Source organism: Dioscorea cayenensis, chromosome 4 (genome assembly GCF_009730915.1).
Source record: "Dioscorea cayenensis subsp. rotundata cultivar TDr96_F1 chromosome 4, TDr96_F1_v2_PseudoChromosome.rev07_lg8_w22 25.fasta, whole genome shotgun sequence".
Lineage (NCBI taxonomy): Eukaryota > Viridiplantae > Streptophyta > Magnoliopsida > Dioscoreales > Dioscoreaceae > Dioscorea > Dioscorea cayenensis.
The window spans coordinates 8,473,703-8,617,881 of record NC_052474.1 but is presented as its reverse complement, the minus strand read 5'-3'; the positions used below and the strand labels follow the sequence as shown (position 1 = coordinate 8,617,881).

The window sequence follows — 144,179 nt, the reverse complement described above, 5'->3', positions numbered from 1 at the left end:
TTATAAATTATTGGCTCAAGTTTAAATAATTGAGTATTTTGACATTTGTTCCGTTTGCTTAGTTTGGACTTTGTTAATTATTGTTTTGTGAACACGAAGTATTTTATCATAAAAATTATAGTCTACAGTTAACTATGCACTAACCCTGATTACTGAGGGTTAAACACTAACAGTGTCGACATGTAACTCTGTTAAAAAACTATAGTTTCGCATCATTCCATCAGTGTAGAATAACGGTCTCTGATAATCTGACTTGGGTCACCGAGGGTAAATAAATGAATTTTGAATCTCTGACTCAGGTCACCGAGTTTAAATAAATGATCTTTGATATTTTGTTTTGGCAATAATGTATTGGGAGATGTATATTCGGATTATCTAACAAAGAATGTTTTTTACAATATTATTTTGTTTTTGAATTGTATTTTGACAAATATTTGTACCAAGTTATTTTGTACTAAATTTCTGAATTTTTGAAAATTTCTATGATTCCGATATTTTTAGTGGTTACTTACTGGGCTTATGAGCTCATAAATATGTTTTTATCAATTTTTTTTTCTTTAAATTAGGTGTAGAGTATGTTGGCGGATAGCTTAGTGGGGGCCGTTAAGCGAAGCACCACATAGTTTTTTATTAGTTAATAATGTTCTACCCTACTAGTAGACCTAAACACTAGTAAAGAATAAGTGAGATTTTGTTATCATTGTTAGTTGAATTTTCTTATATCCCGACATTGTAGTACTTTTGCTTTGAATTGTATTTCTATTAGATATTATCTGTTATATTGAGACATGTTCTGAGATCTTGCATGCTCACTTACTCTTGGTCTTGTGTGTAAGCTGTCATTTGTCGGCGTACGAGACTCAAAGAGTGACATGGATTAAATGATATAATGCAAACAAAAGTTCCTAGACTTTTGTAAATAAATATATATATATATATATATATTAATTAATATTACTAAAAATATATTTTTTAAGATTTAAATTTTTTTTATTTTCTAATGAATATTGGCAAGTTAGAATTCCATTGGGCTCTTTACCACCAACAATGAAACCAAGAAGCAAAATCTAATTATATTTTATTTTGCACAATATAATGTTTCTCTTGCTCGATAACATATTATAATGTAATATACTATATCAGGTAAAATATTGCCAAACATAAATGCGTATAAAGACTCTAACCTTTCATGTGGCTAATTATTTCAGGCTCATCATCAAAACGATCATTAAACAAAGACTCACGAGAAACCTTAAATTTGAGGTTGGCTAAAGAAAAATCAATTAAAACCAAATGAATAAAATTAAAAAATAGAAAAAGTAAAGTAGTTTATGAAGTGATTAGTAGCACTAGAATTCTGTGTTTTTTCTTGATTTGTATTTTACACACGGGCTCCTAAAAAATTATAAAATTAACTTGCAAATATGCTGTTAGGGATGAAATTGTTAGTAAATTATTTTTAAAAGATGAAAATATCCTCATCTTCAATCTCTCCTCCCTTCTTTTATCACTGAGGATGGATATAGAGTGGGCCGGTGAGGCAACTGCACCCACTAAACTTTGAGGTATTATTTGAAAGTTTTTGAAAATTTTCAATTTATTCAGCTAAAATTAAAAATAAAACATATGCAAAATCAATTCAAGAATATTTTTAAAGGTTTATATAAAAAAGTTTATTTTACAAAGTTTAATTTTTCTTTTCCATTTCCCTTTTTTTTTTTGGGTGGCTTGGCAACTGGTCCTCATTACCAATTTGTATGTCTCGTTCACTCTTTTTACATGGTTTTTTTATAGAAATTTTATTTATTTATTTTTTTATTTGTTTATGTGGTTGTGAATTGGTGTAGTGCAGCAGGTGAGTAGTAATCCATACATCAACGCTAATCTCTGGCTCTTAGAGGTACTCTATTTCTTCTTCTTCTTTTGCAAATAAAGAAGGTGAAAGGAATTGCAAGAATATTATATCCAAAATGCAAGCAAAATATTTTGTTAAATTTGAACATGTGCTTTGATTTGACATTTTGTGTCTTTCAAAGTAAGAGCTCTTTTTACGCCTCATTGAATTGTCATGCGCTAATAAACATTGATTCCGTCTGAACAATAGTTAAATTTCAAATTAACAATGAGTTGGAATTTTGTTGTAAAATAATAAAAACTACAAGAGCCGTTTGGTTTACTAAATGTTATGTTACCATTGGGAATAAAATTACTAAGAGCAACTATAATGATTGTTTAATGAGAGTATAATAAACACCTCAGAATTAAACCTTCTACAAAGACGGTTTAGTAAACCATTGAGCATTTGGCTCAATGAGTGGGTCCCATTTTTTTAAAATTTTTTTTAAAATTAATAGTGATGGGACCACTCCTTTAAATATATTTTTAAATTTATTTTTAAAATTTTTAATTTTATTATCACAAATTAATTATTTCTCAAAATAATATAATAATATATTATTATTCATATATTTTAATTATTTTTAAAAATTAATTTTGATGTCATTTTTAAAACATATTATTTAATTATTTTTTAATGATATTTAAGATTTTATTAAATAATTTTAGTAAGAGAAATAATTTAATATGTGTGAATGTAATGATTGATTGTGGGTCCTATTTTATAGTATAACTATCATGGGAAGATAGTTTAATGAGTAAGAGTTTAATGAGTCGATGAGGTGGCATGGACATCAAACTCTAGAATAGTTTAACCACTAAAGATGCCCTAAGAATTATGGAATACGCAAAATCATGTTGACGCAAATATTAAAGAAATTATCAATCTAAAGAATCCTAATTAACTATAAAATATTATTTACATATTTGGGAGACATGGAAGATGCCACTAATATTCTCTAATACGCCCAAACAAGCTAAAGTCGGGGAGTTAAGAGAACCAAACCGAGAATTGGCTAACGATTTAGTCATGATATTTGCAAGTTGATCTTAGATGTTGATGAATTGAACCTGAAGGTTGCTACGAGCTACCTTGTCATGGGCAAAGTAAAAAATCAATCTCAACATGTTTCGTTCAAGCATGGAACACTGGGTTTGCGGAGATGCAGGTGGCACCAAGATTATCACACCAAAGGATTGATGGAGACGAGAGAGATAGACCGAGCTCGAAGAAAAGGGACTGCAACCATGTGAGCGCAGCAGAGGTATCTGCAAACATCTGTACTCTGCTTCAATGGAAGATTAGCAAACTGATCGTTGCTTACTAGAACTCCATGAGATGAGATTGTTTCCTAAGAAAATTGCAAAGCCGCTTGTGGACTTGCGATCATAGGAACAACCTGCGCAATCCGCATCATAGAATGCCTGAAGATGGTCGGTAGAACCACGATTGAAAATAAACCATGACCAAAGGTACCCTTAAGATACTCGAAGGATATGCTTCACTGCAAACCAATGGTTCTCTGTTGATTGATGAATAAATTGGCACACCTTATTGACCGAGAATGAGAGATCAAGGCAAGTGAGAATGACGTATTAGAGGGCATCCACTACTTGACTATACTTGGTTGGATCAGAGAATAAAGGGCTAGAAATTTTGGTGAGAGGTGCTAATGTGGAGAGTGGAGTGGTGGCTGGTATAGCATAAAAAAGGCCAACTTTCTGGAGTAAATCAGAGATATACTTCTGCTGAGAAAATATAATCCATGATGAATAAGGAACGAACTTAATGCCAAGAAAGTAGTGCAAGGGACCGAGATCTTTGAGAGAGACCAGGTGGAGATAGCACCGATGAGATGAGAAATAAACCCTTTGATCAGTACCTGTGACAATGATATCATCCACATATATAAAAACATAAATGTTAGTATTGCCCTTGGAGTAAAAGAACAACGAGGAATCAATCTTATATCCGACAAAACCATGCTTGATAAATGCCTGAGAGAGGCAATGAAACCAAGCTTAGGGACCCTGCTTGAGGCCATATAGGGAGCGATGAGACAAACATGGCCCGTTTGAGATGTGTGATGCTAAGGACTTTTGTTCGGTTTTGTTTTTCTACTTTGAGAGTGTGTAGTGGTATATTTTGAGTCATTCCCTTGTGCGTTCCTGGTTTTTTTTTATAGCACTGAAAGGATCACTGTACCAGTGGCATCGTAGCAATTCAAGTAGAATTGTTGGGTTTGGTGTTAGAAACCCATTGATTTTTGTTTTGGTTCGATTAGATATCTTATGATTTCATTCGAGCAACTTGCGCTTATAAGGATAGTAACTACGCGTATTAGTAGATTTATTTTGTTGAGTTGAGAATGTTTTTCCTGATTTTCCTTTCATGTGTTTGATAGGTGGTAAATTCTCTGAGAAAGGGAAGGAATTTTTGTGAGAGTAAACCCCACCAAGAGGATTTTGTGTTGTATAATGAGTGGTGATTTTATTAAATGCATAGCTTTATATGAGTGCTAAACTATTTTGTAACATAGCATGACTTATACATATTATCTTGCTCGTTCTCTCAAAAGTGTTAAATGGTTTTCTTATGGAACTTGAAACTCATATTATGTTTGTGCATGCATTATGCTTCATGAACAATTGTATGTCTACTTTCCTTTTTGCTATTTATGAGTAAAATGCTTTTAAAGTATGTTTGGTTGGATTAAGACTTGGAGATGAAAAGTGAACCTTCATCTTGAAAATAGATTCATGTACTTATTAAAATTTGATGGTGGCCATGGGCATTGGCCCAAAATTACGAGACAAGGTCCGACACTGCAGTGTAGGGGATCTCCTCAGTACAACCTATATAGACGTGCAGGGTTGACCCTGGATTTTCCCATGTAAGAGGCATTGTAGAGCTCTTGATGGGTGTGATGTTGAGATACTCCGGGTCACCACCCGGGTTGATTAGTGGCCAATGCCAAGGGGTTTTCTTACTTTGCTTTCAAATCCTTAGTGGTCCCAAGAATAGTTGAAGCCAAAACTAAACTGGGAGAGTTTTTATGACCAACAAGAAACTTATTTTTCTACTATGGTATTTATTGATTTATATATATATATATGGATGAATTTAAAATATTTTACTTGATGATAAGCAAACTACATTTAAATTTTTTATCATTGTGAAATGCTTTAGGACTCTATTTATCTCTACAATCACCACTTATTGAGTAATCTTGTTACTCACCCTCTCCTTTCTTCATCTTGGCACAGGTCGTGGAGTGGTCGATCATCGTGCTGTGTGGGTTTAGGGTCGAGTCCATCATCTTTTAGCCTAGGTTTGTTCGCATCTTAGGGTTTAGCCCAATCTATTAGTCATGTTATATTTTTCATCTTTGGTTGTGTGTATAGGATCTTCTTGTATTGTAGGGGCATTGGGTATCAGAGGAGTGTTTTATGTATCTAAATACACTGTTGTGAGTTTGTGATATGTGGATCTATTTTTTTTATTTTAGTGTTATCAGATGTCAAGATGCCTTGCCTTAACTTGAGAGTGGGGTATGACTCATCCTATCTCAAGTTATTGTGGCAGTTATCATGAGCCTGTCTTGTGGGACGAGGCATGACAAGATGAGTCAATGAACCCAGGCAGTTGAGACATGTAGATGGTTTCTGTGAGATTACTATGTAAGGAGTTATGAACATCAAGTTGTCGAATTGACCAACCGTTGGAGAAGACAAGGGCAAGAATGGTTTGGATGATCGTATGCTTAACTACTGGGCTAAAAGTCTCATCCCAGTCTAATTCCGGATGTTGGTGAAATCCCTTGGCAACCAACCAAGCATTATATCACTCGATTGATCAATTTTGCACACCTCTTAATCTTGAATCACCACTTACATCCAACCACATTGATAGAGGCAAACATTGGGATAAGAGACTAAGATTCATTTCATAATAGTACATTATACTCATTAGCCATGGCCCGATGCCACTATGGATCTTTACTAGCAATTGAGAAACAAGTTGGTTCATTGGAGAGATAATGGCAGTGGTACACAATGCAGCAGAGGAGGAAAAGGGAATCTTTGGTTTTGGATTTGGATGTAAGTGCATTGGATGAGTTTCGGGGAGCCAATGATATATTTAAGGAATTGATGGGACTAGTTGAAATAAGAGACAAAGAAGAGGAGATGCTCTCGAGCTGCTCAATAGAGAAATTGTCAATAGGAGAGGAAGGTGAAGAAGATGAAGGAGTCAGGAATGAAGGATAAGAGGTAGAAGGAGATAACAGTGGGGAGAGTTACCATTTGGACAAAGTAAAATGTAGCTCATCAAACTGAACATGCCTAACAAAATAAATTTTATTGATGGCAAGGTCGAGACACCGATATCCGTGATGGTTAGGGCTATAACTAAGGAAGACACATGGTGATGGCAGATTCTCCATTTTGTGAGAATTATAGGGTATGAAGATATTGAAAACAAAAACATCCGAATACTTTGAGGAGAAGATAGTCTGGGGGTTTCTTAAAAAGGCATAGAAAAGGGAAAGATGCCATGAGAAATTGGAGAAAGCATACAATTAATGAGGAAGATTGCTATCTCAAAGGCCAAATGGCAAAACTTTTTAGGAGAAGAAGAATATTGAGCAAGGAGTGTGAGTCCCATCTCAACAATGTGACGGTGGCGTCACTCAACTAATCCATTTTGTTCGTGGGTATGGGTACAAGATACCCGTTGATGACTACCCATTTTAGAAAAGAAAGGTGTTAATTTACGAAATTCCCCGCTCCAATCAGTTTGGATGGATTTTAGTTTTGTGTTAAACTGGAGTTCAACCATAGTAAGAAAAGATGGAGAAAATAGTAAAAACATCTAAATTTTGAGAGAAAAGCATAAAACCAAATATATTTGCAAAACTGGGCAACAAAAATTCACAAACTAGCGATGACCATCGGATGACATAGTAGGGGAAGGACCCACAAACATTACTGAATATTAAATGCAAATTAAGGAGATGAATTAGAACTAGGAGTAACAGAAAGAGATAACTTAGATAGTTTACCAAGTTGGCAAGAAGTACAAATAGATTGTTTGGTGAAGAATGTGAAGGAAGATAATTCTTCTTTACTATAACCCTAACAATTCGATTGTGTGGGTGTCCCAAGTGATGGTGATATGTGTCAAGGGAGGTTTGTTCAGCAAGATGATTTATGAAAGAATTAGGAAGCAGTGTACGGATGGTGTAAAGGCCATGTTCACTGGTTCCACGAAGCAAAGTTTGGTAGGTAGCCAGATCCTTCACATAAAAAGAATATGGATGAACTTCAAAGAAGACTTTATTATCTCGAATGTATTGTTGGACGAATAAATGGTGGGGGCATGTAAAATATTATTAAGACAGAATGAAATGTGGGGTGTTTGAAAGGCAGATGAACCAATATGAGAGATAGGAAGACTCTTATCATTGCCAATATGGAGATCCTCAATACCTCGGTATGGTTGAACTGTGTTGATGCTGGCTATGTAAGGCGTGACATGGTTTATTACACCTGTGTCTACGAACCATATCTGGGAGGATGATGGAGTGGATGAGTAGGACACATGGTGAGCTGCTAGGACTACACGTTAAGAGCAAGTGACACTGGTGTGACCCCAAGTATCGTAGAGTTGGCATTGAACAAAACTCCCACTATTAGGTTAAAACCTTCCACCATTGTTCTGACGGCCATGACCACACCCCCTACCACCATGGAGGCCACGAGCAAGGCTAGAGTTGTGCGGATAGTAGTTGTGGCCAAAAGGGAGAAAGACCCTACTGAATAGGTCCAAATGCAACGAGACCAGATGGGAGTCTAAAGAGAGAAGTTCTTGGAAAAGGACCCGAGGAGCTAATTTAAGGGTCAAAAACAATGAGAGGATAGGCTAGAGGTTTAGCCAAGGGATGTAGTGCCTCCTTTGAGGCCAGCAGATGTCTGGGAATTTGAACCTCTAAAAAGGTTGCATTGTGGAGAGATGAACAGTTAGCGGAGCAATGTGGTTTTCGTTGATAACTCATGGCAACAAAGGAAAGCTTGAAGATTAGAGAAGGAAACATGCTTATGATGAACATTCAAGGTGGTGGTGAGATCCTTGAATTAATTAGAACGGTGGCCTTTGAAGATGTATAGATTTTGGTCCTCCATGTAATAGGACTTTCGACAACAGTTAAAGAATTGGAGATGTTCTTAGGTTTGTTGAGAGGGAATGAGAACAGTCACAATATGTTTATCAATTTGTTTCCAGAAAACAAAGGTAGGATTCAATTATGGGGTAGAGTTGTTAAGAGACGGAAAGTAATCCAGTGATGGAGGGATTGATCCATCAATGAATCCGATCAAGTTTTGACTTTCAAGATAATTGTGAGGCTTGAATTTAATGTTTAGGTAGTGATGAGAGTTTTAGAATATGTGAGGTGGATTGTTGGTAGAGGGGAAATTGATGAAAGTGGCGACATGGGTAGGGGTGTTAGACAAGTGGTGGAAGGAGAAGACATAATGTTTAGGAAGCTGCCGGAGATCTGAACCAAGAATTGCAAGCTGTCGAGGTTTGCTGGAGAAAAAAAAAAGCTAATGGTTACAAAAGCTCTAATACAATGCTAGAGCAAATATATGAAATTCTCTCGTACATTAATCTCCATAGAATTACAAGTATATAAATATGCATAAGTATTTAAAGATAGCCACCACTATATAAGAATATTATTTACATATTTGGGAGATAGAATGAATAATGAATATTTTCTTATATTCATTTAGCTATTTAGGAGATATGAAAGATGCCACTAATGTTCTCTAATACTCTTTATTTGTTTTAAGAGATAAAATAATTAAAAAAATACTTTATATTTTTAAGTTGATTTTCAACATTAGAATTTATAAACAAATAATAATATTTTGTAAAGATATGTAATTATATTTCGTAAGTATGATTTTTATGAAACTATAGTAATTATCCACCTTTGGATGGTACAGAAGCAATTTTCCGGAAGAAAGAGATTGAGAAGGTGAAAAGAGCAAAAAATGTTCTTTCATTAAAAAATTGTTTTTTACTTTGCCGAGAGGGTACATATGCAAATTTTGATGTGTCTAGGGGTATATATGTATAGAGATTCTTAAAGATTTTAATATTTTCAAAAATAAATTCCATTTTTTTTTGTTACTTTTACTTTTTCCAGATTAATGTTATTCCTTCAAATCAAGTTTTCCAAATTAAAAGCCCTTTCAACTTTTTTCCCTCTTTTCTACAAATATCTTAATCATCTTAATTGGCTAATGGGGTTGTTATTTGTAGGGGTAGTAACGGGGCGGGGCGGGGCGGGGCGGGGCTGGGCATGGGCGGGGATGCCCCTCCCCGTCCCCGTCCCCGTCAATGGTGGGGACGGGGATTCCCATCCCCGATTCCCCGACGGGGGGAATTTTCTTCCCCATCTCCATCCCCGCGGGGATCTCCATGGTGATTCTCTAGTTGTAAAAATATTATTACATATTGGAACATAAAAACAACTCAACATAAATATATACATAAAATTATGATAAGATCAAAGCTACTTAACATAGGGGCTCTTATATCTAATTTTAATTGTTATTAGTTTAAAAATAAATAGTTTATGTGATTAGCGTAATTAAATTAAAAATTAGAATTTTTTTATATTATCACCTATGGCATTGAATTTTTTAATGTTGAAAAAATTATACATACATATACACACAATATATATATATATATGTATTTTAATCGGGTCGGGGATCCCCACGGGGCGGAGAGGGCATTCCCCATCCCCATCCCCATTTAGGAAAAGGGGACGGATTGGCCCCCGTCCCCGCCCCCATGAGGGAGGGATTTGGGGAATCCCCATCCCCGTCGAGTCTGGTCCCCGCGGGGATCGGAGATTCCCAGCCCCATTGCCACCCCTAGTTATTTGAGAGCCTTAATTAGGTTTTAAATTTTAGTATTTTTTTATTTTTTATTTACAAAAACACTTAAGGAGAATACTAACATTACAATCTCAAGATACTCAAGATACCTTAAATATTTATATAAATAAAAGTCCAAATATTTAGACAATAATAGACTTGATTTGAAGTCCCCATTAATAAAAACAAATACCGATAATGAGGGTTACATAGGTGACAATTATCAAAAACGTGACTTAGTCATTGGTGATGACTCCCACCAAAATAATTTATAGATTTTTTAATAGTAAATAAAAAATAAAAAAAATAAATAAAAGAAAACAAAAATACATAAATTTATATGAAATCATAATAAAATTTTAAAATAAGTTTAAATAGATCTTGCGGAGATTACAAATTGGGTTGAGCTGAAATTTAATTTAGATTGTGGCTTAACTCGATTACACCATAGATATAATCAAATCATATACTAATGGTATTATACATTTCAATGGAATTGAATTGATGATGGGCTATGAGATCAAGCCTCTTGGTCTAATCTCCCTGTCATCATATATCCCAAAAAATTATTATAATTCAAAAAATTACTTAAATTGCATAACACTATTTAAAATTGGTCATTCAGATTATAAATTCTGATAAACCAAATAAGAACTATTGAAAAGAAATCAAATCAACGTCAAAATTATCAGGCGAATAAAATAAAAATTTTGCTGGGAAACAAACACAATAAAGTAGGGGGAGGGAATCAATATTGAGTTTTACTGGAAAAAGCTTCTTCATGTTGTTCTAATGTTCAGTGCCTGAATGACAAGTTTGGCAAATCTATACTCTCACTTTGAATGATGAATAAACATTGCAACACACATGTTTTGGGTATGTTTTTGTTTGATATATCATTTATACAAGAACACTACTTAGTCCTGTCTCTAAAAAAGCCATCAAATTCAGGTCCAAGACAGGAGCTTCTTTTCTTTCCCTGACATCCATGCAACAAGAGATGAACCAAAGACATATCACACACATCATCATATCATGCATGCACTTTATTCATGTGACAATATTACCAAACTGTAGCATAAAGCTATGCCACAACATTCCTTCACAAAAGAAGCTATGCATAATAAGCTCCCAAGAATAGTCCAAAGGTGTTTCATTTTTCCCATTTGTCTTAGCTTACTTTGTATATTATTTTGACTCTTTATGTTCTTCGTTAAAATCTAATATATATATATATATATATATATACATATAATATAATTATTGTATTAGTTATTAATAATATAAATGGTGTAAGTCAAACAAATCCATAGTATTTTATATGATTTTAAAAATTGTTTATACATATGTTTATTGATATAGAAAATGAAGGGGAAGTCCTCATGATATCTTATGAAAATGAAGCTTTAAGATGTGGATCAATTCTATCTAGTGAATTTATTATTATTATTATTATTATTATTATTATTATTATTATTATTATTAAGATAGCAAAACCAAGGTCTAACAATGAATTCTAGAGTTTATTGTGTCAAGATTGGCATATTAACTTTTTGTTGTAAGTTTAAAGGTGTCAATTACCCTAAAATTTGGATCATCACTTATTTTCATTTTTAATATATATATATATATATATTTATTTATTTATTTTAACCATATATATATTGTACTATGTCATACAGAGCACACTTGCATGTAATTCATTTATGAGACTGAAAGTTCATGTAATATGAAAAGCAAAATTAACGTTTATATATTTTAAAGATGAAAATGAAATGCATTCAAAAGTTAAACCAAAATTACAAAGATTTGGAATAGAGTGTGAGTTCAAAAGAACCAAATCAGAACATCAAGATAAAATTAAACCAGTAGAAAAGTGGAGAATTGAGGGTGCAATATTATCACAATATGATTTTTGGTTTTGAGTAGTAAGCACATAGTAAGATTGAGATGTGCCCCCCACCCCCCATTTTGAGGTGAGTGCAAGGACCATTGCATGATAAAAGCAACACGCCATGATGCCGGCTGAAAAATGGAACTATTGCACTTCAAATCAGAAGCTTGTGCAGTTATGTGGCAGAAAATTAGGGTATGGCTCTTGTGCAAGTACTCCTCCATCCCTTGTTTCACTGCCACTCTACTGTACTAAGCTTCTACTACTACTTCTTCAACTTCTTTCTATGATTTAAAAAATAAGAAAAGTAAAGTATGGTCCGACATATGTAAAATATGAATATATATATATATATATGATGCCATCACAGACATATAGACAGACGTCTAGCTGTGTGTACATTACTCTTTCCAAGCATCACTTTTTGCAGGAGAAGAAATCATGCAGACCTGCAACTAATTATCAGGGAAAGCCCCAGCCATGGGATCTCTGTGTTCCCTTTTGTTTTATTCCACAGAGTTTCTCTGTTGATAGATGTGAGAGTTCTGGGGTCCTCTCTCTGAACATGTAAGAACAAATAAGGAACAAAGACAAATTACATGTGAAAGTGAAGTTACAAAGTTACATGCATGATATTGCATTAGTGTCTCTTCCTTGTTACACTAGAATTAACTACGACATAGAACAAAAGAGTAGAAGAAGGACAACATACGTAAAGACACAGTCAAGGCATTGAGTTGAACTCATGATGATGCATGTCATTCCAAGAAGCCATACCATTCCAATTGCTTCCAGTGTTGTCATTGTTGTTGTTGTTGTTGTTGTTACTGTTGTTGTTGTTGTTGTTGATGAGAAAAGAGTTATCAAGAAACCAAGACTTGGAAGTACCTGGAACTTGATGATGAAAAGTAGGAAGAGGTTCAACTGGTTGAGGATCAATCATCATGACTGCAGGACCCAAACTTGGTTGCTCCTTATGAGCTTCAGCAGTACCAAACAACATGGCCAACCTTTGCTGCTGCAACTTCCAGTGCAAGTCTTGATTGATAGAACTCAAGGACTCAATAGAAGAAGCAATGGAACCACTAAAGCCCATCTGATGATCAGTTGAAGAGTTAAAAACCGGGGAAGATTGGTTTAATCTTGAGAAAGAAAGCACACTATAATCTGCAGAAGAAACAACAGAAGGAGGAGGAAAGCAGTTGAAGAATTGAGAAGTGGAAGATGAAACGATGGAAGAAGAGGAGGAAGTGGTGGATGAGCAAGATGATTTGGTTTTCTTGGCTTTGCGGCAGCCTCCACCGACAGGGGACGTTGCGGAGAGCGCCACCTTTGGTCCAGTACCGGCGGCAAGTTTTGCAGAAGTGGCGAGGTTGGGTTAGGCTGTAGTTGTTGTAGTAGCAGAACTTGGTGTTGGGGGAGTCACAACGTGGGCACTTGAGGGGTTGTTCCGGTGGCCGGAGTTGAGTGTTTTGCCGGTCTCCGGAGGTCTGGGAGTCATCAGAAGCCATGAGGTAAAGAGAGGAGGGAGGAGATGTGGGAGAGAGTTTAATTAAAGTGAAGAAAGGGGTATAATGAATGGGGTCATGCATGGGACTGAGAGGTAAAGGGACGTGTTTGATTGAGGCTTGTGATTGCCATCAAGTGGGAGAAGAAGAGAGGGAGAGGCAGAGGGAGAGGAGAGGAGAGAGAAAAGAGAGGGATATTAGCATAAAAAAGAGGAGGCAAAAACAAGGAAGAAAGAGAGAGAAGAGAGAGACTCATGAGTAAGAATAGGTGGAGACAAGAAAAGCAGATACAGCTGAGTCCCATGTCCATCTGACAATTTATCAACAGAGTACCCTGCTGCTGCTGCCGCCTTGGTTCACTGTCATTGTTATATATTTCCTCTCAATATAATATATATATATATATATGACAAATGCATATATTATGTGAGGGGTATACGCATAACCGGGGGAAGTGAATGTCTGGTCCGTGTATTTTCACTTGACCGATACAGATTTTGAACGGTAAATTCACCCTCATAATTAAAAATCTGTTATTTAAAAAATTTTGATCAACTATTAAAAGAAAAAAAAAAAAGTAGAAATATATAATATAAAAAGGTAAGAGTAGATCAAGGAATGTTGATGATGGGGATGATGATGGTCAATGGAGGAATGGATGGATGGGGGAGTTAATGAACAAAAGTGGATGTCAGAGAGAACAGAAGGATTTGTCTGTGGTTTGTTTTTTAAGACAATAATGACACAATAATAATAGTAATACAAGAAAGAAAGCATCAAGTGAGCAATAAGGAGGGAAATGGTGGAGGTTGAGGAGAAGGGTTGGTACTTAGTACAAGAGAACGGAAAAGGGATGGCAGGTATAGTAGTAGAATAGGGTAGCAGAGTAGGGTGTTGCAGTATGGAGGTTTGAATGTGTTTTTCTTTATTATTATTATTATTATTATCAATGGGACTCATAAACCAAGGTAAGAGTTCTATCTCCTTTGTTTCCCTGTTGTCATTCTAGTGATATTTTTGGAATATGAGCATCTATCTCATCTCACATCCTTACAACACCTTGCATGTTAATTTTTTTATTTTATTTTTAATACTTGTTTTCATGTTTAAATTGAAAATAGAAGAAACATATTTCAAAAAAAAAAAAAAATTGAAGAAACATTCCTGTGGGATTATTTTTTGGTAATGTATATGGAAAAAATAAGTAATGTGTAACAGTCAGACTTTTGATTTTAGGGAGAATGAAATACCAATAAATAAAGTGATGGTAGAAGTAATATGTAATTTTCTTATCAAAATATTCTTCCTAGTATTATATGGTTAATTTATTTCAATAAATATTGATATATATATATATATATATATTCATCCCAACAATAGGTGAACAGTTAAAGTAGTTGGCTTTCATATTGGAAATTAAGAGTTTAATTCCTTCTACTGCATAGTTGAGTATTTGTTAATTATTAACTTAAATTTAAAATTTAAAATAAGTTTTTTTTTCTTTAAGAGTATAAAAATTTAATGTAAATAAATATATAAAGTTGACAATTTCAAATCAATTTCATTGGTACTTCAACTCCGTCAAAAAAGAAAAAAAAAAGACAAATTTATAAATTTTAATTGAAAATGAGTCGAGGGAAAGATTGATATTCCAACCGTTGTTAGAATTCAATATCAACATATTAATCCAATACATCATATATAATTCTAAAAACATATATATATTATACATTATTATTAATTATTTAAAACTAATTAAAGCTACTGTCATGATTAGATCAGATTTCCAATCAATTTTAAGAATTTTTGTAATAAAATTTTTATCAAATACCAAGCGAGCTTGAAGATAGACCCTAAAATTCAAAGGTAAAGTTTTTTCAAAAAAAAAAAAAATATCCCTAATCCACGTCATGCCCATCCCTGTATATACACTACACACTAATATTTATTTAATTAAAAAAAATATTATTTAGAAATTATTTAAACGTAACATATATAATTAAGCCTTTTATTAATTTAATCTTGTACATTACAACAAATCCATCTACCAAACTATTATATATATACATATAAAATAAAAATAAAAAATGATATATACAGTCTAGCAGCAGCCGGGAGAGTAGGGAAATCCAGAAGGAGAAGTACGTGGAAGTTGTGATGTTTTGGTGTAAGCTCGTGAAATGAAGGACGGATTCCCGTGAGAGCAAGTGTGTGATTGATTATATAACAAGAGGTTATTTGAGGGAGAGAGAGAGAGAGAGTTATAAGATGACAACTAGACTTTCATGCCATGCAAGCCTATCCTTTTCAAGCCTCACCAAACCAAATAATAATACAACGCTTACATAATAAAACTTATGCCTCACTTCACATGCTCTTCCTTTCCCTTCTTTTCTCTTCTTCAATCAATATCTACTCTAACTACCATTTGACCCATGGTTATTAGGGTTTTGGTTAACAAATATATATAAATATATATATTAAAATTAATTATTGAATATATATATATATTAAGTTCCAATAAAACATATTGTTGTAGCATGAGTCTCTTGTTATTTTTGGACATGTGAACTCACAAATGGTAGCGCAAGTGATACAAGGTCCATGGTCCAAGTAGTTCCATTTTTGGGATTCAAACCTATGACTTATCTATTAAGAAAAACAGTTAGGAAACCATTATTGGATTTGTATTTTCCTGAAAGTATCATTCGTTCTCTCTCCTCTCTCTCTTTCTCTCTGTGTATATATATATATATATCTTAAGATAAAATTAGAATTGTGCATATACTCTTAATTTGATTTTTCACCAATTTAGATTTATGCCCAAACAAGTTATTGAGAGAATAATATAATAACAATAATAATAGTGCAATAACACATATACATCTCGTTTTATTTATTTATTTATTTATTTATTTATTTGTAATTCATTCTTGGACATGCATGTAGACCCAAAATGGTGGTTCAAAGTGACACAAGTCTGTTTGAGAGTATTGAGTACTGTTAGTTCCTCCGGTGTGGTTTGTGGGTATTAAGTAGCACTTAAGCACTCATAGAAGTCTCACACAAATCAATAAAGAAAAAGCACACAAACAAACACAAGGAGACACACAACGTTGGTAACCCAGTTCGGCGTCCACTCGCCTACGTCTGGGGGGCCAAGCCCGGAGATAAACAATCCACTAAAAGAGGTAAAAATAGATGAGTACAAACACTTGTCACTCACACTCTCAACAATAAAGCTCTCTACCCTCTCTAGATTGTTTGGTGCTCACACACTCTCCTCAAAGAGTCACACCTTACAATCTACGAGCAAGGTAACTTATATAGACGCCTCAACATCCCAAATATAGCACATACCTCTTTTTAGAATCTCCATGACTACTAATTTAAAAAAACACCTTAAAAATTAGTTCATTGCAACTCCCGTTGTAACATAAGTTTGCAACATGATCACGACTAGCGACTTGGACGAGTTACAGTTACGTTGCGGGACGACCTCAAGACCCATCAACCTCCCGGTCGTGCTTAGTCCGAGTCGATGCGACTAAACCTCCCGATCCCAGTGCCAGCAACTAGCCTACCTCCTCGGGTTCCTCATCACGCGAGTCCCCTCGCAGAGGCGCCGTCCTTGTCGTCTTCCATGAAACTTGCCAAACTTAGTCTTCAATTCACCTAAATTTGGTCTTCAAAGATTCTCCAAACTTGATCTTCAATTCACCCAAGTTTGGTCCTCAAATCTTGCCCAGATAATAGACTTCAATGATTCTCATCAAGGATTCTTCAAATCATATCTTCATTCATTCACACCATGAATAGATCTTTCTTTAATTAAGCTCCACCATATTTAGTCTTCAATCAAATCACCTAAATATGGTCTTGATATGATCTTGTCTTCAAGTTGTAATGCATTGCCAAAAATAACTCCACCAAGATCTTTAAGATAGCTTCACCATGATCTTCAAGATATTTGGCTCCATGTTAGAGATTTACTAAAAATATCTTCACCATGATCTTCAAGATGTTTGCCTTGCACTCCAAGTCTTCTTGCCATGTCACCATGCTTGCCATATCATCAATTATGCTTTGTCACCTTGGTTGCCACGTCACTTGGTCTAGGTGTCAAATCATGCCAATAAATAGTGCGGTTGCACTAACAAGTACTTTGGGACCAGGCCCCTCACTAGATTTCATGCATGGTGCATGGTGCATGGTGCATGGTGCATGGTGCAAGTGATTCCATTTTGGGTTCAAAGTTCAAACCAATGACAAATTAAAAAACAACTATGAACAATTTTTTTATTAAAAGATATAAGGTTTTCTTTACTTTATTCCCTTCAAAATTTTGGTCATTGTACAGACTCGTGTATATATATTCACTCGTTTTTAATGTATATATATTCCATGTTAATGCATTTTTTTTTTCTGACAAGAGTAACAAGCAACTGACAAAAGGATAGATAGATACAGAGATGTACCAATTATAATAGCTTAATGATCCCTTAGAGAAATCCCTTCTACCATATAATTCATGGTGGGAAATTAAACAAGTATTGTTTCTCTCATAAAGGACTTACACCAGGACCATCAAACAATATTGATGATCAATATTAGCTTTGATGTAGTGTATGAATAATATTAATTAACAGTTACTGTTGATAAAGATTTCAAATCTTATTCTCTAGTGCACTTTATAAGGAGTTACCACATGATTATCAGTGATTTCTCATTAATAATAATAGTAAAATAATATACATACACGTCTGTGTCTCTATTTGCTTTGGTTTTTGGATATACTTTAACATCACTTATAACCTTCAATGAGGTTTTCAAAAATGTGATTTTTACCGCCTATTCTCCTTTCTTATCCATTACGGTATGGTTGGAATAACATAGCGAAGACATTGAACACATCGACGAAGCTTGCCATACTAGAGAAGCATGAAGGGCAGTTCACATTTTCTTTTCTAATAAAAATTAAATTTTTATTAATTATTTATTTTCTTGGTTAATAATTGACGAGTGAGAGATATACACACAAATAAAAATTATTTTGATATATATTTAATTTAAAAAATCATCATTATATTTTAATAATTTAAATTTTGAATATAGATTAATACTGTTGTTCCAATGTTCGTCACAGTTTCGTTTGAGTTGAAAGACCAAAATAAAAATAAAAAACGCTTGATGGACTTTTCAATTTAAATTCACATTTTTAAAATTATTTAAAGTTTTGAAAATTGATAAATTCACAAACATTATTCCACTCTACTTTTGTTTTTGTAAAATCTATTTTTTTAATAAATAAATGAGTCTCATCCACCAATCCCAGCTAGCATTCCATTGAAATCATGTTACAAACAAACATACATAAGAACATATAAATATAAATATATATATATATATATAATAGCATTAATAATCAAACACTTGAGGAAACAAGAAACATGAGTCTGAGATCATGTAAGTAAAAACAAATAAATAAATCAGCTGAAGCTTTGACCAAAACTGATTCAAATGATGGCCAACAAGTCTACATATGACGTAAATTTAGTTACAAAAACAATAACAAGTCTTGTTTAAGCGTGGTATATATTCAATTGAAGGTTCAGAAGCTTCATTTATATCCACACTAGCGACTTGGGTTGCCAGCTTTTATAAACTAATTGCCATTTTAATTAAAGAAGAAAAAATTCTTATGAGTAACCTTGATGCTCTTAGGAAAAATAGATATTTTAAGGGTTAAAAAAAAATCTTTTGTGATGAACCAATTCAAAGAAGCACTTGGGTACTGTGAAAGGGATATATATGAGTCTGCATTACAATGCAACAATGCAATATGGTATGGTGATGCTGGTGGTGGTGGTGGTGGTGTTGGTGGCAGGGAGTAAAGGGATTCATGGCCAAACCAGCTTCAACTCCAACTAGTGACAGCTGCTGCTTAGCTACACTTCCACAACGTGACCAAAAGTTACTCACACGCCTTAACCTCTCTCTCTCTTATATATTCATATAAAAAGTTATATTTGTGTATATATATGTTCATAAATTATGCAATTGGATGTATACATTGACAATCTTAAAATTATATATATATATATATATATATTGTGTGTATACTCTACTTAAACATAAGGTGAAATGACTCAAATGCCTATCTATGTTTCTTTTTTCTATTCTCTTTCCTCACAATATTTATAAAATTTATGATTTTAGTTTTTCCTACTGCTTTACTTTCCACACACAATTTGGATTATTAATATATATATATATATATATATATATACAAGATTAGAACTCAATGAGGGTATATTTGTAAATCAAAATTGCATCAATTTTTCAAAGAATACATACATAAAAAAATTATTTTACATATCTTTTGTATTTGTTTCAAACGGTGTTGACTCAACTTTAGTCATAACAAAACAAATATAAAAATATATGAGATTTCTTATGTATACATGCAAATATATTATTTACACCATCTTTGATTAGAAGATAAGTATAATTCCCCAACCAAAAAACTTAGAATAAATATTATTATTTTATTTATTTATTAATTTATTAGATAAATATATGTTAAATTATTAGTTTTTATTTTTTTTTATCAAGCTAAAAAAAAGAATTTTATGAATCCAAACTTCTACAATACAAGTATCTGAAACTACAAATCAGAAATTACAACCACTTATCAAATATACACTACCTAATAACAAATAGATGTATTCACAGAACTTTCCTAAACACATCACTCAATCACCAATATACACCATCACACTATCCATAAGCATGCCGAAAGCTATCCACACTCCTTGTAGCTTATATAGACCTTAAATATATCTGACAACATCATTATAGAGAAGTGCATTTAGCCAAAACACCAATGAAAACCCCTAATACCCAATTAGAACCAGCCTAACTCTACTCAAAATAGTAGAAGCACTCAAAATATGCTTTCTATCTTAACAAATTATACGTTAGAGATAGATTCAATCTTCACCAACATCTGGCTAGGGCTTTAACTATAATATCACTCAATAGATTCGAAAATGCTGCCTTTTGGTAATGGTTAGCCATCTTTCCACTATAATCTTACTGGGATATCTTGCTAATCGATCATTGTATTTCATCACATCAGCCTTCCTTACCTATCTTAAAACCTCATCAAGACTATACTTTTGTGTTGAAATATTAATGAATTCCATACTATCCAAATCATGCACACATTAGTAGATAATGCAATATACCTCATTCTAGATAATAAGGTTTTAATTATAGCCTTCTTTTGAAATTAGTTAATTTCTCTAGCCTAAGCAGGAGGCTACTGATAAGTGTTTAAGTAGACATATTTCTCTATATGTTTTACATGCTTTGAGCATCATTTCTACCATGGTTTATGTCTCATATAGTGTATTTGGTGTTCTTTTGTGGAATTAGGTTGTGAATGCCTTGAAGGAAGAAAAAGAAACAAACAATAGGTTATAAATACACATTTTTGGAATTCTTTTGCAACCTAAGGATCAAGACATAAGAGAAGCTCATGTACATGGAGGTGCGTGCCAACTTCTAAGAGGATTCAAGCCAATTTACTAGTTGGAAGGGCACAAAGGTAGTCACATATCCATGTCCCTACTCTATGTGAAGAATGCAAAACCTTCCAAATGATGATTCGACGAAAAAAAGTCTTATAACCTGCCATGTGGACGTGTGCCCGACCATGTGGCCTCAAGAGAAGAGTATGTGAATCGCAATTATGAAAAGTGATGTAGTAAAATACTATAGCAATTCACTGTAGCAGTAATGTAGCAAACACTGTTCACGGTCGCGTGGAAATTTCTGTAGCTCACGCAGGCGCTTGGAGGCACATGACAGACTCGGTTTAGGCTTATAAATAACCGTTTTTCCCTATTGTTTTGACATCTTTTGTGCGGCTCTTGAGGGGTGAGACAGCTAAGGTTTGGAGAGGAGGTCTTTGCGGCTTAGGAGGCACTTCTTCACCAACTTTGATCGATTCCTTCTCCGTTATAGCATCAAGAAAGCCACCGGTAACCTTAGCTTCAGAGTGGATTCCATCAAGACGACGAAGCTCTCTATCAAGCCCATCGGTTCATATATGTTGGGGGGGTTCTATGGCTTTTTATATACTTTCATTCATTGATGGTTTGTTTTGTATATTGCTCCATGGAGAGATAAACCTATAGAGGGCATTTGGGCTCGTGAACCCTATGATTCTAATCTTTTGTGTATTTTCTTTGTGTTTCTATTTAATCCGAGTTCGGTTGAGTTTTAATCTTGTTTGCCTTATTGATCTTATAGTTATTTGGTTTGCATAATTTGTTTACCTTGGTGAGAGAAATGTCTCCATTAGGGTTAGAACCTCAAGATTAAAAAGGGTTGAGAGGGTGAGTCATGAGATAGTGGAGCGTCCTCTTTTCCCTCCGAATTGGTGTATTCTATCTCCGTATTTCCCTAGGCTTTATGCAACCATATTTGGTATGAGGTGTGAAATTGAGAGATTTTTCCACCGAGACCTTGTAGGGGATTAGGGACCTTTTACTTAGAGGTAGGGTTAGGTCTATTCTTAGGAATGGATACATCCTTTGGAATCCATAGAGTCTATTGTGGTCATATGTGGTGTGGGGTGTTAAGATTGAGCGATTTCTCCACCGGGATCTCGTAGGGGACTAGTATTGGTGGCATGGAGGCAGGGATCGATTGTTCTTGGATTTCTATGACTTAATTTACTCATTCTAGAAACACTTTGCATATTCGAGTACCTAATACCTGAATCCTTGGGGAGCATTGCCCGAATAGCCCACTTTTACTAATTGAGATCTCCTTCTATTTTACCCTTGCATATTTGTCTTCGGTACTCATTTCTTCTCACATTAGATCATCACATCATCCCATTTATCATTAGGCTAGATAGCAGAGAATGAGTTAGTACTAGTAACCCTATTCCCTGTGGATTCGACAACCCAACTCAACGGGTATTTTATTACTTCGACACTTGTGCACTTGCGGTACACACACACAAATCGGACGTGTCAACTACTTATGTATATTAACAACTATCAATACTCTTTACCAGACTTCAATTGAAAATTTACATGCAAAAAATAAGTGACTGATTTCTTACTTGCCACTATTACAGAAAGCACAAGCATCTAAGTCAATTTCTTTCCATTTTAATAATTTGTATCTAGTAAGCAGACGATCTAGTACAGTGACCATAAAATAAAATTGTATCTGGAAAGTTACTTCCAGACCAAACTATTTTAGCTCATAACTCCCTTTCATCATCCTTTATTAACATTCTCTTAGCACTAGCAACATTGAAAATACCCTACTTATGAGGCTTCCAAAAAGCACAATCATTCCCACTCTCATTAATCTCAAAGTTATCTGCATTATAACCCCATACTTCATCTCATGCAAAATTCAAGAAGCAAGGAAAAAACCATCTGCAATTTCTCCACAAGTTATATACAACAACACACTTTTGGCATACTAGAGTTATTAACACTAATCTAGGGAAATTTATCCATAAGAGATTGTCCTTGGAACCTTGGATCAAATAACAATGAAAATTTTCTACCATTTTATAGTCAATAATCAAACCCTACCTTGACAATCTTCCTTAAGTTCAACAATTGGCTCTAACTCTAACTGTTATTAGTATTTTTAGTAATGCCACAAAAACTGAGTTTTCTTAACTTATGCTTATGCACTATATCCCAAACGTACCTAGGGCAGTATGGTTCCATGAGTGAACAAACTCATACCTAGTGCCCACTTGCTTTACTATTACATACAGAATCTCATCAAACCAAACCTCCTCTAGTACACTAACCAGACCTATGCCACAGAAAGATTCTACAAATTTTTTTAACCTCATAAACCACAGTCATGGGGAGTAGAAGCAATGAACTCCAGAAAGTATGCATTCATAAAAGAACAGTAATAGCTAATTAAAGTCTCTCCCATATATAACAAGTGCTAAACTGATCATATTTTCTATATCATTTACACTGCATTTAGCATGAAATTGTACTTGTTTAGCATCTCATTAGCATGAAATTTTTTTTTCATAATGACCTTTATTTCTATTTTAGGAAGAAGGAAATGAATTTGAGGATGTTTTGAAGCAAAATAAAGCATGTTGCTGAATCAAGGCTTCACCACGACTCACAACTGGCTTTATGGCACACAATGCCTGTTGTCCACACTAATCACTACTGTGATCAAGCTATGACAGCATGAACTTACTGGTAGCAACATAGAAGCCATAACGGCCCCACAATGGCAGTTATGAAGTCTATAACGGTCGTTGTCAAGACACATAACACCCAAAGACCTGCCAGGATGCGACTTGGAGCCCAAGCAATAACTTACTCACAAAGGGCATCACAACGCTCGTGATGAGGCCGTGGCGGAGTTGATTACTATAAATACCCCATTATTCTCTAAATTTGGTGAGGCTCTTTTGCCGAAGAAGCTAAGGGTGGTTGGATTTCTAGAGATTTGAGCGGCGGAAGATGGAGTTTCTTCCATATTCCAACGAATTCAGGCGGATTTCTTAAGAGTACGTCAACGAGCATCATAGGAGAAGATTGAGTGTGACAGGCATCTTCAAAGATCATCATTAGAGTGGCATGTGTAACACACATCATCCGGACAATCTTAGGATCCTCTAATCCCCAAACTTTAGAGAACTAATGGAGAGAGTTAGTCTAGGAATACATTAAACGCTTATTTATTCTTTATTTGGTCCTATGGTTCTCTTGTACTTTGATGCTTTATTTTGTATGATCCATAAGAACCTAATTCGAGGGGAATTGTATATCTAGGTCCCTCAGTTATTATTTATGAATCTTGATTGATTAATATAAATTGCTCTAGTTTCTGTAATCATTGCATGCTCTTAATTATTTATTATTGTTGATGTGGATGAGGAGGATGTGCTCCTATATTGATGATGCCATGCCATGATAGATTTATGCATGTTCTAAGAGGTTAGGCATAGCTAGGTTTCCTGATTAGAGATGGATTGTCCCTTAGACTTAGGGTTTGATTGGTCTCTTCTCGTGGTGCCCAATTCCCGCACTTAAAGTAAACATAGGAGGTTAGGGTGGAAGAGATTCCATCTTAAGTTTCTAGTGATTTAGACCTAGTGGTTTATGCTTATTGTGGCTAGTAGGCCTTTGAATTCCCCCAGTTCGATCCTATAACACGACTGACACTTAATGCCTATCATAATTAATAATCAAGATAACTATAGTACATACTTCCAACTCCTTCTAAGTGTGCTTAACGTCGTCTCCAATTGTATTATTTAATAGTGTTGTACAAGTAATCTAAAGAAAGAACATAAATGATTAGGCTAGCTATTGATTAAGTGAAAAGGAAGAAATAGGAGTCTCTCGCCATTCCTGGGGAAATACGACCCCCTCCTGTTCACCCACGAGTTATTACCTGATGAACCATACACTTATGGTATAATGGACCAATTATAGTATTAAGTGTATACTTGCATGCTTATATTATATATTTGCATAATTTACACACCTATAACGCGTCTTTCAAGTTTTTGGCACCGTTGCTGAGGACTACAGTAGAGAGATTCTAGGTAAACTTGTAGCTTAGTGTTTTAGTCAATTCTTTTTATTAATATACTATTATAATACTCATATAACTTTAAAGACTTATTGTTGTTACTCTCTTCTATAGGTGGTCATGAGCTAATCCCACGGATTTAGAAGAAGGAAGCAACAAACCAGAGAGAACCCTAACGTTGTTGAGGAGACTCCAGAAGAGTTCAGTTGTGGAAGCGGATAGCGATAGTGACAATGCAGAATCTGCAACCTTGACTGAATCAAGAAGAACACTATCGGAGTATGAGAGGTTGTAGTTTATAGGGAAAGAATTCAGTGTGTAAGCCCCAGCAGTAGTAGCTAACAACTTCGAAATCAAAGCTAGCACTATTGGGACGATTCTGAATTCCTGTCAATTTGATGACCTAGCGGATAAATACCCAAATGCCCATCTCTCAAAATTTTTGTAGATCTGTTCAACATTCAAGATGAGCACAGTGACAGATGACGCGATCAGATTGTGACTCTTTCCTTTTAGCTTGAGAGGTTCGGCATACCGGTGGCTTACTTTCCTAGCATCAGACTCAATCAAGACATGGAATTACTTAGTGGAGAAATTCCTTGGATGATGGTTCCCACAAAGTAAGATAGCAAAGATCAAGCGGAGATCTCAGTATTTAAGCAAGGAGAATCAGAAACACTATTCGAGGCTCATAAACGATTCAAGGACCTTCTTAAGTAGAACAATTATTTGAAGACATGGAAAAACATTGAATCACATTGGAGTTCAAGATGGAGATATCTAAGGGTGGTCGGGCTGCATGAGATAGATGCAAATACCACTTTGATGGCAAAAGTAGATGCCCTCACACGAAAGCTGGATGTACTTGTGAGCAATGGTCAGGGTGCCAGCTTAAATTCCAGGGCCATTTTATTTTGTGAAACTTGTGGAGGAGGACATGGAGCATCTCAGTGCCCGATTGTAAGCTCATCAGTAGCTCCTATGGAACATGCTACCTATATTAGAGGAGGTCAGAGGAACCAAAATAACCCGTATAGCAGCATCTACATCCAGGGGTGAAGGGACCATCCTAACTTCTCCTGGAGTCAAGGTCAGAAGCAGAGGCCTCCCCTGCAATAAAATTACTAATACTAGTCCCAACAGCTAGAACCAAAAAGGAAGATCTCCACGGAAGATGTTTAGGCCAAGTATATGACTAGTAACGTTGTGCGAATGGACGAGTTTGGTATGACATTACAAAATGTTCAAGCATCAATGAAGCACTTGAAAAATCAAGTTGTAAAGTTGGTAATAGCTGGTACCGAAAGACCTCAAGGAAGCCTCCTAAGCAATACTGAAGCAAACCCAAGGGGGCAACTTAAGGCTATCTCACTCCATAGTGGTAAGACCATCGAGGCAAGGGCTGCTCAGGGTCCCAGTGTCGCGATAGAGAGGGCAACCTTAATTATAGAAATAAACACATCTTTGTTCCTGTGATTGACTAGTTCATATGCCAGTAGGATATTATCTGAGATCCTTCTTCTAGGAATAAACACAGATTGATTAGGACTAATCAAGTCATTTAGCACCTTTCTAATTTTCCAAGACAAGATTTTAGATATTATCTTGTACAAAACATAGCAACAAGCAAGAGGTCTGTAGTCATTTAGTGAAGTAGGATTTTTTTAGTGAAGTAGGAATAATTGTAGTAGAGTTATGCTAGCAGTTCCAAAAAATTACCCTAGTTCAGCCAACGTCCTACCCATGGGGTGACCCACACCTATGGGTAACTTCTAATTGCTATGGGTCTTTATCCACGGCCGTAGGTAGAGACCCACGACCTGGCCCATGGCTATGGGTCACATACCCATTGCCTAACATGACTGTGGATCATTTAGGGGTCATGTTTTCCCCGAGTTTTTAACCCGAGTCTCTTGAGTGTTAACATGCACACCCATGGGTGTGGGTACCCTGTGGATTGTCACTTTAGGATTTGAGTATAAAAGGTGGCAGCATGATTTTTTTTTTAGGGGATTCTTTGGTAAGCAAGAATTGACGACTCTCTTAGGAAGCAACACAATGAAAATAGGGTTTGCCCCTATCTTTGGAGGAAGATCGATTGATGATGGAGCTTGGATAATTAAATCATGAACTTTTTTTGCTCCTTAGGCATTTCCTTGCTAGAACTTGCGGAAGAGAAGAAGAGGTGTTCATCACCCACACCACATCATTGAGATAGTCTTTATAATGATTTATTATCTTGAGTATTTATCCATGGTTTGTATTTTGAACATCTTCATTCTAATAACTCAAGCATCATTCAGTGTTTAAACTTGGTTATAACCTTAGATGAACTTATAATTACGTTTCAATTTATATATTGGAGTATGTTGCTTTGGTTATGATTTACTTGTGTTTTTTGTTGATGTATTGGATTAATTAGAGTGAGAGCTAGAATCTAATTTTTTGTCATATGTTGATTGGGTTAAGAGACTTCAACATATAGGACTTAGCATGAGTGATGAGAATTGTCGACATGCCTAGAGATAGGGTTGTTGTAATTCTTCTGCTATTAAGCCTACCAAGAGAATCTCACCCTAATCCCAAGAGATATATTGAGTGTATTGCAATCATATGAGACTTAGGCTAGAGAGACAATCTTACCAGAGTTTTGCAAGGGATTAGTCGTTGGTAGGCTCAAAAGAGCTATCGGCTTATTCTCGGAATCTCCATGGTCCAAACATTCCAACCTCTAATCCAATATAGAATTCTCTTAACTCACACCTTAACAATTTCAACTTTTGATATATTTTGTACGTAGTGTCACCCTACACTAGAGTGTTCCAAACTTTCTCCTTGATCTCCATGAAATTAGGGTGATCACACAATGTATTATGAAACTTAAAAGGCACCTTCCTCCTATTCTTGTTTCTCTCAAAACCTACCACCATGAGATAGTGATCAAATAAGCCTTGGGCTAAAATAGAACAATATGAGTCACCTCACATATTATATCATGAGCTATTCACAAAACACCAATCAATTTTCCTAAAAATCCTCCTATCCCCTTCTTCGTTATTTGTCTATGTAAATCTAGGTTTAACGATTCTTAATTCTAGCATGTTAGAATTAATTACCCGATCATGAAACTCCATAGTTTCTTTTTCTTTAATTGGATTACCACCCAATCTATTGGTATTACCTAAAATAAAATTAAAATTACCTTGAATTAGCGAAGGACAGTTCATCATTTTGCTCATGTTATGAAAATCCTATCACAAAGATCTAATGATCACTACTTTATAAGGTCTAGCAAAAAGCCTTATTTTCCCATTCAATACTGCAATGAATAAATTATGATGAGTGCAATGCATATCATGTTTTCTTACCCTCAATTCATGCTTTTACTTGTCTTTTAGCAGATCTTGATATATATTTGCTGCTATTCTGGGTATGTTTGTTAATGATGTGGGAATTGGGGAGCTCGATTTAACTTGGAGTGAATCAAGCGTTGAATGATAAAAATTGGAAGAAATGCTAAGTGTTCAAGCTCAACACAGGCAGAGCATAGTCGTGCCCTTCCCCCTGAATCTCCCAGCCTGGTGCGGACCAAGTGAAGAAACAGGGCAAACACGGTCGAAGCAGGATCGTGTCCCTCCCCTTGAATCTCTCATGCTAGAATTGTTGTTCTTCTCAAAGGGGGGACTATGTGTAGGGGCTCTTAGCAAGATCATACTTATGGAAACACGTGCCAAGCATGACTGCGCTTCCTTCCACTAAAAATCCCAGGAGAACACTTAATCGATTCACTTAGAAGCTGTATATAGAAACACGGTTTAAGCATGATCGTGTTTAGACCGTGTCGAGCTCGAATACAGCCCTTTTAACTCAAGTTTTTAGGGTTTGCGCTCATCTTTATTGGGAGACTCAACTCTCCACCGGGAGGACATTGAAGAGGATGAAGATTAGGCTTCACCACACACTCTAAGGGGACGAAGGAGGAGTCAGAGGCACAAGAGAAGTGGGGTTGAGCATACGGAGCTCGGCAAGGAAGATCATCTTGAGTAAAAAGGGGTCATGTCTTCTTTCTCTTGCTCTTCAATTAAGTCTTTCTTGTTATACCCATCCATGAGGGGCTAATCATCCACGGTGCCTCGAGATGTTGAACTTTGTGGTTTTGTATGCTTTGACTACTTGATTTTGAATGATTACAGAGTTCTTTGAGTTTCTTGTGTTTAATCTTGTGTTTGCTTATCTTGATGGCTTGAATTGCATAGCTGTCTTGGTAATTTAGTTATATTGGCATAACTTGGTGTGTTTGAGATCCATAGATACAACATTGCTTTAGGGCACACACTTGAATCATGGAATGTACCTGATAATCATTTTAATCAAGTCAGCATACTATAACTCATAGGAATCGTCCCGGGGTATTGCCCTATTGTAGTTGAAAACACAATCCTAATCCCCTGATCTCGACCATCATTCACTCTTTCACTATCAGTTCTTTATTAAATCTTTTATCACTCTTTGTTTGACTGAACATCAGAAGATAGATTAGTACTTTAAGTCCGGTCCCTGAGGTTCGACAACCCTACCCCTCACAGGGTGCCATTATATTACTTGTGTGTGACCCGTTTACTTGTGAAGAACACATCAAGTGTTTGGCGCCGTTGCCGGGTACTGGCAACTTTTAGGAAAATTTGGATTCTGGTGATTTAGTTTGTTCATAGTGTCTATTTTGTGAATATTTGCTTTCTTATTTGTTTTCTTTTTACTATTTTACATTTCTTTTAATTGTCATTCTTTTTCTTTTCTTGAGCTCACCGTGATTTATCTTGTAGAACATTGGCACAATTGAATGACCCGTGGTAGTACCTCATCACCATTGGTAAATCCTGATCCAGAGATTGAAAGAAATTTTCGTACAAGGATCAGACAAATTAATTTGAGTGAGACCGGGTAAGTGGAGATAAGCATGGAAGTAGGTCAAAACAAGAATATGGCCGGGAATGAGCACCAAAGTACCTCACCGAATTTGGAAGGAGTAGGGTCTAGTATTGTTCAACCTCCAGTTGTTGCAAACAATTTCGAACTGAAACCCAATCTTATTCAATTAGTGCAACAAACGTGTCTATTCGACGGGTTTCAAGATGAAGACCCATATGAGAAACATAAGAATTTCCTTGAGATTTGCGACACTTTTAAGGTGAATAACGTCTCTGAGGAGGTCGTTCACCTTCGACTCTTTCCATTTACATTGCGAGGAAGGGCCAGATAGTGGCTAATATCCTTACCGAAAGGGGCATTAACAACATGGAAGCAAACCTTTGGATACCTTCATCATAAGATATTTTCCTCCGGCGAAGATCACTAAGTTGAGGAATGACATCTCCTCCTTTACACAGTTTGAATCTGAATCTTTGTACGACGCTTGGGAATGGTACAAGGAAATGTTGAGAAAGTGCCCACTGCATGGAATTGTGGAATGGATGCAAATTCAGATTTTTTATAATGGGCTAAACATATCTACCAAGCAGATGCTTGATGCTGCCTCTCGGGATCATTATGTAACAAGAAACCAAGTGCAACATACATGTTGATCGAAGAGATGGCAAGCAATGGCTACCAATGGAGTTTCAAGCAAAGAAAACTAGTCAAGACAGCTGGGATTTAACAAGTTGATGTTGTCACCACATTGGCTGCAAAGGTCGAAGCCATCACAAAATGGTTAGATGCAATGCAATCGGTCTCCTCAGGTAGTGGACCATCTGGAGATTGTTGGGCACCCCCATGTGAGACTAGTGGCTCTGTTGATATGGGTGCAGGTCAGCTCGAACAGGTGGATTTTGTTGCTCAGAATCATGGATTTCAGAACAACCTATACAATAACACCTACAATCCGTGGTGGAAAAACCATCCCAACTTTTCATGGAGCCAATCAAGACAAGGCCAGGGTCAACAAAATAGAACTCCTTCACCGAGCACCCAATCATCGCAGCCCCCATCCTCTTCCAATTCTATTGCTAAACTCATCGGGTTGCCTAGTCAATTCATGAAGGGTACAAAGAGTCGTCTTTCAAATCATGAAGAGATAATTAGGAACAGTAATGCCACAGTACGGAGTCTGGAACACCATATGGCTCAAATGTCTAAATCAATTGAAGAGAGGCTTCCGAGGTAACTTCCTAGAAACATTGAGATCAACCCAAAGGAATCCCTTAAGGGTGTATCATTGAGGAGTGGGAAGCAACTCCCAAATTTTGTTGACAAAGAAGCTGAGAAAGATGTTGAGCCATCTAACATTATTGACCTTGAGGTCCCACTTGATGAAAAAGAAAAGACAATAGAGTAGAGTAAGGAGAAGAGTGCACCACCCGTGTATCCACCTAAGCTCCCTTATCCTGCAAAGGTGAGAAAAGATCAACAAGATGAGCAATATAAGAAATTCCTCAACATGTTCAAGACCTTGCACATCAATGTTTCATTTGTTGAAGCTCTTACTCAGTTGCCGAGGTATGCTAAATTTTTTAAAGAATTGCTCACAAATAAGAGGAAGCTAGAAGATGTGTCATCAGTAACACTTAGTGAGGAGTGTTCTACATTGATCACCAACTCCCTCCTGAAGAAGGCAAAAAACCCCGGAGGATTCCTCATACCTTGCACAATTGGTAGTTTGATAGATGAAAAGGCTCTTGCTAATTTGGGGAGCAAGCATAAATCTCATGCCTTACAAAATATTTCAAAAACTTGGCCTTGGAGAGCCGAAGCCCACTCCTATGGCATTACAACTGGCTGATAGATCCATCAGACAACCACGAGAAATTATTGAAGTTGTTTTGGTGAAGGTGGACAAATTTATTTTTCCAGTGGACTTCGTCATCTTGGATGTCGATGACAAGGTTGAGGTGCCATTGATTTTGGGCAGACCATTTTTGGCTACATCCAAGGCTCTTATTGATGTCAAGGATGATCGAATGGCACTTCGAGTGGGAGAAGATGAAGTGATATTCAAACTCCATGATTCTATGCATCACATAATGGACTTCGATGATACTTGTTATTTTGTGGATGCTATTGATGATTTGGTCTCTAATTATGTGCAGGGCATGTTCATGAGAGACAAGCTAGCTGAGCTACTTAAGGATGACCCTCTTAAGGAGGAAGTCAAGAAAGAGGAAATTGAGGATTCACAATGTTTAGATGTGGCGAAGATAGAGGTAACTGCACTCCCCGAGACCACCAATGAAGAAGGTCTCCCGAGCAACTCATTGGTGGAAGAAAGTGATCGCAAAGAAGAAGAAACCACCCAACTTGCTACCCGCTCCTAGTTGTCTAAATTCGTGGACCTTTGGTGAGACCAATTTGATTAATTTTATTACTACCATATTCTTGCTTTTGTACACCAGGTGATGATGTGAGGCCTCGATGTCACAAACCTCCTTGAGCGCTCAACAGGTACATTAAGCTAGTGATGTTAAACAAGCACTTCTTGGGAGGCAACCCAAGTTGTTATTGTGTGGATTTTCATTGTTTGTGTTTTATTTTGTTGTCGTTTTCCTTTTTATTCACTCTCCCTTATCACCATCTTTACTGCGGTTTTATCTTGTGTTGGACTCTTGGTGTATATTTCTGTATCGTTGCGGAGTTGAGATTTTCATCGATTGACCTTGTGAGATTTGTTTGATCAATGTCGAGTAGGGGGCTTTTGCTTTGAACTTTTGCAAGGGCAAGCACAGGGATAGCACACCTCTACTTGTCCCACTGATTTTCACTGGTTTCAATTTTTAGAGTTTTTCAAGGCAAGCACGGCCCAAACATGAGCGTGCCTTAATCTTCAGCATGATAGGCATGATCAGTGCACGCTCGTGGTTCCCTCCTCATTGGGACATTTTTTCTGAGTTTTTTAGGGGGAGGCTCATGCTGAGAGCACGAATATGCTAGAAGGGTAAAGCACGAACATTATGTGCCTGACACGATCATGTCTCACCCATCGAATTTTTGGAGAGCTTTTCTGAGATTTTCAGCAGGAGAGACACATCTTATGCACGGTCGTGCTTACCTCAAACTCAGTGCCGAACTCCTGAGTGCTCTGAGCACGCATGTGTTTTGCGTGTGCTTGGCCACCAATTCGCTTTAAAACCTAGCCGCCGGCAGCGTTATTTTACTCTATTCATTCAGCCATTCCTCTCCTACTCTTCAACTTTTTGTTCTCATGAAGTTTGTTGTGTTACTTGCAGGACAGAGATTGCATCTTACCATTGTTTTACTCTCCCGCTTCGGTAAGCCCTTGGCTCTATTTTTGGGGGTTCATTCCGTGAGTTTCCATCATCTTATATTCTATTTGTTGGTTTTTGTATTGATCTGGAGAATTGTGACTATTGCCTGCGGTTTCCTTCGAAGTTTTTGAGAGATTTTTGAGTTGGTTGCTTTGCACTTCCTTGCGAGGATGATGATTATTTCGAGACACGATCATGTTTTGATGCTTAGCACAATCGTGTCCCCCTCGTTTGTGCATGAGAAAAGTGTGGTACACAATCTTGCTCCACCTATTTCCCTATGTTCCTCATACTGATTTCACTCCTCTCTTTTACAGATAATGCCAAGGAAAGCATACATCAGCATGGGCCTCCCAAGCTAACTTCAAAGTGACCTCGAGTGGAGACACCCTCTTCTGATGTTGATTTCACCCCTAGATTTCATACTACGGTGCATCAGGAGCGATACACTCGTCTATCCAGTCACTAATTTGGCGAGTCTAGGGAGATTGATTAGGATGTTCTCCGGGAGATGGGACTTAAGGAAGAATGTCAGAGGTATTTGAGTGTCGGGGCATGGCGTCAGTTATTTCAGATCACAGACAACACTTACGAGCAGTTGGCCCTCAAGGTGTTATCTACTTTTGAGTTGTCCCGCGGTACCATTACATTCAATCGAGTTGATTTCATACAGTTCCAAGTTTACGGTGCCGTGCAATGAATGAGCTTGACAGAGTTCCCGGTCCGTCTGGGACTTTATGATACGAAGTTCACTCGACCACTTGGGAATTTTGTGGAGGAGGCTTGGCAACGACTGAGTACTACACCTGTTTATGATCCTCGTCAATCCAAGGCCACCACTCTCCATTCTTCGGCACTTGGATACATTCATTATATCCTCAGTCATTCTCTCACTAGACGTGGTGACAACACGAGATAGTCAGTCACTGTGACTTTGACTTTCTACTGAACATGGTGGACAGATTCCACTTGCATTTGGGATATGAGGTGGCAATTTCTATTGCACATCAGGGGACCAATCCTCACATTGGAGCCCTATTCGTTAATCCCTACATCACCGCATTATCAAACATGTGGACCTTCTTCAGGGGACCGATCGCATGAAGATTATTAGAGGGTTTGCAACAATGTCCTTGGAGACTTAAAGGTCGATGGGGATGTTGCAGCGTGTTCATACTTCTAGAGGAGTGGAGTATAGAGTTCGGCAATCCACTTCTTCGACTGCAGCTTCGGATGTACCCCCGGCGGGTGAGGACACCCCACCCCGCCACCACCTGCTTCTACTTTCCGCTCGAGATCCAAATCACCTCCTCATGCCCCGGACCAGATTACTTGTTTGTGCAGCAGCATTCTGATGGGTGCAGCGGAGCGTCATTCGGATTGCTGAGCATTTGGGTGTGAGACTTTCCCTAAGCGTCTGATTCGCAATATTGGGGTAGATACTTCTGATTTAGGGGAGTCTCCGAGTGATTCTGAGGGATCAAGCAGTGATTCTCATACTAGGAGTGCACTTTTTTGAGCTTTTCAGTGCAGCCACAGTCCATTACTTATCATTTCATTTCTTTGTTTTTGTTCCCTTTTATTTTACCCTTTGTGTCAGTTAGCATGGGGAGTCCCCTGCTACATTTTGTTTTGGTTATCTTATTGCTACTATAGTTGTCTTTTCTTTTTAGTCTTTCCTATCTTTTATCTATTTTCATATTTTGGGAGCTTTACTTGTGTCCTCCATTGTTTTTAGAAATTGTGTGGGTGCTTGGAGTTAGATAGCACACACATTGAGAGCGGCAACATCATTCTCCCTTCAGGGAAACACTTGCGTGTTAGTTAATTATTTGAGATCCATATTGTAGTCACACTCTTACTTCGAAGGCTCACATTTATCACTCAACCTTGATTGTGGAGCCACATGTTTTCTTGTGTTTAAAAAAAAACTGGAAAGTCGGATCCTATGTGAGATGCCCTACCGGTTATTTCTTAATTCATTGTGAAAATATGGTAGAAAGAGCTATCACCCTAGAAGAGTGAAAGCTACTCTTGAGTAGTAAAATTTTGGGTATTACAAATGTACATTTGCTAACCTACCGGGAGAGAAGGCTACCTCTAGGGTGTATGAAGCTATTACCCATTGTAAATAGTCAATTGTAGGTTTAATTTTGCTAGGTTGAAACCTGAGAACTGTGGGGCACTCAATTTAGTGTTTGCACACACACATGTCCTTATAAGTAAGAGTGTAGCCATTCTTTGATTATACTCATTGTTCCTAACCCTTGTTTCCTTTTGTCTAAGAAGCCCAAGTTTTTCTAGAGATCTGAGGTGATGCACTTATCCTTCTTCTCAATTGAGTGATGTGAGATTGCTTGAGGACAAGCAATGATTCAAGTGTGGGGATATTTGATGAGTGCAATGCATATCATATTTTCTTATCCTCAATTCATTCTTTTACTTGTCTTTTAGCACATCTTGGTATATATTCGATGCTATTCTGGGTATATTTGTTAATGATACAGGAATTAGGGAGCTTGATTTAACTTGGAGTGAATCAGCCCATTGAATGATAGAAATTGGAGTAAATGCTAAGTGTTCAAGCTCAACACGGGCAGAGCATAGTCGTGCTCTGCCCCCCTGAATCTCCCAGCCTGGTGCGAACCAAGTGAAGAAACTTGCAGGGAATCTCTCAGGTTGGAATTGTTGTTCTTCTCAGCAGGGGAAACACATGTAGGGGGCTCCTAGCAAGATCATGCTTATGGAAACAAGTGCCAAGCACAACCGCGCTTCCTTCTACTAAAAATCCCAGACGAACACTTAATCGATTCACTCAGAAGCGGTACATGGAAACACGGTTTTAGCACGATCGTGTTTAGACCATGTCGAGCTCCAAGACAACCTTTTTAACTCCATTTTTTAGGTTTTTGCGCTTATCTTTGTTCGGGGACTCAACTCTCCACCGGGAGGACACTAAATAAGGTGAAGATCAGGCTTCACCAGACACTCTAAGAAGACAGAGGAGGATTTGAAGGCACAAGAGAAGTGGAGTTGAGCATACGGAGCTCGGCAAGGAAGATCATCTTTGAGTAGAAGGGAGTCATGTCTTCTTTCTCTTGCTCTTCAATTATGTCTTTCTTGTTGTACCCATCCATGAAGGGCTAACCATCCACGGTGCCCTGGGATGTCGAACTTTGTGGTTTTGTATGCTTTGACTACTTGATTTTGAATGATTACAGAGTTCTTTGAGTTTCTTGTGTTTAATCCTGTGTTTGCTTATCTTGATGGCTTGAATTGCATAGCTGTCTTGGTAATTTAGTTATATTGGCATAACTTGGTGTGTTTGAGATCCATAGATACAACATTGCTTTAGGGCACACACTTGAATCATGGAATGTACCTGATAATCATTTTAATCAAGTCAGCATACTATAACTCATAGGAATCGTCCCGGGGTATTGCCCTATTGTAGTTGAAAACACAATCCTAATCCCCTGATCTCGACCATCATTCACTCTTTCACTATCAGTTCTTTATTAAATCTTTTATCACTCTTTGTTTGACTGAACATCAGAAGATAGATTAGTACTTTAAGTCCGGTCCCTGAGGTTCGACAACCCTACCCCTCACAGGGTACCATTATATTACTTGTATGTGACCCGTGCACTTGCGGAGAACACATCAAATTGCATTCTAGATTAAATAATAGCTAGTTGAACCTTACTTACATAAAATAGAATCCAGTAGTTGTAAACAAAATTCCAACTAGGATTTCTCAATTTATTCCAAACATTAAATAAATTTTCCTCTCTGATCTTGGTTTCCAGAATGCTCAACACAACAACTTGATGAGTATGTTGGAGAGATTTGATCTTTGAATGTTTAAGAGGACCATTAAGCCATCTCCTATATTCCAGGACATAATCATTTTCTACTGATTTTAGAAGCCTAAGCTTCCTGCCCTTCCTACCATCCTCAATCATTCAAAATAGACTACTTGAGCTTTCTTTAGTAGGCTTCCTACTATTTGCAAGAATACTAAATCTATTGCTACAACCAGCATCAATAGTTGAATTTCCTCCACTAAGATTACGATCATGGATTGAATTAGGCATATAAGGTTTCTTACTCTTTTCCTCTAAAGTAACAGTTAATTTAACAGCATAGTTTTCCCCCATCAGACTTAAGAGTTTGAATAGAATTGGCCTTTGCAAACTTCCTTCTCTTAATCTCCATAATATTGATAGAAGTAACTTCAGGCTGGCAAGAGCCATGAGCTGCATTTGATAAGATTCAAGCCTTACTAAAATTAACATTAGTAAAAGAGGATATCTTTTGAGAACCTCACGAAAGCATCCATAGAGTTATCCAACTCATTCCTAATTGGTGTATGAAAATTAGTCGAGGCAGAATTAGCTTGCTAATAAAAATTTCGTTTATATCTTGTACTTGCTTGTCTTTTTTTCCTTCTAGACTTCTTTTTCCAACCCCTTCCAATCTTATTTTAGGTGCCCACTCTCAAACATTGGGTGTATACTCTAGGTCTCCATTCATAACAAACCTTTTAATGAATTACATTCTCAACCTTATCTTCCTATGGCATCGATCTCCACCAATATTCTAGCATATCCTAGTTTCAATTTCGAGAAGGTAGATTTATTATATTGTAGAGTCTTACCACAAATACTTCCCATCATACTTAACATTTTAGATGTCCGAAATTCCCAAAGTAATATCGGGAATTATATCCAAACAGCAGGTGAACAAATCAGTGATACATTAAGGGGTGATTGTTAAAAGTAAAGAATTCATCCTGAAGGAGTTGATCACATCCTACCTCCTCACTAAACAGGAACAAGAAAAGATACTCTTTCACCCAAGAAACCTATAGAAAGCCATATGGCTTTCATCTGTGCTTTGCAAATGAAGCTAGTTTCTCTATCCTTGGTTCACTTTCATTATTTGGACAAGGCCCACGGACCGGGCCAAGGCCGTCCCAAGCCTGATCCAAACCTGATTCAAAGTTAATGTTTGTTGTGCCAGTCCAATCCAGACTCAAACAAACCTTGGATTGGATATGGATATCATTTTTTAGTGATGGGCCAAGCCTTTTGACTTTTTTTTGGGCTGACCAACGGGGTGGCTCATGATCTGACCCATTGGATTTATTATTAAACATTAATAATAAAAATAAAAAATTACAAATAATTGATTGATATGTGATAAGCCCATCAAACAAGGGAGCTAACTAGTTAAGTAGCTAATGGTCATAGGTTAGCCTCATGAGTTATGCCATGCCAACCAACGGCTTCCTCCATGATTCATCTTGAAAGAGGCTTATATTTTCATTGATCAATCAAGTACATAAAGGTCCTATTTGTATGTAAAATAGAAAAAATGCATATGATTGACAAATGAGTAGGTGTCAAGCTAGTTGGGATGCACTCATACTGTAGCAATATTTTCTCAAATAAAAATGTAATAATACTAATCAATTCATACTGTAGCAATATTTTCTCAAATAAAAATGTAATAATACTAATCAATTAATAAAATTATTCATTTTTATTTTCATTTTATTTTTTTATTTTTAAATCATTACAGAGTTTAATTAAGTAAAGTTAAAGAAGAAAATAACAACGGGCCGATCCTAGGCCGATTCAGGTCATGGGCTTCACATTTTAAAATTTGGGCTGGCCCAGCCAAGTCCAAACTATTCATGAGGTCTTTCAGATTTGGGCTTGAGCTGGGCCAAAGTCTCAATTTTCAGGTGCTAAATTCTTGCAACATCTCCATTAACAACAGGAGTTACTTTAGAATTATCTGGCATAAGTGCTTGATCCACCAAAGTCCCATTTTGGGAGAATCACCCTCACAAAACTTGTCACCTTTAGATTCGGGTATCATCATATTTAGGGTTCTTTCATCCTCTTTCATCCTCAAGATGACTATTATCCAGTACCTCGTCCTTTACATGTAGACCTTTGTGGGCATTCACCACCTTCACCTTACCAGAAACTACAAAGTCATCTAAATTCACAGATTTAGTGCCTCTTCTTCTTGCCATTAGCTAGATTGGCATTAGTGCCAAGAAGAAGAAAAAAAACTAAATTAAATTAGATTTAAAATTTATTAATATTAATAGATCCTTTTTTTATTGTTTATAAAATTTATATATATATTTTAAAACATTTAATTTTTATTAATATTAATCAAATTAAACTTTAGTTGCTCAAAATAACCTTATTCAGTTTAGAGGGGAAACGGTGAGGGGAAGGGGAGAGTGAGGAGGAGGAGAGGAGAATGGAGAGTTTGATTTGTGTTTGATTCAATGGAGGAGTGTGGAGATTTTAGAAAGAGGAGTGCGGAAAGATGTAATGTGCATTTTACCAATTTGTCTTTTTATATAAAATTGATCATAATTTTTTTTTATTCATATCTAGGGTTATTTTGAACAAATTTTGTTAATATTAACATTAAGATTAGTAATAATATTATTTGTATAATATTATTTTTATTATACAAATAATAATAAAATTATTAAATTAATACTATAATTACTCATATATATATATATATATATATATTTATAATTTTTATATTATTATTTTAATAAATTATATTATTATTAATTTTCAATTGAAGAAAAAAAATAATATGAGAGATGGAATTATATTTTTAAAAATATTTTGGTAATTTCTCAAATTGTTGAAGGGTAGTTTGGTCTTTTCATATAGGTTTAAAGATTAATTTTTTTTAAAAATAGTTCTACCCCTCCAAAAGACCCCGATTTGGAGGGGTGAGACGTGAGGGGTTTGGAGAGGTGAAATACCCCTCCAAACTCCTCTTCCTTACTCCCCCAATCAAACACACATCACCTCTTCAAACTCCTCCTTACCTCTCCAAAAGTCTCCAACCAAACAATAGGTAAAGGCTTCCCTCTTGTACAATATTCAGAAAAGATTCCCTAAACCTCGTTGGTTTGTTATTTATGGCATTTTATATTTAAAAAAAATTCATTTTCGAGTAACTTGTTATCAGTGATTCATTTGTATGCTTTTGATATATTTTGCTATTACTTTTATTGTATAAAATCCATATGCTTTATTATTAGGGAAAATTACTGTTTACCCCTCGTGAATTTTAAAAATTCCCAAACAGCCCATCCAATTTTGGCAAACCCCGGACAACCCTTCCGTTATTGTTCAACTTCTCTTTTACCCCCTACCGTTCACTTGAAATACGACCATGTTATGAAATTCCATTTTTGCCCTTGAAAATGGCGCGAAAAAACGGTCACTCACATCATGTCCAACCTTTATATATACAATTTTGCATTTTTTTGTTGCCTTTTGTCAAACAAAGTTTAGAAGGCTCATCACATCTTCTTCCTTTTCTTTTTCTTATTCTCCTCATTTGGTTAACTATATTTGAATTCTGTTGGTTTCTTGATAAGGTGAGAATTTCTTCGATTCAAGGACTATTGTTCACGGCGCTGACTTAATGGGAATTGGTGTTACTTAAGCTGAGATACGTGAGCGATTGGGTCTTGATGTTCCCCGTGTCAGGGTGAAGTTTATCACACCCGCTGGATATAAAACGGTTTGTTTAATAGAAAATGAGGTTGACTTCCAGCGGATGTGCCATCGTCGATCTTGTCGAGACAGACGCTGTGCCATTGTCGAATCCTACTGAAAATGAGTTTTTCTCGTTATAAGATTCTTCTCTTTTATGTTTATCTAGTTGTATAAGTTAATTACCGTTTAACGTCGCATGTCTCTGTTTAAATACATTATTTTTATATTTAACAATTGTCTTCTTCGTTTAATTTATTTGTCAGTATTTAACTATTTGCATTACCGTTTAACATTGTAATGTATCATTTAAACATTTTATATCTCTGCTTAAAATATTTATCTTTTCCGTTTAAACTTAAGTGTTGGCCGGTGGCCAATGGCAAATTTATGGTATCATGCGCACAAGAATTAATGACGGCATTAAATTTTCTAAAATTTGACATATATATATCAGAAGACCCCTTCTCTTTCTCTTTCTTGTTAATGAGAAAAGCTCGGTCCCTCGTGCGTTTCCCTTTTTATTAGATCTGAAGTGTCAACCGGCTTACGGACTTCACACCATAAATGAGAAGGAAGACCACTTTCCCTGGACACCCCCTCCTCCTCGTCTCCTGCTTCTTCTCGGATGAGTTTCATCTCTATGTGTCCAGGATATTCGTTTAAAGGATGTGTCATGATCATCTTCTTCTGGAGAATCAATCACGCAACAAGTTAATCTTTCTTTTCCTATTCAAGTCAGAAAGCCCGTCTAATTTTCTAAATATGGAGGATGACGGGCAAGCAATTAAGCCGGCATTTTGACTTGATCAGGACAAGAAAGCTTTCATGCATTGCTTGATTGCGGAGGATTCTCCGGAGAGGGTGACCATGACACATACTTTAAAACAAAATTGATATTTATCACTTGAGAATTATTCTCATCGTTTAAAAAAATTTCCTTAGTGTGCAAATATTATTGTGTGTGTTTAACTCATAGGATCTTCGCTTCATTCAGACCACAAGTTAAACTATCTATTCTTGACCAGGTTGAAATGGCCGCGTAATTGCTTTAATGCGTGGATTCTCCAGCGGAGGAGGACGGGCGTTTCGATTTGGTCAAGAAAAGAAAGTTTAAATATCTTTTCACTTATTGCTTGATTGTGGAGGATTCTCAAGAAGAGGATGACCATGACACATCAATTATATTTAAACTGTTTAACTGTCTTTTTTAACTGTTCTTGTTCTACGTTGTACAGGTTCAAGTTAATGAGCATGTTATGCAACCGCCATGATCATTCGAAGGTAGAGATACTTGTTGAGGAAAGCCGAAATCTTAATAGACGAACTAGGATCGACTCGCAAGTGTTTGATGTCCGTGAAGATATTGTAAATGTTGTGCATGTTGTAAATGTTGTAAATGTTGTAAATATTTTATTTGAAATGAAACAAACGTATTTGAGTGTGAATTTTGATATTTAATCAGAGACCATTGTAAATGTTTAAATATTTTAAATGAAACAAACTTATTTGAGTGTTAACTTTTGATATTTAAACATTTTTAGAAACAAAAACACCATTGTAAACAAACAAAATGTTAAACAAAATCGTCTTACTATTTAAACAGTGACAACAGTGTTTAAACAAAAATATATATATATATATATATATGTTTAAACAGTGACAACGGTTTAAACAAAAAAATAAATATGTTTAAATGATATAGAAATTATTTAAATAGTGAACCGATAGTTTAAAGAATATATATAATTGTGTAAACATAAAAAGGTTGACGTTTAAATAGAGACCCATGAGGTACCCAAGATGATTGATGGAATGTCTGTAATATGATGTTTTGGAAAAATATCCATCTTCAACACGATGTCGCAGAAAGCATTCAATTTAAATAATCACATATATTTTAAAACAGTTAAATCAAAATATTTAAACGGTTTACATATTAGTTTAAACGACATAATGTCAGTAACAGCATTCAATTTAAACAGTGAATAAGCAAGTTGCTCAAGTGTTCTCTTCATGGATGCTCTGTCAGTGAACACAATGTCAGTAACAACATTCAATTTAAATAATAACATATATTGTTAAACAGTCAAATGATAATATTTAAACGGTTTACATATTTGTTTAAACTATATAAAAAGGTTTTAAATAGTGAACCAATATGTTAAACACTGAATCATATTTGTTAAACATTAAAGATTGATATTTAAACAGAGAAAGTCATGAAAAGTGGAGTACTTTCCTTCGAGCGATGACAGGTTGGCTTCGATCGTCCCTTGTTTTCTTCCCCGCCGCTTCTCGCTTGCAATCGACCGGTCTATTGCAAGGACTTCACACTGCAGCATCTTCCTTACAAGAGAAGAAAAACTTTGAGACAATGGTGGAAAGTGACAATGGTGGAAAACGAAGAAGAACTACGAGCCAAGGAGCCAGTAATGATTGTCTCTAGGGATTAACCCTTGTCGGTCACTTCAAGTGGGTCTATGTAATGAAATACCTTTTTTCCCATTTAAAATGGTGGGAAAAATACCGCCCAATCACATCATGTCTGACTTTATGCATACAGTTGTGTATTTTTTTGTGAAACACATTTTAGAAGGCTCTTTACATCATCTACTTCTTCTTCTTCTTCTTCTTCTTCTTCTTCTTCTCATTCGGTTTGTTCGATTTGAGTTCAGTAGTTATATTATGGATAGTTTTTGTGGTATTGCTAGATACAACGGGGAGGGAAGAGTGCTAATGTTCACGGCGCTGACTTCTTGGGAGTCGGTGTTAGCTAAGATATGTGAGCGATGGGGATCTCGATGTTTCCCGTGTGAGGGTGAAGTTTATCACACCCGACGGGTATAAAACAGCTTGTCCAATAGAAAACGATGTTGACTTCCAGCGGATGTGTCACGTTCACTCGATCTTCAAATGCTTTGTAGTCGATCTTGTTGTGGAAAAAGACGATGTGGCATTGTCGAATCCTACTGAAAATGAGTTTTTCTTGTTATAAGATTATTCTCTTTTATGTTTATCTAGTTGTATAAGTTCATTACGGTTTAACTTTGATAGTCTCTATTTAAATATATTCTGTTTGCATTTAAATTTTATCTTCATCGTGTAACTATTTGACTTAACGTTTAAATTATGATTTTATCATTTAAGCACATTATGTCTCTGTTTAGCTTATGGATGGTTTCATTTAAACTGCAGTGTTGGCAGAAATTCAGATTCTGTGAGCGCTCTCAGTCAACCCAAGGCGAACCTGATGGTGTGGGATGCCTTCCTTCCTCGTCAGATCATTTTGAAGTGTTGTCGTTGGATATCGGACAACATTTTAAAGGCGTTGAACATTTTAGGGACGCACTTCGAAATTTTGCAATCAAATGGAATTTCGACTTCAAATTCATAAATAACGAGAAACATCGGATGACTGTAGAATACGCTGCCGTTGGTTGTGAATGGTGCCTTCATGCATCAAAAGAATATAATAAAAATACTTTCAGAATAAAGACAATCAACCCGTCACACATTGCGGTGGTGGGGTGGGATCGGCCTCACACCCGAAAGCGTCCAAAAAAATGGGTAAGCGTATGGATGATTCAGAAACTCAAAGACCGGCTCTTGTACAAAGCCATCGACATTCAGAAGGACATGTTGCGGGAACATAGTGTCCACATTTCGTACAAGTAGGCTTGGTTGGGAAAAGAGCATACCCGGGTGGTGCTCGACGGTAGCGACATCTCCAGCTACGATTTGTTGCTTTGGTAAGTGGATAAGGTGGTTGAGACAAACCCCGACAGCATTGCGATTGTGGAAAGAGACGGTGAGTGGTTTAAACATGCATTCTTTTCTTTCAGAGCGTGTATTGTCGAATTCAAGAAGGCTTGCAGGCCACTGCTGTTTGTCGATGGTACCCACCTCCTTGGAAAGTATCGAGGTACTCTACTGGGTGCTACAAGCAAAGATGAAAACAATGGTTTCTTCCACGTCACCTTCGATATTATCGACAACGAGATCGATGCCAATTGGACTTGGTTCATATCCAAGTTCGGTGATGCTTTATACGAGGAAGGAGATTATCATGAGATAATTACATTCGTCTCGGAAAGGTCCAAGGGCCTTGTGAACGCTATTGCGAGAGTCTTCCCTTCTTCCCCACATGCATACTGTCTTCGACACTTGGAGGCCAATTTCATGAAACCCAACGTCAGACTAGGGAAGGCATTGAGAGAGGAGTGCTGGTCTATAATATTTCGATGATACCGTGAATGAACTGCAGGCCACATCATCCGAAGCCCATCACTACTTGATTAATAAATCGGATATGGCACATTGGTCGAATTATCTATTCAGAGGTGAAAATTGGGGTGAGATGTATTCAAATGTCATGGAGTTGTTTAATGCTTGGATCAAAGAAGCTCGGCATTTGCCGGAAACGAAGATGGTCGACTCCATAAGGTATTCGAATGTTCATTTTCAATTAAGAATTCGTATTATCCTTTAAAATAGTTTATAAATATTCAAATATCTTTTTCTGTGTTTAACCATCTACATCATTGTTTAATTTATTATAATACTTGATTAATAAAGTGTGTTTATGTTTAACTATCAATGTCTTTGCTTAACCTTATATGAGGTTTGTGTTGTACGTTGTACAGGTTCAAGTTAATGCGCATGTTATGCAACCGCCAAGAGCAAACGAACAAATTAGAGACCTACTTGTACCCGGACATACATTCGAAGGTGGACCTACTTGTTAAGGATAGCCGAAATCTTCGTGTTGGTCGTTGTGTCGATGATCGTTATGAAGTGATTGACCCACTACAGCTACTCTGTAGATCTTGCCATCAGAACATGCTCATGTCGCAGATGGCAAGTTTATGGTATCCCATGCAAACACGCTTGCGCTGCAATAATACAGATAGACACCAACGTTCATCGATTTATTAGCGGCTACTTCACCGTCGACAATTACAAACTGGCGTATAAGGAAGCTATATTCCCCAAACCCGACGATGACAAGCCTACGGACGGAAATCGTGAACTGCGTCTAGGACCTCCTATGACGAGAAGGCAACCTGGGCGTCCTAGGCGAAAGAGGATCGAGTCACAAGCCTTTAAGGTCCGCGAGTTACGTTGCAGCCGCTGCCACGACTCCGGTCACAATCGCAGATCTTGCAATGAAACTATCACTAACTAGCCATTGTAAAACAGCTGATTTTTAAAAAGAAACAAACTTAATTGTGTGCCAAAGTTTCATTTTTAGACAGAGAAAATCTTATTCTTATAGTTAACACATGTATTTAAATAGAGACATTGTTATTTTAAACGGTAAATAGTTATTTTCACAAGTGACTAGTTCGTCTTAAACTGTAACATGGATATTTAAACAATGGCATTCATAGTTAAACAATGAACTGAAAATCAAACAACGAAAGTGCAAGTTAAATAATGAAACTGGAAGGTTAAAAAAAGAGTCAAGTATATAAATATAGATACATGTAAATTTACATTGACAAAATTTGTCATGTACTTCAAAAACAATGAATTGAATTTAAACTGGTTTATATTTGAAACTAAGACAATGTATTCTATGAACCCGCTTTTGAACACTCCCCTTTGGCAGTGATGCCGGCTGCCCTCCCCTCCTTAAGTATGCAGGAAACATACTTTAATAGCAGATAAGGGACGTCCGTCTGCGGTAGCCATAGCTTCTCATCGACGAGTAACTGCTCGATAAACCGCATCACATAGATGGCGTAGTCGACACTTCCTTGTTTTTGTCATGGAGTTTCAGTGTCGTGAACAAGTGGGTACTTTACGGTCACCGACTCGCCGAACTCCATGTTGATACAAAGGTCGAATAGGTTCCGCTGTGGAGGTATACAAGTTGATATTAGAATACCAGTTATTTACCAAACACTATTACTTAAACACAAATTATTAAAGCACTTACCATTTCTAGCGTGTCTTTATCATATTCCTTGCTTTGACATGAAGAATAATGCCTGTATTCTTGTTGTCATTGTCAAGGACGATGACATGGAAGTGGTCATTCATAATTATCGGGAGGATGACAATTTCAACATCATGCAAGCAGCGTGCGGCATCTCCGATCATAGCCATAGTGGTATCATGTGCGTCGCCCTGAATTGACATAAACAGCGCCAGTGGTCAGGTGATGGAGGGGCGTTTCTTATAAAGATATGGCACTATGCTCAATGACTTTTGGAATATACATACGAAAGCGTCCATCACATCGTCTGTGACCATCTCCTTCCCCTCAAGCAGATCGAATAGACTGTACCGTGTGGTACTTACAGAGTCATTCTTCCACACGACAGTGCTGCTGTTAAACAGTAACAGAGATACGTAAACAATATTGTAAATATTTAACTGATACATCAACCGTTTAAATTCTATGAGGAATATTTAAACGTTAACTATATAAATTAAATGGTAACATATAATAGTTTAAATTCTATCTGGAATATTTAAACATTAAATATATAACTTAAGGGTAACATGTAATAGTTTAAATGCCATATGGGATATTTAAACGTTAACTATATAACTTAAAGGGTAACATATAATAGTTTAAACAATACCATAAAAACTTCAAACTTACCTATCCATAGGGCAGTTGAGGAAGATCCTTATCAACTCCTATTCGTACTTATTGAGGCGCGATTGGCCAACGTATTTTTTCTTCTTCAGAATAAAGACTTTCCGAACTTCTTCTAATTTTTTATTGGCATTGATCTTCTCTCTCATCGCCATTTCGACGGTATTTCCTTGACCCTCATCAACAGCTGTTTTGGGAACATCATGCGGCACTGTTGTTGATCGGTTATCAATGTTTAGCACTAGCATCATCTTCCTTCGATGCGGGCACAATGGCAGCATCAAGCGGAGACATATCATTACATACTTCTTGTTGTTGTGGGATTGTGTCTGCCTTCGATGCGGCACTGTCGGCCGTTGGTTCTGACTATGATTTCATTGATAATAGAGTCAACGACCTTCTCAACAGTGGCCACGGCAACAACATCAATGGGAGACACAATGTTAGCTGGTTCTTATTATTTAAGGATTGTGTCCATCTTTGATGCCGGACTGTCAGCCGCCAGTTCCACCGGGTTTATGATTTCATTAACAACAGAGTCAATGATCTTATCAACCGCGGCAATGGCAACATCATCTGTGATCTCCTTCACCGTGACTGCCATGTCATCAACGGTAACACCATCAGCCGCCGATGGTGCTGCTATTGTTTCATCATCAGCCGGCGATGGAGACGGAGGCATTACTGTTTTCCTCTTTTTCGCAAGCCTCTTCGAATGAGGTCGTTTTCGAATGGCCTCCCCGATGATGTCGTCGTCATTGAATTTCGACGCCGCGTCTGTGCCTTGTACTTCATTTGTTTGGAGGGGTGGTACAGTCGATTGTGACCGGCCTTCTAATACCTCAACCCGAGCGACAAAGCCGAGGGAACTCGGTCATCAATATCTGGCAAGCCTGCAGAAGAGTTGCAGTGACATCCTCACCTAGTACCGTCAGGGGTGCTACCATGGTCGGGGACTGTCGATGTCGTCGTCGATTGGCGTGTTGCAATTGGGCGGGGTAGGGGAGGGCTTCTCCGGTGTCGAGGAATGCGTGCGCGTTTTGGGTTAGAAGTAGGAGAACGGCGTCGAGTGCACACGGAAGAGGTTGCCCTCTCATCTTGCCTTCGAGCAAGTGGTTCCGGAGCAATAGCATCCAACCAACGGTTGGCCCGAACAAATATATCTTCATCAGCATTCGTTGGAACCAGCTCAGGAAACTAACATGTGTAAACCAAACAATCTTAGCGAAATCATTCAGTTTAAACAATAAAAACTATAGTTAAACATTGAACTTATATATTTAAACATTATAGCATAAACGTAAACAGAGAACAAAAGTTTTAAACATTGAAGAATACTTTTTAAACGGTAAATGAACAAAGTTAAAAGGTAAATAATATGTTTAAACATTAATGTCTACTGTTAAACACATTGTTCATGATTTATTACTCTTTTTCTTTGAGAGATGACAAACTGGTTTCTATTGTCGCTTGCTTCCGGTAAGTATTTTCACCGTAGCACAGCATCCCTGGGATCTTGCAGAAATGGACTTTCTTTCCGGTTCCGGTCAGCTTGTAAAACCAGATGTTAAGCGCAACCGTGCAACCCTTAATATACCCTGTGTTGATCTTCTTCCCCTTATATCTAGCTTGCACTCTAGCGGCTTCTTGTGGAATGTCCTCCATAAGCCACTTGTGCTCGCCTGCGCCCATACGTATCGCCCCATACCAGGTAGATCATCGACATAATGAACGATCCAGTTAGAAACCGAGCCAGAGGTATTTGGGAAGAGGATTATACCCATGAGGTACACCATCAGTAGTTTCACAAAATTTTCTTCTTCTCCCCTCTGTCCAACGAGTTGCTAAAAGAGTTATCCTGATAAAGTCACTATATCTCTGGTAGGTTTTGGATAAATACCTTTCTTCAAAAGCTGAGCGTGTTTTCTTCTTTCTAAAAACATGAGTGCGTCTCCATCGCAACGCAGACCAAGAACTGGGGCCACATCTTCAGGCCTGAAAGTCAGTATGCTTTCCCCGATCCTGAATTTATTCGTGCGGCTATCGTACCTTTGCAACAGAGAATCAAGAAGGGCCCAATCTTGGAATACAGCTTCCAACTCAGTAAATAATGCAAATGGTGTCCTTCGGATGATCTTCCAGTGTCGAGGGATCATGTGAATTTTCAATTTAGCAACGATCTCCACTACCGGTGTCAAAGTAGCATCGCCCATTAACTAGATTGACCGCCATAATCACAAGCCTGCGACAATAACAACATATTCAGCCAGCCGTATTCACAAATTATTAAGCGGAAATATAAGTTGTTAAACGGTAAACTCTCAATTCTTAAACAGTGATATCACTTGTTAAACAGAGACCTATATTATTAAATAGGGATACCAATATTTAAACGGAGATGACAAAACTTAAACGGTAAAAGCTCATTCTTTAAACGGAGATCTCATTTGTACAACTGCAACCATATCAATTGAAAGGGGAAACGTACATTATAAACATTACACAAATCACAACAATCGAAAAACTATTTTGATCGTATACACCAAGGATTTAAAAACTGGACCGGACCGGCCGGTTCAACCGGTTAAACCGGAACCGGCTGTCAGTCCGGTTCATTTATATATATTGAACCGGGTTCTGACTGAACCGGCATTGAACCGTTGTCAGACTGGGAATCGGCAAACCGGTTCACCCGGACCGAGCGGTTTTTTTAAAAAAAAATTAAAAAAATTCTCTCAAAAGTCTCTCACGCGACTCAAGCACTACTGACTACTCACGGGACTTCATCTTTGACCAAGGTTTCTTCTGCCAAGGACCATTGACCAAGGTTGTCATCAAGATTCAGGACCATCCCCGAAACCCTAGAGCAAGCCAAGCTACCAAGGTCACCTTCTTCGATCCGAGTCATCCGACGGCCCCAACCGACCGGATCTTGCCTCGTCTTCTCCAAAGCAAGGCATATTCTTCACTTTGTTTTTCTGTTCTTCAATTCTTCTCTAGTTTTTAAATTTTTTTTTTCAAGTATTTTGTATTTTGTTGTTTTTTTAATGGTTATTTGATATTTAGATTCCATCAATTATGTAATACAATTGATTATTGGTTAAGGTTTGACTTCATCCTTTGAGCTTTTTTGGTTTTGTTAGATTCAATGATGGTTTTTATTATTATTATTTTTTTTAGTTTATTTGGAATCTTGGATAATCTTATCTTTGAGAAGATAACTAATAAATAGGATAATTATGAGTCCAAGCCTCATGGAACATATGCTTAGGAGTTAGGAAACATATTTATTTTATTTATTTAATCAATTCAAGAAATCGGTGCAAAATAAAATATATACCATGTGAAATTGTGTTGTAATAAACAAAAATTAAGAAATAATTAAACATGGATCCATTTAAGTAGCAATTAAACTCTCTTTCGGTGCACCACAAATTAGCAAAGGATGAGATTTAGAGATGTAATTTACAACCATCCCCATAAAAATTTTCAAATTAATAAGTTAATGCACAAGGGATTTTAAATAATTTAATAGATATAACATCGTGAGCCAATAATCATATATAATAGTTGTGATTTATTTTTAATGTTGGATTTTCAATGATTTGTTAATTTTGTTATGGTATGAAAAAATTTATTGTATATTTTAATATATATTATAAATATTTATAGTATCACACAACATTCAGAGATAAATTATATATATAAATTCATGTCAAAATAAATGTGAATTGAAAAGTTTATTACACCCATTGAGAGAGACATTTTTTGTATTAACCCAATTTTATTGTCACACATCAATCTATGATTCTATACATAATATAATTTAAATAAATCTTTAATTTTTTATTTTTCTCTAGTATAATCAAAAATGCCAAATGGAATTATATAACTTGATTTTTTTTTTGGCTTTTATTATTAATTGTTATCCAACGGATTATTTGGTTTGGTAATGGAAGAAGGTAGCTCAAACCCAGCAAGCGGAACACCATCATCAACATCGGCCCCACCTACTCAATCTTCATTTGAGTAATCTTCCCAATCAGTCCGTTCAAAATCAGATTTAGCATGGAATTATATCAGTGAATCAAGAAGCAATGATGGGAAAAAATGTTCATTTGTAATTTTTGCTCCAAAGTGGTGAAAGGTGGAGGCATTCATAGAATGAAATTGCATCTTGCCGGCCAAAGTGGTGATGTAGGGCCATGTAAAAAAGTTCCTACAGAAGTTTGTTATAGATTGCAAGAAAATTTAAGGGAATTTTACGAACAAAAAGTGGCTAATGAGCGGGAGCCGGTGAATCCATTCGGGCGTAGTGTGCATCCATTTGAAGGTGACATGAATGAAGACCCGGATAATGAAAGTCTCCAAGATAGTGGGCCTAGTGATTTATCAAGAAAAAGAAAAAAACCGTCATTGCATCTTATTTTCCGAGTGGTAACAAACCTGGATCACAACCCACTATTAAAGCGGCATTGCAAAGTAAAGAAAGATGGCATGAAGTGGATTTGCCTATTGCCCGATTTTTCTATGATGCTTGTATCCCAATGAATGCTTCAAATTCATTTTATTTTCAACCAATGATAGATGCTATAGCATGTATGGGTTTGGGATATAAAGGTCCTACATATCATGTTTTGCGAACCAACTTGTTAGAGGAGTCAAAGAAAGAATTGCAATTGCTTGTTGACACTTATCGCAGTAGTTGGGAAGATTGTGGATGCACAATAATGGCCGATGGTTGGAAGGATATTCGCCAAAGGTCTTTAATTAATTTTCTTGTGTATTCCCCAAAAGGAACATCTTTTATTAAATCTGTTGATGCCTCAGACATGATTTCGGATGCTTCAACCCTTTGTAATTTATTTACAGAGATTGTGGAGATTGTTGGGTGGAAAAATGTGGTTCATGTTGTGACAGATAATGCCGCCAATTATAAAGCTGCGGGAAGATTGCTTAATGACAAATATCCCAGTATCTTGTGGACACCATGTGTTGCTCATTGTTTGAATTTGATGCTCAAAGATATTGCTAAGATTCCTCACATAGAGACTTTAGCGCATCGTGCCTCCTTAATTACTGTTTTTGTGTACAACCACAAGTGGACTTTGAGTTGGCTAAGAAATATAAAAGGTTGGACAGAGATTCTTCTACCTGGTGATACTCGATTTGCAACAACTTTCATTGCCTTGAAGAGTCTTTACGATCACAAGTCTGACTTGCAAGCTATGATTACTTCTGGAGACTTTCTTGGTTGGAATGGGTCTAAGACAAAGAAAGCAAAAGATGTTTGCAATATTGTCTTGGATAATCAATTTTGGAATGATTGCTTGGTAGTAGTCAAAATAGCCTCTCCACTTGTGCGATTATTACGCATTGTTGATTCCGATGAAAGACCTTCTTTGGGTTATATTTATGAAGGAATGATTAGAGCAAACAAAACTATAAAGGAGACATTCAAATATGTAAGGAGATTGTACCAACCTTATATCTCAATTTTGGAGGAAAGATGGGAGCGTCAAATGCATCAAGATATTCATGCGGCCGCATTTTGGTTGAATCCAACATTTCAGTATGATAAAGACACGGTTCAAGTTTGCCATTCACCGGATGTTATGGATGGGTTTATAACTATAATTAGCAACCCTAATATTGCTCCGAACCATAACAAAATGATAGTTGAATCTTCTACTTTTCGAGAGCGATTGGGTAGCTTTGGAAATACCTTGACCCAATCTTCTAGCAAAAATACAAGGCCAGGTATGATAATAGATAAATAACTTGTATTTTCTTTTTAACTAGAGTTTTAGTGTTTTACATATTCAATTATTCATCAATAACATAAATGTTTTCTTTCTTTAGACGAATGGTGGAGGTTCTTTGGGCATAGTGCTCCTAATATACAAAAGCTAGCTCTAAGAATTCTTAGTCAAACATCTTCTTCCTCGGGTTGTGAAAGAAATTGGAGTGCATTCGAGAGGATACACACAAAACGGAGAAATAGGTTGGAGCATCAAAGGTTAAATGATCTTGTCTATATACACTACAATCTTTGTTTGAAGAATAGGTATGTGATTTATTCATTTATTTAATTAATGTGAGACTTTATCTTTTATAAACTTTGATAAATTGTTTTCCATTTGTAGGAACTTCAACAAAAGCAACAATCTAGATCCGATAGATTACGAGTGTATTGACAAAATTGACACTTGGGTTGTTGAGAATGAGCCTCCAAGGGAACCCGAACTTAATCTTGAGGATTTGGAAAATATAATTGCTCAAGTAGAAGGAGAAGGACAAGAACAAAGAGAAGGAGGGCAAACTGAATTTGTCCATAATATTCATGGTTAGTACGAAGTTATTAAAGAATAACTAAGTGACTAGTATGATTACAAGTTAAAGTTTATATTCTATTTAACATTAATTACTTATAATTTACAAAATACTCTTTTTTATAGATTCAACAAATTATGATGATGATGATGATGTTGTGGCGGTTCAAGAGGAGGATGTTTTGATTGCTCAAGATGGAATTAATTTCTCATCCTTTGATGTCAACCAAGGCAATGAAGAAGATGGAATTCATGGAAATGATGATAATTAATGAATCATGAATGAGACAAGATGAAAAACTTGAGTTTTTACTTTTTTGTGGTGGTGTCATATTTTATGGTTTGAATTTTATTCCTTATGATTTTGGTTTGGACTTGTTTGAATTTGAATGTTGAATTTTAAAACAATGAATTTTATTATGTAGGAGTTTGAATTCCTAATGCTTGTGAATTTATTTGGTGGTTCAAGCCTTCATGGTTGTATTAATATTGGACATTTTGAATTTTATTATGTCGAAGTTGTGAATTGAATCAATTGATGCTTGTGGACTTGTTTGGTGCTTTGTTGTTTGTACATTGTAGATTTGTAGTATTTTTGTATATAACTAACTATGTATGTTCATGTTGAGAAATTAAATTTTATGTAGAAGTGGAAGTTTTGAATTCTTGTGGTGAGCTTGTTTGTTAGCCTTGGTTTTAATATAGTCTTGTGACTCTTGTCTTGAGTCTTGTAGATTTGTAGAGTTGTAGACTTGTAGTTGTATATTTATATTTTAAAAATAAAATTCAAGTAGGAATTGTGACTTGTGAGCTAGTAAAAAATATAAAATTTTAATTGTATAGTTATATTTATTAAATTTCTATTTTTCACCATTTTTTGTTGATTTTTTGGAATTTTTTTATAATTTTATGATTTTTTTCATATTTATTATTTTAACAAAAATTTAAAAAAAATAAAAAATGTTGGACCGGCGTGTCAAACCGGTTGGACCGGTTGAACCGTGAACCGGTTGGCCAACCGGTTCATCAACCGGTCCGGTTTTTAAATCCATGGTGGACACAGATGAAAATGTAAAACAAAACAAAACCCTAGCCGAGAAATCTCCTTGCAGACTAAAAAAACCACAGCCGATAAATCCCCCAGCAGGCTTCAATGTCTTCTAATAAAAACAAAATCACAAAACAAAACCGAAAAATATTTCTTTGTAACAAAATAGTTAACATAAAACTATAATCAATGCCTTAGATTGCAAACTGATGAAATGCCGAATACTTGCGCGAGACTTCTCCTTCGAGACACCGGTGGAAAGGGAAAAACTGAATTTTACAGAGGATGTGCCGCAAAAATGGATGGAGACGCGAGTTGAGAGAAGACAAGCAAACGGCTCAAATGGTTGTAGCCCTAAGAACCCCCCACCCCCCAACCCTCCCCACAAACTTCCTCTCACTCACGCCGAAAAACTGATCTGCAACACTACGACTTCGACGCAGAGAGCAAAAAAACTCATGGAGTGTAGAACACTACAGCCCGAGTTTTGGGGCATCTGCAAAAATTACAGCGATTTCTTCTTTAGGGCAATTTCCACATATGATGTATTATTATTGGGGATTATTATTATTATTATTATTATTATTATTATTATTATTATTATTATTATTATTTGGTTGAAATTCATATACTTTATTTAGGTTAATTAGAAGACAACGGAAGAAAATGATTTTCAGAGACGTTCTACATCCCCACTCTGTTGCCATATCCACCCACAAATACTAATATCAAAACCAATATATCTAGATTTTTGGCGATGTGGTTAATTAAAATACTAAAACATATCTCAAGTAATGCTAGAAAAAATTAATAGGTCCCCATCTATTAATACAGGAGATATTACTTTAAATACGAGTAATACTCATGAGGAATAAATGTTGGCTATCATTCATTTTTTTTTTTATAAGAATAAGTTAATAACTATTGTTTGTACCAATAACATTACTAAGTAAATATATGTGAATGACCTATTTAGAAAAGGTGACAAGTAGCAGTTTCAAAAGTGAAGCTTTCAACTCAAACTCAAAACATGGACAATTGTCCGAGAGGATGGATGCCTACAACTTTGGGAGTACAAGCTTTTGCAGATTTCATCAGTCTACCATGAATTCTACCTAGTGCCTGGCTACTGGCAATATATTACAAAGATCAATAGATTTTTAGACAAATATTGAAGATCAAAGCATAACCTTCAATAGACCTCATCCATGACAAACTAGAAAAACAGATCATGACATTTGAGAGCTTATTGGTAACCTGTCATGCCTCCAAAAAGTCATGCTCTCCGATAGTTGTTTGATTCTCTTCTACTTCAACTAGTCTCCCACATACCCACTTCTTAGTTTTGGTTGTTGCAGATGCCGATATAGTTTCACCTGAATTCACATCTGAGGCTGTTTCCTCATCACTGTCAGATGTCAGGTTCTCATATCTCATAGAGCCATTCAACTTGAATGCATTGGCCAGTAGATCAGCTGAATGAAATTTCTGCACATCATGTGAGGAAAATTGTGGTTTAGCTATAGAAGAATACTCTGCATTTTCAATTTCATATTTCCGCGGATCACCATCACTTCGCTCACTCTGAGAGCCGACAATGAAGCGTCCGTTTGACATCTTGATGGGATTCCCATTTACTACATGCTCAACTGAAAAGTCGTCATTGTTTGAGAGCCCAGAACTGAGCTGAGAATTGTTCACTAATCCTCCTGCAGAGATCGATACATCCTCTGCCTTCTCCAGCAATATCATCTTTCCATTCTCAATACTTTGAATGGATTTTGTGGCTTCGGCAATCAACTTCCTGGTTTCCAAAAGCGAAGCTTGTGCAAGAGGACTTTTCAGTGCGGCGATCTCCAAAGCTTTAGCAGCCTTCTCAGCCTCAGCAATCAGTAACCTGATCATACAAATAAATAAATAAATAAATAAAAAGAAACACTTCAACAGTATAACAGGTAAACATGAAGAACGTACTTCGCCCTCTCAGTGGCTTCTCGTTTTTTGTTCTCCATTGCTTCCCTTTGTGCTTTGATATTCTTAATCATCTCTAACTTAGAACTGGCCAATGGGTCTCTATAGGATGGGGTTGCATTTCTCGTCCTAGTTGTCTTCTTAACAATCTTTGCCTCATACTTGCTTTCTTTAGATTTTGAAGTTCTCATCCTCAACGGCTCCCTCTTCACAGACTCACCACTCGGCTTACTTCTGCGTTTTCTTTCAACGCCAGAAGTAGTGCCATGATACTTGGACAGCGCAGCACAAACTCGTGCACGATATTCCTAGACAAGATAGATAAACAAATTAATAAAATGCATGGGAACCTCTCAAGTTATTGGAGCGGATTGCCCAAGAAATGTCACAAACAAATTCAAAACATATCAAGAAAACTGGGAAGTTTTGGACTTACAGGATCTGCCCATTTTGCAGAGATGGCCTCTGAAATCTTCCTCCGCTGATCTGCAGATTTGGGTGCCCTTTTGCTGCCTTTAGGCCTTGGCATGCTTTTTCTCATCTCAATGCTCTCCAACCACTCCTGTTTCAACTTTTCATCAAGGAGCTCATATGAATCCCACTGTAACTCATCTTCACCATAATATCCCTTTCGAGATGTTTGTGCAATCAAGTTCTGCCACTCAAACAAGCAGCTCTCCTGCACCATTTGTTTTTGTCGTCGTCGTTGCCAACCCTCCCTCACTCCAACTCCAATTTTAATTCGTGTTTCCTCACTGCATATTAATAGAAGTAAATGAGACACAGCAGTGCATCTAAGTCATCATCCGGTAATTGCAAAACCTTGCCAGTAAAATGGTCCAGCTAAGACTGAAATTTTTTTTAAGGTTGCAGTAACAAAATATGGCCCTACCAATTTTTCTTTTTTTCTTTTTGAGACAGAGAAATGTAATACCTTAAAACTGGACCACTCTGAACAAAAGTCCCTGGATTGGTCCAAACTGAAATACTACAAAGTGAAGTGACCATGAAATCTAGTAATTTAGACTGCAACTGTCCCAAGCTGCCAAATGTCATGTGTAATGTCCCTTACCCTAACACAGTTGACACAAATGAAAAAAGAACATGAAAGTGAAAAAAAATTCTTTACCTTTTTTAATATGTTAAGAACAAACTTTGCACACCTCAAACACAATGAAGACTGAATCATGAGAACTCTGAGCAAAAATTAAAAGAAAGCTGTATGAAAGAACACTTGAAGGTACCGGATCCAGGAATCAATCATTTGCATAAGACTTCATCCATAATTATCTCTTTATAACATTATCAAACACCATTGCTATGCTTACATGAAACCATGAGCCAATCATAACATCTCCGCAACTATCTTGTGGGTCAAGGTTCAAACCTGTCACTTATGGCTTTATAAATCCGTAAGGAGCAACCTTAAAACCAAAGGAGACCAAATTCTTATTGGTGATGGAACCCACATGACATATGCTAAGAATAACAATCTAATGTAGTTTATGCAAATCAATCAAAATGCTATTAGAGCCAATTCTGGAAACCTTCATTTCTTCTAGTACATAATAGGGTTCCGAGAATTGTTTAAGCTAACTTATGCGTTTTATATAAACTTGATTTCATCTGTTACTAATAAACTCGGGATCAGTTATCTCCAACTAATTGTACCCTGCATGCTTAAACGTATTCCACTATTTCAGCACAGTTCCACAGGATTGTAGGTGGGTGTACACTTGAAAATACCAATCTCATATAAGCTTAGCAACATAAAAGATAATGCAATAACCTTATCATTGCTTATATTGTCCAATTTATCACGCAACACAAGTGTTAGGACTTCGTTACATGTCTTGAATGCCCATGAGTTGGTGATGATGCAGATCTTCTTTTACAATTAGGGCAAGAATTAAGAAAATAAAAAATAAAAAGAACCTATAGTACCAGTAAGTTCCACCAACTTGCAAAGCTAAACCATAACCTTGAAACACAGAGAAGCATAGAATCTAATATCAGTTAATCTCAAGGACAACCAATACGGGGATCCTCTGCCCATAAATTTCAAGTAGAGTTCCAACCAATGTGAACTCCAAATTTTATGAGACATTTCTCCAACCCTTAATATTTAATTCAAACTAGGTTTCTACCCGATCATCAATATTAGTTAATAGTCAGTTATTCAAACCACTTGGAGAGGCTCATTAATTGAGGAATATCCCAACATAGAATAGTCATGAATCAAAGTTGAAACTTGATGGAATGACATGCATTGAAGTTGAAAGATGATCCAAAAATCAAAATTTTATCAATTCAAGTGTGGAGTTAAAAGAAAGAAATGAAGTGACATACGCAAGGCAGGCAAAGTTATTGTAGGTCAAACCTGAAAACCAATTTCTAATTAGGATTAGTATGGTGGCCTTTCTTTTTATAGCATTGACAGGTAAGTTAACTTTTTTAGAGTCAATTCAGAAAAGAACATTTATTTTTATGTAATGTCAATCAACTTAACTAAACAGTTGGTCATGATTGAGCCCCAACTTGTTTCATGCGATATAAAGAGAAGCATAAGTAAATCAATCAAAGAATACCATTACATAATGTTCCAGCCATGGTTTAAAATTTCAATTTTGTTTTTTGTTCCATTTAGATCAAAACCAAAGCATATTAGCTATTAACCATGTTCAAGCCATTATGAGAACATTTCAATTTCAATCAAATAGCTACAGAATGAGGCTATCACGATGGTTGGTTTGAGATTGCTGCAATAGCAGGTGAGTCGTGCCCAAAGTGCTAAACACGGCAATGAAGTAAATAAATTGCTTTATAATTCTTGGGGATATAGAGTATAGTTTGAATAAATTCCACTACTTTTGTAAAAGAATGAATTTTTTTTAACATAGCTATTATTTTTTCTAAAGAAATGTGAGCAAGCCACTTCTAAAGGAGAAGACTCAAAACCAATTATTATAATTTTGACCAAAAATTTTAGTGTTAATGAAGCCTAATGTTATTGAAAATAGCAATGAAATACATTTGACAAGTAAGTAAATTCTTTGTAACGGACACACAATTAGTCCCACATCAACTAATTAAGGGGTGGTCATGTGCATATAAGTAAGGGGCAACTCTCCGTATTAGGGTGCTCTTTTGGGATGTGGACCCATCGCTTGTGTGCACAACAAATGGTGCTTTCATTGATTGACTGGTGTGGGCCCAGGCTGGGGCTTGGGCTGGGCTAGCTGCCTTCCTGCTGGGATCCTCTGGCATATGTATGGGTAACGACATAAATCCCTCGAGTGTGTCGGACTTGACAGGCCGCTCAAACAGGGTGGCCAACTATATACTAGGGCCTGACGAGGGCGTCAAGCTTTAATTAGGAATGCATGTAATGGACCCAACATTGGTTTCACATCGGCTAATTGAGGATGTGGCCATGTGCATATAAGTGAGGGGCAACCCTTCCTATTAGGTGTCCTTTTGGGATGCAGACCAATCGCTTATGTGCACAACAATTTAAGACAATGGTTTGAGGAAGGGGTAAGAAAGTTAGCCGAGCAATACGAATGCAAAGGGGTATTGATACAGGACCATGCAAGGTGATAGAAGGCTGGGTGTGTGGAGGAGCTTAAGACAATGGGGTGTGCGAAAAGCAAAAGATTCAAGGGGGGGCACATTAGTGGAGCAGATAAGCTGAATCAAAGATGGCCATTTGGAGGAAAATTGTGAGGGAGAATTGTCTCGAGAAAGCGAGCAATTATCACGAGGCAAGGTAGAGAATGAAGAGCAACGCGTAGGCGCAAGGCTAGGTAGAGAACGAAGGGTGATGCATGGGCACAAGGCACAGGATGGGGAACATATTATATAAAGATTTCATCATGGCTTGAGGAAGGAGTAAGGAAAAAGATGGCTGGAAATTAGGCTCACTTGTGAAGTGAGCTTCTGCATTTTCTAGGGTTTCAAAAGAGACTATGAGCCCTGATTATCTCCTTTATTTCATCTTGCTTATATGTTAGTTGCTGTTGTTTTTGCTTAAAATAATTGTTCATGAGAGTAAATCTCTGCAAACCATCTGAAGATGCTGCTGTTTATATTAGCATGAGTTTCTATTACTTGGAATCAAGCTTGTTGAAGCTTTTATTGGAATGTGGTGTTCCTATTTTATCCTATAATCTGTTCAGATTCTTCATTGAAGTTTTTCTTGCGAAGTTGGCATATTACATTGGTGCTTTCGTTCTATGGCAGAGGCTACCCAATTCAAAGACCTTATTGCTAAAGTGGAGATGATGTTGACAATGATGGACCAACAAGATGACCGGGTTGACGAGCGCTTCACCATGCTGGCACAATCAATTGCTTCCATTTTTAAATACCTTGAATATCAACCAGTTTCCAGTTCACAGCCTTCGTCCTCAGGTTTACCACTCTAACATTCAGAACCACTCATCATTCCAAGTAGAAGGGTAGCATCCCAGCTCCGTTCAGGTCAGTCAAGTTAGACTTGCGTTGATGGCATGTATGCATTACAGTGGATCCTTCATGCTGAACAATTCTTCGATTACTATGACATCGCCAATCCATATTGTCTTAAAATTGCTGCTGTTCATATGGATGGTCAAGTAATCCCATGGGTTTCAGATCTTACAAAACTCAGGGTATCGTACTTCTTGGTCTGATCTCACAAAAGCTGTTGAAACTTCTTATGGACCATCTATTTTTGAATGCCCTCGTTATGCACTATATAACTACAGCAAACTGACTCTGTTTCGGAGTATTATTCTACATTCACGGCCTTGGCAAATAGAAATGATGGGATTTCTCCTATAGTGTTGATCAAATGTCTTATCAGTGGTTTGAAAAAGAACATTCAACGTGATGTTATTCCTTGGCAACTGGCTGCTCTCTTGCAGCCAATGACATTGGCAAAATTATTAAAAAGAAATACCAACCATCTTCTCATTCATCTACTAAAAAATTGTCCTACAGTCCTGATATTACTGCATTCACGAGATCTACTTCTCAGTCCTTTATCATCATGGCAGTTGCCATAAGCCTGACTTTGGATTAAAGCGTGATGTGTCAAGATGAAAACACTGTTGCTACCAACCACCACTCGATCACAGAAGAGTCGAAGACACTACAATAAGTTTCAACTTTGAATGAAAAATATTCTAACACTACAGAATAATAAGTTGCCAAAATATACACTAAAAGGCACTAAAAAGTCAGTTTGAAAATTTGTGAACTACACTTGGATTCATGTTGATGGCCAAAGCCCCTAAGAACATTTATAAGGGAACAAAAAAATTTAAAAAGGGAAAAAAAAAAAAAGCAAAATATTATTTCGAACACCCCGAAGGGTGGTGCCACTATTGTTTTGATTAAAGGGTTGCAAACTGCTCAACTGTAGTACAATCCAATCGATTAGGTTGAGATGATTAGGGAAACCATGTTACTTGCATGCTTCCAAGAAGCATGAAAAAGAAAATATTGCAATTGTTTGAAGTTTCTGGACAATGTGAATGTAAAATTGCAGCAGATGTACTCTCACCTACAAGAGAGTTTTGATTTGTTTGTAAACTTTGGTTTGCATGGAGCTCGACTGTTATATGGCCATATGATGCTACCTTTGTAAGAAAGAAGCACACGAGCCTTCAAAGGAAAGCAGAGAGCTAACAGGATTTTTATTGAGATAGTCTGGATGAACAGAATGTGCTTGGTGAGGGACAAGAAACAGGGGTCTGGGGATAAGTTAGCAACAGAAGGCCTGGAGGTAGGTTGATACGATCTGCAGAAGCAGACATGAAGGTAAAACTCCTAATGTTGATTCATCAGGAAAGGGGTATTTGGTTTTACATATTTTTAGGTTTCGAGGTTTCTTTAGAATGGCAGCTAAAGCATAGTCTAATAGCCTTTCACTTTACGTGATCTCCGCATCTTGTATTCGATACAAGTTTTAATTTTGTTCTTAAAAAAGGATCTTATCAAAAGAGGGAGAAAAACCTAAAACTACAAGGAAGTCAAGAAAATAAGCAGAAAATTAGTAACAACTTCAAAAATAAAGACTTGGTTGTATCATTAAAAAATAACCAGGCCAATAAACACTAGGGAAGAATACCAACCTCTGGGCATGTCCCAAGTTGACTAACTTCATTCTGACCTGTAAATCAAAATACTCAACATTCAATATATACCAAATAACTGTGGCTACTGTTAAAGAGAGGAGCATACATAGCATTTTACATAGCAAGTGCAAGGTAGTTAAGATAGCAGAAAATTCATGGATACCAATTATCAAGAGTAAAAATTTTGTAGCCACACCAAATCAGTAAAGGAAAATACTTTACCCAAGTGCCTACCCAACAGACTTGAAGACAGAATAAAGAAGAAGTGAACAATAAGTAGCTAGTTTACAAAACGGACAACTAATATGTTAAGTAGAATAGCATCATTGCATTAACTTTTAAAAAGAAAAGCAAATTTCAAAAAAAATGAATTTTTTACTGGCAGGATTCCTTTAAGTAGTATCTCTTTGTTTAGAAAGTTGCTTGAACTACCATCAAGTTGTGATATTCTCAGTGATATGGAAGCAGTAATTTCAATAGCCCTTACATGACATCACCTTGGGGTCCTGCATTGCAATTCTAGTTCTCTCCCGGATCTTTCTAAGGGTTTCTGCATGCAATTTGTATTAATGACATTTAAATATGAGTTGAGCAATAAAAAAGAGAATATATAGGAATGGATATACAAAAAGAAATCAACAAAAAATTTTCTCACCCTCACTGTGTTTCCGTCCCTTGTTCCATGGTACATTTCCCTTATTAGCTTTTGAAATTCTCATTCTTCTCAACTTTTCTCTGTCATCCATTTCAATAGATACATCAATTGAACTTTGAAAAACTTGAGGATTTGAATCAGAACCCAACTCTGGATTGGAGCCATATCTGCAGCCATTTTCAGTTTGACTGGAACAGTTTGGTTCCATTGTAGCAACTGCTTTAGTAAGGAATGTATGTTGCATTTCATCAAAACATCCTTTCAAGTATGATTTCTTTGGTATTTGAAAGCAATGCTTCCACACAGAACTCAATCCTTTGTCTTTTATGGAAGTTAGTCTTAATGCATTTTTCCCGGGAAATATTTGCTGAGACCTTGGAGCACCTACATATTATAAGCATGGAAATTGTCAAGTAGCACTTAAATGCACAAAAAGAAACATGGTAGGAGAACACCAAAAACTTTGACGAGGGAAACGTCACAAGAAAGTCTCATGAACAAAAAAAACATCTATTTACTTCTTTTGACAGATTATCATGTACATCAGAGGACCAACTACATGCAATTAAGAGAAGCACTATGCCCGAAAGGTCTGTATAATATGATAATATCTATTGCAGTATTGATGCAAAAGATGGGAAAAAAAAAGATCTGACATAACAACATTCCAAACACTTTGTACCACATGATTTGATATAATAAGTATGATATAAGACTAGTAGAGTATTCGATGATAAGGCTTTTATTATATGCAAAAGAAAGAGAATCAAACAAATTCTACAATGAAGTTTTGTAGGTCTTTCAAGGAACCATAGAAGAAAATAAAGGGTGGGAAACTAGTCCAACAAGCTGAGGCCATTTGCATGATAAATAGATACATATTCAGTTTCAAGACATAATTATCACTTATGAAAGACAAATTACAGCAAGAGCTAAGCCTACATGCATAAGATGTCCCTTTACACAATAAGAGAGTTTTAGATGCTTAAATAACCACCGTTTACATTCATCTTCTTAAATTATCACCTCATAATTCAGGTGGCAGGTTAAATATAAAGCCAAGCAATAGTTTAATTCTTGCGATGCTAAATCAATAGTCAACAAGAAATAAAACTGGAGCTCTTGAAATAACTAGAGAAGACAGCATTATCAGATCTTTTGGTCATTTAACTCCTGCACTGGGAAGTCACCATGAACATGGTTAACTATCTCCTGCACTTTGATGTCACTGTGGGCATAGTTAACCATGGAGTGTGAATGCTATTATATACTTTAATACTTTGGATCAATCAACATTTGCTATTTGTTACACAGTTCGGATAGAAAAGCTAGTATGTGTCTTTAGGAAAGATGAATACTGCCTATCTCTACTCTCATCCAATGTGACAGGATCTCCACTGGTCGACTCATAGCGCCAGATTTCCCATAATAAGATATGATGTTTCATGACACAAGCAGTTTTCAGCACAAGTTTTATATTTATCATTTATATTCAGCAAAGGGGGCTAGATATATTGGAACACTACATTGACATAAGTTCATACTTAAAAAATAGCTTTCTAATATTAAATTCTTCAGACAATGAACCATACTATACACTTCTTTAGCATTATACTAAAGGTAAAGGCAACTGTGTTATATAGCCCAGACCAGTTTTACGTTCTCATGGAATTTCACCATAAAAAAATATTGACAATAACCAAAGCATGATAAATGCTTACTCAAAAATTTCTTGGATAAAGTTTCATCCATTTGCCATTTGATAAGACTATGTCAGTAATAGGGATCTAACCAATTCTTTTGCTTGGAAAACAAAAGTAAATTAGAGAAGGAATCTTCTTCTCTTGCCTAGAGCAATGAATTTAACCCTGCACTTCTTCAACCAAAGATATGCCATTCAGTATGTCAAAAGGTATTCTTATACAACCTACAAAGATTAATCTAAAGGAATACCTTTCAGTATACCAAAAATTCATCTCAAGATCAATTTTCTCTACCAGATTATGTCACTGACAGGAATCTATCTAGTATGGCCAATAGCTTAATTTGAAAACAACTTAATTTAAAGGAGAAATCCACTTTTCTTTCCATCTGAAACTACAGAAATTAAAAGGCTAGCTCAACTCCAGACTTGCTCTACCAAATATATGAAATCCATTACCTTGACAGCAACTCTCGAAAGTAATTCAAAAGCATGACATTCAGTACATCAAAATTTTATCTTAGAACCAATTTCCTCGACTAAAATAAAGCAATATAAAGGTCAAATCCAGACTTCTTTTAGTCCAAAAGCAACTCAAATAAGAAATAAACTCAACACTTGCTCAACCAAAGACATGAAATTCTTCATCTCAGTTGAAATTCTCAAACAAACAAACGACAGATAAATGTACAAGCTACACAAACTAACAGAGAGGGAGCTCACCACAAGAAGAAATATCAAGAACCCTGACATCAATACAGGGTTTCAAATGCGGCTTCCCATTGTACAGGGACTGAGAGCGTCCCAAGAGCTCAGGGCGAGGAATGCAGGTAGAAGAACAGGCAGCAGAAGCCATAGGCAAATACAGTAGGCGGTTCTAAGGGAGAAAGACGAGGAAAGAAGGGCAGCAGTGAGAAGAAGAAAGGGAAACGGAAATGGACACAAGCATGGAGCTTGGTAGGCAACGAGGGCAGTGCGGTGGTGGTGATGGAGGAGGATTCCGAGCAGGACCTTATCTGTCAGTCACTGCACACAGAAAGTTACATGTGGGAAGAGTTGTGCCTTGCTTTGTGTTAAGTATCTCATTGTGGGCTGATTTGGGAATTGTAAGGCTTTTCAGGCCTTTTGATCATGGGCTCTGAGCTTCTAAGCTTAGTAAATGTTTCTCTCTCTCTCTCTCTCTCTCTCTCTCTCTCTCTCTCTCTAAAATGTATTTATTTGTTTATTTATTTATTTTTGGACCTAGTGTCAAATATTTGTGCTCTTTCTCTAAAATGTATTTCCTTATTTATTTTTGGACCTAGTGTTAAATATTTTTGTAAAAAGCTCTACTGTCTGTTTAGTCGGTAGTTAAAAAGAATGTATTTTTCAATTTTTTTAATTTAAATTGGGCAGACCTTTTTTTGAAAAACAATATTTTAAAAAAATTATTTTTTTATTTTTATATAAATAATGACCAATTTGACGAAAATATTAAAATTTTGATTTATGTGTCATAACTTTAACATTTTTCAATTAAGTAACTCAAAGAATATGCTCTTTTTAGTCCAATTCAACTCGATACAAGTTCGTTTCCTCTTCCTATTACTTGGATGTAATTGTAATGAATCTTCACAAAATATTCAATGTGCAACTATTAAGAATCAATGCATACACTCAATTAAGCTTTTCAAAATGAAATTCAACCTCCACATTCAATAATATTCATAGCAATATAATTCTCCAAGTTCACAAGAGTTCATTCACACATTCACATATTCACTTAAACAAGCAACAAATAACTGAGAACAAGAATAACAACTAAAATTCAGCAAGATAACAAGATAACAATCCCAAACCAGTAGACTAAGATCAACTCCAAGAGATTATGACAACCTACTAGCCTCTTCCTTCCCCTCCATGAGAGAATAGGGCCTCCTTCCAAGTTCTTCTTCCTTACCTTATCTTCCTCTTTTCTTTCCCTTTTATTTTCTCTATGCCTTGGGATTAGCTCTCGAAATCCACTTATGGGATACATATCCTGATGAGTCATAACATTACCCCATTCATCAAGCTTGACCTTGTCTTCAAGGTCAAAATGCACCGAAAACACTCGAGGGAAAACCATCATAGTCGTGTATGCAGACTAGGGCTTCATTAAAATCAAAGGCATTGCCTAAGAGAAATTTTTTATAATTGATGAAGAAATAGTTGCAAGATTGAATAACCAAAATGAGAGCTTTCCTTACAATATTGACGTGTACATATAAAGCAGCAATCATTTCATCGCTACTATACCTTAAAGATGTAGCTTTAAATTTATCTGAGAAGTCAATATCTTTCATAGCCTAGAAGAATATGACCGCCATCAACGCTAGATAACCACCATCATTCAAGCTAGTAATGATCAAAACTATCAATGGTGAGAAGTAAAATTTCCAAATTAGTGTAATAATTATAAACCCAAACACAATATGGATGGCAATAAAGACTGCATAAATTGTGCAGTTCTTCATTCCCTGGAAAATGGTTCTAAAGTATGGGTGTGAATCTCCTCATTTAGATGACAACCTATAATGACAATCTTGTTCAATTGCTACTCTGTTTGAAGCCATTGTTGAACAGGTAAAACCTATTCTACTTTTTGAACACTATGATCATGACAACTCTTGGCAATTATAGATTTGCTATCTTTCAGAAGGGATTTGAAACGAGTGAATTGATGATATGGACATCCTCCACCAAGTCTTCTATAATACCCACAGATCCACTATGCTCTTTATTAACCAAGTTAACTTAGTTCAGAATAATAACATCTACAAATGCAATTTGAAGAAATGCTTCAAGAAAAGAAATGGAATGCCGAAGCTCATCAAGCTGGAACTTCTGCATAATTTCACACTTATGCTCAGTAAAGACTCCAACAAATCCATCATCATTTGCAATCAACTCTTTTCCAGGTAGAGCAACAAGTGATTACTGCACTTGTAGAGAAATCTTTTTTCCAACCAAAACTACTATAGTTAGAGAATCAATATACAGAGATATAACAACTAGATATAATTCCTATTTCCAACCACTTGTTATGGAGTTACAAGACAAGATCTGAATGACATCTAGAAGCAGCAAGTCTTGCTCCTTCTTATTACCATCACCATTAAGAATAGCTACCTGAACAACAGCACTATAAGTGACAACCTCATTAGGGTTGATGCTCTTGCAAAGCCCTTTCTTGTTGAGGAAGTCCTAGAGCAATTGTTGTATTTTGGGAATCTTAGTGGAGCCTTTAATAAGAAGAACATCATGGATTATACTTTCATCAATCTAGGCATCACAGAAACACATCTCCACAAACTCAATGCACTTCCTACATAAGTCTCGGTTGAGTTCCTCAAATTTGGCATGGGTGATAAAGATGTAGAAGTTAATACCTTCATATAAGGAACCAATCTCAATGGTGGTTTACGCAGTGGTCAACTTGCCAAAGTCGACATGGCCAATTATGACATTGTTAATAACCTTCTATTTCCCCTTCTCCAAATAGTGAAATGCACCACAATGCACGGTATTCCATGACACTAAATCACCCTCACTCATTTCTTCAAACAATTGATGAAAAACTTCATCAACTTGAAATTTAGATAGAATACAAGCAAATTTTTCACCACTCTCACTAGCAACAATTATACTTATCTCAACCATACTTGTCTCATCCTAGCCAGTATCAGTGATGGGAACAACACTAGCAACCCTGTGCAATAATACCAGCAATGCTTGTGACTACAGTCTTAGACAAACACCTAGCCATCTTCCTCCAAGAAAAAAAATACTAATCATTCAATTTTTCAATTCTTCTCTCAAACTTAATAGTAGCCTTGTCATACTTATGCTCCTGAAAAGAGTAGTTCACCACCGCATTGGGGTCATTGACAAGCTTCTTGTCCCGACATTGATCCAGTGGCAAGGTATTCACACCCTTGTACACCTCATCGCACCCCGTCTGGGTAGCAAGCAGAGGATCGCGATGCTCCTAGCTATGTGCATAGTTAAACATCTTTAACGGAGCATTGATCTTGTCAAAATTGGTAAGATTCCTACTACTTATTGCTCTTTATCACATAAATTGGCTCATGAGGGATTTCGTCAAAAAAGTGATGGGCAAACTTAGACACAAAGATGGGAAACAAGTAACTTCACCAGCTTGGACATTATACAAATTACATGCAAATCCTGAACATTGAGCTAAACAACTAAAATTCAACAAGATAACAAGATAACAAGATAACAAGGCAAGAAACTAAACAAAGCCCAAACCAGTAGACTAAGATCAACTCTAAGAGATCATGACAACCCCCTAGCCTCTCTAATAAGTGCTTGAGCATTGATATTTTATACATTATTTGCACTACATTTAGCATAAAATCTTATGTGTTTAGTATCAAATTAGTATGAAATTTCATTCTTTCATTCACCATGGACTTTAAATGCATTTCAGGGCCAAAGAAGCAAATATTGAGGTGTTTGGAGAAAAAATAGACCAAAACCAACCATTTAAAGATTACCACAGCCTCACCACGGCCATGATCTGTCCGTGCTAGTGTCCATGACCACAGGAAAGCATTACAGCATGCACTATGACCTTCACAATAGCCATTGTCATTGACAATGACCATGGTCATGATAGACAACACCCAGAGCCAGATTGTGCCAGGATACAGCTTGTGGCCCAAGAAATAAATTTGATCACGATTTTTGTGAGCCTCTAGTGAACCACAGTTTATAAATAGCCCTAGGTTCTATTATTAAAAGGGGATTCTTTGGCTGAAATTGGTTAGAGTCAGCTGGATTTTTTGGAAACCTGTGTATTTGGAGACAAGATTCATCATTATTTCAACAAATTCTAGCGAGTTTCTCAAGGAGGATTCAACTTGCATTGATAGTGGAGAGCGCGCGAAGAGATTTAGTGTTTTCTTGACAATCTTGGAATCTTTTCAACCTCTTCCGTCGGTGATCTATTGGAGGGAGTTAGTTAGGGAATTCTTTTGCTATTTTTTCTTGTGGATTATTTTTATTCATTGGTTGATACTTGTTATATCCCTTAGAGAACCCCAATTCGAGGGGAATTGCATGTCAATTTACCTTTGACCTTTACTTGTGAATCTTTATTGGCAATAATATATTCTTTCTAGTTATCTTGGATTCATTGCATGATTATTTGATGCTATTTTGTTAATGTTGTGAGGAAGAGATTCCCATGCATTAGAATACCCATATCATGTTAAATCTATGCATGCATTAAGAGATTAAGCATAGCTAGGTTTATTGATTAGGGTTTGATTAGCCCTTTAGTGGAGTTCTGGAACTTAAGGTAGACATAGGAGGCTGGGGTGAAAGAGATTCTATCTTAAGTTCCTAGACCTTGTTGCCAAAAGATTGGGACCAGTAGGCCTTTGAATTCCCCTAGTCCAATACTAGATCAAATTGTCACATCTTAATGTTATATAATAAGTAATTATTGAGGAGATCATCATACGATTACCCAACTCCTTCTAATTGCACTTCACGATACTCAATTGTATTTTAGTAATTAGCTTGTAAGAATAAATTCAAGAGTGAACATAGACATCAGGCTATTGATTATGTGAAAGGAAGTAATAGGAGCCTCTCACTGTTTGTTGAGAAATACGACTGACAACGCCCCTTGCTTGTGGCCCGCAAATACACGGTTTGTCGAAGTAATAAATTCCAGGTGAGTGGGTTATCGTATTTACAGGGAACAGTGAATAGAAACACAATGATTTCTACTTAACTAAGTGAAGATGAAACAATAATAGTGTGGATAAAAATCAATGTGAACAAGACTAAAGAAAATAAGAAAGAGAGGCACGATAAAATGAGAGGAAAGACAATCGATAGAAAGTGGGGCACTCGGACATTGCTCCCCCTAGGGTTATTGATTCAAGTGCAAGACCAACTATTATGCCCCCTAAATAATGCTTAATGAGTCATGGAAATCCTAAAATACACGGTCCCAAACCTAAGATCAACCGTGACTAACTATACACTATGCCCCAGCGGAGAAATCACTTAGTCTCAACACCTCACACTGTGTACAGTTGCAAGAAACTCTAGGGATTCCAAGTGATAAACCCTATTCCTATATGTAGATCTAACCCTTTGTTCCAGGCGAAAGACCCCTAGTCACAATTAAGCCCCAGATACTAAGAATTACTTCAATGCTTCACTCTATTGCTCATACAACTAAGCTCCAGTGGAGTTCCTCTCTTAGCACTTCACTCTATTATGACCGCAAAGAACTCTAGGAATATGGAGATAGGATAAATCACACCGGAGGGGAAAGGGGACGCTCAGCTACCTTTCGACTCACCCTCTCAACCCTCTCCAATCTAGCATTGTCTAACCCTCATGGTGTGTCACTCATCCACAAAGGCTACCAAAGATGGACTCTCAACCCTAGTGTTACTGTAAGAGAGAAATCATTCAACAAGCATTCAAAATTGTAACTCAATTAAAGACATGAATTAAGGAAAACATAATAAAATGTCAATAAAACAATAATATCTTAGGGTTTACAAGTCTAAATACCCACTAGGGGGTTTAGCTCTCCATGGAGCAAGATATAATCAATAATGAAATTGAAAGTAGAAACATGTAATCCATAAGAAAACCCCCTCGGTGTTCGTGTCGATGGTCTTGTGGAGTGGCCTCATACTCTCCAAAGGTTCCATTATCAAGCCTGGGGTACACCTCGCTGGATCGATGCCAACGAAAGCTTCCCCAATAACTATCTTCCAAGAGAAACGCGGTGTCAAAACCGTAAAATCACTCCAAAACCCTTGCCAAAACCCCTCTAAACCCCAGCCGCAAGCCTCCCAAAAGTTGGAGAAAAGATGGAGAAAATTATGAAAGATGGATCCCCAAATTGGTACAAGTCACGGCTTTATAAAGGGCTGGAATCGGGCATCCACATGGGCATGTGGAATTTCCACATGCCCATGTGGATTTCTGGAAATCTAATTTTCTGCGGGATGTGAACAGTAACCTGCTACAGTACTCCGCCAGAATTACTCCTGAATTCACACTTTTCATCGAGGCAACATAAACGGGCACACGTCTATGCCGTAGATCGTATCGCTTCTTCAATAAAATGTCATATTGGTGAAGATCTTGCTAACATTGCACAAGTCGAAATAAGCAAATGTGACCGCTTTTGTGCCCCTCCAAACAATGTAATTTCTTGAGCGCATGGAGGTTGGCACACATTCACGTATCTTCGATCACAACTTGTGTCTTCACATTTGTTCACTCCAAGACTTCATCAACAAAGTACAATCGCAATCTACTTTGGCTTCTTTCTTTCATATTTGGCTTCACAACCCTTCATGCACGAAAGTTCACAAATACACATGTATTAGCACTAAAATCTGATAAAAGTAATGCTCATCGTAAGAAAAGAATACTTCGTATTACTAATACACAAGCACTTATCAACGACCCTCTTGTTCACCCATGAGGTATTACTTGATGACCCGTGCACTTGCGGAATATACACACGTAAAACGTGCATCACTCTCCCTTCTCCTATATGAGAGAACAAGGACTCCTTCCAGTTTTTTTTCCTTACCCTATTTTCCTCTCTTCTTTCCCTTTTTATTTTCTCTATGCCTTAGGATCAACTCTCATAATCCACTGATAGGATACATATCCTGATGAGTCATAACAGTAATTTCCAAAATTGATATCTTTCACACTCTCTAATTGTTGTACCAACTTAATCCTAGATAGTTCCTTAGGTTTTGGCCTATTTTTTAGTTTACCATGAAACAATCTGCTTCTTGTCCAAACATGATCCTAAGGCAAAAAATGACTATGTTACATGTAACAAATCTTGTTCCTTAACTTTTGATGAGGAGTTTCAACATTGCAAATAGGACATGCCAAATACCCTTTCATACTCCATCCATATAAATCTCCGTAAGCTAGAAAGTCATTTATAGTCCACAAAATTGCAGCATGCATCTAAAAATATTTATTCTTGTAAGCATCATAGGTTGACACACCAATTTCTCATAAATCTTTCAACTCATATATCAATGTTCTCAAATAGATATCAATATCTTTTCTAGAAGAGTTTTTTCTAGGAATAAGCAATGACATAATTATAAATGGTTCTTTCATACATGGAAGAAGGTTATATGGCAAAATCATAATAGGCCACATGCTATAGACGGAGCTCATGATCCCATAAGGGTTGAAGCCATCAGTTGTTAATCCAAGCCTAACATTGCGTGGATCATTGTTTCTAATCCAAGCCTATTATTGCGTGGATCATTATCAAGCAATTCATTCTCATTATCAAATGCTTTCCAAGCATCTTCATTTGCTTGATGCCATAGAGTATCATCATGAATATATTTTTTTCATGCCACCATATATCCTCAGCCATTTTCTAGACATAAACAGTCTTTGGAGTCTTGGTTTTACAAGAAACTTGTCACAATACTTTTCGAGGAATTTTCTTGACACTGTACTTCCATCTTGACATTCTATACACAGGACAATTTTGTCTATCTTTGAACTCTCCCCCAAAATAAAGCACAATCATATTTACATGCATGAATCGGCACAAAATTAAGTCCCAAGTCTCTAAAAATTTTTGTTGTCTCATAATAATGTAGAAATTGTGCTAGAGGGGAAAGCCTCCTTTAAGAAGGCTAATATTATATTTATTTCCTTAATGCTAATTTGACTACACACTTTTGGGTGCAACAATGTGACAATAAAAGATAATTTAAACATATTTGTGTATTATGGAAGTAATCGATATTGTGCTTGATTCAATAGTTTGTTAAATTTTTTTGTTCCTTCCTCACTCGGGATAGTATTTCCATTTTATTGATTCCCCAAATTAAGAGTTACAAAATTAGATTGCTCCCCATAATAAATCCACTGGATGTAGCTCTTTGATATACCTTTCAAAAGCAAATGATCTTCTACTTCATCTTGGGATATAGTCAAGATATTTAAGTGTTCTTGAGAAGGGCGTCGGATTTTTGATTGTTCTCCCATATTTTGATGTACAAATTTCATAAAAACTAAGATATATAAATGTTAGATATTTACTTTCCATCATCCAACTTTTACTCCATCAACTTATACCTAAAAAATTCCATCAATCAAAATGAAATACAAAATATAGTTGATAAAAAATTTGAACTAAATTATCCTTTTAACAATTATAATATATATGAGAATTTTTTACATAAATTGTGTCAAATCTTATTTTATTAACTAAAAGATTGCCAGCTAACATTTATTTTGCTTATTTACATACATGATTGTATCATTCCAATTATTATATATTTCAAAAAGAAGGGTTATCTAGATGCCAAATATATGTTTACTCTCAAATCAATATTGAATAATCATCAAAATCCAAATAAAAATCGCAACATTACATAAAAATAATAATAATTTTGAATCCGCTTTATGCATTTCTTTCTTGGCATTATCCTAAATTCTCAATTGGCAAAATATGTACATGTAGAAATACTTTAGGAACTTGTTACAAATTAATGGATATATTGTAACAAGACAAGATACTAATCGGGCAATTTATATCCTAAATGAACAATAAATGCTTTTTTTCAGGTAAATTAAGTTGAACCAATATCACTACAAGAAATTTTCAGTTGAAAACAAGCTTTTTCCATTTACTATCAATTGCTAATTAAATTTAGAAACATATTAGTAATGGAACTTTTTCAATTATAAAAAGCTTGTTGCTAATTCAATTACCGACGAAGTAGTGGTCTGTTTCAAGATTTGGAAATATATTTCCAACATAATTATACTTGTTTCCAAAGTTAGAGACGGAATAGAAATGAAAATTTTTGTTGTTTAAATTTTTCTTTTTTTTTGGGATTATTTCTAAAGTTCAAAATTTTTTAAAAATAAATTATAATTTCACAAAAAAATTCTGCCTAATCTAGATAAGAAACAAAAATTTTAACCATACATTTCGTATAATATACTATTAACTTAGAATTGTTTCTAAAGTTTTTTTTTATCCAAAATAGATTAATCCCATTTCGTATGATAAAAATTAGAATTGTCTTCCTAGACCTTTGCCCATTCATTGGTTTAGGTAGGGACCTCGATCACTCTTAGGCCATGAATCCCTATCATGTGTGAGGTTCCTTATGTGTCTATATGTCTCCAAGAAAGTGCTCATTTATAGCAGTCATGTATATAATTCTCAAGTTGTCTTTGTATGAAAAATTTACTAAAATAGCATGGCTACAAGGAATCCCACTCAATTTCTGTTTCTTACATGAGCAACTACCTTCATCCTTGTTGACTATAAATTGCCCATCAGGTCCTAAAACCCAATACTAGGGCACCCTGACCAAGTTGTATTGTAAAGCCAACTCAATTGCTTACATTTTCTAGCTTTTTAAGTATTCTAGATCAATGAATGCTTGTGCATTTTTTCATAGCATCCCTCCTTTTCTGTATCCTAATCATTAATTTTGTTCTAATCATCTCATTCATAGTGACTATGACTTTGATTCTAGCCCCAAGGATTTGGCTATTGAACCATTCACACAAATTGTTGAGTAGTATGTCACACTTAAATTTTGCTTGGAAATGTGCGCTACTCTAATGGCAAAGGGTCTTAGTTTTTCATATAATCTCATACACCCTGAGATACCCCATTCAACATGTACATGGCTTTCTCATATGCAGGGAAGCAGGTTGTTCTTGCCCAAATCCACAATTGGTACTTGAGTGTTTTCCCTCTAAAAATTTTTTTCTAAGATTTGTGTGTATATGTCTAACATAGTACCTATGTTCATTATGTAGAAACAACTACTCTATTGCAGCCATTAATCCCTAAGTTGTAGAATTAATTGATACACAACAACCACATACAATTACAAAGAAAAAAAAAAAGCAAAAGGCAAACCAAAAAAAGATGAATCCAACAATGAAATCCTGCAATCAAAACTAAAGCAAAACATGAGAGAATTATAGCATATACCTTTTTCCTATCAGTATAAATGCCTAATGATGGCTATGTGTAATCCTCAAGTCTTCTGCCAAGAGTTCCAAGAACCACCTTCCAGTTCTCCTTGTTCTCTTTACTCACTATAGCCCTTGCAATAGGATAAATGCAATTATTTGTATCTATCCAACTGCTACCAAAAGTTCTCCCCCATACAAGCCATTTAAAAAATAGCCATCCATTGAAAGAATCTATATACAACTTGCCAAAAAAAAAAACTCCTCTCGCAATTCAAGGAACCCAATTGATACTTGTATACCCATCAGAGGACCCAAATTCGAGGAAAATTGCATGTCAATGTACCTCGTCTTTTACTTGTGAATTCTTTATTGGCATTAATATATTCTTTCTAGTTATCTTGGATTCATTGCATGATTGTTTGATGTTGTTTTGTTGATATTGTGAGGAAGAGATTCTCACGCATTAGAACACCCATGCCTTATTGGAAATGCATGCGCTGAGAGATTAGGGTATAGGTAGGTTTTTTTATTAGGGTTGGATTAGCCCTTCTAGTGGAGTTCTTAAACTTAAGGTGGACATAGGAGGCTAGGATGGAAGAGATTCCATCTTAAGTTCCTAGTGTTTTAGACCTGGTTGCCAAAAGATTAGGACTAGTAGGCCCCTGAATTTCCCGGACCAATACTTGATCAAATTGTCACCTCTTAACGTTATTTCACAAGGAATTGTTGATGGATTGTCATAAGCTTACCTAACTCCTTCCAATTACACTTCATGATCCTCAATTGTATTTTAGTAACTAGTTTATAGGAATAGATTTAAGAACCAACACAGAGATCAAGCTATTGATTAAGTCAAAAAGAAGTAATAGGAACCTCTCGTCATTCTCTGAGGAATATGACCCTCTTGCTCACCCACGAGATAATACTAACCAGTGCACTTACCGCATATATACACGTAAATCTTGCATAAAGTTTTGGCACCATTGCCATGGAGGACCTGTCGAGAGATTCTACCAAAACTCGTAGCTTAGTGTTTTAGCCATTTATTCTTTTGTTGTATTACTTCATTCTATTCTTTTGTTACTTTTTAATTTGTTCTCTCTATTCCTTTTTGCAAGTAATTGTTTATGACCAGAGCTAACCTGACTGATATGATAAAAGAGATAGTAAGATCAAAAAAACATTGGTGAGAAGGCTCAGAGAGAATTCAATGGTTGAGAAAGAGATTGATATTCGATGACAGAGAGTCTATTGTGATGGCTAAACAAAGGAGGACACTTTTTAGGTATGAGAGGCCACAGTTCATAGGAGAAGAGTTTAGTATCCAAGCCCCAGGAATAGTAGCAAGCAACTTCAAAATCAAAGCTAGAACCATTAGGTTGACTCAGAATTTTTACCAGTCAATGGTCTAGCAGATGACAACCCAAATGTCTATTATCTATTGAAATTTTTGTAGATCTGTTCAACATTCATGATGAGCAGAGTTATGGACAATGTGATCAAACTATGACTTTTTCCATTTAGTTTGAAAGGTCCGGCATATCGGTGGCTAACTTTTCTAGCACCGGGGTCGATCAAGACATGGAATGACTTGGTCGAGAAATTTCTTGGGTGATACTTACCACCAACTAAAACAACAAAGATCAGGCAGGAGATCTCAGCATTGAAGCAAGGAGAGTTGGAGACATTGTTCAAGGCACATGAGATGTTCAAGGATCTTCTCTTGAGGTGCCTCATCATGTATTCAGTTCATGGACGAGACTATAAATTTTGTATAACGGACTAAACTATCAAACAAGGCAGATCATTAATACCACAACTGGTGGGTCATTGAGCAACAAGTATCCTGATGAGGTAGAACAATTATTTGAGGGCATGGCTAATAATGAGTTACACTAGAGTTCAAGAGGCAAGCAACCAAGGGTAGCCGGGTTGCATGAGGTAGGCACATGTACCACTTTGTAAGAAAAAGTGGATGAGCTCACAAGGAAGTTGTATCTACTCGTGAGTAATGGTCAGGATGCTAGTTTGAATTCTAGGCTCGTTTTGTCTAGTAAAACTTCTGGGGGAGGACATGGGGTAGCTCAATGCCCAATTGTGAGTCTAGCTATTGCTCCTATGGAACAGGTGGATTATATAGGAGGAGATCAGAGAAACCAGAATAACCCATACAGTAATACATACAACCCAAGATGGAGGAGTCAGCCTAACTTTTTTTGAAGTCAGGGTCAGTAGTAAAATTATCAGTGTCAGCCACAGCAGCAACCATCGGATTGGAAATTCTCCACATAAGACTTTTTAGCCAAGTACATGATAAGAAACAATGCCAAGATGGATAAGTTTGGTGCTATATTGAGGAACGTCTAAGCATCGATTAAGAACTTGGAAAACCAAGTTGGGCAGTTGGCAAGAGCTAATTCCAAGAGGCCTCAAGGTAGTCTCCCAAGCAACTCTGAAGCTAACTGAGGGAGTACCTGAATGCAATATTGCTCCACAGTGGCAAGACCATTGAGGCAAGGGCCGCTCAGGGTCCAAGTGCCGAGACAAAGAGGGTAGTCTTACAGGAAAACCCTAGTGCTATAGAAGAACCCATTAGTAGAGTGATCAGAGGGAGCCCCACAGCCCATCTCCAATTTGACTCACAGTTTAGGAGTACAAAGTCCGAGTTCTGTACCCTTCCAGGTTGAAGACTAATAAGGAGGATGCCCAGTTTTTGAAGGACTTGCTCACCAACAAAAGAAAACTGGAAGAGGTGGATACAGTGGCTCTTATTGGAAATTGCTCCACCATTCTAGACAAAAAGCTACTGATGAAGCTAAGAGATCCTGGGAGTTTTGTGATTCCATGTTTGTTGGGTGAAGGCATGGAGAAACATGCACTAGCCAATTCTAGGGCCAGTATTAACATGATTCCATACACCATCTATATGAAACTTGGATTGGGAGAATTGAGCCCAACAAAAATGACTTTGCGGTTGGGCGATATATCAGTGAGATCACCATGGGGGATTGTGGAAGATGTTCTTGTGACTGTTGAAAAGCTTGTGTTCCCATGGATTCTGTGATCTTAGACATAAATAACGATGTAGAGACCCCACTCATTTTTGGAAGACCATTTCTAAACACATTCGGAGCTCTCATCAATTGGAGAGATGGAAAAATGGCCTTGAAAGTCGGGGAGGAAGAAGTGGTGTATAAATTCCCAAGTGCCATTAAGCATTATATGGATTAAGATGATGAATGTTATTTTGCACATGAACCTGACTTGTTTTTTCTGATTTTGTGCAGGATGTATTTGTGGTGAACCTTCTTCGAGAGTACTTCAAGGAAAAGCTTGTTGAAGAATCAACACAACCATCAAATCCACCTCCTAAACAAATGAAAAAGAGGAGTAATTTGAGAGCCACAAAAACTAGGAAGATATGGAGGATGGTAAAACCTAAATATGAATACCCAATTGAGGTAAACAACTCCATTGTTCTAAAGGCAGGTAATGATGAGACATGATTTTTACTCACTCTAAGAAGATGAAGCCTTCTTGGGGTAAGAGGAGGTATGTCAAGCTCGTTACATAAAACAAGCACTTCTTGGGAGGCAACCCAAGTAGTTTTTATAGTTTATAGCTCTTTTAGTTTCAGTTTTAGTGTTTGTCATTTTATTTTTAAATAAAGGGTGTTATTTTCTTGAATGGTGTGGAGTTCAGTCGTATTTATTGACTTTTATGGCGAAATTTGTCAGTGGAGTCAATTTACATGTTTAGGAATTGTTTTCATGTCGTTTTGTACAGGGAGAATCCATATTTATTCACTATTTACATCACAACGAGTGTCGTACACCTGTTGTGCACCCGTTGTAATGTTTAGGAAGATAATTATAATTTTTTGAGTAATTTGAGTGAGTCTGTCATGGGCTCACTACTGCCGTGATGACAAGTAATAGCCACTCTTTAGATTGTGCCTATTCTGTGAACTTTTTTAGGAGCACTGGCACGGCCTTACCACACCACTGGCGAGGCCTTTATCAACACAACAAACCCTAGAATGGCCATGATCAACACTTAGAAACTGTGAGGCATTGCTGAGTTGACAACAGCCTCGTACGGTCTTTTAACGAGTGTTGTACCCCAAGGAACTGAAACAACGAACAACAGGTGTTGTCTGCCCATTGTCAAATCTGTTACGGAAGGGTATAGAGTACTGCTAGCCATCCTTTGGGCTTTCTCACTCAAAACTTTTGTTTCTCTCTTTCACTTCATAGGAGATTTCTACCCGTTACTCGCACAATGCTTCCAAGAGCATTATTGCTATTTTCAGCAAGTCTAACACTCAATTTCTTGTATTTACACTCCGGACTTCTTCTTTTCTTCTCACCCAATTTTGTAAGAAAACTCTAAAACTCTTTAAATTGCAGTTTTACTATAAATAAATGGCATGAAATAGCATACAATTGTGTGGTGAATATTTTCTTATGAATTTCAAGTAATAACAATGTTGTATGATAATTTTTTCACCACAATCAGGCTTTCACAACGGGTGTTCGGTGATGAACAATAGCCATTGTGAAGACCGTTATGTTCAAATTTAATAACTAGAGGCAAATAAGCCACACGGGCATGGTATGCCCATTGTGGAGTTTCTCCCGCTTATCTAACCTTGGCAATAGCTGGCAACGAGCTTTGCCCGTTGTCAGCAAACTGTTGCCCTATTTTAGAACACAACAGATACATAACAGGCATTGTGAGCCCGTTGCAACTCCAAAAAAAATTGCATAACAGAGCAGTTGACACAAACAACCGGCCGTTATGCACCCATTATCCCTTTCTAGAGGCTTACCATGGTCGTAATAACGGGCTTGTTGAGACTATTACAGTCCCATAACGGCCGTAGTATGCCCGTTATGCACCCATTGTTCATTCCTACTTTATATTTTTTGTACTTTATTGATTGATTTATCGTATTCTTTCTGAATTGCAAGATATGGGTCTAAAAAAAGACTGCCACTCATTAGCAAGTGGAGGCCAAGAAGAAAAAGAAGACCGATTCAGTCTTCTCAGCTAACGATTCCACATTTTGGTGATCTCGAGCACCGAGCAGAATACACGTGGCTCATGGATCAACACTTCGTTGAGGGGCCCCTGATCGACTGACCGACACTCAAGAGGATAGGTCTCACCAATGAGGTACGAAACCGTATATTTAGGGATGGGAGCAGTTTTTTAGCATCAATGAGCCCACATAATGGGGAGCTCACAATTGGGGTGATGAGTTCGTTCGAGCTAGATCTGATAGTCATCAGCCTCAGCTGTTGGGAGACCATTAGTTTCCTGATGCTCGGTGATGAGTACCTTATGTCCTTTATGGATTTCTCCGTGAGGATGGGGCTTATCGATGTTGGGTATGCTCGCACTGAGTCTAGATCAAGTTTGGACCCAGACACTTCGAGGCCGTGAGACATACATATGCGGTACTTCGAAGGCCTCTGTCCTTGGGCAACCAGCGCTAAAGTACCTACATGCCATGTTATCTCAAACATTCATGGGTATAGGCGACAACGCGAGGGTCATAAACCTCCGAGATCTCTACTTCTTGTGGAGTATATTGGCACGGGAGCCGATCCACATTGGTCATGCCATTGCATGCCAGCTGTGTCACTAGGCTTAAGACCCCAGACTGGCGACCATCTTTCTTGGTCCTTACATCACTAGGCTTGCACAAGGACTTGGCCTGATTGACCGCTGCACAAGCCTAGTGTGAGAAGGAGGCATGCACCCACTTGGAGTCACCACCCTTCGGGTGATGCACATGATAGAGTGGTGTTACACAGCCCTAAAAGGTGCAATACCGGGTGGTTCATGGGTTAGACTCAAAGTCTTTGGATGATGAGAAGCTTCTCCTGTCGCCATTTTGATTTTATTTTCATCACTTCGTATTTTTTATTTTTAGTATTTTCACATTTTATTATCTATTTTAGCGAGGGACATCTACCATGCTGCTTTTGTACACATATTTTGGTTATAGTAGATTTCATTTTTACTGCATTTTATTTTTATTTCTCTGGTTATGTTTAATTCCTTTCATGTATTTCTTCATTAGGGTTTGAGGTGATTGGGTGTTGTTTTGGTCCGCATAACTAGAAGCTTGGACAAAGGTAACTTCATTAGCCTCGTTGGCCCAAACCAAGAAACCAAGGGAGTACTATTGTCCACACGCTCTTTTAATTTTTTTTATTTTGTTATTATGAATACTTACACTTGTGCATGCATGCATACATTAGGGACAATGTTCATCTTTAAGTGTGAGGAGAAACTGTGTGTGAGTTCTTTTATTATACATTGTAATTTTTTTAAAAAAAAAAATATTGGTGTTTGTGCTTTATATATGCTAGTGTAGAACTTTGAAGGCATTGCACTTATCTGTTGGAGTTCTCTAGTTTAGGGATATGATATGTGCCAATTTAGCATTCTTTCCATGCTTCTCAAGAGTTAGGCTAATTTGCGTATTTTTGCTTTGTTTTGTATCCTTCTTGATACATTTTGCACCTTATGTCTAAAAAGTGATGTTATATACTCGAGGTATCATTAATTTTATTTATTTTCTTGTTTAGTTAAATTGTATTTATAGCAGAAAGAGCTACCTCCTTTGTAGTGCATAGTCGCTCCTGACAAGTCGGATACAAAGTATGCCTAGGGATGTAAATGGGACGGGGCGGGGCAGGGCGGGGAATGGGATCCCCGTCCCCATCCCCGCCTCCAAAGTCCCCGCGGGGGAAAAATTCTCCCCACTCACTCCCCCGCGGGGATTCCCACGGGGTCGAGGAATCTCCACCAATTTTTTTTATTACATAAAATTCTAATAATACTATGTATCAATATATATATATATATATATTAAAGTAGAAGACCTATTTGACACATGTCAATTTCTCATAAAAATTTTACCAATATTATTTTAATAATATTAAAATATTTATAACATAATACTAAATTATATTATTTCCTACTAATTTTTATTATTTTATCTCATAATATATAATAAAATTAATTTTTAAAAAATATTATATCTTTAAAGTTGATAAATAGCTTATTTTATCTAATCTTAATTTTATCTTAATTTTTATAGAAGATAAAAAAAATTATTAATTTTTTTAAAAAAATCATATAATTATATTCGTATATTACACGGGAGTAACACTAGTATTACTAAAAGTCTAAAACATTATTAATAAATACCAAAAATATATTTTTTAAAAATCCAAATATTTGGTTCTTATAATCTTATATCCATATTGAATTTTTTTAAAAAAAAAATAGATAAATAATCATATAAGTTATTTTCAATTAAATCGGGGAATCCCCATGGGGATCCCTACGGGGCGGGGATGGATTTTCCCCGTCCCCCACACCGGGGGGTATTTAAAATGAGGTCAAACACTTATCATGTCTTTTATTTTTTTTATTTTGTTTGCTTGAGGACAAACAAACACTTAAATATGAGATTTTACGTGTTTAGCACCAAACTAGTACATAATTTTATTCTTTTCTTCACCATGGGCTTTTATTTCATTTTAGGGCTAAAGAAGTGAATCTAAAAGCGTTTTGAAACAAAACATACCAACTTTTGCTAAATCAAAGCACCATCACTGCTCACCACAACGGTGGTTAGATATCACCACGGCCGTTTTACACCTCCATCACAGTGGTGACCAAGGCGTGCCAATGTGGAGCCACAGAAAACAACACCGAAGTCATAACTACCTCCACAACGGTCGTTGTAAATCATAACGCCCGTGGGCAATTCACATAACGGTGAGCCAGACCGTGTCAAGACGCCACTTGTGGCCTAAGCAACAAAAATTACTCACCACGGCCTTCACAACGGGCATAGCGAGGCCGTAGCTGACTCAGGTTATAAATACCCCTAGGTTTTACAATGAAGGGGGGATTCTTTTGCCAAATTTGGAATATACGGCCGGATTTATGGAGATATGAGTAGCTGGAGATGAGTTTCATCATCAATTTAGCGGATTATGGTGATTTTCTCAAGAATAATTCATTGTGCATTGATAGTGGAGAGCGTGCGAAGAGATTCGGCGTTCTCTTGACTAACTTGGGATCTTCTGAACCTCAACCATTAGTAATCTATTAGAGGGAGTTAGTTTAGAATTTTTTTTATTTTTTTTTTGCTATTATTTTCCTTGGGATTGTTATTATTCATTGATTGATACTTGTATACCCATTAGACGACCCCAATTCAAGTGGAATTGCATGTCAATATTCCTCGGCTTTTACTTTTGAATTCTTTATTGGCATCAATATATTCTTTCTAGTTTTCTTGGATTCATTGCATGATTATTTGATGTCATTTTGTTGATGTTGTGAGGAAGAGATTCGTACACATTAGAACACCAATACCTTGTTAGGTCTATGCATACGCTAAGAGATTAGACACAGCTAGGTTTTTTGGCTTAGAGTTGGATTAGCCCTTCTAGTAGAGTTCTTGAACTTAAGGCAGACATAGGAGGCTAGGTGAAAGAGATTCCATCTTAAGTTCCTAGTGTTTTAGATATGATTGCCAAGAGATTGGGACCAGTAGGCCCTTGAATTCCCCTGATCCAATACTAGATCAAATTGTCACCTCTTAACGTCACAAGTAATTATTGAGGAGATCGTCATACGATTTCCCGACTCCTTCTAATTGCACTTCATGATTCTCAATTGTATTTTAATAGCTAGTTTGTAGGAATAGATTTAAGAACCAGCACAAACGTCAAGCTATTAATTAAGTGAAGAGAAAGTAATAGGAGCCTCTCACCATTCCCTAAGGAATACAAACCTCGTGCTCACCCATGAGTTAGCACTTGATGACCAATGCACTTATAGTATATACACACGTAAAGCTTACGTCAGAACATAAGTGTGTGACTTATTCAAGTCATAGTATTTAATTTTTTATTCATCAGAGAGTGTGTATAAATTACTTGAGGGCAATGCATTTGGCCTTGTAAGCCTTCAGCTTACTTATATCTACTTCTTGGTTGGCCTTCACAACCTGAATAATACCAATTAATTTACAACTAGGATCTGATTTGAACTATTCTAAATAGGCCATTGTTATCTAATTTACATTGACATTCCTATTATTGTGATCCCTTGTACACTCGTGCTCCAACTTCCTTGATTTAATTTGAACTGTGCTCCCATCTTTCACTATCGGTGAGGGAAAGAGATAGAAAAGGCATCCCATTTGCAAAATTTATTGCATCATTTCTTTGAATTGGGTTTGAAGTTCATTGCATATCTATTTCTTATCCCATAGTTCTTTACTGCTTCCTTGAATTGCTTGAAACTCTTAAATTTTATTCCAATTATGAACTGATGGTTACTCATGTCAAACTCCTTATTGAATTCTGAATACTTAGGTATGTTGGGAACCAACTTATCTTCATCTATTGAGGAGCATAAATTCAACTCTTCAGATCCTGTATAGTCTAACTCAACCTCATTTTCATCTCCTAATCTTGGAGGTTCTCCATTCGCAATCACCACAACTTTAGGTACTTTATAAGTGTACATTGCTCATGTATTTCATATCATTTTATACACTCATTCAGTATGTATTAGAACCATATTGTGAAATTCGATGCTAAATCTAGTATGTTTTATATTCTCAGACTTAGGACACTACTTCAAGACGAGGGAGAGCCAAAAGAAGCATTCCAGACCTTAAATGAAGGAATTGGAGCTCTCTCGACATCATTTGAACAAGGACAAGACAAATTGGGTGGCTTATGGGCAGCTTAGGGCCAACCTTACAGTCATAAGTCAATTCTAGAGGACCTTGCGGGCATGCTTATGCCCATAAGGGGATTTAAAGCCAAATTAGAGAACCTTACGGGAAAGCCTTATGCTCATAAGGATACTTGCAAGGACCATCCAGAGGTGTTTACGACCACAGCATACGCCCATAAGGGTAGTCACAAGAAGCAACACAGTGAAGTTTACAATCCAGCGCTTATGGCCGTAAGATGGACTGTAACATAAATAGAAACCTTAAAGACGTGACTTATGGCTGCAAGTGGTCCCGTAAGGCTCGTGACTATCTTTTCCAGCTCCCTTATAGCCACGTCCTTATGCCCATAAGTAGTCGTCAGGTATAAATAAAATTGATGAGGATTTTTAGGGCATTCTCTTCTTTTCTTTTGAGAGATTTTTGGAGGCGAAGTTAGGGAAGCAAGGAGACAAATGTCCAGTACTTAAGGGGTTATTTGAAGGGATATTTGGATCCTCATTCAAGGAGATTAGAGGTCATAGCCATCAAGTTCACATTGGTGGGTTTTTATATTTTTCATGTTTTCATGTCTCTTCCTATAATTTGTATCTTGAATGCTTGCCCTCTTTTGATGGAGGGCTAATTTGTAGATGTTTGGGCATAGTTAAACTCTAGAGTTTACTTCATTGACATTGGTTGTTAGATCTTTGATGCTTTAGTTGTTTTCTTAATTGAAATCATCTCTATTTGAATCTAATTATGTGTTTTTATCAAATGATTGCTATTGTGGTGAAAGCCCCTAGTTTTCATACGTCTGATGTGTTTTGTGATGAGAAGAAATTCCCACATAGCATAGAGTACGCCTCTTGTTAGGGTACTTTGGAGACTTAGTCTCCCACAATCCTTCCGAGTGAGTTAGTGATTATCTCAGTACTCTTTGCAATCATGTGGAGTGGATTTTAATCGAAATTGCATTTCTATTATGTATTCGGATTAGAGGTAATCTCTTTCTTTGAGGGAAATTATCTACTTAAGAGATTGTCAGTAGCTCACAGTGAGGTTTCACAGAGTGTTAATACGATTGTATGGATATTTGTATTAGCTCTACACCTATTAGTTACTATTCACCTGAGAAATTGGGGTTTAGTATAATTCTGGAAATCTCCCGGTTCAAATAAGATTGCATACTTAGACAGCCTTTGTCCTATACTTCATAACCCTAGACGGATACTATGCCCGAGCATCGTTTCTTCCCTTGATTTCTCTCCTGCTTTATTTCCGCATCTCTCATTTTAGCTTCTTTTGTTCACATACACATCACTTGATCACTTAGGCAATTTTTCATAATTAGGGCTATTACTAGTATTCACTTTCATCCCTGTGGATCGACACTCAGCACTTACGCACACTTTATTACACGATTGGCACATACACTAGCATTCCTATCAGTACTTTATTATCTTCCTCAACTTCATTATCTAAATTTTCATTGAAAGTGTAATCAGAGTAATGGATGTCACTATCTTCTTCAGCATTTTTTCCCTTAATTTCTCCCCCAATTAATACACTCTCCAGATCAGTCTCTTTTTCATTAACTTCTATCTTTTTTTCCTATACATTTTGTTCTTTTTTTTCAACGTATGTTTGCCCCATTCCAATACCCTCATCCCTATTAGCACTAGCCCCAAACACTACTACAAGGTCACTAGCATCATTTGCAATCCTAATGGCAACATACATTTCCCTGATAGAGTCTACTAACATATATGGCAATTGACAATACATCCATAACAAAATATATCTCTATTAATCCCTTATTTTCATCCTTTACATATAGCTACCATATACTACAATCTTCAACCTTTAATTTAATTTCCTTAGCCATAGCTATCAATTCTAGTTTAGAAATATGGTCTTCACAACAGTAGTCTACATAATCAGCCAATCATTCTGTACCTCCAACAATATAATGCATCCTTATTACAAATAATTCAATTGTGGGCGCTGAAATGAAATTCAACTTTGGAGCCATTGTTCTGTCTATATGGACACAATAACTATCTAAAGTGTCAATCAAAACTACAAGGGAAATGTGAATTTCATTTCCTTAAGAGTGGTTGATAGGGATGCACGCAAGTGCACGTGCCGCTCTTGTAATAAAGTGCTCAAAGTCAAGGTCGAATCCACAAGGACTAAATAGTAGAAGTACTAACTCCAATATTGTTATCAAGCTAAGACCAAAGTATCAATGAGTGTCAAATCAACTAAATCTAAGAATGTAAAGGACCAAAATCACAAGTTAAGGGTTGAGAAATTAATAGGAGAAGATGTCTGGATAAGATTTCACTTGGGAATTTAGAGTTAAAATAATTGCAATTAAATATAGATAAACTCTAGTATTGTTGGACCAAAAGATTTCAAATATATATTGGGTGCTCTCTCAAGACTCCCCAATACCTAATTCCATGTTACAGTAGGATTAAATATCTTCTAATCCTACTTTTGCATAATTGCATAGAGCTTTAGAAAATCCTTATTAGAAATCAGAGCTCTCGCTTCACAACTTTAATCAGCAGAAATCACAAGTGGGCTATCTCTAGTGCACACTCTTAATTCCCTTCATCTATGAATGATCTTACGCGATAAATCTCTCGATCTCAATCATGAAATCAATATGAAATAGCCACTCTTGTTACACTAGATCAACGATATAAAGACATAGATAAACCCAACAAGCCAAAGGAAATCTATATTAAAAGCAATATCAAAATTGAATTCATCCCAAGCTACATCAATCCGAACACCTAAGAAAGTTAGCTCTTGATGAGGTCAATGTTCAAATCAAAGCAATGGAAATAAAACCCTAAAACATTATCCATGGAACAAGAACCCTCTCTCTCTCTCTCTCTCTCTCTCTCTCTCAATGTCTTTGATGCATGAATAGATGTGAGACGATATCGTCACCCTTGGATCGTCACTCTGGTGACTTTTTCTTCCTTAGATTCGCCTCGAAACCCTAGCCGCCAGCCCTCTGTTACTTTCCTAATATTGGATCCCCCAACACAACTTTTTCAACTTTCTATTTATATTCCTAGGAATCTGGAGTTACACGGACAATTATACGGGCGAGTACTTTGCCCGTGTAGATCTCTAGATGAATCGAGAACTTGATCCTCGGGGTACACAGCCGGGTATACATGACCGTATATATCTTCATCTAGCCATGTAAATCTCTGGATGGTCTTCTCTTCAGTTCTTGAGATGCACAGGTGTGTGCTTCTCTTCAACTCATGTTCTCCTCTGGGTCATATTCTTTAAAATCCTAGATGTACACTTGCGTGTGCATCAATTACATGGTCATGTTCTTCTCGGGAGGACTTGGCTCTGAAGAGTGCACAGTCGTGTACACGGCTATGTGAATAGCACATGTATTTCTCAGAATGCTCATCTTGGCAATATCTGAAAGGTACACAGGCAGGTACATGGTGGTGTACCTTGCCCGTGTATTACTTTGTTTGTTACTTTTGGTCCAGTTTTGCTCTCGATTTCATTCCTTTGGATTTTTTTGTGCTTCTTTTGTCCTGAAAGCATAAATAGAACAAACTAAGTACCAATTATCTATTAAAAACACTCTTAAATACCACTTAAGTGTACAAGATTATCAATATGATATGTATAATAAAGCACTTATCAGTGATTAATAAATGTCACCAAAATATAATGGAATTACAGTAATCAAAGAATTAATGTAAATGTAGTAGACAAAAAGATGACTTATAAATAATATAGGAGTACAAAAAGATGACTTATAAATAATCTTCCCTCCGTTGATACATCTTCATCTAGTTAACTACAGCCAATTTCCATTAAAAAAAAATTGTCAAAAATTAATTTTAACTTCCCATCTAAAGAAGTTTAAACTATCTTTATAATGTTTGCAGATGAACATTTTGGGCTCTCTCCACACCCTTATAAGCATTTACAAGAATATCCTATACTTCTTTTACTGTCTTCGCCAATACCATCTTCTTAAGTATACTTGAGTCTACTACCTAAAGGATGTAAAATAATATATTACAATCTTTCTTCTTGGCTTCCACAATAACTTTTGCTCCTCTTAGATATATAGTCTAGGTTCATATATAGGTTCTTATAAATCTTCCTTGGTGATCTTCAAAACTCGTAGTTCCTAAATAGTACCTCAATCTTGATCCTCCACTGCTAAAAATTCTTCCCATCAAACTTTAGGATTTAAGGTTGAAATGATTCCCACACTATTAGTAGAAACTATTAACTGAGATCTCATAGCAACAATTTAGAGTTCTTTGCTAGCTCTAGTAAAATTGTTTGAAGCGAGAATGATAAATAGGCAATGAATAATTTTATTATTCACATACTAATATATTAATAAAGAGACAAACATCAACAGAACAAACTTTCACAATCTAATGGGCTGTTAAATACCCATCAAACACTAACACTAAACACATCAAACTATCACACAGTGTCACAAGCAAAGTTTTCCAAAAGTTTTCCTATCGGATGCCTAATCTAGAGTCATAGACTATATAAATTAGGTCCTACTAAAACTTAAATTAATTAATCCTACTTAAACTCATAATAGATAGCAATAATCAAATTACAATCCAATTTTAATTCAAATTAATTTTTAAAAACTATATAAATACGAACTTGAGTTTATTATAAACTCCATCAATATATAGTACCATATAACTTATTTTAGTTTAGAGATAAAGCTCTTAATTTATTCACCTTAAAGTGTTAACTTGAATATTATTAGCCAAATCAATTAATGATGGTTGAAAGAAATTAAATTTAAAATTATCAGCTAATTTGAAATTGATGAAGTTTTACAATTAAAAAAATATCAATTCAATTTCAATATATTTAAAAGGATTTCAATCTTAGAATTTCTTAAAAAGCAAATTTGACAAAATACATTTTTTATAATAAAAATTCACCCCACAACAATCACGCAATTAGCTTGCTAGTAGAGCATGCACCTAATAACTGTGTCATTGTCCTTAAGTTGTTTTCTTCCTTGAAAAAAATGATGTTAAATAATCCAATTAAGGGGCGTGTACCAAATTTTTGGGCTTTTGAGGCCTGTTGGTTTTGGGTTGTGGGCTTGATGAAATAAATCTTGATATGGTATGTGACCTTTTGTTTTTAACGATGATTTAAAAACCGGACCGGACCGGCCGGTTCAACCCGAACCGGCCGGTTCAACCCGGAACCGGCCGGTTCAACCCGGAACCGGCTGGTAAACCGGTCTGGTTAGTCATCCCAAACAATAAATAACCAGACCGGCCGGTTCAACCGGTGAACCGGTTGGACCGGACTGGATGATTTAAATTATTTAATTAAACCAAATCCAAGATTCCAAATGATTTAATGGTCCCATTGTCCCAAAAAGCAAGATATCAACCATCAAAGCCAGTCCAAAAAGTCAATGCAAAGGCAAAGAATCAAAATTCAAAAACCAAAAGTTAAAGTAACTACTTAACTTATAGTTTTCCACTAATTAGTATTAAATTATTAAAGTTAAAGTGTTAAACACTTGAAGTTTTGAAGCTTTGAACTAAACTGAAGTACTGAACACTCACATGACCTAAAAAAAACTCTTCAGTCTTCTCCATTCGAATCATCTCCATCAGCTGACCATCCCACAATCTCTCTTCCGTGAAGCTGACGGCCGACTTTCTCTTTCTCTCCGTGGTGAAGCCGACAACTGACCTCCTTTATCTTCATCTTTAGCCGATGGCCGTGATCTCTCCTACACTAGGTAACCAGTTATAATGGTATTCTGATTGATGATTTTACAAAGTCATTTGATTGGTTATAATAGCACTAGTTAACTGGTTGTGATATTCATATTTGCCACCATTTAATGAAAACATTAACATAACAAGGTAGCCTCAATTTTACTTAGTTTCAAGCATTGGGTCATATTTAATTATTTATATATAATCACTGATCAGTAAAAAGATAGCTCACTAGCTTAGTGCTCATTTATCAATTCTCTTGTGTGTTTGTATGTGATGCAGGATTTTGGATTTTTATTTATTTTTTATTTAAAAAGTTTTTCTTCTTTTATTTTTAGTATTATAGTCTTTATAGATTTATTGATGCTGATTTCTTGGTATCTTGAAATGGTTCCTGCAATGTGATTTACAATTTTAGAGTGTTTCATTTAATTTATTTTAGCCTAATTTGGTTGAATTACATTGTTTTGCACATTTTAGCCTAATTATTGTTTTTGCCATTAACTTCATTCATATTTTTGTTATTTTAAAGTTTACTTTTGAATGGTTTTTTTGATTTGTTCCATTTGTGAAAGTTGGACATTAGGACTTTGCAATTACATTTTGGGAATGGAAGAAACTTATGGCAGCACAACACCATCATCAACTTTGACACCATCAAGTCAAAATTCATTTGAGCAGTCTTCTAGATCTATTCATTCAAAATCTGATCCAGCATGGGCTTATATCAGTGAATCAAGAAGTAATGATGGGAAAAAATGTTCATCTGTAATTTTTGTGCTAAAGTAGTGAAGGGTGGAGGCATTCATAGGATGAAAATGTATCTTGATGGCCAAAGGTGTTGTTGTATTATATTTCATTTTATTTCTTATCCATGTGGACTTGTTGGATTACATTTTGGTTTTTAAAGAACATAAGTCTTTTTTTTTTTTTGTTGTTGTTGTTATTTGTTAATGGTGGTGGTGTTGCTGTATGCTTGTATTTTGTTGTTGTTGTTGTTGTTGTTGTTGTTGTTGTTGTTGTTGTATAAATATACTTGCATTTTATTTCATTCCTCATTTTTGAATGATATTGTTGATGTTGGTGTTGATGTTGTCATGTTGGTGTTGTTTGAAATTTTGAATGATATTGTTGATGTTGGTGTTGTTGTTTGAAATTTTGAATGATATTGTTGATGTTGGTGTTGTTGTTGTTGTTTGCAATATGTAATTTTGTTATTTTTTGAATTATTTTTTTACTTTGTTTTATTTTTTTAAATTTTAATTATTTATTTATTTAAAAAATATTAAATCCGGTTGAACCGGCCGGTTGAACTGGAACCGGTTGTCTAACCGGTTCGACAACCGATCCGATTATTAAAACATTGATTTTAAGTAGTTGTCGAGGGCTAAGATGGCCATTTATTGTTCATAGACAATACATATATTTTTTACCTAACAAAATTTTTTTAATATAATTATTTAAATTATTTAAATTATTTTTAAATTTTTAATCAATTTACCATCTAATGATGACCACTTTTGTTATTTCTCTTTTAATATTTGATTCATTATTTATTTTTATTTTTAGTCTGCTCTATGCAAAAGGAAAAAAAAGTGATTATTGGTTTTAAGAAATAGCAAGACATTTAAATTAATAAAACAAAATTAATAATATTAGTTTTGAGTTGACAGGTTTTATATTGTCTAATACGTGAAAGATTGCATTCTTTCTCATTTATGAGAATTGATAATAAGTAATCAAAATCATGTCCAACTATCATTTTTTTAACCAAATTTAATATGAAAAAACTTTCTCAATATGAGAGTAAAACTACTGTGAAACAAGAAAAATACTTCACTGTTTAAATCAAATTACAGTGAAGTTCTATTTAATTAATGATATTAGATGCATAAATTTAACTTATCTAAGCAAAATCCACTATAAGCTGAGAAATAATATTAAAAATATGCTAAAAATATCATCAGAAAACTAACTTTATTCATTAAGAAAAACTACAAATTTCACTCTCAAAAACTCTTTAATCAAAGTGACCAATATAAAAACTTTCACAATGAATGTGAAGTCTCTAAAATATTTTTGGTTAAATTGGCTTTAAGTTTCCAGAAATAAGCATAGCATAAAAACACAGTGGAGTAAACAAAATCAATGGCCAACAACCAAATGGTCTATTGGTATACAGGTCATCGATAGAGCTCTTCACCGAGTGGTAAAAATTCGATTCTTGGCTGAGGGCACATTTCTGAGAGATGTGAGTGGTGGTTGTGTGCGCGTGGTTCCAGCGCCCATGTGTGTATGAGCCCCATCCCCACTTGCTCCACCGAGACTTGTGCACACCCCTGACGATTTAGCAGGGCCTTCGGGCTGTCTGTTCCTCTTGTCCAAAAAAATCAATGGAAATTTTATTTTAAATTTGTCTTTAAAAAAAATTATAATATACTTTCTTAAACATAGATTTTAAGAATAATGAAAAATAAATCAACCATACATACCACAAAAGTAAAATTAACGTGGTAAATAAAGTTTAGTGATTGTGATTAGATTAGTATACTCTACTTGCGAATGAAAGAATAGAAATGAAACACCTTTTTTTTTTCTCTCTCGTAGCTTAATTTATCTTGTTTGGATTAAAAAAATTTAGGTGGGATATGCTAACACCTTTCTTACCAAGTGGTAACTGTTAATTCCGCTGATGTGGTTTGTGGTTAAGAGAACACTCAAACACTCATAAAAAGCTCACACAAACTAAACAACCAGGAGACACACAAGATTGGTAACCAGTTCAACATCCACTCACCTACATCTGGGGGGCCAAGCCCAGAGATAAACAATCCGCTAAAATAGGTGAAAATAAATGAGTACAAACACTTGTCACTCATTCTCTCAACAATAAAGATCACTACCCTCTCTAGATTGTCTAGTGCTCACACACTCTCATCCACAAGTGATACATACAATCTACGAGCAAGGTAGCTTATATAGACGCCTCAACGTCCCAAATATAGCACATACCTCTTTTAGAATCTCCGCGGCTACTAATTTAAAAACCTTCCAAAATTAGCTGTTGTAACTTCTGTTGTAACATGAATTGCAACATGGCCTTGACTGCTGACTTAACTAAGTTCTGGTTACGTTGCGGACGACCTCAAGGCCCATCAACCTTCCGGTCATGCTTAGTCCGAGTCGATGCAGCTAAATCTTCTGATCCCAACTGCCAGCAACTACCCAACCTCCTCATTCGTCATCACGCAGTCCCCTCGTAAGGGTGCACGTCCTTGTGCGTCTTCATGAAACTTACCAAACTTGATCTTCAATTCACCCAAGTTTGCCCTTCAAATCTTCCCAAGAAAGATCTTCAATCAATTATCTTAATCATGCCAACAATAGGCATGTCTTCAAATCTTGCCCTTAATAGTCCTCAATCATCCTCATTAAGGTTTATTCAAATCATATTATTAATAGTTCTTTAATCATACCATTGATAGGTATTTCTTAAGCTCCATCTATATTTAGTCTTCAATCAAATCACCTAAATATGGTCTAGTCTTCAAGTTGAAATATATTGCCAAAAATAGCTCCATCAAGATCTTCAAGATATTTTTCTCCAAGCCAAGATTTCTTGTCATATCACTATGCTTTGTTATGTCATCATTTTGTGCCACATCACACAGGTTGCCACGTCATCTTGACTATGTGTCAAATCATACCAATAATAGTGCGGTTGCACTAACAATAACTTACTCCTCCACTTCCCTAACCAAAAACCTCAATGGTGCTGATTTTTTAAATTATATAAAATATTTGGTGGACCTACGGTAATAATAGAGGGATCGAGCGATAAGCTTGATTCCCACCCATCATTGATCTCGTTGAAGGCGTAGGGGGCTCTTCACCTATGCGATGGATTCGTTCATAGAATTTAACCGATCAGACCCTCATCTAAAAATACATTAGAGTGAAGCTATGGTCTAGATTGAATCGATATCAACCCAACTTTGTAATTGACTAAGGGCTTATTTAAACATATTTTAGGATTTTATTACAATAAAATAATTTTAGCAAACTTAGCCGGCTATAGTACTCAATTTTTATCATAGTGAAATCACCTACTATATTCCTCTACTTGTGGTTATTCTCGATTTGGACTCTCCACATAAATTTAAATGTTTAGGTTTTATTTTCTTCTACTTATTGTCATTCCTTATTTCTTTCCGAAATAATATTTTTAGAAAATAAAAATAAAAATAAAAATATTTAAAAATCTCTAAATTTCAAATGATCAACAATTATTGACCTTTTTAATCTTTGGATTTCCGAACCGAAAATGAGTTAATATCATGCAATTGAAAATTCAAGGAATTTCCTTATACTTCCATCTAAGCACCCTTTTAAAAACAAACATAAACCTATCAAATGGCATATTTAACTTAGTAACTAAATTTAGACACAAGACCATGATTAGATTAATAAGCTCCATGGCTTAATTTAATCCAAGTCCAACAGCTAAAGAATCATTTCTCTGGTGGTTGTTTGCCTTGGCTAGTGAGCTTCTTAATTTACCCATTATAATAAATTAACAAGAAGAAGCAAGAACTAGAAGAAGAACAGGACCTAGAGAAGTAAGTGACAAGTGAGAAACTTACAATAAGTAAAAAATTAAAAGATACATATAAAAAAATAAACTTGCATTTTAATTGATGCTAAAGATCCTCTGTGAGAGTTGAACTCCATGTGAAGCTTTTACTAAACAACAATAACTAGCCTTCTTTTTGACTTTATGAAAGCAGTGAAGCTTTTGAGAAATCCAAAGCTGAATGAAGCCACAAGCATGAGACATGCCCACACACATTCCTACTCATCTTGCCCATTTGCCAACCCTCCACCCCATGCAATATATATATATTTATTTATATATATGTTTACACTTTTTTTATATTATTAATGTTCCCAAGTCTTTGATTTGAAGATGAGTTATTTTATATGCATTATATTGTCGGAAGGTATCAAAGATCATGTATAGGAGTTGGGGTCTGTGTGTTTTGTTGTGCATTGATGCAATGAAATGCATTGATTTCATGCACACAAGTTACAATGTTTTTGTGTTCGTAGTGTGCACGGTGTTGGAGTGGAAAGATCTTGCAAGGCACGGTGATGTGTTGGAGGCTTGGGTTGGAGTTTTGCATGATAAATTATTAGGTTTTGATTAGATATGTAGTGGATAATTAATGCTTCATGGGTAATTATTAATTGTAAATTGAATTATTAAAGTTTAAGTCAACAAAAAAGATATTATTTCAGCATGTATATTTATAGTCAAAAATCTATTTTTGTAAAAGCTAATCATATAAGAAACAAAATATAAATGCTAATTTGCATACTATCTCAAATACAAAACAATGCATTTTTTTTTGGGTTAAATTATAAATTTTGTTTTGTATTATATATATATATATATATATGACTAATCTTAATATCAAATTTTACTTTGGACTCACTATATTTAATTATTTATAAGTAAAATTACAGTGTAAATACAAATATTATATTTGAAATTACATCATTATTATTGGTTTGTTGTAACTAAAAATATTGAATCACTTTTCTACTATTTGATTTGATATAAGTTAATAGGTGTGGTCACTATATAAGTAGAATGGTAAGATTACCCTTATTATCAATTATTACCCCACGCTAATTATATAATATACTTATATAATTTATATTGAGTATATCATCTTTCACTTTTCTCTATGTACCTAGAGTCTTGAGCTCTCATAATATTATTAATTTAGCTCATAATTTTCTTTTAATTATATTTCATCATTTCTCTTATTCCCCAATATTATTTTTTCATAGTGATATCTACACTTCCTATATTATACCAAAATATCATCCACCATTTGAATCTAAATTAATGTAGCTGTGAGCCCTTAAAGTTATGCCAAACTAAACTTTGAAAAATATTTTTTATTATTTAACAAAATTTATGTCTAAATATTACAACTATAGTTTTTCTTTTTTCATGTCTACAATTTTGTTCATTATGTTACTACAAAGATGAACTCATCCCTGAATATGAATTATAAAAGAAAATATCTACACAACAAATGACAAGAATGTGATTTTAGTTTAATTGAAGAAATATTTGTCTGAGATACATATGTATATTATTAAACTAGTTTTTATCACATGCTGTTAAAACAAGTTTAAATAAGAAGCTCATGATTCTCAAACCAAAACACAAAATGAAATATTAAAGGGGATGATGAGGGGCAGTAACAAGTGTAGGTGCAATGCAATGACATGGAACAGCAGCTTTCATGGCTTTTTGGGTGACATGACATGCATCCATTGCAGAGAAAGAAGTGGAGACGTACTTGAAAACGCATCAGATCATGCAGATACCATGCAGAGCTGGTCTTCCTGTCTTTTGCTCTTTTTGACATGACTCAACACTCCATCTCTCTTATAACTCAAACATTAGTTCAATATCAAATCATATTATTTGATATATATTCTACTTCTAGTAGTCTTCTTTCCATCAATCTTCATCAATTTTACTTTTTAATTTTTTACTTTTACTTTTTTTTCTTTTTAACGTTCTTTGTTGTAGAACATACGGTGCCAATTATACTCCATTTGACTTTAAAGAACTAATTAAAAACATAAACAAGCACATCAACAATAAATAAAGAACATACAAATATATTTGCAAAAGTATATAAAAAAAAAAAGTTTTACTTTTCTTGGAACTTGTTGAATTATTTATCTACACATGCATAAGAGAATAATCCATCCAAATATTACATAAGGTCTGGAGTTTATTTATCATAGTATCTAATAAATTTTTAAAACAACTAGAAAGTTTTTTATTTATATAGTTAATTGAGATGCTATTTATGTCTACAAAGTAAGTTAAATTGTTTGAAGTATGTTATTTTTCTTATTCTCTGTGTGAATATATATATATATATATATACTTTTTACTATAGATTTCTATTGTTTTTTTTTAAAACAAAATTTCTATAAATCAACTTCAATAGGACAATTCATGAGGAAACTCAATACTAAATTAATGTTAAGAAGTTTGGGGGTGGCATGGAGGTATCTTCCTAAGGCTTTAAATAGAAACTCATGATGTCATCATGATATGCCATTAAAATTTTTATTTTTATTTATTTATTTATTTATTTCTCCATTCTTTGTTGGCTAGATGCCATGGAGATCTATAGAACTTTGATAGATTCCATTATGGAGAAAAATCCATTCATGAGACAGCTCACCACTTTGGTCATGGAGATTATTATTATTATTTTTTCATTTATTTATACACATTAAAGGAGCCCCTTGATGCCAATATTGAGTTTGGTTTGGAGTTGTTTCTCTTATATATGTTCTTCTCATTCTTTCGTAGGGCCTAACCTTTTGTAAGGTTTGGACACAAGGATTCATTTTTTTAAATTTTTATTTTATTTTATTTTATTTTTTGCATGCAGATGAAAAATTTAAAATTTTGAGTGCAAATAACTATATATTATCATTAATTAATAAATTTAAATAAGTACAAAATATCAATTGCACCTTTTATATGGAGTACTCCAAACATTTAAAACTATTTTTCTAACCACTGACACAGTAGCCTGATAGTAGTATTAAAATAAATTTTAGAATGTGTTGAATTCAATTTTAAAAAATTATATTAATTTAAATCAATAATTTTCACAGCAAATTTTTATTACAAATAATCAAACAAATATTCAATAAGTATTTAACAAATTTTCAATAAATTAATCAACAAATATTAAATTCTTTTCATAATAAATAATTAAACAAAGTATTAAATAAATTAAATTATGTATAAAATAAATAAATAAAAAACACACAATAAATCTCTAGAATGAAAAATAAAATATAAATTTAAAGAGTTTAAGTAAAGAAATAGAACTTACCATTTAACCGAATTTGTAAATAATTTAAAGTTGAATTTAAGAGTGCCACTACTTTTTGGCTTATGGAGAGAGAGAGAGACATATAGGGGTTTTTTATTGCATTTTTTAAGATTTTTATTGTTATATCTAAAATATAAAGTTTAAAAAAACAATCTATCCACTTTAACTAAAAAAATTTAAAAACTAAAAATATTATGAAGATCCATGTGACCATGACTTATTATTTAATATTATCATTTAGTATCAATTTTATTTAATGTAATAATTTTATTGTTTTTATTAAATTTATTTTAAACAGCATGGACAGAATTATAAAAAAATTTCACTCTGAACATGTAGACGGTCTCCCCCACATGATAACAAGTGCTAAGTTTTTAATTCTATACGTAAATTAATTGTTAATATTTTAAATTAATTATTTATATATATATATATATATATATATAGCCCTTACCCCATCCTCTATCTATGGTTAAGGCCATAGTTATCGAGACCCGCCCGGGCATTGACCCGGTCAAGGCTCTGGGTCACGGGTCAATTGGTTCAACCGTCGGGTCATTTGGGTTAATACTGGGTTAATAAAAATATTTTAAAATATTAATTTTAAAATTATAAATTAGTTTTTTTAATTATATAATGATATATCATAATAATATCCATGAATTATTAGTTATCAAATAAATAATTTGATGGAAAAAAATACAAAAACAATTGCTAATCTTTGATTTGGAAGTAGTAGAAAAGAGGAAAAAAAGCTCAAACTTCACATAATATCAATACATAGCAATACTTAATTCACAATAAAAAGTTTAAATTTATCATCAAAAGTATCAAACCAAACTCAATCCAATATATAACCAAAGTTCAAAAATTGAAATTACAAATCAAACCCAGGATCGATTGATTACGATGGCACGGGTCAACTGGTTCGACCAGCCGGGTCAATCGGTCCCGATCATTTGGGTCAACTCGGGTCTAACCACCGGTCAAAGCCGGGTCAATCGCGGGTCAAAAGCGGGTTGATTGCATAACCGAGTCTAATTAAAGACCCGGGACCGGTTGAAAGCACGGGTCACCGTCAAGTCGGCCCGTCCGATCACCGGGCCGGGTCGGGGTTTGATAACTATGGTTAAGGCCCAAGGGTTCCACCTATATAGCCCTTATCCCATCCTCTATCTATGGTTAAGGGTTCCAAAACATAATATGATTAAATTTTTAGAATGTAATGTACGTGGAACTCTCACCCCTTGTTTGGTTCGAGAGGGGAGGGGAAGAGGGAGTGAGGGGAGTGAGGGGAGGAGTATGGAGGGTTTGAGAAAAATATTGTGTTTGGTTCACTGGAGGGTGTGGAGGAGTAGTTTATTTTTGTTTAGTTGAAAAGAGGAGTGGGGAGGAGAGAAAAGAGTGTAATGTCCCATTTGACTATTTTTGCCCTTTGTACTGATAAAAATAGGTAATAATATATATAATAATCAATTGTAGAATAATAATAATAACACAATATATAATATATGATAAACATTATAAAACACACACAATAATTAGGGAAAAATATTTATTCGAAAAAAAAATTATGAGGAGTCATAACATTTTGATTATAATTGATAAATATTGGTTAAAAATGCTGAACACCCTGATGATCATTCAAACATACTCCTATTTTTTTGTCATATTTTTTTCATAAACTTAAAAAAATCTGAAAAGCATACTTGGAAAGCATACACTATTTTTCATATTTAACAAAAATATCTGCCATGATAAACATATTCACGATCCCAAACAAACAATCACTAGGATACTGATAGGAATTCTACGTATAGGTGAAGGGCGTTAATGGTATTTTTGCGTTATTTAAAAAAATTAAAAAACAATAAAGCATCCACTCCCCAAAAGACCCCGATTTGGGGAGTGGATTATGAGTGAGGAGGGCCCTCCTCACCCCTCCTCACCCCCTCACTCCCTCAACCAAACAACACCCACACCCCCCAACACCCCTCACTCCTCCTCCCTCCCCCAACCAAACAAAGCCTCAGTCATTGATTAAAGTTTCGCCTCATTGTGATTAAGAATTTAGAATATAAAGTACGTGGAGTATGTACCGATTTGATGATTTGTCTATATCATAAACAAAAAAAATTTATGTATATTTAATAATTACATTTTTAGTGATATTTTAATTATACATATAGCCATAGGGCATCCCCACCCCAACCAACAACATAATTAAGAAAGAATATATGTGGAGTATGCACCGGTGTGATGACTTGTCCACATCTATAAAATGAGAAAAATAAAATAAAAACCTTCTATATTATTCCCCCGCTTATTTTTTTTTACTTATTTAAATTTAAAAGTTTTTTTTAATCATTTTGAGTTATCCATTTAAAAAATTTATAAATTATAAAATATTATTCCTCTAAATTTATCTTATATATTTAATATAATTTTACAACTTCTAATAATAAATTATATGAAACTATATATTTTTTAAAACATATTTTAAATAAAAATAAACTTAAAAAATTAATACAACTTTTTATAAAAATTTAAATTACCTATTAACTTCAACAATTTTTTTAATCCATATTAATTAGATAAAAATAGACAAATAAAAAAAAAAAGTTGAGTAGTAATTAACAAGCAAAATAAAAACAAACAAATAAATAAAATACAAAAAAACAACTAAATTAAAAAGCAGAAGCACAATCATGTATACAATTAATCAAATGCCACTACACATTTATTCATTAATCTCACACCCAAAATTATTACACATTAATCCCCCCTTACCCTCACCACCACCATCACAACCACCAACCAACGCCCATCTCAAAATCTCTGCTGATAACTAGTGCCAACACGGCGCAGCAAGTGCGGCGGCTGCACAATCTGTTTGCCGGAATGCTGCGGCGCCACAATGGAAACAAGCCCACCAAGCGGTGGCTTCATCTTCCCTCTATAAACCATCTCATCATAAGGCCTTCTATAAAGCCTCAAATAAGGCAAAAACATCACCTCTTTCCCACCTTGCTGCCCTTCTTTCTTCATACTAAACAGCGCCGCCGCCGGCGACGCCAAGAACGATGGTCTCGGCGTGCGCGGTGCTACTCGCTGCGGTGTCTTCACCGGCGTTGACCTCACCGACGGCGAGGCAAACGAGTAAGACCTCGCTGTTTGTGGAGACAAGCCAATGAGAGATGGGGATGGCTCGGCAACCGTGTTGAGATACCATGGTTTGAGTGAATCATGGCCGGAGACAGTGAATGAAAAACGTGATGAAACTGAGCCGGTGGTGCTCCGGTTGACCGTTGATGTTGATAGTGTTCTTGGATCATCATCTTCTTCCATTGTTGTTGATGATATTAGTGTGGTTACTGGCCATAGTTCTATAAATGGCCTAGCTCCCTGTCATCCATAGAGTTATCAGTGATTACTCAATATATATATATATATATATAAAGAGAGAGAGAGAGAAAAGGATGGTGCTTACTTTCCAGAGATATGGGAAGAGGGAAGGAGGGTTGAGGATGAAGGCTTTGTGAAGACGAGCTGGGTAATAGTCTGAGGTGATCTTGAGTGTGCCCATGACCAGGTTGAGTAGTTGAGAGGCGGACCTGAAAAGATCTGTAAAAAAGGGCGGGTTAGGAATTTGGTTTTTGAAAATTTTTTAGAGGAAGTGGATGTTGGGAGTGGGGTCCAGTTGAGGAAGAAGGAGAAAAAGTGGGGGTTGAGGAATGTGAGTGGGGGGATGTTTTTATGAGAGGATGGAAGCACAATGCTGCAAACATGGTGTTGAGAGTGTGTGTCTGAACACATTACTGACACAAGTGTGTGTGCCGGCAGAACTCGCGGCACATGCGCACCCGAAGACCGACCGAGTTTTTTTTTTTGTTTTTTTGTTTTTTTGGTTGGGTGTTAATATGGGTTTGAAAAAGTAAAAAGGAAAAGGATGAGTTGGGCTTTGAGATTTGGGTACTTACTTGCATCGAAGATGATTACAAACTGGTCAATGAATCTGGGCATGGTGGAGATAGCGACTTCAATAGTGAAGACTAGGAACCTCACAAACCTGGGGAAATTAATAAATAAATAAATATTTAAGGAAAAAAAGAGTTGAGAAAAAAAAACAGGGAAGTGACCAGTCCTACGATTTCTGTGAATGGGATTTCAAGTAGTCTTGCTTTATCCTGAAAATCTGCAAAAAAAAATAAATAAATATTTACATAAATAAATAATAAAAGAAAAAGAAGAAGAGAAATTATTTACAGATGGTGGACAGTAGAAATAAGAATACCAAAACAGGTCTGGAATCATCGTCATGACCAGCCACGTAGGCCAAGCCCTCTGCAAGCTCGGCTGAGAACTCATCCGCTATTAAATGCTCTATTTTTTTTTATAAAGAAATTAAACTAAATTAAATCAATCAACTATTATGAACAAGAAGAAAGAAGAAAGAAAAAGAAAAAGAAAAAGATTCCCTGAAAACAAAGAACACAAAAGAAGAAAGCTAGAATTGGAAAACAAGTACACACAAGTAGTAGTACCAGTTCCAATGTTATCTCTCCATGAAAGCACAGCTCTCAAATGCTTCGCAGCCTTCTTCACACTGTCTCCTTTGGCTCTCAAGAACCTCTCAACACATGCATCGTTGCAAAACTTTTCCTATTGTTAAGAAAATAACCAAATATTTTTTTTCAAAAAAATAAATATAAATTTCTTTTTTTAAAAAAAAAAAGTAGAAAGAAAGATGGAGGAGAACCTGTTTGACTGTAAGAGGGGCTTGTTTCTTGAGGATTTGAAGAACAGCTTCTATTCTCTCTCTATCTTTCTTGAGATGCTCCTTCTTCTCCATTCCCATGTGAAGTAAAAAATCTCTAATTTGTTGATCTTTTCAGTGACCCAAGATCTGATGAGCTTCCATGAAACCGAGGAAGAGAAGAGAAGCAAGAAAGAGAGAGACAGAGAGTGAAATAGTGGGAGAAAAAGTAGGAAGGGTGGGGTTTTATAGGCGGGACGTGACGGAGGCCGTTAGAGTAGGACGGCCGTGTTGCGGTGATATTCTTTTACTTTGACGGCTCTAACATACACGTTACGGAAAACGTCGGCTGCTTTTTCTTTTGTCTGTCATCTTTTTATATATATATATATATATATATATATATATATATTTGTTTTCATTTATACCCCGTAAAAGTTTTAAATTTTCTCTTTTAAAGTTTCAAAAAAAAAAGAAATTGTTTTATAGATATAATATAAGTTGTAATTATGTGTATATCCTTGAGTTAAATTTTATTTTATTTTTGTTTTAAAGGATATTGTTGATTTCATTGTGAACCTAAATAAATGTGTTATTTTTTTATTTATTATATAAATAGCATATATGTTTATATAAAAGGATTGATAAATTGCATAGAGAAATAATGATTTTATTAATTAAAAGTCAATTGATTATTTTACTGGAAAAGTATACATGTATTAATTTGATAAAAAGTTTAAAAAACATAGACTTCAAAAAAAAACATTTGTAATTGTTGATTAAAAAATTACTGGAATTTTAATAAATATGGCATTTACATTATAGTCCAATTTTTTTTAATAAATTAAATTGCAAAAAAGTCAAAAAATAATAATAAACAAAACTGTAAATCAATTCGTACACTAGGGGTATATATGTAAAAAAAAATATAAATCCTCTTCTTTTGATGATCACAACGGTCCGTTTTTGATGGGCCATCATCAGCTTTTTAGTGCGCCACTTTTCCTCCCTGTCCTCTGATTAATGTTTGCTAATCTTAAAGAGGCGTTATATGATTGATCTGATTGGACGGCTAGGATTCATCCATAAACACGGACAGAGATTTGCCGACTTCGAAGTTGAATGAAACAGATTGGGTGCGGAATATGAGGTCAAAGTCTAAATGGCAATCTCGTAATAACGTGCACGCTTGGGGGCATTTATTGAGAACTTTGGGAATCGAGCCCGTGACCAACGGGATACGTAGAATCTTCGCTTTGGTTCGATTTGCTAGTTTGGGAAACGTTTCCGCAACGGGAACACAGGTTCAGGGAAACGTTTCCTAAAAGAGATAACTAGAGAAATAGTACTCCGATTGTAATAATAATTTAAAAATCCATTTTTTTTAAAATATAATAAAAATATCAACGAGAAGTATGAGTTTCAGAATAAATATAAATAAATAAATTTTTAATAAAAATAATATTTAAAAAAGTATATTTATACATTTAAATATTTTTTAATAATATTTTGAATATTTAATTCGGATTTATACTTGTTATTTTTTTTTTTGTATTTTTTTCATTACTCCAATATAAGAGAATTGTTTGCATATCCTTATACAAATAGGTAATTACCAATTTACTCTTGTTTTTTTTTCATTGATTTTTGGTAAAAATATATGATTCAGTATCATTTTTGCAAGGGCATGCAAACAAACACTGTTAAGATTACTTTTCATTTTTCATGTTTATTTGTTTACTCCTCCAAATTATTGTTATTTATTTATACATAGAGATCAACATAAACTATTTTATAAAAAAACCAAAATTTCTTAATTAATTAATTAATTATTATTATTATTATTATTATTATTATTATTATTATTATTATTATTATTTGATAATGCACAATTGTGGAGTTAATACATCAACACACTTTTATCCTCATCCTTACGTGAGCTAAGGTTTAAACTCCTTTTCTCGGCAAAGATGTGAACACTGTATATGTGAAAGGATTTTAAAAATGAAAAGACATTAATGTAATATGCACCACTTGTAAGACAACTAATGAGAGCTTATCATTTGTAATTTTATTAATTAATGAATGATTATTTTATTTTATTTGAAAAGATGCCTAATTAATGAAATGGTGTCTTATTAGTAAAGAGGTGTGTCTATTTAATGAAGTGATGTCTCATTAATGAAATAGTGTTTTTTTATTGAAGTGGTGTGTCTTTTTAAATGACAATCATTATTGAAGTGGTGTGTTTCTTTACTAAACATCACTTCATTCCTATAAAAATAATCCCCTATCATCATTCAAGTCAAATTTGAATGACAAACAAACTCCTCACAAATTCATTTTGCTTTGTTCTTTGAGTGCACAAAAGATTGAAGCAAACTTTTACTTTGTAAAAGCCATTGTTGTCTTTGCTTGAGTTTGAAAGTGCAAACCATACTCAAGGGTTTTCATTATATCCTAAAGAAAATTCACCATTCAATTCATTTTGCATTCAAGGTTTGAAATTAGGGGAAGACGAATTAAGCCTCAAAGAAAGTGTTTCCCACTCCTTGAAGACTTGTGCACTACTTTCTTTCTAATCTCTTCCTCTTTATTCCTCAAAGAACCATCCCCACCAACAGTATATAGAGGACTCAATGCCTTTAGAGTAACCCCTTGTTTGGCTAGACCATTTTGGAAGGGGTAAGAAAGAGTGAGAAGGAGTGATATCTGTTTGGTTGCGGAAGTAAGGAAAATGAGGAGTGTGGAGGGGTGTTTCATCCATCCAAACCCCTCATATACCACCCCTCCAAATCGTTGTTTTTTGAATGGGTGAGACTATTCAACAAAAATTTTAAACTTTAAATTCCTATAAAAAAAACCAAATTACAGGTCATCAATTTGAGAAATTACCATAATGTCCTTTTAAAACCGAATTTTATCTCTCATATTATTTTTTGTTTGCTCTTATTTCTTTTAATGTGTAAATTTAATATTAATATTAATATTAATATTATTTTTTAATTATAATAATAATATAAAAATTATAAAAACAATGAGTGATTAGAGTATTATTTAACAATATTATTATTTGTATATTATTAATAATATTATAAAAATAATATTATTACTAATATTAATATTAATACGAACAAAGTTTGTATAAAATATACCTAGTATAAAAAAAATATTATGATCAACTTTATATGAAAGAGTAAATTGGTAAAATACACGCTACATTTTTCCTCACTCCTTACTTCTCTTTCTATTCACCCTTCCACATTTTTTCATTGAGTTAAATATAAAATTTTTAGGAGAATTCCTCCCCCAAAAATTTAATAAGAAAGAGTAAATTGGTAAAAATACACGCTACATTTTTCCTCACTCCTTACTTCTCTTTCTAACCCAAAAAAAAAATTCACCCTTCCACATTTTTTTATTGAGTTAAATATAAAATTCCCGAAAGAAAAATAATAATAATCAAAGATAATTTGTCATTTTATAATAAATATAAAAAAATATATTTATTTTTAACCATAAAATATCTAAAGAAATAGAATTTTCTTTTTGATGGATAAGAACAAAATTAATTTTTAGAGTGGTGTTTAGTACCTATAGTCACTTGTATAGGGGTATGTAAGTAATTTTCTCTACTTTAATACAGGCCGACAGCAACGTATAACCTACTTTTGGTTTCGATCCTTTTTATTCAAAATGTACGAAAAATACTAAAATTACAAAAATAAATAGGAAAACCGAGATTTAACTTATTTATAAAAAAGAATAATTACAAAAATCCTTCTGCTATTTGGATGCAGTTGTGATGTTTCACGTGCAGTGCATGTGGTCATATGATTAGTATTTTGAATCTTTCTAAAACGCACCCATCTCTCTCACTCATATTGGGTCACCTATTTATTTATTTTGTTTTTGAATATACTTCAATAATATATGAATTTCTAATTTTATACCTTCAAAATATTATATAATATATAGGGTTTTTTTTATTTTATAATTAGCCCTTATTTGTTAACTTTTATCATAAACAATGTACCTGCAAACAAAATTAAAAGGGTATTGAATTCAAATTTTAAAAAATAAAGAGGTAACATATAATCCCCTATAGTTTAGTTATCCCCAAAAAAATCCATTCAAATTTGCTTATCCTTAATAAATTCCTCATTTTATTACTTTCTCAGCCTAAATTTTACTAAGGTTGTGTTTGATTGCTCTTTTTTTCCTGAAAAAACTTTCCACGGGTCATTTTTTAACTAAATAGGTTGTTTGTTTGCCAAAATTTTCTGTAAAATTTTTTTTCCACAAACTCTATCACGTGACTCTATTTTCTCTCAAATCAGTAAAAAAAATTTTCCTGCCACCACCCTGGAGAAAATTTTCCAGGGAAAACGAAAAGGGCTATGTGAAAAAATAATGTGCGATTGAAATATTTAAAATAACTTTTCTTTTAAAAATTTAAAAGAAAAGTTTTTTTTTCTAATTTTTAAAAAAAGATAAATTATATAACTTGATAATATTTTAAATAAATTTATCCAATTCAGTAAACAGATCCCGCGTTTTTGATAGTAAGATTCAATTCCACGTAGCGTTGTTTATAATTTTAATAATTCTTGAAAAAATTTCATGAAAAATGTGACTTTTTCTAGGGAAAATTGATGCAATCAACCAATAAATGAGAAAATAAGGGCAATCAAACAACATAATCTGAATTTTCCATAGAAATTTTATAATTTTCTAGCTAGAAAATAATGTAAATCAAACGATTATTTTTTTATTTTCCATGTAAAATTTTTTCATGGAAAAATTTTCTTTTCTAGTCATTTTCCATGTTGCCAATCAAACACAGTCTAATAATTGAGAAAACACAGTTAAGTGCCCATGAATATTACCAAACTACCATGTCCTCACAAACGGTGAAATGACCAAAATACTCCCACAAACGGGTATTGGGAAGCGACACGTGGACAGTTGGATGGTTGGCACCTTAATGCGTTGGGATCCTCAAAAACCCTCTCTTTGCTTCCGGTGCACCACTTCATCTTCTTCTTATTGTGGTCGAGAATATGGAGATCCTCTTTCCTGCAGGCGTTTTCCTTGTGAAACACTGCTTTCGAGTGTTACTAAAACAAAGAATTGTATGTTTGAGATTTTATATGAAGACATTACCATTGCTTGTCTAACTAATATATGAATTTTACATGAGAGACATAAAAATTATATTGAAATAAAAATAATTACTGACGTATGAACAAAACTTTACATTAAATGCAGATAATAAACAGGAAAATGGTATAATACACTAGACATTCGCATAATACTTAGGACAGATATGTAATAATTAAACAAGAACAATGCTTGTCCCAAAAACCCCCAATATTATGCATAATGCGTTCAGTCGGCTATGATTGCATTACATGAACGACAATTATGACCAACTTCATGGCACCAATTGCAGCGTAAATCATAGACATCAAATGCTTGTGACTCGATTCTCTTCAATTGTGGATGGTGTAGTCTTTTCTTTGTTGTTGCTAACCTCATGCGGAGTTTACGTAAGTCGTTTCTTAGCTTGTCATGGTCAAGAATCAGGTATATGGGTTCTGCATATACACGACAATACCATTCAATGGTGAATTAATAGTTAACGTAACAATGCACATTCACTTTTGTTTGTATGATTACCACACATGTATGCTTGCATAGGAGGCCATGCACTTCCTATCTTCTGCAGGAGCACTTCCATATTCACAAGCTGACTGCGCTATTGTTCTCGTCGACAACTTCGTAGTTGTCAATGTTGGATAGACCTACTCTTAGATGGTGATTGTCTTTTACAATTTGTTCCACCTTCTTGTGTATCTCAGGACAAAGGTATGTTTCTCACCTGTTTGATAGTTTGCATCTGTCTGCCAGCATGTTATTAACTTTAACCCTATAGATTAACATATCAACTACAGGTCAACTATATATGATACACAAACAATTAATACTATAAACTCAAACGTAGTCTGATAAACATTAGTTGGGTATATTGCATAGTAACCGGCTATTATACACACAAAAGCAAGAAAATACACACAAACATTTAATAATACACATAAACTATCCATAGTACACACAAATGCTCTGAAAATACACATACAGGCTAACATTATGGAATCTCGCCACCAACAGATGACGCATCTCTTTGATCCAAGCACTTAAAGACTCCGCCTTGTTTTAGTACATCTTGCACCAGCGCACGCCCTTAATCAAATAGTTTGAGCAGTGGTTACAACATCGGACTTGTGGAACAACCAATAGCATGCATATGCCAATGTAGACACAAAGTTCACTGACTGCATCATTGAACTCTTTTGCCATGTATGCGTATTGTTTTTACCAGGAATATGTCTAAATTGCCATCTTTTGATACCTGCACACACTGCAATATGAAGCAACGCACCTGACAGTCATGCAAAGTTTATCTTTTTTTATAAAAGATAAAGTCAAAATTCTGACTTATGGCGAGGCTACCAATGTCATCTTTGAAGTGTTCAGCACTATGAAAACACTATCCTAATTTTCTTATGAATCCATCATATGGTTGAGAACAACCAACAATGCTCAGAAGCCCCACGAGAGGATGTTGGGACAGGAAAGTCTCCAAGTCATGGGTCATGCTTTTCGTGAATGACTCCCTGTGTGATAATGCAAAAATAGCAAGAAGAACAAGCTAGAGACAACATACATTACTTGAAAAACATATAAAACCAAACGGAAACATTTCATAATACATAGAAATCATGTATTCTAAACACAAACTAATTATAATACACATAAACTATTAATAATACTTAGGGTATCAAAAGTCATACATGGAATCATCGAAGCAATACATAGGAACACATAAAAGTAACTAGCACCAACATTCGTTGGTGTATTACAATGGGAATAAGGTGTTCGAGTTTTATCCACTACTCTAATCACTTCTGCGAAGGTGATATCCATGATATTCTTGTTGAACATATGGTATATGTGACACATGGCTTAAAAGTCCGTTTCCATTTCAATTGGGTAAATCATTCTGTACTAGTCCCGTGTTACAAACTTTACTCATACCTGACAAGTGTGTAGAGCCCAATGCTCACATATATCACCCATGATGGTCTCCAAAGTGCGCAACATAGTTAATTGAAGCACATATCATTCTCCTTTGTAACGCGCCACAACATAGAAAGTTTTTATTGATGATCAACACTTGTATGACATTTAGAAAAACAAATGGGACGTTTACAAATAAACAAAAAGGGTGACACGAATGAGCACCTTCATAGCTATACGGTTCTCGACTATTAGTACCACACACCGGAACTCCATTAGCGAAGGTTGAGACAAAGGAAAATCCAAAAAAGTGCTTCCCATAGCCTCCAGAAGAAGAAGAAGAAGAAGAAGAAGAAGAAGAAGACGAAGAAGAAGAAGAAGAAAAGAGAAGAAGGCGGAAGACTTGTATAATAAACAAAAAAAAATATGACAAAAAACTGCAGGGAATCTTTCTATAAATTTAGTTGTACAACTCACCAAAAGGTGATGTGACCTAGCGGGAATTTGAAAACAAAATGTTTTTTTGTCGTATTTATGAAAAATTTTCATTTGATAGAGGTATTTGTGAAAATACACAAAAAACACATTGATGGAGGTAACATTGAGGACTAAAAAGTATATAGCTTAATAAAGAAGAGATTGCTTGGGAATTTTTTTCAATGTCAGAGGTATTGTCCGGGAAGAATGAAATTTTTCAGGGATTTGTAAGTAATTCTTTCTTAAAAAAATTATAAATATTAAACAATTCTATTAATTCAAACTTGAGATTTTAATAATCAATATTTTAAATATATAAAACATATATCCATCTAAAATTTTTTTATAGTTGCAAAACAACCAAATTTAACTAAAGTAATAAATAATACAGTTAAAAAATAACTCTACACAAATTCACAATTAAATTAATTATTAAATGCAATAATTATTCAACACATAATTTAATGAATAATCAAATTTTCATAATCAAAATTTTCATAACAATTAATCACAACAAATATCTACTAATTTTTAGAATAATTTTTATAACAAATAATCAAATAAATATTTAATAAATAGCCAACTATTACTTAACAAATATCAAATATTTTTACACAACAAATAATCACACAAAAATATACAAATTAAATCAAATATAAAACAAAAAAAAAAGATAAATCCCTATAATGAAAGACAAAACATAAACTTAGAAGAGATCGAGGAAAGCGAGAAAGCTCACCAGTCCACGCAACCTTAAATGTTTTTTTAAGAGATTTTGAGAGAACAATTACATTTTTTGTTTCATTTTTATTTTTATTATTTTATTAATATCTAAAAATATGATTATTATATATTGATAAGTTCAATAAAAATATATCTATATATAAAATTTAAAAGAAAAAATATTTGATGAACTATGTTTGGCTAGTCAAATTGTTTATTATTATCACTCAACATTACTTTTATTTAATATAGTAATTTTATTATTTTTATTTAATTTATTTTCAACAGAGTGGAGTAGAATTATAAAGAGTATCACTTTTCTTTATAATTAGATGTAAAATGAGATACATATTCATAGCCAAGGAAGTAGAACCATTTCGTTAAAATCTGAGCTAGCAGAAAGTGTTCATTGGGGAAGAGAACATAAAACCATTTCTATTTTAAAAAAAATGGTAAGCATTGTTGCTCATTTTTCAAAATCTATTTGTGTTTTTATTTGTTTAAAATTTAATATATATATATATATATATATATATATATATATATATATATAGTGAAAAGTGGGATGCACCGTATTTTGATCATAACCGTAGATCACCATCATAATAGTTACTGAATCAATTTTAATCATCCAAGATGATTTTTATTAGATTTATAGTCAGAATCAATAAAGCTTAAATTACACCCAAGGAACAACACATCAACCCGATCGGAGATGATACAGTGGTTTGGTACTATTGATGTTACTGATTACCGAAGTCTTTCTTCCTGTCTCTCTCCTCTCAACTCTCTCTCAAACTTTTGTTTATCTGGGACATTACTGTGAGCGTCCCAGATGATGTTTGCATATATATATATATATATATATATATATAATCTATTCATGCATATTATTTTTAAATTTCTCTTGCTTGTATAACCACACATAAATATTCTAAATTATATTAATTATTATACAATTTAAAATGCTTATATGCAATTATATATGTGAAAAGAAATTTAAAAAAGTCCAAAAGGTTTTAAAAAAATAATTTTATGGAAATAAATAAATTTAAGACAAATAAAGACACAGATAAGTTCGAAAAATGCTTGCCATTTTAAACATTATAGTAATAACTTTTAAAAATAAATGATATTTTTAAAATATTAAAATCTGATAAATTTAAATAATAGTATTTTTAAAAAAACTAACAAGGCCTAAAAACTTCAAAAGAAGCTTTGTTTAGTTTTTTTTTTTTGTGCCGAGTTAGATAGGAAAAATGCTAACATGAGATTTTATAAAATAGCTCTATAACCGTTTTAATAAATAAACCATTTTAAGGTCATTATAGAGAATATATACATTGAAAAAAGTTCAATCGAGGGGAAAAAATCTCTCACAAGCCGCCACAAGAATTTAATAAGTGAAAGGATATTTAAATTCCGAGGACCAAAAGTAGGAGAGGTGGCTATTTAATAAATTGGTACAAAATAAATGTAATTTAATTAATGGGAGGACCTACATAAAAAATAATTATGTTATTATGATAGGTTGGTAAAATACCACTTTCAAGCAGAAGACAGGTGTATGAAAAAACATAAGCTTCCTTGGATCAATAATAAATAACATTGCAAATCCTCATTAACAAAAAAATAAACTTAAGCATGCACTTCAATCTCTTTCAATCATTGTTCATGTATGAATAGCATTTATAAAAGGTATACACGTAAATATATATTATATGATAAATGTTTGTATGCATCTTTCAAGAGGACGTATCATTTATATATATATATATATTTGATGTTGTAATAGGTAACATTTATAGTCATGCATGTGTTTTTGAAAAGAAGATATGACAAATCTTTGTAAAATAACCCTATCAAGCAGAAAACAGGTATATGAAATAACATGTTCTTGGATCAATAATAAATAACATTGCAAATCTTCATTATCAAAAAATAAACGTAAACATGCATTTCAATCTCTTTCAATCATTGTTCATGTATTAATAGCATTTGTAAAAGGTATACACGTAAATATAAATTATGACAAATGTTTGTATGTATATATCTTTCAAAAGGGCATATCATTTACATATATTTGATATTGTAATAGGTAACATTTATAAGCATGTATGTGTCTTTGAAAAGGAGAAATATATATATTCCAAGTTGACATATTCAATGATATATCAACTATAATGATATTTATATGTGAGAATTTTTGTTCGTATATTTTCATGATTTCTTTGTTAAATTATTTATGAAGTTAACTGAATTTTTTTAAAAAAATAATTAGCTAATTTGGTTTTAAAATGTTTGTGTATGTACATGTAAAACACAATTATGATTACATATCAAAAGAGATATTAAGAATATGAGTTGGTTAGGATTGTTTCATTACAATTTTTGATTAAGCAGCTATTTTTTATTATTATTATTATTATTATTATTATTATTATTATTATTATTATTATTTTTTGACTTTATTTCACGTTCACACACTACACACTCAAATATAAAAAAGGAAAAAAAAAAATCATTCATCATCTTAATCTCAACGGCAGCTTTTGACTCTCCACTTCATCTATCTATTGCATCCCTTGATGCCTGTTTTATCTATTTCTATTAATAAGATTTTTCTTTCATAATTTTAGCGGCATAAAGCTTTAATTAAACATTTATTTTTACTAATAATGCACTAAAACTCTCTCTAAGTTTTACTTATTTACAAATTGTCCAACCAAATTTGGATATTTTTAAAAAATCCTTTTTCGATCAACGATTTCTTTTTCTTTCTCGTCATAAAGAGAATCGACGCTGATCGAACGCCTCGCACTATCAGTCTGAAATATATAATATTAAAATGAAAGGTCAAAACGCAATGTTAAACGAAAACTATACATTCTAAAGTGTGAAAGTATACTGTCAGAGATGTAATAAACCCGATAGAAATGGAAATGCATTAACCGAAAAGAAAGTTCTGTAGACTAAAAGAGTGATCGGCTCTAACAAATTTAAACGTCGTAGGTGCTCTGTGATATTTTTGAAATTTTCAGAAACTTACAATTCATTTTCCCTTATTTTTGTTATTTTTAAAAAAATATAATTATAATTGATATTTTTAAGAAAAGTAAATAAAAAGATATTTTTACGGAAAAAAATATATAATTCTTGAAACTTTTGGCATGTGATGAATAATAAAAAAATATTCTAGGTATATTGTTATGCCCAAATTATGTAGGACTATATTTGCTGTTTTTGTTTGATATCATATTAACTTGGTTATGGTTTCACATTTTGATTGTAGTAATCTAATAAAAAATTAATTATAATTCTGTTAAATAATGCATTGTTACTTTTATATAAATTATTTGTTTGTTACCAAATATATTTAAAATTTTATATTGTTACACTCATACTATATATATATATATGATATCATTCGATCCATTGGAATGGGTTATATATGATATAATTTGTTGGGTTATAATTTAGTATTCATCCTCTTTATTAAAAGCATAATGGGTTTGGTCAAAGTAGAAATGGTTTAGGATGCTTAGGCAAATATTTCCAAATTAAAAATTTTGTGTATAGAAAAAGCACTCCATATTTAGGAGAGATCTATTTTCTTATAGAGTTAAAAAACAAACAAACAAATACTGAGTTTAAAAAATATCAAATTAAAATCTTGATATAAGTCGCTTACTAATTTATTTTGACGTTTTTATAGAGAAGTTTTTAAATACTGATTAATTTTTATATATTTTTTTAGAAGAGAATTATTGAATATAAAAAGGGAAAAAAGTGATTCAAGATTTTGGAATTGGGAATCAACTTTGAAAATTTTTAATAATTTTTTTTACTAAAAGTAGAGTTAATTAAGCTAATCCAAGAATACTTTTTATAGAGCAAATTGCCATAAAATATTTTATTTATTGAAATAATATTATTTTAATTGAACTTTGTAATGGCTATACATTAATTTAATCTCAATAACTCAAACTACTACTTTCATGCTAATTATCTCTTTTTGTGCGAATATTGACAATAGAGTGATTACTATTTAATTTTGTGGACCTTGTGATAAATAAATATGAACTCTATTATGAACTAGTACGAAAAGTCAAAGACATGTTTGTTTGGTCTTGAATATTTCTAAGAACCAGACTGATCAATAAGGACATATTAAGATTTAAGAACCACAAGTTTCATTCCATGTGGTCCAATTGGTTGTCATATTTTGAACAATTTGGGTTTGGGTTTAAGTCAATTCTCAGTCAAATTATCTTTCAACTTAATTTCTTTTTCTTTTCCAATGTGTGAATGGTATTGTCACAAATTTGGCGTATTGTATTTGGTTGATTTGAATTTTCTTTAATTATGGAAAAAATTAAAATTAGGATATTCTATGGAAAAGGAAGAATTGGACTAGTGTACTACCATTCATGATAAGGTTGGTACAACTTGTCCCTAAAGAAAAAATGTTTTTAGTATATGAAGCAAATTAATCCAACAAAACATGTTAAAGAGTGGTTTGGATTTCTATTTTTGTGTTTTCTAAGGTATTTTTCAAGTAAAACACAAAAATAATAATTGTGGTGTTTTGTTTTCAGATTTTAGATTTTTTTTAAGTAAAGTTGAAAATTTATAAATTTACCGAAAAGGGAAATTACACAAAAGAATAATGAAAAGATAAACAAAGTGATCAAGACTACACACAACAAAGGTACCAAAAAGAATCATCCATATGTGGCAGGCAGCCTAACGAGACAATGATCAAATGGGCTTTAAAAAAAAATTCCAAAAAATATAAATCTAGTGCTTATTTTTTATGAACATATTCAAATGGGCTATAAAATAAATAGATATGTAAATTAAAATGATTTAGAAAATGTTTTTTATAGAAAGTGAAAAAAATTACAGCACAAAAAAGATGGTTTTTTAGAACTAATTATTAAACTTTAAATAAGTTTATATTAGAATATCATGGCTAATTTAAAAAACTTTTTGTAAAATTATTGTAATTGAGGTAAAACAAAAAAACCGTTAGAGATAAATTATTATAACCATATTTTTAGTAGAAGAGTTAGTTTTTTTATTTTTATTTTTATTTTTTTTATTGTGACAAATGTGATAAGTGCAGTTAGTTAGGAGCGATGTACATATAGGCTGGGAATTGATCATTTAGCTGCATGGCCTCACCCGGTGACATCTGTTTTGGATTTTAAATAAATATGACAAACATAGTTAGTTAGGGGGTAATGCACAAGTTGAAATTGATCGTCAACCTCGCACATCCTTAGTGAAAGTAAGCTTTCAAGCTACAAGCCCAAATTTACAACCAGAAACATGTTACCACCATTATGTTTAGCATGACTTAAACTCAAGACATTTGAAAGTCCCATACCACATCTTTCATAGTGGGCCAATGTTATTGAGCTATGAATCCTTTATCTTTCATTTCTCTTCTTACTTAGAGGTTTAGAGTTTAATCTTGTTGTTATTTATATATATATTTTTAAAAAATTATTATAATACTATACTATATGCATATACAAAAATAGGTATTTATTGATATATACATTTTGATTAGAGATCAACTAAAATATATTATGAAAAAATGAATGATACTTTTGCATTAGAGTAATTAGTACTTTATTTCTTTCCCTACTTCCAAATCTTATACTCGTGGCTAGAATTATAGCCCATAATTCTATAAAATAAAAAAAATTAAATAGAGAAACCATTGGTTGTCTAGTGGTAACTCACCACAAGAGTGCACAAAAGACCAAGGTTTAAAACCTTAGTCTAGCAATACTGTTCATCAATATTTGTTCATAGCCCATTAATGTTTATCAGTAATGTTTACTAGATCTAGTATGGGTCTCCTGTGAGAGAAATAATATTTTTTCCCTCCAAAGTTGTATGTTGTGGGAGAATTTATCTTAGGAGATTGTTAAGGGATTGTTAACTGGTGCATCCCTGTACTTGTTTATCCCTTAATTTGTCGACGCTTGCCATTTTGTAAAAAAAAAAGTTGAATTATCTTTTTATTCTAAAATGGGAAGACAAAATAAAATAAAAATGAAAAAAATATTTGTTATAAAAAATAAATTGATTTAACCAAAGGTACAACAAAATACGAATTTTATAAGGACATATTAAAAACTAACCACTTTTATAGAAAATATTATGGCAATTTTTCTTATTAAGGGCCTGTTTTGGATAGCTGAAATGCAAGCATAATCCGTATAATACGATAATTTAATATTTTCTCGAGAATTATGCCATATTAACGTTAGGGTACTTATTTTCAAAGTATAAAATTACTGGCGATAATATAGAGTATATGACTATAAAAAATATTCCACTACGAGTGCAATATCTTCCTCATTACAAAGTCTCTTTTATCCACCCGACCAACCATCGATCTATCGACGGTCGCAACCTCCGTTGACTCGCCACTCGCTCGGCCGGCCTCGCAAGCGCCATCGGCGGTCCCGACCAACCTCGGCGAGTCCGGCTCCGCCTACCGTCGATCAACCACGATGCGTCGGGCGGCCTCGATCGCCACGCTCGCCGGGCCTCGCGCGATCACACCGGCCGTTTCATTGCGTGGTCCGCTCGACCGGCTGTCCGGGCCGCTCGATCGGCCTACCGACTTTACTCAGCCCACCGACGGTGGTTCGACCATCGCCCGAGTTGATCCGGCCGACCTCCGGTCCATTAACGGTCCGGTTGTCGATTGCTCAATCTCCGTAATATTTGTTTATTTTGTTAACCAAACACTCATTTTGTAAGAATAAAATATGCCACAATTTCTGTAATAATCATTTATAATTCCTACATAATAAAATTATGCCATATTTTTTTTATTTTGCATCCAAACAGGCCTTAAAAGTTTATTAAAATGAAATTCCTTAATTTTAATCTTTTTATTTTTAAAACAGCATAAACTTTGAAAACAAAGATATCCCTCAAACATTCTGAGATGTCTTTACTTGAAGAAATGAAAGACCAACTTTTAACTTAATAACTTAACATATAAAAATATGCATACACACAAGTTCAAGATCAACCCTAATTAACAAAGCTCTCACATCTGTGATGTACATAAATATACATATAAAACAAATTAAAAAAAAGAGAGATTCCTGTCCTACAGTCTCCAAACATTAAACTACATTTGTTACCAAGTCCTAGAAAACAAAAGTCAAATGCGATTAATAAATAAGTGAAAGAGAAGTAGTAGTGGTGGTGTATGGGCATTGGAAAAGTGTGAGGTCGTCTCTTTGCTAGAAGGAGCTTCTCCCTAGTGACCATGTTCTCCATTCCTTTCTCCAAGAACATCTTGGAGTCCAACTGCTACTACTTCCTTTCATTGCACTGCATGCATCTCTCCTTCTCTCTCCAACAGTACCATCATTATATATAAAAATTCAACCCTTGGTTCTTACTTAGTGTTTTTTTTCTCTTGTATGGATCCCATAACTCATAGATTCCCTCTCTGTCTCTGTCTCTCCTCTCTCCTCTCTCTCTCTCTCTCTCTCTCTCTCTCTCTCTCTCTCTCTTCTTTCATGTGTGCAACTATGCCACACAGTGTTCAAACAGCATGATGTTCTGAATTTTTATTTATATAAATAAATAAATATATATATATATATATATTAAAAAGGATAGTAATTATAAGAAAGTCATTACAAAAGTATCAAAACTTCCTTGAAAGATAAATGTCTCTCTGAACTTCTAAGCTTATTTTTAGGTATATTGTTTTTCATCAAATTTAGTTTAAATAAAAAAACTAGTGTTTGAACTCAACCTGTTTATTCCTACGTAAAAACCATCAAGAAGAAAATCATTGGGTAATATAGACACTTCCAAAATATCAATAAAGTTGTTTTAAGGGTGAGAAGTTTGGAACTCTCGACCTTTATCACAGAGGGAACCGGCTATCAATTATCATGATAGGTAAAATACAATTAAAAATTCAAAAAAATTAAAGGATTTTTGAGAATGTCTGCAATTGTTTAGGGAATTTCTAGTAATTACGTCATTTGTATAAATAACAATGTTTGTTGAGAGTGTGAGACTGATAAAACAATGTTTGTTGAGAGAGTGAGACTGATAAAACAATGTTTGTTGAGAGAGTGTGATGGGATGGTGACAGTGAGCTTAACTTTGAATATGCCTTGATAAAACAAAAGGTAAGTCTTGGTTCTTCTCTCTGTTCTTTCACTTTTCTCCTTTTGTACATATATTCTCATCCATGTGGCACTTACCTAATCTTGGACTTTTTTTTTGGGCATTGTTTACTTTGAGTCCTGGCTCCCTAATTGGTCTTATAATAACATAATCAGTGATGCTTTCAAATTTTGAAAGATAAAAGATATTTTTAGGGTTTACAAGTTGTCATTCATATCATATGCATTATTTATATACAGAATCTTTTGTGCTTCAAATTCAAAAGTCATGGACTTTAGATCAACATCCTCATCTTCTTCTCATTATCACCCAGTTTTTTCAACCATTGTGGGCATACTTTTTGGACAATGTGATGTCCTATAAAATTTCTCATTGGTTTTGTGTCCTTAATGACTATTGTTTGTCCTTCCTGCTATTAAAGACACTGTAGTTAGTTGATTGATGTACTGAAATATCAAGATCATTGGCACACATGTCTATCATGCCCCCATTGAGTACCCTCGAGTAAAATGAATTAAATGATGATGTTCCTTCTTTTACCATGGGGACAAAGTACACTAAAATTAAATGTTCAATCTAATAAAGAATAATAATAATAATAATAATAATAATAATAATGTCAAAAGAGTCTAAAAGAACAGGTTCAACGAAGATGGTCGGGGATGACAAGGGACAAAAATTGAATAACGAAAATAATGTTTAGTTGTGCAAAGAGAGAATTTTTAGAAATTAACTCTAAGATTGATATTGAAGGGATGTTTGGTTTCCAGAATAGAAATGAGAGGAGTTGAATAGAAACAAAAATAAAGGGAGTATAGTAGGAATGAAAATGTAAAATATATTTAGTTGGTAAGGTTTAAAAAAGTAATTCTAGATGAATGAGTAAAATAAAAGAAAAAAAAATGATAAAATAACTTTTATATCTTGGTGCAAGTAAATAATATTATATATAAAATGAAATGTTAGGTTGAATTATAACTATTTGTTAATTATAAAATATATTGAGTATTGTTTTTTTATTATTATAATTAAATATTTAGCTTTAATTATTATTAAAATTATCTATTAAATTATTATTTGAATTATTATTTATTAATATTTCACTTTAATTATTATTTATTATTTTAAACATTCAAACATTCACCATCACTAATTACATCCAAACCTCAAAACCTTCTCATAATAGGGATTCAAACCTTCATAAACTTTCAAACTTCACAACTGAAAAACATAACAAACTTCACATAACCATACATATCAAACTTTAAGCCAATCTCAACCATTCATAAATATTCACTACTTCAAACACAATTGAAAACTTCCAGACATCATCAGCATTATTAAAGTAAACATTATCTCCATAGAAACCACAAATATCCAAACATCCAACCATCTGAACTAAGCATACAAACAGTACAACAATTGAAATTCATCAACCAAATCCAACCATTCCAACTAAGCATACAAACACTACAATTGAAAGTCAATAATCAACTGATAAAAAAAAAAAAAACGAAAAGAAAAAAAGAATCAACATCATGGAAGCTTTTCTCTTAAACACTTTTACCATTCGTAGTTACGATGCAGTTGCAGAATATGAAAAAAAAACAATTAAACAATGACATTGGAATAAATAAAAAAATAATTAATTAATCTTCATAGCTAAGAATTTCAACAAACAAATGCAATTGCTAAAACTCATAAAAAGGATAGCCTTTTAATTAGGAAACATATTTAGAATCAAAACGAACATTACCTGGTGCTCATAAGCACACAATGATGAGATGAAGAAAGGTTTTGTAAAGTAAGGTAGAGTAGACTAAAAGAAGGTAAAGAAATATATAAAAGGAGGTTTTAAGTTATACCTTGTTTGGATTGAAGGTAAGGTAAATGGAGGTTATCAAACCTTGTAGTGTTTGGATTGAGGGTAATAGAAGGTAAGGTTTTATGTGAAAATTACTAAAATGCCCTTGATGCTATAAATTGTATTTTATGCTAATTTTATACCTACAATATTATTTTTATTAATTAAATATTCTTATTTGAAAATTACTATTTATTTTATTTTTCACAAACATCAAATCTAATTTTTTATATGGGGGCATGCATGTAATTACTTTAATTTTAAGAGGGGTATTTTTGTCATAGAAAAAGTTCAACCCTCCAAAACCCCCCAATTTGGAGGGTTGAAAAAGGAGATTAAAATTTTAATATGGGGTATGCATATAATTAATTAATTAAAAAAAGGGTATTTTGGTCATGGAAAAAGTCCAACCCTTCAAAACCCCCCAATTTGGAGGGTTGGAAAAGGGGTTAAATGGAGGTTTTTCAACTCTCCATTTAACCCCCAACTACCCTACCTTCCATACAACCTTGGATCCAAGCAAGGGTTAGTCAATAACCTTCCCTTACAAAACCTTCATTTACCCCCTCCCAAGCAAGCCCTTAAGAGTACCTGACAAAAGAGCAAGCTTTTGTTCTCTGGCAAGGCCCAAAACATTTTTAGTTGATTGTCATCGTTACCCAAAACCTGTGAGAGTAACATTGCTTCATCATTAGAAAGGCAATCAACCTCAAAAATTACTTAAGTTAGTAATTTTGTCCTCACTTCATGAGCTGTTTTATGATTTTCTTCACAATTAATGGCTTCAGCTATTTCCTTAAATCTTGGGCCAACCATTTCTACAAAAAAATATTAAAATTTTTAGTTATTTTATCCATTAATGGGTCCGTCATAAGACCTTTTCTGCTTTTGACTTGTTTTCGTAGTACTAGTCTTAGATCCCATAGGTGATGTAGTTGGGATGGGTTCATGCTTGGCTATAAAAACATTCATCACTTGCCATTTGAAAGATGCCTGTGTCATCATTTAAAGTAATTTTCTCTTGTAAATATTGCTTTGCATCATCACCAATATCCCCTCTTTTATTGCCATGTGCTCTATCTCTTGCAAATACTGGCACGAGGTCATTGAAGAATGAAAATGAATTTTCATAAAGGCCTGTTGCTTCTTTGTGGTTTTGTATTGTAATGGAAATAAAAAATTAATAAACATATACAATTCATTGCATAATCACTAAATAAAATTGTATATACCTTAACATATTTGTCATATGCGCTTATTTGCAATTCCAAACAAAACCACTTATTTGTAGTGTATCCGTAATTTCAATTATTTTTCTTCTAAATAATTTCACTCGAGACTCAACATCAGCCATGGTTTTCAATTTGGTCATTGGAATATTTTCGTTTACCATTCTTTCTAATTGAATAAGGTACCTATTTCTAAAACCATTTTCTTCTCGTCAAATTGGATTTGCTGATAGCTCAACTAAGGTGTCTATATGGATTTATCTTCTTCTATAGTACAATAGCATTTGTTTTGTCCCTTGCCTTTTGATTGTGAATTTGAATCCAAACTAAATAAATAAAAGAAAGTACTCAAAAACATGCCAAGCAATTACAATATACTATGCTATCATAAAAGACATAAATCATGTAATGAATATCTTTATGAAATGGAGTTTGACAAGTTACACTATAAATAGTCATACAAGACAAAAAAAAAATCCATGACCAAAAACTTGCACTGCAAACACCAAAGTAAACAACTCAAAGAAATAATAATTAGATACAATAAGAAAAGAAAATATCAACACCAAAACAAGATACAAGAAGTCAAACATCATTCTCCACATAATCACTAAAAAGGCATTGAATACAATAATTAAGAAAAGAAAAAAGAAGAAGGGAGCAAAGGAATAATAATGACGCACGAATAATAATTCTTGATTGTTAGTGCACATTAGTAGTTATTTCAAATTTTCTAGATTTATATCTAGATTCGGTTTAGGTACATTCACATGGATAAGTGTCCCATCCAATGCTCCTAGACAATTCTATATTGATTAAAAATAAATTTCTATTTGATGAATACCTAGGATTACAAACAAAAAAATATGGACTTATGAGTTATTACCTTAAACCACTTCCATCTAGAGTTATTTGAATTTTCGAGCACAAGTTTTGCTTTCTTCAACAACACACTATGGCAAAGAACATCTGACTTCAAAATAGCATGGAAATTTTAGCTAACTATCTTATTAGATTGAACAAAATCAAATTTAATTATTTTATTATTAACATGATGTGCTATAATGTTTAAAAACATTGTTGTCATTATCCCAACCACAACATTTATCGTGCCTCATATAGTCCACCAATGGTAGTTAGAAATTTGGCACAAATTATGAAAATGAACTTAGTCCATGAGTAGTATATCGATGCATTTAATATCTCTTTCATAAATCACACAATGGAGGTACTCATGTTGTTTGTGGCGCCTAGCAGACATTGACTCAATCTGGCGTTGAATCAACCTATTTCTATTATCATGTTGCTTTGTCGCACATATAGTGACCATGATGTTGGGATCTTATCACTCTAACAAGGGAATTATCATGCAAAAAATACATGCCTAAACGCAGCGGTTAATAAAACTTTTAACAGCAAGTAAACATGATAAAACCCTAACGCATGCCAGAACTAGGATTAAATTCTAAATAAATAGAAAATTAAAAGTTATACCTTTCTTTTGATGACAATTCTGAACGTACTCTTGTTGCCCCGAAATCGAAAGGGACTACGAATCGCAACTCCCCTCTACTATCACGTACACACGAATGCCTCGGGAATCAAGCAGGTATGCTAGTACCTCAAGAAACAACACTTGTTTCTTGGTTCGAATAGCAAGCACCTGAGATTCAAGAGAAAAAGGGGCTGTAGGTGCGGCGGCGGTGGGCTCCGGCGGTCAAGGGAGAAGAGTGGGTGACGGCTAGGGTTTCTTAAGAGACAATCTCTCAATCACTCTATCTTTTTTTCTCTCTTCTTTCTTAGTTCTCATATTAGGGTTAGACCATCTATTTATATTGGAAACCCAAAATCTTAATTTATGAAAAAACCCTTCACTTCTAATCAAATTAGGAATCTCTTCCTTACTTAATTAATTAAACCATTTTAATTAACCAAATCGATTAGATTGGATCAACACTTAATAAGACCCAACCCGAATAAGCTATTCGCTCCATCTAATTTAGGTTTTTCACCAAAACACTAAATAAGTGGTCCAATAAGTAACAAATACTGAATCTTGATCTCGACATTCTTAGTGTACGATCCTGTAGGTCCATTTAACATTGGCAATGAGCGTAAACAATTTTAACGCTCATAAATCATAATTATTCTCTAGTAAGATAATACGATTACCCAATATTAATAAAGGTCAATTTCAAGAATTAACAGAACCTATTGCAACCTTATACAATCCTTTGCCACTGAATATCTTAATTAGCATAAGGCATGGAGCGAGTCACCCTTATTTTAATGCTAATTAATTTCTCGATCTCTTAGTGAACTGACTAGGTCAAGTAAATGATAACTTTTATCATTTTCCTTGGGTGTGGCCACGCACTACTCAGTCTCACTAATCAAGTGGCCGGTGATATTCACTCTCTCTACAGAGAGGGATAATCCCTTCACTTCATTCATGTCTCTCAGAATGAACCGCGACATTCCCAAACATACCCGTACTTGCCACTTAGTTACGATTGACGTTAGGTGTAAGTTAAAGCATGTAAGGATTCATCCGAGATCCATAGTGATTTCAGGTCGAAGGATTTGAGTACAAGAATTGCTTGAGAAAAACACTTATGACTTTACAACGATGTAGTGTTCTCAAGAGCGGATCGATCCAGGTACCCTAACATGTATATTTGTCCTTTGATTGATATCCCATATCCTATGACCCATAAAACAATGCCATCTCACGAAAGACATACTAGTCTTAATTTATTTTCATTCCCATGAAAATAATCAACTAGGGACATTTAGAATATTGTTCAAGTTTATGCTTCAAGGTTTTACTATCCAAATCACGCATTTGATAACTTGAGCAGAACCAATATTCAAGGATATTTTATCTTATTAACTATGCGTAGAAATAATAATAGATAAAATGATGCCTCATAATAATTATCCAAATAATAAGAGTTCATACAATGTATTTGGGCTAGGGCTTACACTAACACATGACACATAGGACATAAAAGTAGCATATAATCATTGCACAATATAGTTGAAGTTTTTGAAGCTTGCCCATTATTGTGAATTTATATCAAACATTAGCTTTCATAGCATCTTAGCATTTCTTATCAGTCTAAATCTAGCACATATATGTACAATTTAATAGTTAATGCTTTTTTTTTAGGTTCGTAGTGATCTTTACCCAAAATTATGTTTGACTTGGAAATTTAATAAGTAGTTTAATGACATAATCTACATGAGCATTTTCAGTTTATTTTGAATTAACTTTTGGCAAGTTCATCCGATGCTAATTATTGATGAAAATGTCTATTTTGAATTAAAAATAGGCAAGATCAATAGAGAAAATTATTTTCAAGAAATAGCCTCCTGAAGCATGCAACAATAAGCTTGACATTAACTCCAGATGTCACTCATCAACTATACGAAGAATTGTCATATATGTTGTAATTGTAACAGAATACATTAGCAAATTAATGGACTCACATCAATAATCATTCAAAATGTAGTACACCTTTGCTATATGTTTTTCACAAATAATGTAATTAAATAAAATTGAAACCATATTTCGGGGTATAATTTTAATAGCAAATATTGCCTTTTTTGTGCAAGTCTTTGAATCACTTGGAAGATCAATAGAAAAATTGATGTGCACCACCTAATATGACTAAAAATGAACATGTAAGATTCTCAAGCTCAGGAATAACATGGACACAAAAGGCATGTTGCTTGTGTATAAAGGTCAAAGGAAGCTCAAGGAAAAAAAAATAATAAATATCTCAAATTTCATAACATAAATCTCAACACAAGATTGAAATATTATAAAAATGCATTCATAAAAGATCCTAAAAATAACCCTTGTAATCATCAAGGATGAGAATAATCCATTAAGGGTACATTTGGTTCACGGAATATGAATGGGAATGGGAATGGGAATGGCATACGAGTAATGGGAATGAGAATGGAGAAATAGTTATGAGAATGAAAACAATGTTTGGTTGGGGAAAAAGCAGAGGATTGGTGTAAAATTACTTTTGTGCCCTTGATGTAATAAAATGATTTTGAAGAAGATGGTGAATTATGTTTAGTTATAACTAATTTATTTATTTTTAAAAAATTATAGATAATAATTCACTTTAATTAAGATAAGTATCAAGATCATTAAGATAACTAAGTACATCCCAAGACTCAAAAGGATTGGTGTCACAAAAGAATCAAACAAATTTTGATCATCATGGCCTTGAACAAACTACTATCCTGAGCACCATGGCCTTGAAGATTATCATCAAACATTATTAAAAAACCATGCAACATATAAAATGTTTCATAGAGGGATAAAACTTATTGTTAACTTATATATTAATTTAGCTAAATATTTTGCAATATTACAATCATGCACAATAAAAAATTTTTAATCTTTAAAAGGATATATTGGTAATCTTTAACACTTCTTGTTAAAACCTTTAAAAGTTTTATTTTCATTTTAGTCTTCAAAAGTTTATTTTTGCAATTTTACAACCAAGAATACCCCAACAAAAAACCTTCATTACTTTAATCTTCAAAATTTTATTTTGGCAATTTTACAACCATAAACATTAGCCATGATATTTCAAGAGGCTCCAATGGTATGAATATGAAAATCATAAGCTCAAGAGGAACAAAGTCACTCAAACACCTAGAAAGGAAATGATCGAGAGATCTTGGCGTAATAAAGGGAAAAGATTGAGAGACCTCAAACTTGCTGAGGAGCCATGATCTTGGCATAACAGAGCAAGGTTGTTAGACAGTTGCGATGGCTAGTGGTGGAAGTGAAGCAATGAAGGTGGAGCAATGGCACAGGTTACAGGCTGTGAAGATGTAAACAAATTCATGAAGGGGATTAGGGCTATGAAAGGAGAAAGTGTATTATAAAGCATGGTATTTTTAATTTTGCGAGGGGCAAAATTAGAATTTCCAAAGATTAAAGTGCTTATGCCCTCCAAATTTAAGGGGAATAAGCAATTTGGGCTGTGAGGGGGATGAAAGCCCCTCTAAAACCCTCCAGCCATCCAAACGGGGCATAAATTAATTAAAAAAGCCATATAAACAAATGTAAAAAAGAGAGAATAAATTAGAGATAAGATAAGCCCATAAAAAGTAAACCTAAGAATAAGAATCCATACGAAGGTTCTTAGCAAGGATTCTAATGAACCGATTGAGGGTTGGGAAGACCTTCAAACGTTGCCTGAGGATCCTTCTCTGCATTTGGCTCCCTAACAATATTAGGCCACTTCAAGAATCTGTGCAAATCCTATTTGGGAAGCAAATCTCCTTTCACCACAAACTAGTTCGGGAGCTTCTCAAATAATGGATTGACCACATTCTCTTGTAATCTAAAGAACAACAATCCAGATCAACTAGATGCTTCACTCTATGATGAGAAAAAGAGACGGTTAGACCTACCACTTCAAGGCGGTGTTACAATTCTTCACCAACACAACCAGATGCTTCACTCTTGGATGTTGGAGATCCAAAATTTGAGCTGAGGTGTTTTTTTTTAGGTTAAATACTGTGGGGCGATTTTGCCATTTCAACCCCAAAGAGTGAGCAAGAGGATTGGGATAAGGTATCTCATTCCTCGTCCGCTCCACACCCACTTCTCTTACACTCCCATTAATGGACATCTAAACAAAGGTTGCATTCAAAAAGCAATGATTCCCAATCTTCTCTGGGAACCAAATGCCCATTGAGGATATATAAAAAAGATAATGGTTAAATATGCAATGCAATGCAATGGAGTGATTATAATGCACCCAAAGAGACAAGAAATATTATAATGTAACACTAATTTAACACATTAAACAAAATGAATTAAAAACCTTTGATGACCATATAGCCATGAAGATGTGGAGAAAGTGTTGATAAATGTTTCTAATGAAGATTATTGAAAAGCTTTCTATCACTTGTTATAACCTTCTCTTATTTCCATTATTTATATCATAGATAACAATATTTTAATGCCTTATTCCAGTCAAACATTTATATTTTAAATTTTTATGACATTAGTTCTTCTGGTGAGAGGATGAAGATGTATAAAACTTATTTTCTCAATATTTTTCCTCTCATATCTTTCATTTCATCTTACTAGTCATCTCTATATTTTTGATGATTTTAACTTTAATGTCGTAATCTTTTACCTTCTAGGTTTTTCTTATAAAACCTATTATATTAAATAAAAAAATCTTCTGGGTAAAAAGTAAACTTTTTCGATGTTTTTCGGTCTTAAAACATAAGCACACCCTGAAGCATGCCCGTGCTTTGGAGAGCACAACCCTGCTCAGAGGCCCCTACCCATGCTGAGTGTTTTTGAAATTTCAAAGATTTGCATAGGGTGAAGCACGCCTGTGCTTTCGTGGTGAAGTCAGATGTGTTCTTTATTGTAGCACTTTTATTGTAGCGGTGCACGGGGTGAAGCACGGTCGTGCTTTGCTTTTCCAGGCTCAATTAAAAGGCTTTCTGAGTTTTTTTGTAAACCCTAACCTTTACCCCTTTTTCCCTCTTCTTCCTCTCTTTCCCCTGGTGATCTCTTGGAGCTAGCAGAGAAGTGCTAGCATTGTTCTTCCGACCTAGGAGCTAAGATTCATCCATTTTAATTCTTAAATCCTTGAGGCAAGCTTCATCCTCCTTGTTCTTCCTTGTTGTGGATGGATGAAGGATCTACGGTTTGATTTATTGGTTTGATTCATGTTCTGTTTGTGAATTATTGCTTTGGAAACTTGAGAGTTTGATTTAGGTTGCTATAGCTTCCTTGGATTGTTGAATCCTTGAACTATTGCTTGCTAGGGTTTTTGAATACTATAGCAATAATGTAGCACCAATTTAACTTGGTGGTTTCTTTAACACCTTTGATTTAGAGTGTAGCCTAAAACCTTAGGAGTTCATTGGAAATTCTAGAAATTATCTTTGAGCCAAACCTAGGTTTGGTTTAGGGTTGTTCGTTGGTGAAACCTAGGGTTTCATTGTTTGATTTATTTTTTATAATGTTGGTTGATGTTTGTGAAGTGCTTTAGCTAGGTGATGAAGTCTCGGCTCAAGGCAAGGAGCCGGCGGAGGATTAGCATGCCTTAGAAATTTAGTTAACAAAGTAGTGAGTGGGATTTTTATGCATAATTATACTACAAGAATACCTCTATATATTATATTGCTTGAGTGAAGTTTTCTTGGCTTTTAATACTTGAATTGAGGCTTTGATTGACTTAAAATAAACTTATTTATTGATGCTTCATACTTGAAAAATATTGTTGTTCAAAGGAAGGTTTTTAGGATGATATTTGTGTTATAAAGTGTGAATTGATTTGATATGCAAAACTTTGGATATGTTTATACTTTCATCATTTTGGTGCGGAAACGACAGATATTTTGGTTATTGATTATTATCCTGGCTATGGACTCCATGTTGAGATATACTTGTATTGCTTGGTTAGTATGGTGGTATCTTACTGTAGTAGGTGGTCTCTGTGGCCAGCCTGTTGAGGTGGTTTGGTAGACCGGTTGATATTTGTTCATTCAATTCAGGATGGGATGTAAGACCCTGATTGGACAGTCACCATGGAGGTGGAGGCACCATAAGGTGAACTGATGGCCAACGTCAAGGGCATTAGTACCTTGATGGCTTTGAGCCTATACATGGCCACGAAGGAGATTTAGAGGGATTCCTAGATAGTAGAGTTTTTGTTTTATGTAAGTTGAACTTTGAATTATGCTCTTGATTTACTTGAAATATGAACTAGTTTGAGGATGTTCAACTTGTTTTATGATTTAAAAATTGTACTTGGTATTTCAGGAAATTGTTGTTGAAACCCTAGATGAGAAAAAGACTTTCTTTATGCTATCTTTAGTATTATTGTATTTGTTTATTTGATTATTTGTTGTTATGTTCTAATCCTTTTATATTGCAGGTAAAAGCTTATTTTGGTAATTTATATTCATTATTTTGGTATATTCTTTTAGAGTTATGCTAACCCATTCATTGAGTGACCTAGGTTACTCACCCCTTCTTCTTTTTCCCAGGCTTTTGCAGGCAGTAGTACGGCAGTGAAGCGGTGTGCTTGGCATTTACTAGTTCTTCCTCTTTCTGTGTACATTTTTAAGTTCCATGTATGTGTTGCCTTGATCATGAACATGTTATATAAGTCTTGGATCTACTAATATGTTGAAAACTCTATCTACATGATTGTGTATTTGCATACTTCTTAAAAATCCTATGTCTAAGTATTACTACTGTCATTGTTGTTACTTCTTTGCATATCTTTGAATTCCTTTATTCAGTGCTTGTTTTTGAGGTCGTTCATTTAAGGTATTTTTGTCAGTCTTACGGTGACTCAAGGATTGAGTGGAGGGGTATCCCTCCTTAAGTTATTGGTGGCAGTTGTCACATCCTAGGGCCCGCGGGTCGGGGCGTAACACTTATTGACTATATACATGCCTTGGACTCCACACTAATGAGATCCTAGTTGATACATCAACTTTTACAGTTTAGTAGGCTTTACTAAATAACTTTGAGCACTACTATTAATGGTTCTAAGCATAGAAAAAAGTGATTTCTTGTGATATCTGATAAGTACCTAAATGTACTTAATTTCATGTATACTTCTTATGCACTTTCCATGTAATTTTTATGGAACTGATACCGATACTCTTTTCTTGCTTAATGTTGTGTTATTTGTTTTATAGGGCATGAAGAAGCCATGGGGATCTAAAAAAAAAAATGATTCAGGCTAAAAAGAAGCAAATTTGGAGATATTGTAGTGTAGCAGCACTGTAGCACTTGCCAAAAATCCTTGCAGTCGCCAAAAAAACCCCCATGAAGAGGCCCAAAAGCCTTGCGGGTTCTTTGCAACTAGCAAAGCACCCGCAAAAGCTACCCAAACAAATCAAATTGATCTTTATATGGAATCTAGATAGCTCGCAAGGCTCGGAGAGTTGTCAACCAAGCCCAACATGCACTCTATATGACCCCCATATGGCTTGCAAGGCTTGGGGAGGTATAAATATGAAAATCTAGGGCAAAGAAAGGGATTTTTGTGGGGCCAACCAAGAATGGAGGCGAAGTTTGTGATGGTAGCGCAATTTGAAGATGATTTCTTGGGTTCCTAGGGCTTCAAAATCTCTTAACTTCAAGAAGAAGAAGCATCCTTTGGAGGATCTTTAGCTGGAACTATGCCGACGACCTTTGGAGCTTCAAGCATTGTCAAGGAAAGCCATGTTCCAAGGAGAAGCTTGAGCAGCAACATCAAAGGCCCAAGAGAGAGATCCTTCCTCATCATCATCATCACTCATCATGGGAGTTTCATTATGGTATATTTGTGTAGTTTTGTTTACATCTCTCGTGGTTTTCATTTGATGTCACACTAAACCCCCAAGGCCTTTGGATGTCAGTGAACCTTGGGGGGAGCATGTATCTTGGATGATTTCTTTTATTTTAATACTTTTGTGTGGTTTGTGATTTAATCTATCATATTTTTATGTCTTGAATTGAATATGGAGACCTCCATAGTTCTTGTATGAGTTTTACTTGTAGATGAGGGATGCTCACTTGTACTAGATCTTGGATAGTTTAAAAGGGGTTCTTTGTGCCGATATGCTGAGGGATTCAGGTGTCGGTAGCCCACCGACTTTGAGGATTAAACCTAGAATTATGTTTATTCCTCTTTAGAGATTTCCTTGAGCGCATTGCAATTGTATTAGGAGTTGATTCAGAAGGGATTCCGGTTAATACTCATATGGGATTAAGGATTAATCACCAAGGGATTTGGGGTTAATCTATTTTAGATTTCTCTCAGTCCAAACCACCATTGTGACATTTTTTCTTCATTCTTGTGACATGAGTACCCCCAAGGGGATCCACATTCTTGGCCTCCTACTCCCATTGTTTTCTTGCCAACATCATCACGTTAGCTCTCTTAACCTTAATCTTTGTTTTCTTTAGTTAGTTAAGTGTTGCTTCACCAACCTATCATTAGGTTAGAAAATAAGTGACAAAGGAGTAATAGTAGATCGTTGACCCTGAGGAATAGGATCCTTGTGTTTACGCACAAAGTATTACTTGATGATCCGGTACACTTGCAAGTAACCATCAATATCTCTTCTGTTTACAACTTTCGTATGTTTGGCTTCAAAATAATGGGTATTGCTTTAGTAATATTTTACTTAATTTTTTTTATTGTGTTTGTTATTTTTAATGTATGTCTTATGATAATTCTTACAAGGGATGGGATCTATTCCAAAATATGTGGAAGCTACAGTCACTGCTCAATACTACTAGACATTCAATTATGCATTTCAAACTAATAATATTATAAAAGCTCTAGCTATCCAAGCCTATATTAATGCTTATTGAGCCTTGAAATACCTCCCAAATACTAGGGCTAAGGTTGATATAACACATGATACAAGTATATGATTTGACTTACACACTTTAAAATGGTTATGACTATGTGAATCATAGTGATGATATCCCTCATTCCATTAATCAACAAGTTGAAGTTGTTCTTCATTCTGATTTACATACCATTCATTCATGACATTTATACTTGACAATTACATGTTAATTAAAACTTATTTTTCATCTATTCTGTTTGAAATTTTGAACTTTCATTCTATATTCATATTAAGTCTCCAAGAGTAACAATAATAAATACTCAAAAAGTAATTCTTATAGATTTGAGATTTTGAACTTTCATTCTACGTTCATATTAAGTCTACAAGGGTAACAATAACAAATACTCAAAAATTAGTTTCTTGTAGATTTATCCCACCTGCATAAATGCTTTTTCATATTAAAGATTAAGCTCCTATCCTTTAAATCTTGTGGTACTATCAATTGCGTCATCTCTCCCTTCCTAGTTTGTATCACTTGGCTCATTATAATTTGACTTTATTAGAGAGGCATCTTACAAGTTATGATTTTCAAAGTTACATGTTCGTAAAATTACAAGATCCGGATTTTGTTGATAATGAATGCCATACCAAAGAATACTTTTTTGAATTAAAGTATGAGTTACACTCGACACTAGTTTCCCTAATCTTGTTGATAAGTTTATCCAATTATCTTTGATTTCTTTTAAGCATCTTTCCATCATTGTTATTATGCTTGGAAAGGTCAATATGTGTTTACTTATCTACATCCACCTCCATATTTTACTAGGATGGTTGATGTTTTAACAATTTTTTATAATGAATTTAGCTTATAAATTTCTTGCTGACAGATTTTTATACAAAATTGCATGATTGAAAGATAATATTGGATAAATCATGAGATAAGATTCACTTTATTATTAGAATCAAAAGTTGATAGTAAATATTTGGCCGAAGCCTTCTAAATATTAATTTATCTCCTTAAATATATAGTATCTTTAGTTTTTGACGTGCACGAAGCATAGTTTTTATGAGTATCTTAAAATATTAAATTTTTTATCCATATACTTAATTGTGGGATAATATAAGTTATAAGATCAATGCCAAGTTTTTAGCTTTTATATACATGGGCAATAATTGCAAGCAAAAGAGTCGTTTTTTTTTAATTCTCATATTTGTAGCTAGGTATATGGTACTCACTGAAACTTTATTTTCTTATTTTTAATTACAAAGAATCTAATTTCTTTGATTATAAAAAAATTCTAGCATATCTGCATTGCAAGCTTACTCAATAATCAAATCTCAATTCTTCAAATCATTTGGACTCGAGTTTAATAAGTTAATTTAATTTATCTATAATTGTTAATTCTTGATTCAACATTAGCATGACCATAAATAAAGATTAAGGGAATAATTAAGACAAAGAGAATATGTTTTGTATTTAATGATGATAGTGTTAGGTTATATTGCAAAAATCAAATAACATTAAAAGGGCATGCGGAAGCAATAATATATTTGCGATATATATTCTAATTGTTTTAATGAGCATCTTAATTTAATTAAAAGACCTAGAAAATTACCTCTTAATGATTTTTTTCTTTTGATGAGCCGAACTTATCTCTGATTGTCGTAGATCTCCTAGCGCTGAACGAAAGTTCCACGCCTCTAGATCACACGCCGAAATTAAAAAACAATCTCCTCTTCTTCTCCAAATAGCGGCTAGGGTTAGAGAGGAAGAGAGAGCTAGGGGATTTTCTCACTAGAGAATTAATTAAGTCGAAGCCTATAGTTGGAGAGGAGTCATATTTATAGAAACTTCATAAAACATGATAAATATTATTCAATTATGAGTTCTATTAGAAATATGAACCTTCATAATATGATAAACATCATTCAATTATGAAGTCCTATTCAAAATATGAACCTTCATATTATGATAAATATTACCATAAAAGTTCTATTAGAAATATGAGCCCTAATCTAACTAAAACCACTTTTATCTTTGAGTCCTCATAATTTTGATTATCCATTCGACTCCATTGAATTTAAATCAAAATTTAAACTTAAGACAAAAACCCTAGACTAATTTACAATTTCACTCATCCCATGAAGTAAAATTGTAAATTGACAATTTTATCCATGTACTCAAAACAAGACTAATTCTTTATCCCTTTAAGCATGACTCCCTAGGTTCATTTCGATTGGCAATGGGAGGATACCAAAAGACGTGGGTGACACCTAGCCAACCCCATGGCCCCACGTCATAACCCAATTGAATACTAATGAGTAGATCATTACGAGCCTTTCCGATTATGATTACCATATGTGTATAAACCTTTCGTTCTTGTATCCCAACTGAGTGAGAGCCATGGTAATTGTCAAACTCACTGAACTCGATCACATGCAAATAAATATAGTGGGGTGAGATTACCAAACTACCATTCGTGTCCCACACGATTAGTTTGACTGCCTTGGCCAAGGTCTTCTAATCTCACATACTTATAGTCGCATAGGATACTACTCGTTTACTTCCGAGAGAACGAATTCCTTCTTGGTGATCACTCACAACTGCTACCTGCCCGATATAGTCGCACTTCGAGGTCGGCCCTACCAAAAGGTGAACTGAGCCTAACAACTCTAGTAACAGACTAGACGTCACAAGTACATTGTGATCATGATACCTCAGGTCTAAAGTCCACTCATATGATCATAACCAACAATCCCAATCATTGACTGTCAAAGAGTAAAACCCATGTGATTGGATTGTTGCGAGTTATGTTCGAATACACCAATTCCCAATGATGCATTTATGATATATGCTCCCACTATTCCATAGTGTTCAACTGGCACTCTTTGTCAAAGTATATGTCATACAAATCCTTATGAACCTTTAATGCCCAATTAAAGGTTCTCCGATTTGTGAACTATTTAAGTGTATAAGTACAAAAACCCTTCTAGTGCTCTCCTCTTTATTCCACAAAGAGTAGAAGGTTTAACTTAATACACATGGACTATGATATTCAAAAGCTAATTATAATGCCATCACAAGATTTATATGAACATCAAAATAAATGCCTATAATAATAATAAGAATAAGAATGTATAATACAAATGAAATGCCCTAATACAAGTATCCTCGTAGACATTCGAGGGCATAATCCTAACAGATAGTGCATACAACAAGCTGGTATATATAAAGTTACAATAGTAAGAGATAGACAAACTAGTTATAAGAAGAAGATAAATAAGATCTTCACATAATCTATCTTTAATATATTAGTTACAGATATTATTGTTATCACAATTCCACAAGTTTAGCAGCATGTGGTAGTACGCTCAACTTGTCACAAAGAGACAAGAACTTGTGCTTCTAGGCTTTGTTAATAAGTCCACTAGGTGATCATTAGTAGAAATGTATTTGACAAGTAGTTATTTATCGGCAACTTTACCTCTAAAAGAGTGAAAAATCAATCTCTAAGTGTTTAGGCTCTTTAAAGCAAGAGTGGAATATGGGAGTGGCAGTCAAATTGGTTGCACTTAAGTTATTGTAGAACAATGTGGGTGAGAGAGAGTGAGACATACCAAGTTCACGCAACAAGGAGTAAAGCCATTGAATCCACCTACTCTTGAGATAATATTGTAAGTCAAACAATTTCCAAAGTGAAGAAAATTGGCATCCCTAGGCATCAAGTTGACCATGGAAAGAATTGTAAACTAACAATGCCTAATCTTATTGCACTTCCGAATAAGATGCTCAGCTATTTCCTCTTCCATCTCACAAAAGGGGTAGAGAGCAAAATGCCCAGTATTCAAGGAATAGAGTAAAGCCCCGTGGTTAATTTTCTATGTGCTAATTTCAAGATGAAGATTTAATACAAGGCATGACATAGAGTTTCCAAATGGAATTCCAACCTTTACAAGAATCAAAAGCACTACCATTGTTGTTAATATAGTCATAAACAGAAGTAGAAATGGTAGTCTTATGAGTGAGAAAAGCCCAAACCCAAAGACTATTAATAGAAGAATCAAATTTCGATATTCTTGACCAACTCCAAATCCATAATTTTACCAAAACAGAATTTCCAAAGAAGTAGAATGTAAACCATTGTCATCAAGGAGATCATTAAAATGCACATCTTCAAAAGAAAGGTCCATGTTTAGAAAAGTAGGTTTATGGGTGATGGGGAGATCCGTAATGTAAGGATCTTTCAACAAATCCAAACATGATTGGATTAGCAGAAAGAATTTTAAAATTAGGCTTGAGGAAATCAGCTGAATTACAAATTGATTTAAAAAATCATGAAGATCATTAATGTTTATCTTTATTCTAAGGATGCCAACTTCTATACTTGTTTTTGAAAAATATCAATTTAAATTTTGCTCTCAGAGTTAAGGATAGCTAAAGTATTTTTGCCCATAAGGGAATGCTTGACAAGTCTAAGATCCCTGATTCTTAACCCTCCCTCAGTGTAGTAAGAGTCCATCCTACCATGTGAAAGCCACTGCTATTGGCAATTTTCTGTTAGAGACAATTCCGAGCAAGTTTAGATATAACATCCAGAATGGCATTGGGAAGATTCATAACAAGAAGAAGATAATTTGGGATAGAAAAAATAGTGTTGTTAAGGAGGACAGTACGAACAACAGTTGAAATAGCAGAATGATTTCAAGTATGAATAATAGACTTATCTCTATTAGGAAGGAAATTAAACTGACTGACAAGAAGCCTTCTAGGAGAAATGGAAATCCTAATATAGGTGAACGGGAACTGGCCTAACTTGATGCCTAGAATCATGGAAATGGCTTTAGCAACCATGTTGTTACACCAAGAGGGAAGAAAAATAGCAGATTTAAGAAGATTTGGCGTTTGACCTGTGAGCTTTTGATAAAGATTGAGGTAAAGGAGGTAGTTTCTTGCAGTTTTTCTAGAGGCCTTAGTAACTAAGATGAAATCATTAGTGAACATTAAATGATTAAAATCTCTAGGAAGATTTGTATTAAAACTAGGAACTAGATGAAGAGACAAAGCTTTATTAAGAATAGGAGAAAGAGTCTGGGATATCAGAAGAAAGAGCAAAAGGGAGAATGGATCCCCCTGTCTGACTCCCCTGCTACTATGAATCCAAGAGGAATGTTGACCATTAAGGATAAAAGAAAGGATACTAAGGAAGGAGATGCCTGAATCCAATCTATCCAACGCTTAGGGAAATGTATTTTTTAGAGGGTAGCAAGAATAGCTATCAACTTAACGGTGTCAAAAGCCTTTTCAACATCAATTTTTAAAATCAAATCCTAGGGAAGTCATAAGAATCAAATTCCAGACTATGGCTATTTCCTGGGCTACGATTATGTTATCATAAGTGCCTCACCCCAGAATAAGCACATTTTGCTCAGGACTCACTAACTTATGAATCACATATCTTAAACAATTGGGCAATAGTTTTGCAATAACTTTGTAACAAATAATACAGAGAGAAATTAGCCGAAAATCCATAACAAAAATAGGATTATCTTTCTTAGAAATCAAAGCCACAAAAGTTCTACCCCAAGAATCAGGAATCTTAGCAGTATAAAAAAAAAGAAAAAAAGAGAAATGGCATTGAAAATATGATCACCGATAAGATTGCAATAAAACACATAAAATTCCACATTAAGGCCATCAAGGCCACGAATTTTACTGGTAGGCATAGAACTAAGTGTTCGATAGACTTCAATTTTGGAGATAGGACTTATCAAATCCACTCTTTTTCATCGTTAATAATAGAGAAATCATCCTGCATAGCATTAAACAAAGAATCAAGATTGAAATAAGAAGAAAAAGTGCAAAGTTTTTTTTGTAAAACTGAATAAAATAATTTTAAATATCAATCTGCTCAATAAAGATATTAGCAATAGTATTTTTGATGGCTTTCACTCTATTTTTGTGGTGGCGAATTTTGACTGAGTTGTGGAAAAAGCTTGAATTTTGATCACCTCTGCTCAACCACTATTTTTTAGCTCCCTTTGCCCAATAAGTTGTTTTTTTTTGCCTTAGAAGAGCATTATGGCGATTTTGGAGAGGGCGAAGCCAAGTGTATCTCCAAATTTCATCAGAAGATAAGGACATTTCTTCCATTGAAAGGGTTTCCTTCTCAATGTTTTTAATTTCCCCCTCAATGTGACTAATGCCCATGCGTCTCTAGCTGAGAAGACTTTGCTTAGTACGAGAAATAGAGTAGGTAAAAGAATGCATAGGATTAGCACGGGACTAAACATTCAAAGTACTAAGAATACTGTTATGGCATCGTTCATAATCAAGCCAAAAAAATTATCAAACCAAAAAATCTTATTAGAATACTGAGAGAAATTATGAGTAGTTAAAAATATTGGGGAGTGGTCAGAGTTAATATGAGCAAGATGATAATTTGAGAAAAATTTAAATTTAAAAACCAGTTTGAATTCGCAAGAAAACTATCGAGTCTAGCCCATTTGCGAGCTAAACCCTCCTGATTGTTACACCAAGTAAAACAAGAGCTAACATAACCAAGAGCTAATAGGCTATTATAAAAAATAAAAGATGAGAAATAATTAGATTTAGAGGAATAATTTTCTAAAAAGAACTCCCTTTGTGTTCCTCAATATTGGAGATGACATTGAAATCTCCAGTGAAAAGACAAGGAGAGTTTAGAGGGAGATACCAAAGTGGGATTTCCAAAGTCATTTATGGTCAAAAAGCACTTGAGAATTGTACACCATAATAAGAATCTAGGTCTCTTTTGAAGTTGAGATGATGAGGTGAAGAGCTAATCTGGAGACCGCCACTGAACTAACAAAACCAACCAAGTGATTCCATAAAACAATGATTCCACCAGAGAAACCATTAGATAGTATGGTGGCCCAATCCTAAGTTTTACTTAACTTGTCACAAAAGCGATGAATTCAAGAAGAGTTATACTTAGTTTCAACTAAACAAAGAAAATTTGGTTTTAATCTGGCCAAGGAGTCGTGAATATAATCTGATTAGATAAACCCTTGCAATTCCAAGCAAAAATGTTTAAAGTCATAATCAATTATTAATTCACAAGTAATCAGAAATAAAAAAGAAGGTTAAGAGATGAGATATTTTCGCCCTTTTTTTTGTTTTTGTGCTACTATTTCAGGCTCTCTTCTTGCTAGCGCTTCTAGCTTCATGTCTTTTTGATACTAGCAAAGGATCATATTGTTGTTTGGTTCCTGGAAAGATCTAGAACCATCAGAGGCCAATTCATCCATGTTTTCTTCACATCGATCTATATGAGAGAGAGCTTCTACAACCTTGTCGAAAGACTAGCTAGTGGCGGTCAACGGGATTGGGTTTCTCTTTAGACTCATGAAATTGGGTTGAAGTGATTAGCAAAGGCTTTGGAAAGGATACCCCTCATTGGAAAGATACAAGAGGATTAGCTGTTGAGTTTCCCAACGGTCGATTTTCCTTGGTTCCAATACAGAGAGGCCTTTAGTGGGCGGCAATATGCTTAGAGATTTGTCCCTTGACGTGTTGATCTAGAAGAGGAGTGGGTGGGATTTCCTCTGGGACGGGTAGAGGCATCAATAGGTAGTGGAGAATCGATAGGTACGACATCCTCGGGATTATGCTGAGATGGAACAGAGGGCTTAGGAAAATGACTGCCATGCCCTCTTCTCAAAGATTGACCTCCACATGTGGGAAGCACATGCGAAGTTTTTGCCATGTATGAAGAAGGCAACCATGCAGGTGGCCACATATCAAGCTCCTGGTCATCGTCTCTAAGAGACTAACCCTGCCTAGGGTTTCGCTAGCCACCTCCACGGCCATCGCCTCTACCACCGGATCTACCCTGAGTTGATTTACGGTAACCTCGAGGTTTTAGCCAAGGATCATATTCACCTTCTGAGTTGGGAGGTTGTAAAGATGTGTCAGAGACACCATCAATGCCTTCCTAAACCCTGTCAGCCTCATCAACTTGCATCTCAGTATCTTCTTGCACCAACTCTGGAGTTAACGACCCCGAGGGCACATGAAGTTTGGGATGCAAGCAATTGCCGGCAGCAGTATAGTGTGCTTCACCGTGCCCTACCAGTCCATACATGAAACAATAGATAGGTAATTTCTCATAAAGAATTAAAACAAAGACAACGAACTCTCCATATTTTACCCAAGGAAAGGTTTGCTTAAGTCTAACTCTACGTAGACTCTAGCAAACTTTGCTATCGAACAATCAAGGGTGTGCTCTTCCATCTTGAGAAATTTGCCGAACTGAGAAGCCACCATTTCCAGTATTTCACCACCCCAACACTCTATAGGGAGTTGGTATATCTAGATCCAAACAGCTGCTAATGAGAGTTTCTCAAAGGATGGTTGCAAGGACTCTGACCTAGGAGAGAGCTGCAAAATATGATCGGTGACTAACTGGGGTTCATCCCACAAGAGATAGCTTTGCATCTCCAATGATTCACACTTGATGTAATAAAAAGGCATTGGGAAGGTTTGTGACAGTGAAGGCACCGAGGTCGCCATGGATCGGCCAAGGCAAGTTTCTCCTGATCAAGAGGTACTGATTTTCTAAGAAACATGGCATACAAGGAGGTTTTCATACTATCTCGAGCTAAAAGCCAAAGATCTTGATCAATCGTCATAGAGGATTTGGAAAGATTTTTAATTTTTTCAAAATGATCTTTTTGCAGGTGCGGAGGAGTCTCAAAGACATCTGGTTTTAGTCCTGAAGTAACCATGTTAGCCAAAGAGACACCAGCTTTTGTTCCTGGGCGGGAGGAGGAAAGCTATGACCTTAAAGGGGGTCATCACAAGAGCTCAAGAGAGGAGGTTTCAACGGGGACTATTCAAACACAATGGTAGTTGTATCACAAGAATGAAGTTCACCATTCCATGTTCCATGTTTTCACCCACAAAATGTTATACACTTATACTCATTTGCAAAAAGAAAGTTGCAAAAGAAGTAATACACTTATACTTATTTTTTCACCCACAAAACTTTCCCTGTTATCCCCCTCGTTCCGTCCTTGCTTAGAGAAGAGTGTTCCATTCGTGTAGATTTGGTATTATTTTCATCATTAAACTTCACATGGCTATCTCTAATGTACCATATGCATCCTACTTTGATTTAATGTTTCTAACTATATTTTAAAATTTATCTAGTTTCCTTGTAATATTTGTATCTATATTAATTCGTTCAAAATCTTATATGGTATCTAGAGCTCAAATTGTTATTTATTTAGTTTTAATAGGAAAATTTCTTTTTCTTTTATGTTCAGCATTTGTTCTCTTTATTTATATGTATACCCCATTCATGGTGACTTTTTTACCTAATGTAAAACATATCTATTAAAAAAATCTCCATGAAGCTTAGTAGTGATAATTCCCTTCAATTGAAAACTCAATCTTTCAAGTTCTTTATATTATTGATTGTTCCTTTCCCAAACTTTTATCTTCTCTTGAGAAGGTTAGTAAGTGGTAAGATATTTTATTTTAGTTTTGATTTAATTTTTGTTTGTAAAGATGCTGATTTCAATTTCACAAGTTGGAGATATCACTATATTTAATTAGTATATTTAATATTTTTTTGTAATATTTGATGAATAGTTTACTAAGAATAATAATTATTTTATATTAACTAATTTTAGATATTACATAAAACATATAAAGATATAACATCTTATCACGAAGAGAAGGCTTGATCATAGACTATAATCTTTGACACTAGCATTTAAAAAGTGAAACTCTTGGCATCTATAGAGACCAAAAATCTGGTATACCTGAGTGTGTATTTACCTACTCGTCACTAGTT

At 34.8% G+C, this 144,179-nt stretch overlaps 4 protein-coding genes and 1 pseudogene across 4 annotated transcripts; 2 read left to right on the top strand and 3 right to left on the bottom strand.

Annotated features, from left to right (window-relative positions):
- Window positions 1-12,068: 12,068 nt before the first annotated feature.
- On the bottom strand, window positions 12,069-13,402 carry LOC120259249 (annotated as a pseudogene).
- A 38,496-nt stretch (window positions 13,403-51,898) lies between these two features.
- LOC120258657 lies at window positions 51,899-53,901 on the top strand. The gene is made up of 4 exons (XM_039266107.1): window positions 51,899-53,057; window positions 53,160-53,364; window positions 53,444-53,643; window positions 53,756-53,901. Exons 1-4 carry the CDS (start codon window positions 51,899-51,901, stop codon window positions 53,899-53,901), a joined length of 1,710 nt encoding a protein of 569 aa, XP_039122041.1.
- Window positions 53,902-55,631: 1,730 nt separating this feature from the next.
- Window positions 55,632-66,154, bottom strand: LOC120258995. The gene is made up of 7 exons (XM_039266508.1): window positions 65,851-66,154; window positions 63,426-63,809; window positions 63,268-63,320; window positions 62,768-62,805; window positions 57,085-57,403; window positions 56,652-56,956; window positions 55,632-56,574 (listed from the first exon to the last, which is right to left on the bottom strand). Exons 1-7 carry the CDS (start codon window positions 65,981-65,983, stop codon window positions 55,938-55,940), a joined length of 1,869 nt encoding a protein of 622 aa, XP_039122442.1. The 5' UTR covers window positions 65,984-66,154; the 3' UTR covers window positions 55,632-55,937.
- Window positions 66,155-75,857: 9,703 nt separating this feature from the next.
- LOC120258656 lies at window positions 75,858-79,219 on the top strand. The gene is made up of 2 exons (XM_039266106.1): window positions 75,858-75,910; window positions 78,838-79,219. The coding sequence occupies exons 1-2, from the start codon at window positions 75,858-75,860 to the stop codon at window positions 79,217-79,219; spliced, it is 435 nt and encodes a 144-aa protein (XP_039122040.1).
- Window positions 79,220-102,320: 23,101 nt separating this feature from the next.
- Window positions 102,321-104,616, bottom strand: LOC120257948. Its single transcript, XM_039265256.1, has 7 exons — window positions 104,416-104,616; window positions 104,201-104,318; window positions 103,951-104,039; window positions 103,805-103,851; window positions 103,637-103,725; window positions 103,147-103,280; window positions 102,321-103,061 (listed from the first exon to the last, which is right to left on the bottom strand). The coding sequence occupies exons 1-7, from the start codon at window positions 104,512-104,514 to the stop codon at window positions 102,486-102,488; spliced, it is 1,152 nt and encodes a 383-aa protein (XP_039121190.1). The 5' UTR covers window positions 104,515-104,616; the 3' UTR covers window positions 102,321-102,485.
- Between the last annotated feature and the right edge of the window lie 39,563 nt (window positions 104,617-144,179).

What these genes read in the sequence shown, in the direction of transcription:
- LOC120258657 (XM_039266107.1), top strand. Translation starts at nt 51,899, where the DNA reads ATGGGTTTGGGATATAAAGGTCCTACATATCATGTTTTGCGAACCAAC. An exon ending in TAGCAAAAATACAAGGCCAG is followed by an intron (nt 53,058 to 53,159) that starts GTATGATAATAG and finishes TTCTTTCTTTAG; the next exon opens with ACGAATGGTGGAGGTTCTTT. An exon ending in ATTTGTCCATAATATTCATG is followed by an intron (nt 53,644 to 53,755) that starts GTTAGTACGAAG and finishes TCTTTTTTATAG; the next exon opens with ATTCAACAAATTATGATGAT.
- LOC120258995 (XM_039266508.1), bottom strand. Translation starts at nt 65,983, where the DNA reads ATGGCTTCTGCTGCCTGTTCTTCTACCTGCATTCCTCGCCCTGAGCTC. An exon ending in TCTTGATATTTCTTCTTGTG is followed by an intron (nt 63,810 to 65,850) that starts GTGAGCTCCCTC and finishes TATAATATGTAG; the next exon opens with GTGCTCCAAGGTCTCAGCAA. An exon ending in GGGACGGAAACACAGTGAGG is followed by an intron (nt 63,321 to 63,425) that starts GTGAGAAAATTT and finishes AATTGCATGCAG; the next exon opens with AAACCCTTAGAAAGATCCGG.
- LOC120258656 (XM_039266106.1), top strand. Translation starts at nt 75,858, where the DNA reads ATGGCTTTCTCATATGCAGGGAAGCAGGTTGTTCTTGCCCAAATCCAC. An exon ending in CTTGCCCAAATCCACAATTG is followed by an intron (nt 75,911 to 78,837) that starts GTACTTGAGTGT and finishes GTACCCTTCCAG; the next exon opens with GTTGAAGACTAATAAGGAGG.
- LOC120257948 (XM_039265256.1), bottom strand. Translation starts at nt 104,514, where the DNA reads ATGGGAATGGAGAAGAAGGAGCATCTCAAGAAAGATAGAGAGAGAATA. An exon ending in ATGATTCCAGACCTGTTTTG is followed by an intron (nt 103,852 to 103,950) that starts GTATTCTTATTT and finishes TTTTTTTTGCAG; the next exon opens with ATTTTCAGGATAAAGCAAGA. An exon ending in AAATCCCATTCACAGAAATC is followed by an intron (nt 103,726 to 103,804) that starts GTAGGACTGGTC and finishes TAATTTCCCCAG; the next exon opens with GTTTGTGAGGTTCCTAGTCT.